We start from the raw sequence: 144179 nt of genomic DNA, 5'->3' as shown, positions 1-144179 counted from the left end.
TTGAACTTGATTTGCACCCTTAATGAGTGCAAAAAGCTAAATTTAAATTTTATTAAACAGAGGATTCTCAGAAACAGAGAAGGCATCTTTTGATGATACGTAAAAATGAGAAGAAAGCTTTCCTTTAAAAAGAAGTTTCTACCTGAAGACTTTGAAAAGATTTACAGTAGAGGGAGTTGTAGTGAAGAGAGAGATATTTTTTAATTTAATTTTTCAAAACTCCACATGGATATTGAAAATTAGAATTATCAAGCAAACATTTATCATTTTATATAATATCAGAACCTTCTGCAGCAAGCATCTGGGAAAATCTTTATTTTTGGAAGTATCAAGTATTACATTGGTTGCTTTGGCAGTGGTTGTACTTGGAGATTACATGCTCAGTTTTCTCCCAGACTCATGAATCTCCTCCTCTTCTGGGGAGGGATAAGGGAAGAGGCAGAGAAAAGATAAAAGTGTTTCTACCATACTATTCTGGAAATTTCTTTCCCTTCGGGACACAAAAACCATGGAAAGAAATGTGCTTCTCCAATACATGTCTATAGGGTGATGAGATATTTTGGTGTGCTGGGGACAGTCACAATTACACCCATTGTCCTAGGTTCTAGTGCACCTTTTATTTCTCAGTTTTGCTCCAATTTAGAAAATAAATTATATGTACACCCTACATATGTAGCAATTGCCCTATATAGACTCAAGAGAAGTATAACACAGATCTTTCTCAGTTTACGGTGGATTAAGTCTCAATAAGCCCATTATAAGTTGAAAATATTAAGTTGAAACCACATTAATCTACCTAACCTACTGTACATCACAGCTTAGTGCAGCCTCCCTTAAATGTACTCAGAACACGTACATTAGCCTACTGTTGGGCAAAATCATCTAACACAAAGACTGTTTTGTACTAAAATGTTGAAATGTCACGTGTAATTTATTGACTACTGTAAGGAAAAGAAAAAAACAGAATGGGTGTATGGGCACAGAATAGTTGTAAGTGTACGAGTTGTTTATCCTCGTGATTGCGTGGCTGACTGGGAGCTGCAGCACTGCCGCTGCCCAGCATCACAAGAGAGTATCTTAGGGAAAATCACTAGCCCAGGAAAAGATCAAAATTCAAAACTTGAAGTACAGTTTCCACTGGATGAATATTGCTTTTGTATCATTGTAAAGTTGAAAAATCGTGGAACCACCATAAGTCAGGAACTGCCTGCACCGAAAATAGGAATTTCAAAGATTATGTTTTCAGGGATCATTTCTGTAGTTCATTATGAGAGAAGTTTCTCTGAATGTGCAGAGCACTTGAAACTCTGAGGAAGAAGCTTAGTGTTCTCTCCTGAGTGTGAAGCTGGTTCTTGGTGTTGGTTCTGCAACTGCCATTGGCCACTGATGATCATTCTTCTCTTCCTTTGGGAGAGCAAGAGGAAGAGGACACTGCCTGAGTAAAACAAACAACAAAAAAAGAAGTTTCAAAGTACTTTCTAATTAACCTACAAACTGGAGGAATATGAAATTGTAAAAAAAATTATAAAATCAAAACAAACAATAAAATTGGTGACATCAGTCAATATGATAATTTTATTTATTAACTTTATTCTTTATAAGAGTTTAATGGCTTAGAAATAAGGGTAGGTTTTTTTTTTAATTTGAAAATTTAACTATAGAATTATTAGTCATCTTCAATAAACCAATTTGTACTTTTTTACTCTTTCTCCTCATGAGAGGAAAGGCTTCATGTAATTTTTGGCTCAAGTTAATGAGCACACTGAAACATCTCATCTCTATTTAAGAGCATGTTAAGATCCATTTATACAGAACACACCAAAATTCCTTTTCTGGATTAATAACTACCAGTGCTACCCCTGAACCAACTCAATTCCACTTAAATTTAAGAAACAATAGTTTTGGACTCATAGATTGATGGAACAGAATAGAGCCCAGAAATAAACCCATACATATATCGTCAAGTAATTTATGAGAAAGGAGCCAAGAATATACAACGGGGAAAGGACAGTCTCTTCAATAAATGGTGTTGGGAAAACCGAACAGCCACATGCAAAAGAATGAAGTTGGACCATTATCTTTTACACCATACACAAAAATTAACTCAAAATGGATTAAAGACTTGAATGTAAGACCTGAAACCATAGAACTCCTAGAAGAGAACATAAGTAGTAAGTTTCTTGACATCCACCTTGGTAATGATATTTTTGGATTTGACACTAAAAGTAAAGGCAACAAAAGTGAAAATAAACAAGTGGGACTACCTCAGACTAAAGCTTCTGCACAGCAGAGGAAACCATCAACAAAATTAAAGGCAACCTACTGAATGGGAGAAAATATTTGCAAATCTTATATTGGATCAAGTGTTAATATCCAAAATATGTAAAGAACTCACACAACTCAATGATAAAAAAAACAAACAATCTGATTTTAAATGGACAGAAGATCTGAATAGACATTTTTCCAAAGAAGACATAGAGAAGGCCAACAGATATGTGAAAAGACAATATCACAAATCATTAGGAAATGCAAATCAAAATCACAATGAAATATCACCTGACACCTGTTAGAATGACTATTATGAAAAAGACAAGAAATAACAAGTGTTTGTGAGGAGGGATGTGGAGAAAAGGTAACCCTTGTACACTAATGGTGGGAATGTAAATTGGTGTAGCCACTGTGGAAAACCATATGGAGTTTCCTCGACAATTAAAAGTAGTACTATCACATGATACAGCAATTCCAATTCTGGGTATTTATCTAAGGAAAACAAAAACACCTAACTTGAAAAGATATATGCATTCCTATGTTCACAGAAGCATTATTTACAATAGCCAAGATACGGAAACAACCTATATGTCCATTAATGGATAAATGGATAAAGAAAATGTGATACACACACACACACATATGTATACATAATGAAATATTATTTAGACATAAAAAGTGAAATCTTGCCATTTGCAAAAACATGGATGGATCTTGTGGGGATTATGCTATGTAAAAACAGAGAAAGGGGCTTCCCTGGTGGCGCAGTGGTTGAGAGTCTGCCTGCCGACGCAGGGGACACGGGTTCGTGCCCCGGTCCAGGAGGATCCCACATGCCGCGGAGCGGCTGGGCCCGTGGGCCATGGCCGCTGAGCCTGCGCGTCCGGAGCCTGTGCTCCACAATGGGAGAGGCCACAACAGTGAGAGGCCTGCGTACCGCAAAAAAAAAAAAAAAAACAGAGAAAGACAAATACAATAGGAGCTCACTTGTATGGGGAATCCAAAAAGAACAAAGCCCATAGATACAGGGAGGAGGGAGCAGATAGCTGGTTGTCAGATTGGGGGGTGGGAGGGAGGAAGTGGGATAAATGGGTAAAGGTAGTCAGAAGGTACAAGCTTCCAGTTATAATAAATAACCCATGGGGATGTAAGGTACAGCATAGTGACCACAGTTAATAATACTGTGTTGCATATTTGAAAGTTTCTAAGAGGGTAAATCTTAAAAGATCTCATCACAAGAAAAAAATCTTTGTAACTATGTATGATGACAGATAGTTAACTAGACTTATGGTGGACACCATCTGGCAATATATTCAATATCAAATCATTATGTTATACACCTGAGACGAATATAATGTTGTATGTCAGTTACACCTCAATTTTTAAAAGTTTTAAAATGTTTTAGTTGGTTCAGTAAGATTTTTTCAAGTGCCTCAGTATGGAAACCAGAAGTGAATGAGAAATAACATAAATATATGCCTAAATTGATCACATCCTCATGAGCCAACAAGGGACAGGAAATGAGGGGTGGGTAAAGGAAGATTAGTGAAGCTTCTTCTTCAAGAGGATGAAATAGACATAGAAACCAATGCTGCATAATAAATTATCTTTCAAAATAACATTGAGATTTGAAATAGATGAGTAGAAAGAATTTTTAAAATGCAGAGAAACAGAGTGACTGCATTCTAATTGAATCATAACAGATGATATAGACTTATTTGATTTTTTTATGTACCAAGGGAAAGAAACTTCTATTTTTACTTTATAATGAACTCATGTACCAAAAAAAATGTATTCACAAAAAAATTCTTGTTGGAATTGAAGTCAAAGAAAGAGCTAGTTTAAAATGTAAGACATTCATTGTAGAAAAATATGTCTGATAAAAAGAGCAAAAAAAAAACATGGAGTAAAAATGAATAAATAAAAAATGACTAACAGAGGAAAGGAACCAAGATGGCACAGTAGAAGGACGTGCTCTCACTCCCTCTTGTGAGAGCACCAGAATCACAACTAGTTGCTGGACAGTCATCGACAGGAAGACGACCTCACCAAAAAAGATACCCCACATCCAAAGACAAAGGAGAAGCCACAATGAGACAGTAGGAGGGGCCCAATCACAGTAAAATCAAATCCAATAACTGCTGGGTGGGTGACTCACAGACTGGAGAACACTTATACCACAGAAGTCCACCCACTGGAGTGAAGGTTCTGAGCCCCACGTCAGGCTTCCCAACCTGGGGGTCCGGCAACAGGAGGAGGAATTCCTAGAGAATCATACTTTGAAGGCTAGTGGGATTTGACTGCAGGACTTCGACAGGACTGGGGGAAACAGAGACTTCACTCTTGGAGGGCACACACAAAGTAGTGTGTGCATTGGGACCCGGGGAAGGAGCAGTGACCCCAGGGAGACTGAACCAGACTTACCTGCTAGTGTTGGAGGGTCTCCTGCAGAGGCAGTGGGTGGCTGTGGCTCACTGTGGGGACAAGGACACTGGCAGCAGAAGTTCTGGGAAGTACTCCTTGGCATGAGCCCTCCCAGAGTCTGTCATTAGCCCCACCAAAGAGCCCAGGTAGGCTAGAGTGTTGGGTTGCCTCAGACCAAACAACCAACAGGGAGGAAACCCAGCCCCACCCATCAGCAGTCAAGTGGATTAAAGTTTCACTGAGCTCTGCCAACCAGAGCAACACCCAGCTCTACCCACCAGCAGTCCCTCCCATCAGGAAGCTTGCTTAAGTCACTTAGATAGCCTCATGAACCAGAGGGCAGACAGCAGAAGCAAGAAGAAATACTAGCGAATAGAATCCAACAACACATTAAAAGGATCATATACCATGATCAAGTGGGATTTATCCCATGGTTGCAAGGATTCTTCAATATATGCAAATCAATCAATGTGATTAACATCAATAACCATATTAACAAATTGAAGAATAAAAACCATATGATCATCTCAATAGATGCAGAAAAAGCTTTTGACAAAATTCAACACCGATTTATGATAAAAACTCTCCAGAAAGTGGGCCTAGAGGGAACCTACCTCAACATAATAAAGGCCATATATGACAAACCCACAGCAAACATCATTCTCAATGGTGAAAAACTGAAAGCATTTCCTCTAAGATCAGGAACAAGACAAGGATGTCCACTCTCACCACTATTATTCAACATAGTTTTGGAAGTCCTAGCCACGGCAATCAGAGAAGAAAAAGAAATAAAAGGAATACAAATTGGAAAAGAAATGTAAAACTGTCACTGTTTGCAGATGACATAATACTATACATAGAGAATCCTACAAATGCCACCAGAAAACTACTAGAGCTAATCAATGAATCTGGCAAAGTTGCAGGATACAAAATTAATGCACAGAAATCTCTTGCATTCCTAAACATTAATGATGAAAAATCTGAAAGAGAAATTAAGGAAACACTCCCACTTACCACTGCAACAAAAAGAATAAAATACCTAGGAATAAAACTACCTAGGGAGACAAAAGACCTGTATGCAGAAAACTATAAGACACTGATGAAGGAAATTAAAGATAATACCAACAGATGGAGAGATATACCATGTTCTTGGATTGGAAGAATCAATATGGTGAAAATGACTATACTACCCAAAGCAATCTACAGATTCAATGCAATCCCTATCAAATTACCAATGGCATTTTTTACAGAACTAGAACAAAAAATCTTAAAATTTTTTTCAAGACACAAAAGACCCCAAATAGCCAAAGCAGTCTTGAGGGAAAAAAACGAAGCTGGAGGAATCAGACTCCCTGACTTCAGACTCTACTACAAAGCTATAGTAATCAAGACAATATGGTACTGGCACAAAAACAGAAACATAGGTCAATGGAACAAGATAGAAAGCCCAGAGATAAACCCACGCACCTATGGTCAACTAATCTATGACAAAGGAGGCAAGCATATACAATGGAGAAAAGACAGTCTCTTCAATAAGTGGTGCTGGGAAAACTGGACAGCTACATGTAAAAGAATGAAATTAGAACATTCCCTAACACCATACACAAAAGTAAACTCAAAATGGATTAGAGACCTAAATGTAAGACCAGACACTATAAAACTCTTAGAGGAAAACATAGGAAGAACACTCTTTGACATAAATCACAGCAAGATCTTTTTTGATCCACCTCCTAGGGTAATGGAAATAAAAACAAAAATAAACAAATGGGAACTAATGAAACTTAAAAGTTTTTGCACAGCAAAGGAAACCATAAACAAGACAAAAAGACAACCCTCAGAATGGGAGAAAATATTTGCAAACGAATCAATGGACAAAGGATTAATTTCCAAAATATATAAACAGCTCATGCAGCTCAATTTTTTTTTTTTTTTTTTTTTTTTTTTTTGCGGTACGCGGGCCTCTCACTGCTGTGGCTTCTCCCGTTGCGGAGCACAGGCTCCGGACGCACAGGCTCAGCGGCCATGGCTCACGGGCCTAGCCGCTCCGTGGCATGTGGGATCTTCCCGGACCGGGGCACGAACCCACGTTCCCTGCATCGGCAGGCGGACTCTCAACCACTGCACCACCAGGGAAGCCCATGCAGCTCAAAATTAAAGAAACAAACAACCCAATCCAAAAATGGGCAGAAGACCTAAATAGACATTTCTCCAAAGAAGACATACAGATGGCCAAGAAGCACATGAAAAGCTGCTCAACATCACTAACTATTAGAGAAATGCAAATCAAAACTACAATGAGGTATTACCTCACACTGGTTAGAATGGGCATCATCAGAAAATCTACAAACAACAAATGCTGGAGAGGGTGTGGAGAAAAGGGAACCCTCTCGCACTGCTGGTGGGAATGTAAATTGATACAGCCACTATGGAGAACAGTATGGAGGTTCCTTAAAAAAGTAAAAATAGAATTACCATATGATCCAGCAATCCCACTACTGGGCATATACCCAGAGAAAACCATAATTCAAAAAGACACATGCACACCAATGTTCATAGCAGCACTATTTACAATAGCCAGGTCATGGAAGCAACCTAAATGCCCATCAACAGATGAATGGATAAAGAAGAGGTAGTACATATATAGAATGGAATATTACTCAGCCATAAAAAGGAACAAAATTGGGTCATTTGTTGAGACGTGGATGGATCTAGAGACTGTCATACAGAGTGAAGTAAGTCAGATAGAGAAAAACAAACATCGTATATTAACACATGTATGTGGAACCTAGAAAAATGGTACAGATGAACGAGTTTGCAGGGCAGAAGTTGTGACACAGATGTAGAGAACAAACGTATGGACACCAAGGGGGGAAAGCAGTTGGGGGGTGGGATGGTGGTGTTATGAATTGGGTGATTGGGAATGACATGTATACACTGATGTGTATAAAATGGATGACTAATAAGAATCTTCTGTATTAAAAAATAAAATTCAAAAATTAAAGAAAACATAGGAGAAAATTTTTGAGATCTTAGGTTAGGCAAAGATTTTATAGAACATATATAAAAAGCAGAACCCCTAAAAACTGGGTAATTGAATTTAACTCCCTGCTCTTTGAAAGACACTGAAAAGAAAATAAAAAGACAAACCAGAGACCAGAAAGAAAATGTTTGTAAACACATATCTGATGGGAGACTGTATCAATAATACATAAAGAACTTAAACATACTCATTAAAATACTTGAACAGATGCATTACCAAAAAGAAATGATTTGGAGAGCAAACACATAGAAAGGCGCTTTCTTTCCATCAGTTTTCATCAGAAAAACTCACATTAAAATCACCATGAGATACTAATACACAGCTACTAGGAGAGCTAAAATTAAGCAACAACAACAAGAAAAATTGGCAACATTAAATGCTTGAGTGTGCAGAGCTGGATCTCTTCTACGTTGTTGATGGGGTGCAATGGTATAGTGTCTTTGAGTAGTCTTAGGTATTTACGCAACAGAAATGTAAAAAATACCCACACAGAGATTTGAACATGAATGTTTATAACAGCTTCATTCATTATAGCTACATACTGGAAACAACCCAACTATCCATCAATTTATAAAGAGATATATAAATTGGGACATATTGCTCTAAAGAAATAAGGGCTGAGCAATAAAATGGAGTGCACTACTGATGAATAACAGGGTTAATTTCAGAAGTGTTTTGGTATGTGGAAAAAGCCAGGTCATTTATAAAACGTTCTAAAAACGCAAAACTGTAAATACAGAGATCAGTAGCTGCCAGAGCCTGGGGGTGAGGGATTGACTCTAAAGGAGCAGGAGTTAATTGTTTTTTTAAATTAATCCCTATTGGAGTGTAGTTGATTTATAATGTTGTGTTAGTTTCTGCTGTACAGCAAAGTGAATCAGTTATCCATATACATAGATCCACTCTTTTTTGGAAGGAGTTAATTTTTGAAGTTATAGAAAGGTTTTCTATCTCAGTTGGGGTGGTGATTATCCTTTATATTTGTTACAGCTCACCAAGCTTCACACTAAAGGTGGGTGAATTGTGCTGTTTGTGAATCAAATTTCATTAAAAGTGACTTAAAATTTCATTATAGCAAAATGTATAACCATACTTTTAGAGACATTCAGGAAATTATCAAATGCATTTTCTTGAGCTAGGAAAAGTGTTTCAAATTGTTTCACTAATTTTCTTCTTTTTATTCTTAGAAATTTTCCATTTCCATTATCCTCTCCTTTTATATAACTTAGGTTTGGGTCTTTTCATTGACCAGAAAATAAACAATAATCTGTTCCGTGTTAGGCTTCTGTGGGTCTCCACACCTGCGAGAACTCAGCCAGTGCCTCCAATCTTCTCACCACTGGAGGCCACGTTTGATGCCTCTTTCCCACCTCAGCGGGTGTGAGCCGAGGGTCCACGGTGGAGGGCTGCCAAGTCCTAATAGTGACTTTCCACAAAGGTAGCCTTTGAGGTCTGTGGTTGCCATGGCTACTGGCACGACCAAATTTGAGTACACCACTGCTTTAAAACAGTCAAAGAATTTAAAAATAGGGTTGATCTATTAGATTGAGACATGGATTATAAGCCATCTTGACATAAGAGAAGGTGACATTTTCTCTGTGATACAAATTTTAGAGATAGAATAAATAAGCTTAAACATACTACAGTTTTCTTTTTTTTTTTAATAGTCTATCATTTACTTGAGGAGAAAATGAGGAAACCTGGACCAGTAATAAAACATTGACATTGATTGGCTCATAGAAACCCAAAGGGTCAAAATGGTCACCGCATTAAAGTGGGATCTAAAGGGGTCAGGGGCGTCTTGACTCAAATGTGGCTCACAATGATCACGTCTCCAGTACCCACATGTATATTTGGGGATGATATATTTAGTAGTTGCAATAACCTCATTTTGGTTTCCACTCCTGTGGGTAAGACCCGTCAGTGTAAGGAAGCCCTGAAATTGCACCCAAGTCGAGGTAGTAAATGAAAACCAATTATTACATTCTAAGTGAGAGAGTGGAAATTAATGTCACCGTTAAAATCCTGGGATGCAGAGGTGGTGGTCACCATCACGTCACTGGTGTTTAATTCACCAGTCTGATCTCTGCAAAAACCAGAGGAAGCCCAGAGAATGACTATAGAAGGTTGTACCTTCCAGAAGTCACCGGCCTCACTGAATGCTGGAATGGACTATTAAAGGCAAACTTACATGGCCAGGCAATACTCTGAATAGATGTGGTTCTGTACTTCAGGGTGCCATATTTGTAATATGTCAAAGGTTTCGCTATGGTGATTTTTGCTCAAAAAAAAACCATGGGTTTGGGGAAAAAAATGACTAACAAAAATGTTAACAAAAGAATTCATAATTGCCTTTCAAAGTAGTATATGTTTGAAAAGACCTAGAAAAATTAGTCTGCTGATAAAAGAGTAAGAATTGAAAATATTAAAAAGGAGCTATGAAAGTAAGTGATTTTTTTTTCGGTACTGCCTTTTAACAAGAAAATTACAGGAAATGTGCAATTAAGAAATAACATCTTTACATAAGGCCATGAGGGGAAGAGAAGAGAATACATTGAATGTGACTCAGTCAGAGGGAAGTGGCATCACTGTAACAATACAAAAGGAGTTTGTAATGAGCCTACTGATGTATTTAGAGTTAACTGATAAAGTGGTTGCCTCCCCTGAATGATTGTAATAGCCTCTTACAAGTCTCCCAACTTACACTCCTGTGTCCTCCAGTCTAGTTGCAGCATGGCAACCACAGTGTCCTCTTAAAACCTTAAGTCAGATCATACCCCTTCTGTGCTCAAAGCTCTTCAATGATGCCCCATGTGCCTCAGAGTAAAACTTAAGGTTTTACATGATCCTGGACGGCCCTGCGTGATTGGGACACAGTTACCTACCTCTCTGACTTCCTCTCCTGACTCTCCCCTGGATCACTCTCTGGTCACACAGGCACCCTTGGAGTTCCTACAACAGACCAGTCGTGTGCCTACCTAAGAGACTTTGCTCCAGCTCAGTAGTTCTCAAAGGATACCCCAGGGATCCCTGTAAGTCCAGGACCCTTTCATGGGATCTAAAATGTCAACTATAAAACAAAAGCTCAACAAATTTGAAGAGTGTAAAGGAGACCTGAGACCAAAACACTGAGAATCATTGCCCTAGCTAATGCACTGCAGCTTGGAGGGCTCTTCCCTCACATATCTGCTTGGCTCAGTTCCACACCTTCCTCAAGACTTTGCTTGTGCTTCACTCTCCCAGTGACCCTACCCTGACCACCTCCTCTAAATCTCACACTTCCGAATCTCACTCACATTTTCTCTTTCCCATGACGTTTATTACCTTACAACATATTATATAATTTACTTAAATATTATACTTATTGTCTATCTCTACAACTCTACAACGCAAGCTTTGAAAGGGTGAACGTCGTGGTCTGTTTTGTACACTGATCTATCCCAAGAGCATAGAAGAGGGCCTGATACTTAGTGGATGTTTGTTGAATGAATAAATGAATGATGAACAGCTGATAAAAATAGATTTCCAAGACACGTTGAAGTAATAGCTTTACAAAACAAAGCAAATGTTACATACATTCATCAAAATTTAATAAATGGGGAAAATGCTTAAGTGTCTATAAGCATCTAAAGAACAAATAATAATAAAAAGCAACATAAAGACTACTACTTTCTCTGGTGAACCTGTTGGCGCAAGAAATCTTTGAAATCTTTGAAAGACCTTGTATCAGTAATTACGTGCTCCAGTCTGCGAATGAAACACACCACTTCCATCACAACTAATTACTCATTAGCTAGAACTAGCCACGTGGCCCCTCCCAACCAAAAAAGGGACCAGAAAGTACACTCCCACCATCTACCTGAAGGCAAGAACCTGGAAATATTTGATGACTAGCACTACCACATGGTGAATTATGTTTCAAATTTGGTAAAACAATTTAATAACCAAGATTAATAAAACTTCCTGGGCTTCCCTGGTGGCGCAGTGGTTGAGAGTCCGCCTGCCGATGCAGGGGACACGGGTTCGGCCCCAGTCTGGGAAGATCCCACATGCCGCGGAGCGGCTGGGCCCGTGAGCCATGGCCGCTGAGCCTGCGCGTTCGGGGCCTGTGCTCTGCAACGGGAGAGGCCACAACAGTGAGAGGCCCGCGTACCGCAAAAAATATAAAAAAAAAATAAATAAAATTTCCTGTGACATTAGTTCAGAATATGCAATGATTGTAAAAAACAAATAATGCTAATTTTATTATAAATAATAAATGGTTTATTAAGACTTATATAGCAGAAAATAGGTTAGGATATGTTACAGTCATTATAATGAATTTTATTAATGATTTGGACTTGGGAGTCTTCATTTGTTACCCACATCTTTCCTTCCTTCCTTCCTTCTTCCTTCTCTTCCTTTTTTCCTTCCCTCTTCCTCCCTTCAGCAAATAAGTATTGAACTCCTCTATGTATAGCTAAGGGTACTGGATGATGAAGATACAACAGTGAATAGATTCCTGCCCCCACAGAGCTCATAATCTACTGACGACAAACAGGTAAGCAGAGTTTGCAAATGAAAATAGTTATAGATTGTGATAAATGTTATAATGGAGATAAACATTTGATAAAGAATGAGCAGGAGAGTCAGGAAAGTCTAAAGTGATACTGGAGATGAGAGCTGTGGGCTGTGAAGGAGCTAGTCCTGCAAAGACCCCAAGGAAGAGAATTCCAGACACAAAGAACATGAGTGAACAATTTCAGAGTCCTGCGTGGTCTGATCTGTGGGAGGAAGGGGGAGAGTGGTGAGGGAGAAAGAGAGGCAGGCAGAGAGCGACCACGCAGGGCTTAGCTGATGAAGGTGATGAGGTTCGATTTTACTCCAAGAGCAGTGGAAAGTCATCAAAGTCTTTGTAAGCAAGGGATTGACCAGATTCCTCTTACGTCTCTAAAAGATTACATTCGCTTCTGGGAGAGATACAGAATGGATGGGGGACTATTAGGAAGTTAAATGCAGAAATCCAGTTGGTTTTGATTAAGTTTAGATAATGAACATGGGGAGAAAGGAAGATTCAACACATATTTAAGAAAGCCAACAAGATTTCATACTGGTACATATGGAATCTAAAAGAGAAAAAAAGTGGTTCTGATGAACCTAGGGGCAGGAAAGGAATAAAGAATGGACTTGAGGACACAGGGAGGGGGAAGGGAAGGCTGGGACAAAGTGAGAGAGTGGCATTGACATATATACACTAGCAAATGTAAAATAAATAGCTAGTGGAAAGTAGCTGCATAGCACAGGGAGATCAGCTCCGGTGGTTTGCGACCACCTAGAGGGGTGGGATAGAGAGGGTGGGAGGGAGACACAAGAGGGAGGGGATATGGGGGTATATATATACATATAGCTGATTCACTTTGTTATACATCAGAAACTAACACACCATTGTAAAGCAATTAAACTCCAAAAAAGATGTTTAAAAATAAACAATCAATTAATTAATTAAAAAAAGCAAAGACCAAGTGCTGACATTAAAAAAAAAAAAAAGATATGCCGGATTAGATGTGGAGTTGAAAGAAAAGGGAAAACTCAAAGACTAAGGAAATTGGCTGGATGGTGAGGCCATTTACTGAAATGGAAAAGGCAGAGAAGAAATAAATCGGAATTGTGGGCAGTCAAGAATTCTTTATTTAACATACTAAATTTTATGTGCTTCTTAAATATCCAAGAAGAGATTCCATGCATTCTGGAAATTTTAACATTAATTTAACATTTATTAAGCACTTATTATGAGCACTGTATTCAGAATTTAATATATATAGCAGGGTCAGAATTTTACATCATACTATGTAATGTATACATTTTACATATACATATATATGTTTATTTATGAATGTACTTCTTATCGTAAATAAATTACATAAAATGTAATTGCTTTATTTTGTCTACAACTACTTTGGTTTTCAACTTGAATTCCCTACATTTGAATAGGAAAAAAATTAACTGTCCAATTCCATTTAAATTTAATCCAATCCAACATCTTTAAAAGTATAATGTTTCTGGGCTTCCCTGGTGGCGCAGTGGTTGAGAATCTGCCTGCTAATGCAGGGGACACGGGTTCGAGCCCTGGTCTAGGAAGATCCCACATGCCACGGAGCAACTAGGCCCGTGAGCCGTGGCCGCTGAGCCTGCGCGTCTGGAGCCTGTGCTCCGCAACAAGAGAGGCCACGACAGTGAGAGGCCCGCGCATCGCGATGAAGAGTGGCTCCCGCTTGCCGCAACTAGAGAAAGCCCTTGCACAGAAACGAAGACCCAACACAGCCAAAAATAAATAAATAAATAAATTAAAAGAAGGCTCAACATTAAAAAAAAACAAGTATAATGTTTCTTTCTGTAGAATAAAAGTCTCATAGGGTCTTCTCCATTCTTCTGCCTCTCTCCCTAAGGATGGTGCCCTCTCATGCAGGGGTACAACTTGTACAACTGCGTGGCAACAGGGAAGTGTCAGGGGCCTTGAATGTAATATCCTTTGCCTCTTCTGGTTTCTAGTGCAATATTCTTTATCCACCAGGATGTTGCTGAAAGCTCTCCAGCCCAATGCTCAATCTCTTGGGGTCAGTCTACCACACGCAGGATCAAAGACAACGCAGGAAGCCTAAATACCCAGGCCTTCCTCCACGTGAACATAGTTCATTCTTATGTGCCTGTGCTGCAACTTGGGACATGGCAGCCCGCATGTTTGCTTCCTCCCAGAATCTCAAATGGTGAGTAGAAGGGTGAAAGAGTACCTCTCCATTCTCTGTGTTCCTTGCACTTAAAGAATGCCTGGGTCTAGGCCAGAGCCAAAACCCAGAGAAGGAAAAATGCAGAGACATCCACTCTCTTCATTCTCCTACTGTCCTCTTCTTCCCATAATTACCCTTAGTTTGAAAGGAGTGTGTTTTACCCCAGAGAGGGCCTGGCTGGCCACCATAGGTAGAAGGGGAAACATCTCTCCATCACTGGTTAACTGCTAAGCTGAGTCCTCTAAGCTTATAAGGCTGAAGTCTTACTGCACAATCCAAATGTATAAGTCAAAAGAAGAATTTTAATTTATTCTATTTGCATTCATCATATAAACAAATTTTAGATTCATCCTGCACAGATGGAAGCTTTCTTAACACCAAGGTAAAAGTCATGAGTTCAGAAAAGCAAAAAAGAAAATTATATTATTTATGTTAAAAATTACCAATCCTCACATCAAACTTCTAAGATTGGTATGCTTATTAATTCTATTTTAGAAAAGAAATAATCGATGCTCATAAAGGTTATGTAACACAAATTATAAGATGACATTATTGGGATTTCAAACAATTCTATCTACCAAGCTCCTGCTAAAATGCCTTTTCTTGAAATTTTTGTGGTTAATCCTTGCAAAGAGAAGAAAATGAAAGTAGAGGATTCCAACACAATATGTAATACAGATGACTATAGACTGACTTAAAGTCTACACCCTAACAAGGGCCCCAAAAGTAAATAATCTGAAACAGAATCAAGTCATGTATTGGTTAGGAATGACATAAGAGAGCAGAACATCCTTGCAGAGAGAAAGCTGGCATTATTCTGGGCATGTGCTCAAGGGTTACGATCAACTCCAAAATCTGAGTAGCTTAACACATACGTTTATATTTTTGTCCACATTACACCGCTCATATGAGTTGGCAGACTTTCTGCTCCACACGGTCATTGAGAGACCCAGGCCAGTGGAGATGCCGCCATGTTGTAGGTGCACCAGCCTGAGCACGCAGCTTCCTCTGGTGTTCAGTTAGGGAAAGAGGGAAACGAGGCACTCGCAAAGGCGTTTCAAATAATACACTTACATCCACTAGTATTTCACTAGTCAGAACTAGTCCTTTGAACCCATCTAATTGCAAGGTGACCAGGAAATGGCAGGAGAGCAAATGGGTTTGATCTGCCCCTGCCACGGCCCCATGAACATAATTCATGTATCCAGCCACCTGCCTCCTCCTTACTTAAGTTCTTTCATTTCCAAGGTTGCCTTTAAATTCAGGATAAATATTATTACCCTTGTTTTCAGGATAAATATTATTATCCTTGTTTTAGAGACTGCTTTAAATATTGTGATCAAGGAAAAATATTGCAAGATCTTTACAAAGCTTTATTAAATGCTAAATTACTGTTCTAAGATCATTGTAGGTAATATTTTGTGTGTGTTTTTTAATGAAGCAGTGTTTATGGCACGAGAACTCATCTACTCTTATACCTGTTAGGAATAAGGCACCACACAAGTAGAAAGGTGGAGTCTACTGAATGCATGGTTTCTATCACCACAGCTTGCCCATAACCTTGGCCTTACTTCTGGTTTAAATACACAAGAGTGACTTCAACGTTAAACATCTGATTGTGTTGCAACTGGCTTTTCAACTACAACTGACTGGTTTCCATTTACAAAATTCCTTATTATATTATGAGTCTCGAACAACAGAAGTCTGTGAGTCAGTATTAACACAGGGAACTTGAACCTACTATAAAAAGTTACTTCACAAGTTGAGGTCTTTAGGAAATGTAAGGAAGAAGCACCACCTGGTGGGTAAGAATGACAGGAGAAATCGGAGATTTGCTTATTAAGAAATGAGTAGTTGTGGGCGCTTTTAAATATTATTACAATTGCTGTAGATATAATCAGTTTTCCAAACAAAAGCCTTTTGAGAGCTTTGGAACTGATACCTGAGGAATGAAATTCTCTCCTTAGAAAACAGGGACAAATAGAGGGTGTATGACTTTTCACCTTATCATTTCTGATTGATGGCTGTTCACCGGGATCTGGGGAAACCCAGGTCAGTGAAAATGGCCTGTGGTAGTGATGAGAGGGTGGTTTACAACCAACCCAAGACTATTATCATCAAAGAGCCGAGAGTCTTGGTAATTTTAGAAAGTTTACACGTGCTAGGCCAAGGCACTGAGCATAGGCCTCCAACTCACTTAGTACTTATTAGTAAAGTGTGAGCAGGGGGCCCTTCCTCATATCTGTTTATTGGTCAGTATCAGAATTTAATGGTGAGATTCTTTTTGAAAAAGGCATGAACACAAAAGTTTTCAGCTTTTCAGCTTTCAAGTATCTGTGCCCCATTTATTTAGCTGACATTTTCGCACAGCTTGAAGATTGCTTTGTTAACCTGAAACAAATATTTCTGCCATAGTTCTCCAGCCAAGATAGGTTTGTTTGGGATCAGTAAAGAACTGCACTTCAGGGTCTGCAACCATGTCAAGCCATGTGCAAGTCCCTGCATGGCAAGGGAAGGAGCAAGCTTTTATACAGGGGAAAAGGAAGTTAGGAGGACTCTAGTAAAGAGAGTCCATGGCTTTTCATTGCCTGAGTCCTTGCCAGGAAAGAAGAGGGGTCTTTTTCTGTCCAATGGGCTCTGTCATTTCTACAGGGTATGAGAGCTCCTCTTTCTGGTCTCCCAACTCTATTTAACTGAGGCTTCTGTTTATTAATTTTTCATAGCTTCCTTGAGAAATTAAATTTGGGGTTCTATTTAGCCATTTTTGAAAGCTGAACTTAAAGAGAGCAACAATGTAATGAACCTGCTCTGGAATACCCCACGGTAACACTTTAATCCCAGCTTTTTCTGATATGTTCAGCAGCAACAGGACAATGGTAGACCTGATCTACAGTAAGGGAAGGTACAAGAATAGTCAGCGAACAGATGTTGAAATCTCAACATGTTACCCATCAGTTTATCATTGAAACTCATTAAGCCAGGCTCCCTTAAGGGACTGTTTTCACCTGACTTTTCCCCCCTGTGCATATCAAAGCCAAATGTATTTTATAGTCTTCAAGTATATAGAGCAAGAAGTTGTAGTCAGCAGGCTTTGGGGGTCAAGAAAGATGCCTTAGTCCAGGAGCTGAAAGTCCAGATTTTGAACCAGATTTTTTTCTCTTTTGAGATCTTGTTACCCATTAGCTTTACCCTCCCCTCCCCACCCCCATTTCCCATCCCTCTCACCCTAAGCAACCACTAATCTACTTTCTCTCTACAGATTTGCCTATTTTGGACCTTTCCTGTGAATGGAATTGGCTTCTTCGTTATTGGCTTCTTTCACTTAGCATAATGTTTTCAAGCTTCCTCCATGTTGTAGTATATATCAGCACTTCATTCCTTTTTGTAGCTGAATAATATTCCGTTGTATGTATGTACCACATTTTGTTTATTCATTCGTCCTCCAAATGGCATTTGGATTTTTCCACCTTTTGGCTATTATGAATAATACTGCTTTGAACGTTAGTGTACACATTTTTATGTGAACATATGCTTTAATTTCTCTTGGAATGAAATGACTAGATCCTAGAAATGGAATTGTTAGGTTATATGATAACCATGTTTAATAAAGAGTACCTGATTTTTAATCCTGGCTCTGGTGTTTCTAGCTCTGTGTTTTTACGAAAGTTATGCCTCAGTTACTTTACCTATAATATGGAGCCAACAGTACTTCATATGCTTGTTTTAAAGATAAAGGAAGTTACTATATAAAAGGCTCATAGGGACTTCCCTGGTGGTCCAGTGGCTGAGACTCCGCGCTCCCAATGCAGGGGGCCCAGGTTCGATTCCTGGTCAGGGAATTAGATCTCACACGCCACAACTAAAATTAAAAAAAAGATCCCCACATGCCACAACAAAGATCCCACATGCTGCAACTAAGACCCAGCACAGCCAAAATAAATAAATAAATGTTTTTTTTTAAAGGCTCATAATATATTTATAAACATCACATAAGTGTTTTGTTTTTGTTTTTTTAATCAATTTCCATATCCTCTTCCCTGCCCCTTTCATGACAAAAGGAATAGTTTCAGGCTTGGTCAGATCTGGACAATTCTTCCTGTATTGTCCCAACTCTACTAACCATTTTCTGTTTTCCCAGAATGTCTAACCCCACATTGTTCTGTGTTTAAATTGTGGCTTCTTTTCTTTAGTGCCTTATAACGGTTAATAAATAGTGCTTATCCTTTACATTGGCAAACGATCAAAGTTCACTTAAATATAAGCTTTATAGAGGCTTCGTTTCCCTGCAATATAGCTTGCAAACAGTTGCCTTCCTGATTTACTTGAGAGCTGTGGGGAAGATATTTAATTATTTGCTTGGCCCAATACTCTTAACGCTAGTGTCTTACCCTATATGTCTCTGTCCCACAGGACTCAAGGAGCCAGTTTTATTCTGCTCCATTTTTGGTAAGAATTCCTTGTTTGTTGGGGTCCAAGGTGAAATGGCTCCCACCATGGTGCAGTACCATGACTCTCCCCGGTAACTATTATACATTCCACTAATCATATTTCTGATTAAGCCAGTCATGCTTACAACCATGGAGACTACGTTGATAGTAAGCTCTCAAGTCCTGAGATGCTCTATTTAACAATATGACTCAAAGGACATTGGGTCTCAAATTTTATCACTGTAAAAACAGTCCGCTTGGCATAAAGATAAAATATGCTTAAAGTCAACTATCTAGCAAATACATCAAATTGTTCTTAAGCAAAGAAGACAGAAGGGGACTTTATTTACTGAGAGCTTACTATGTGGCAGATGCTAGCTGCTTTAAGTAGTATTTTGGACCCGCTCAAGGCTGAAGCATGAAGTCCTCTATTTGTGCCTAATAACACAACTTCTTGTTACAAAATGTCCCAGGGGCTTTGTGACCATCACAGAATGCTCCTAAGGACTAACACAGATGCCCAGACACACATCTTATTTTGCATGGGCCCAGGATATCTGTAGGTGAGAACTTAAACCTGGTCCACATATTGTGTTCAGGCATCCACAAACCAGTCTAGGGGACTGGGATTCCTTGAAAGAGGCTGGCCTGGAGAAGGGGACCTTAGAAACTATGAGAAGATATGGAAGAGCAGGTCTGAGCTGGTACCTTGCCTGAATGTCAAAGGGAGCCATGGATGTGGCAGCAGGAGGCTGCACATGACCTTCCCTGACATTGTTCCTCACCAAGCGTGAGTGTGCTATGGCTGGGACCTACCTGCAGATCTGGTTCTAGGGGCCTAACTTGAAATATCTCTGATCATGAGACTTGAAACGAGTTTTTCTACTGTCCAGAGATGGAGAGAGGCATGAGGGCAGCAGCCTGGGGCTAAGAGCAGAGGACGTGAGAACAAAGTAACTGCAGGCAAACCTCACCCACAGGGCCTCCCAGACAGAATTAAATGAATGGGAAGGGCTGCCACCAAAAAACTGATTTTTCTACTAGTCGAGCAGCTGTGGACTCAAAGCCTTGAGATTAAGGATATTATTATAAATGTGAAATACTTATATGTCCTGTCAGGTGAAGCCTAAGGCTATATGGGTTATGTGCATTTAACCTACACAATTGATTTTACAGAAGAAAGACTGAGGCTGGGTGAGGTAATAAGTCACCTAAGTGCACAGAGATAATAAGCAGTAGAGCCAAGAACCAACACCCGAGCTGTGTGACTCCAAAAGCCAGGATCCTTCCCCTATACAATTTGCTTCTGGAGATACAGAAGATTCAATGCAGCATAAACAGCATGCACTTATAGTCTTCCAAATAACAGTGGTAAAAAGCAACACATGTTGAACAACTATTCTATGCTAAGTGATTTGCCTAGGCATCAGTGTGATTTTCTGAGAAATTAATTAATATTTTGATTTTTTTTCTATTGTCTTTACACCAAAGAATAATGTTAGTGCCCTACGCCTTTGAAATCTAGATTCCCTTTATCCTCAGAGTGAGAGCAATAGGACTCATTTCAAAGCCCTCAGCCAATATAGGGATTAAATTGAACTATCCCAAAGGGGATGAAAATGGAGGCTTCAGGAAACTGGTCCAACCCTGGAGGTTGTTCCCCGATTGAATCATGGGGAGGACTGTAATTTCTTCAAGTGCCTGGACTCAGCACTCTGGAGATAACAAGTCCTTGTATGAGAATGGATGTTTGAATACCTGTGAGAATTGGCCCTAAGTGCTGCAGCTTGAGCACCTCGAGTAAGTCGTTTGTGGCTAAGGAGTCAGCAGAGAGGAACATCTCGAGTATATATTGGTCAGCCCACCCAAGGAGGCCATCTCCAGTATATGGCATAGAAGTAGTGCCCAACTATTGTTGAGCATTTAGAAGACTGAGCTACCATCCGTGTCTGTGAAGGTTGTGTCCCAGTATATAGCAACTAGATGGAACCACGGGGAAAAAGAGCCATCCCTATTGACCAAGAGCCAGGCCCTTCCCCATGTTCCTAGGAATATGTAAGCCCCAGGATTTTGTAAGCTCAGTTAATCACTTACATTGGACTTCGTAAGTTGACCTTGATAAGTTGCTGATTTGGAGATGGCTTTATTTAGAAAATAAGGAACCATGACATCTCTTGTACCTTGAGTGTTATGGAGATATTCATACTTATTATACACTTTCTATTCACATAAAACATTCTTGAGGTTCTAGTATCATCTTCTATTTTACAGATAAAGAAATTAGACCTTTGAGAAGTTGAGCAACTTGCCTATGTTCACACAACTCATAAGCATTTCTTAATACAGAGAATTTAGGCCTTTCACACTTGCCAGCCATATAAAAGGCACTGAAACACAGCATCATCCACATGCCTTGAAAACTAATTCAAGGAGTCTGTCACCAGAAGCTATATAAACAAATCGTTACCTAGTGTAAATAGGATTTGTAGCAGAATTCACTCTTATAAAACACTTATTGATATTCAATTATATATAGGACATAGCGGGGTTTTCTATAATAAGGCACGTCTTAGAATTTAGTTGGCGAGTAGAACATATATCAGTAAAGGTACATTTAACTGTCAAGAGACTGTTACAGATAATCAATGCTATAGGAATTTGTACTGGATCACTAGTAGATGGTGCAATGGAAAGACCATTAGATAACGCATCAGAAGACATCAGTTCCAATTCTGACACCAACTGTGCCACTTCTAGCTCCTTAACCTTCAAGATTCTGAATTTCCCTCTGCCTCAGATTTGTCATTTAGAAACTGTTGCTAGCAATATGCTCCCTTCTTTCCTCATAGGGTTTTTAACATTTGCAAAAATGTTTACAAAACTATGATGAACTACACAGAGATACTGTTTCCCTCTTTTCATTAGCGCCATGTTTTCATGATTCGTGGTAACTATGATTATTATTTTCATGTGTCAACTTGACCAGGCTATAGAGTACCCAGGAGTTTCATAAAATATCAGCCTAGATGTTGCTGTGAAAATATTTTTTTTACATTGTCATTTAAATCAGTAGACTTTGAGTAAAGCAGATTACCCTTCATAATGTGGATGGGGTTCATCTAATAAGTTGAAGACCTTAAGAGAAAAAACTAAAGTTCTCTGAAAAAAAAGGAATTCTGCCTCCAGGCTGACTTCAGACTCAAGGCTACAACACCAACTCCTGCCAAAAATATCCAGCCTACCAGCCAGCCCTGCAAATATCAGACTTGCCAGCCCTACACACGTATGAGCCAATTCTTGAAAATAAATCTCTCTCTCCCCAACCAATATGAAAGGTATATGTATATATGTGTGTGTGTGTGTGTGTGTGTGTGTGTGTGTATACATACATAAACAGTCATCCCTTGGTATCTATGGAGGATTGGTTCCACGAGCCCCCATGGACACCAAAATCCATGGATACTCAAGTCACGTATATAAAATGATGTAGTACAATGAATAGAGTTGACCCTCCTTATCTGCAGATATGGAGAGCTGACCGTATGTGTATATACACATATATGTATATGTACACACGCACATTCATACACACACACACACACACGCACACAACCTATTGGTCCTGCTTCTCTGGAGAACACTAATACAATAGCTGCTCTGAATGAAGAACTTACTTTGACAAGAAAAATGTGAAAAGCAATCAAAGAAAACTCTGAAAGTACTATTTTATTCTTAACATATTTTCTGTTGGTCCAGTTTTGAATGTATATGAAATAGTAAATATATAGGATGTTACATGATAATATTTCATTATTCCAAAGAAATACATATACTTGATATACCCAAGTAGGAAATATGATAAAAAGAGAATGTTTGCTTTTCTTTGGGGGAGCATGTTGTGGCACGAGTGTGTCTTTGCTCAAGGCACTCCTTGCATTTGGAATCCTTTCCCTCCTAGTCGACTATCCTTTGTCCAAATGGTATGTAGCCCATTTTCTAAGGCACAGTTCAATGACGCTTCTAAGGGGAAATGCCCAATTCCTCTAACTGAAAGTTGTCACTACCTCTTTTGAACTCTGTTCCTCTTTACAGTATTCATCACTTTATGTCCTGAATTACAGTTGTGTGTTTGTGTTGTTCCCACCTCTGGAGATAGCAATATTCTTGAGGACAGTAGTTACTGATAAATCATAGTTTTCATCAGAGCCTCCTATAGCTCCTTTCCTAAGGTATCTTGATAAATACGTACTGAATAAATAAACCTTCGTGGGTCATTTTGGTCTCTCGAGTTTAAGCTGTTTTCTCTAATTTGTGCTAGAACAAATCCTATAAGTAGTTTCTATCAGAGTGACTGATATGTGGTAGGGGTCTGGTGGTGAACATTTATTAGGTAGTGAAGGAATGAAAAGCAGCAGCATGGGGCTTTAGCTGTGAGGTTGAAAGTTGGCTTAAAATGACATTTTAAATGAGGAAATTTTAGGAACAGAGGTAGTGAAATCACACAGGCTTTGAAGTGTACTCTGGTGACTGCATAGTAACCAAGGTACTTCCTTGTTCTCCCATGAAATGTTCTTGATATTTATCAGTGATATAAACCCGCTGCTAAATATGTAACAAAAGCAAAGTACAAGCATCTGTGTACACAGCAAATATTTCACTTTCAAAGATATTGCTCTGCCCTCAATGAACAGTGTGTACTTTCCATCTAAATTTGGAACACTTTACTAACTTCACATTATGTGAAGAGACACAGTGTCACAAAGAGTTAAAATGACTTCTCAGGGGTAAAAAGCAGAGCTGAAATCTATTTTAGATCCCAGAATTTTAAAATTCCAATTTACACGTTTGGCAACCAATATTCCTTACATCTCTAAATGAAAATTCATTGAAATGTATGGTTGGAGAGCAGGGATTTTTTTTTGAGTGCTATTCAACTAGTTTTACACTTTGATGCACCTAAAAGTTCTAAAACCAGCATTACTCTAAAAGATGAGAATAATGATCTATAATACACTCAATTCACGGATCCAGTATCTATTGATTGATAACATATAATAAGCACTATAAGCACATAAGCACTATATTGAGTGCTGAGGGTCCATCTATGAAGAAAACATTGCTCCCACCCTCAAGAAGACCACTGACTACTGGGAGGGGGTGGACATACACACCAGACCAACTGGTCAATCTTGATTGTTGTTTAAAGTTAGTTTTAGTTTTCCCTGCAGTCAATTCACTGTGGTAAAATAAATTATCTCCTCTTCTACCTTGCACCTGAAAAGGTGAGATCTCTTCTCCCGTTATATTGCAATTGCCCCATCCCCGCTCAGTAAACACAAACGGAACTCTTCAGAAAGAAAGTTAAACTGTTCTGGATTCAGGCCTACTCAGCAAGATTATACTGGATTATCACAGAAGGGGAGTGGATAGAGGTTATTATTTGCAATTGAAGAAGGGGTGTGACTGAGACCTGGAGGTGATTTCCTGAGGTGGGTAGGGGCTTGGATCTTATTCCCACTCAGAATTTCATTAGGTGGAAGGACCCCTGATAGGGAATGTATGTAGGAAGCTGGTGGCTCAGTCTCTATTGCTGTGGTCTTTTGAGCCTTGGAGAAGGCTTCTGGGGTTGAGACGACAATGGAGGAAGGGTACTACACAAGCAAGAGAGTAGCCTACCTTAAAATAGGTCACGTGGGCTTGAGCAACGGGCATGACAACTAAAGCAACTAGAATGAACTCAAGTCAAGAATTCTTTCCTGGGGACTTCCCTGGTGGTCCAGTGGCTAAGACTCCACGCTCCCAATGCAGGAGGCCTGGGTTTGATCCCTGGTCAGGGAACTAGATTCTGCATGCCGCAACTAAGAGTTTGCATGCCGCAACAAAGATCCTGCACGCTGCAACGAAGATCCCTCGTGCCGCAACTAACACTCAGCGCATCGAAATAAATAAATAAATATTAAAAAAAACAGAATCCTTTCCTCCATGATGACATAGGATAAACTATATAATGTCCCCTGGGAATCATGAACAACCTCAAGGAGGAGCTCTCTAGTAATTGGTATTAAACATGTTGACAAGAGAGTTCAGAGCAAGACTTATTTTGATTTTTCAAAATAAGTTAATATGATTTTTGTTTCACCGAAATCTCATGGGGAAATTCATATTCCTTACAGTCAGATACATGGATATATAAGTACTAAAACAGAGAATGTACTGTGCTAGAAATGCTCCTAAAAGAAAGGAACTACCCCACTTGCCAGATTTTAAAACTTGCTTGATCACTTTAGTGTTTCTCTATTGGAACATGTCTTAAACCTGATGCATATCTTTAACGTTCTATTTGTTTTGCTTCGATTTTCAAAAAACACTGCTATTTCAGAATCAAGAAAATATTATCAATATAATTCCCTGTAGGAAACTAAGGGGGACAGGAAGGTATCATAGAGCAATTGATTTTTTTTTAATGGACTCAAAAGATGAGTAGTGAACAAAGTAGAGTAAATACAAAATATTTGTAGATGGAAATATATGGAAAAAGCACCGTGAATGCAAGAAAATCTAAACATCATTGGCAGGCAAACGGCCTGGCACCTCTTTCAACCAATATACAAAAACTACTTGTTGAAGATTTACCTAGGGAGTGTGGAAAATTATATCAACAAAAAATTCTTCATAGAAACAAATTCCTTTACTGATTGACGTCTACTGGTCAAAGCATAGCCAATGTTCTGAAAAAAATGTGACCACTTAGTGGGATGCTTATCCATAGATTAAAAATCTAAATAAAAAATCAATCATGTCCCCATTAAGCAGCATTGTGACCCGTATCCTGGACCTTGGCATCTTGACTGTTACTGCTAGTTTGCGAGAAAACTCAGTATAGCTAGCTAATTCTAGCAAGAAGAGTTTTGTTTTGTATTTTTATTTCTGCTCAAGGGCTTGCCTCTTTTGGCAGAAGTGGGACCAAAATTTGAATTTTGCCAAGGATGGCAGGTCAAAGCCTGCATTATCTGGCAACATATTTTCAATGTAATTCAGGGCTGTGCAGCACTTTTATAAGTTGGCACCTGGCTGGGGCTGTCCATGTGGCCCATGCCTTAATCTAGCTCTGAGATCAAGGAACTTTAAGAAGCAAAAATGTGTTTATGGCAGGGATGGCAAATGAGGCAGTATAGTAAATTACTGTTTTAATGAAATACTTTGGCAACACACCATCTCTCTTGATCCCTACATCATTCTGCTATAGGTATCATCACTTCCGTTTTAAAGATGATGAAACTGAAACTGAGGAAATTAACCTACCTTAGGATGAGACTAATCAAACAATAAATAAGTAGAAAATGGAGTGTAGGTCCTCCGAATCTCAATTCATGCACTGCCCACTAGCCCCCTTAACAGGCACTGTGATTCTCTAATCCAAGTGAGAGATTCCTTTGTTTGTTCAAAGAAATCAATATACTTAATTTTTCAATAATTGTTTATGCCACAAGTATTAAAGCAAATGAGAGAATGAAAGTAAATCATCCAACTGGTTTAGATTAGAAAAACACCACATCTCCCTTTTTGACACTCAAGGTGAAGGGGTCCCTACACAATTATCAGGCTCCCAGTTGCTAATGGTGGAAGCTACAGCTCATTATCTGCCTTCTTCTAAAATGTGAACCATAACAAAAGGGACAACCACATAATTGGACCCTGTGACTGCCAGGGCCCCTCCCACATCCTGGAAGGTTCCTGGTTTTCAGTGGAGTTGGGAGCTGTTGTGAAAACTGGCAAATTCAAATCCAAGCAGTTGTGGTTTGTAAAGCTCTTTATAGAGTTAAGGTAAGCAAATTTATTTGTAGCAAAATATACGCAATGAAAGTCCTTTGGAATAAACATTCCTAAATAAGTCGCTGAAATACTGTGGATTTTTAACCACAAATTAATTCCCTAGTAATCAGTTTTGAATGTTTACAGGCTTGTTTTCTTCCTCGTTTCTTATTTCTGAACCTTTTAATTCCTTTCCTTAGCAACAGTGAGAATATTCCAACGTAATTCTTTCCAAGGACTCTCTGTCAGCAGCTGTGAAACCTCTACACTCCTGTTTTTATTCGGCTAGTCATTAAGTGAGGTCAGTGTGGAGCTTATGTCACACTTTCTAGTGGAATTAAGCAGCTTCTCAACTGGTGAAAAATGAAGATTCTTGATTACAAACATCCCAATAGTTTCTAAAACCTACCATGATATTGCTATTATGGAGTATACGAAAAGTCTGTGCTAAATTTCCAACATGTTGAACTCATTCATCTGACAACTTATTTTTTTATTGTGTAAATACATAATATGTTTAGTTTTTCCTTGCCGTCTTATTTTGGTAAATAGACTGAAATGAAAGAATTTGAAAAAAAATCAAAACTAGAGATACTTTAATATACCAGGATAATATTATTAGACAGATGGGAAACTAAAGGAAATCACATTCAAACCACAGAATTAAGCCCCCTTTTACAAGTATACTCTGCTGCAGCAGCAGCAGCCAGGTTCCTTCTGCAGGAAGTTCTTGCTAAAATAATAAGATTAGCTTATGAACACAGTTTATGACTATTATTTGATTGAAAGGGAGTGACTAAATGCTATTATGCACGATGGTGATTCAGCATACTGTATTGTTTTGGTAGAGTTTTAACACGCCTACGGAAGTTCCTCTTCAGGATCTTAATGAGTTGTCTGAATACAGATGTGTACTCATCCAGGTCATAAAGTCATAGTAGTGAGAAGCATAGGTACTTCTCAAGATTTCTTCAAGATCCTTAAGTGGTATTTAAAGAACCTTTATATTTGGTTCACAATTATCTTTCCAAACTTACATTTGTCCCCTGTCAACACCTAACCTACCCACAGCAGCATGAAACAAACTTTTCTGGCATTGCTTCTTTGTACAAACAATTCTCTTTGCCTGGAAATACTGCTACTCCTTCTGTGTCTGTGAGTATTTTAACGTTCTCTAATCACATAGCACCTCCTCAGTGAAGTACTTTTCAATGACCTTGGTGGGGTGGTGTTGAGCAGTTACCCTCTCTGTGTTTTACTAACACTTTGTTTATACCTGTGTTACAGTACTTAACAGGATAATGTGTGCTCTACCACTAAACTCCACTAACATTTACAGAATTTTGGAAATGTGACAAGAACTAGAAATACAATTAGAAAAAACAACCAATCAACCAAAACTTGAGGAAAAGTCCCTGATAGAGGAGGCAAATCAATCCATATAATTATGTGCAACTTGAGGCTAATGATCATGCCTGATTCATCTTTGAATTATCAGTACTAGGCCAGGACTTGATGTATAAAAGGCATAAAGTGAAAATTTATTGAATTGAATCGGAATTTCAGAGCTGAAACTCAGATTTCCTGATCATGAATAAAAGAGGAACATTTCCTTAAACAGGTATCTGTTCATGTCATTGCTACACTCTAGAAAAAGGCAGAGGTATATTATATATTTTATAGAGGTATAAAGGTATAAATATTTTATATTTATTTTCATAATGATAAAAAATAATTGCCACTATTAGTTAAAAATCTGGCCTTGAAAAATTCTAAGTATGGTTAAACCAGTTTTAAGTGTGTTCTGTGGGATGTTAATATGTATTACAGGAAAAAACGAATTCCACAATTAAGTAAATTTAGGAAACATTGAGTTAAATGAAGTTAAACAAGTTTCTTTATTGTATAACTTCTCAAATGCTGGTATGTGTTGTAAACTTCTAAGAGAAGGATGGAGTGTGATTCATTTCCTAAACTTATCTGACGAAGGAATCTTTTCATCAATGAGGATTTCATGAAGGATGACCATGAATTTATTGCTCAAACTGAGCAACTGCTCTTGAATGCAAGAGAGAGCTGTTAATAATTATGTCAGGACAGTAGGTGTAAACTGGGATTATGCCTGGCAAACCAGGATGTATGGTCATCCTAATTCTACAGGATTAGTTTTCTTTTGGAATGCACTTTGAAATAAAACTAAACTAACAGGTCAAAGTTCAAAACTATTTGTATGTTAATACATATCCAATATTAGTATTTGAGTTGAAAACAGCAACAGGAAGATCACAAAACTATTAAACACAATGATATATTTTTATTTTTCCAGCACAACAATCCTCACCATTTTTACCACTTTTCCTTTGAAACTGTATAATTTGAATGATGGAAGTGATGACAGAGTTATGCTGTTGGGGAAGAATAATACACAGTGGAATTCCTCACTTAGCAGCTGGGAAGATGATTGAAAAATATTGGCTTCTGCCCATGAGGTCATCCCCATGCCACTCAAAATACTAGGATTGCAGAGACTAATGCTTTCTCCTTTGTTTTACATTATGAGCATTGACCATATTGTAAGTGATTTCAACTACAGAAAGGTAGCAGTATTTCACGCTTTGGTGCAAGGGTTAAAAAAAGCTCCATAAGCGAGTCAGCACTTGTGAAGTAACCCAAATTCTAGACTAGCACCATCCATACAAACACAATGAGAGCCACTATGTAATTTTAAATGCTTCAATAGTCACCTTACAGAATGTTTTAAAATAACAGGTGGGACCTAGAGTCTGTCATACAGAGTGAAGTAAGTCAGAAAGAGAAAAACAAATACCATATGCTAACACATATATATGGAATCTAAAAAAAAAAACGTTCTGAAGAACCTAGGGGCAGGACAGGAATAAAGATGCAGACGTAGAGAATGGACTTGAGGACACGGGGAGGGGGAAGGGTAAGCTGGGACGAAGTGAGAGAGTGGCACGGACATATATACACTACCAAATGTAAAACAGATAGCTAGTGGGAAGCAGCCGCATAGCACAGGGAGATCAGCTCGGTGCTTTGTGACCACCTAGAGGGGTGGGATGGGGAGGGTGGGAGGGAGACACAAGAGGGAGGGGATATGGGGATGTATGTATACATATAGCTGATTCACTTTGTTATACAGCAGAAACTAACACACCATTGTAAAGCAATTATACTCCAATGAAGATGTTAAAAAAATAATAAAATAAAATAACAGCTGGAATTCACTTCAATAATATTTTTAACTCAACATATCCATAGTAATATTATTTTAATATGCAATCAATGTATTATTGAGATATTTTCTTTTTCATACTAAATCTTTGAAGTCTGGTGTGTATTTTACACCTACAGCCCAACTCAATTCTGACCAGCCACATTTCAAGGGCTCAGTAGCCACATGTGGCTAGTGGTTACCAAACTGGAGAGCGACTTCTACTATCCAGATGATTTCTGGGTAAAAATAAATCTTTTTTTTTGGGCATTTCTTATTTTCCTACATGCTAGCCACTTGTGTCAAGTGTTTTACATACATTGTCTGATGTAATCCCTGTGCCTGTGAGGTAGCTACTATTTGTATCCCTATTTTATGAAAGAGAAAACTAAGGCTGAGAGGGAAGAAATAATTTGTCCAAGGCAGTTAGGTGATAAATAGGGCAATGTAGCGCAGTGGATAAAGCAAGGATGCTGATCCAGCTGATCCAGTGGCCCAGCTTCGAATTTCTGCTCAATCCTTTATCAAATGTGATCATTTGGCAGGTCATTTCCTAAGCAGAGTAACTTCTGGTTCTGTGGTAAGGATTCAGTGAATACACTAATGTAAAGATTTAGCACAGGGCTTCCCTGGTGGCACAGTCGTTGAGAATCTGCCTGCCAATGCAGGGGACACGGGTTTAAGCCCTGGTCTGGGAAAATTCCACAGGCCGCGGAGCAACTAAGCCCGTGCACCACAGCTACTGAGCCTGTGCGTCTGGAGCCTGTGCTCCGCAACAAGAGAGGCCGCGACAGTGAGAGCCCCGCACACCGCGATGAAGAGTGGCCCCCGCTCACTGCAACTAGAGAAAGCCCTCGCACAGAAACAAAGACCCAACACAGCCAAAAATAAATAAATAAATTTATATTAAAAAAAAGATTTAGCACAAAACCTATCACATATTAAGCTCAATTAATGTTGGCCTTGTTAGTACATTATTTCTGTTATTGTTATTATAAATATTATGAAGTAGCAGAGCCAGGAATCAAACTCAGGTCTATCTGATTTTATGGTAATATATACTTCACGACAGCTAATTCCAAAAATACAATAATATTACTTGTCATTTTATGAGTTTTTGATGTGTACTCAATGTATTTGTTTTTATTTTGCAAACTTCCCTAAGATGTTCAAAAGGTCAAAGAAATATATGAGTATTCATGTTGTAAAAACCAGTCAAGGTCAATCAGTTTGAACTTTTTAGAAGAAAGATATTTACATAAATCCAAGAAAGTATAATTAACATGTTTTAAATTATTATGACATTTCAGGCAATCAAGCTTGATTCTCTCCTAAATCCATAACATTAAGAAGTTTATGGAACATTTAAAATAAATTTGAAAATCTTCAAACATACTCAAAATAGAATTTTATAATGAACCCATATGTACCAACCACACAGCTTCAACAGTTAAAGCACAATCTCATTTCATCTATACCCCTACCACCACCACACCATCATTATTGCCATTGTATTATTTTAAAGCAAATGTCAGACATCACATTATTCCACCTCTCATTACTTACTTTTTTTTAACATCTTTATTGGAGTATAATTGCTTTACAATGGTGTGTTAGTTTCTGCTTTATAACAAAGTGAATCAGCTATACTTCTAAAAGATAAGAATTTTCTGTGGAGAATTTCAGGCTTATACTGAAGATACTACTGTCCAAAAGATAGACTTCATTTGAGAACCTCAGTTACAATTTCCCCTCATTGTTACTTTCCTAAGAAATTTCCAGATTATAGCAGTGATGTCAGCATTTCACTTGGTTCTGGACAATAGTTCTCAAACTTTTTGTTCTCAAGGCCCCTTTACACCCTCAAACTTATTGAGGATCTCAGAGAGCTTTAGTTTTTGTGAGTTCTTCCTATTGATGCTTACTATATTAGAAATTGTTGCTGAGAAATTTCTTAAAAATTCATTCATTTAAAAATAACAGTGAAGTTTAGTTGAAATGTGGAATCATAAACCCAATAATACATTAATATGAGTAGCATATTTTTATGGAAATAGCTTTATTTTCCAAAACAAAAATAAACTAGTAGAAGAGCGGCATTGTTGCACATTTTTGCAAATCTCTTATTGTCTGCTGGATAGAATTCATCTGGATTCTCATATCTATTTTTGTATTTAATCTGTTGCAATATATTGGTGGTTGAAGAATATAAAGTATAGTTAATTCAGGTAAGAATCATCAATATAGGATAAAAATAAGGGTGAAAGTTTTAAGAGGAATAGGACATTTAGATAGTTAAAGTATCTCCCTCCTAATTATTTATGAAGTACAAATTCATAAAAATTAAAATTTGGGAATTGCAATCGTAACTTAACAGTGGAGAAACCTAGTGGACACCACCTTTATAGAGCTGACATCATCAAAATGGGAAACTGACATCATGTTCTCCTGATGTGGTTCCTGAGAAGATCACCTTTGTTATACTTGTGTCAAAAGATTCATAATCTGCCTTCTAATCGCTAGGAAACTCCTGTCAAAGAACACCATACAAAACAACTGTCCCAGACTCTTAAAAATATCACTGTCATGAAAGACCATACCAAAACAAACAAACAAAAGGCTGGGGAACTTGCTCTAGATTAAAAGCAACTGAAAAAGACATGGCAATTAAATGCAATGCATGCTTTTGAATTGGACCCTGGATTGGCAGGGGTCGGGGGGTGGGGAAGTAGGGGGTGGGGATGGAGGTATAACACAAAGAGAATTGCCAAAATTTAAATATGTATCGATTAATAGATAATTGCATTAAATTAGTGTTAAATTTCATAAGTTTGATCATTGTACTATGATTTTATAAGAGTATCCTTGTTCTCAGTAAATACTAACTTAAGTATTTTGGGGTAAAAAAGTATGTCTGTGTCTCTCTCTCAAATGGTTCATGAAAAAATTAATAATATGGATAGACAGATAAAGGATAAAATACAGAGTAATAAAACAAATGTGGCAAAATGTAAATAATTGATGAATCTGATTGAAGGGTACACAGGAGTTTCTTGTGCTCTTCTTATGTCTTCTGTAGGAAAATTATTTCAAAACAAGTAGTTAAAAATAAAAATACTAATTTGGAATTTTAGAAATTCAGCTAAAATTTCTCCCAATTAGACTAAGTTATCAAAAGGCTTATAGAAATAAACACGTTAATGAAGAAAATTGCCCTAATGCCTTTCTTAGCTTTCATTTTAAAAACTATAAAGAAAATGGATAAATGAGCTCATGATGGAATTAAAGTAATTGTTATTTATTAATACATTTTCTGAACTGAATACTTTTTGTAACAATACCAAGTTCTGTTTATAACCAAAATACACTTATCTAGGACACAATCTAAAAGTACGTCACAGTTTTAATAGAAATAAACAAATAGTCTTTTTAAATCAATTCAAATGAACATGCATGCAGTAAAACCTATCACATACTATCAGTGATATAAGTACCTGGAAAAATGAAAAATAGAAACAGAGAACTTATCCTTAAGGAGTTTATAATTTTATCAACCTAAAAATTTTTGTATGCATAACTTAAAAAGTAAAATAAATGGCATATGATTGACTGGCCAAATGTTAATTATCGGTTAGCCTTGTCCAATGGAAATACAATGCAAGCCACTTATGTAGTTTTTAATTTTCTAGAGCCACATTTAAAAACGTAAAAAGAAACAGATGAAGTTAATTTTGGTAATATGCTTTATTTAACCCACTATATCCAAAATATTACTTCCACATACAATCAATATAAAAATTATTGAGATATTTTACATTCTTTTTTTAATACTAAGTCTCAGAAATCATTATTTTATATTTACAGCACATTTCAATTCAGATCAGCCACAATTCAAGTACTCAACAGACCAGTATGGCCAGTGGCTACAATTTTGCACAGAGCAAGTATAGATCATGATGGGAGAATTTCTTCCATAAAAAAAAAAAAAAGCAAAAAACAAACAAACAAAAGAAGTAGACACATATGGAACAGGATATGTGGAACAGATCAATGGAACAGGATAGAAAGCCCAGAAATAAACCCATGCACTTAAGGTCAATTAATCTATGACAAAGGAGCAAGAATATACAATGGAGAAAAGACAGTCTCTTCAGTTAGTGGTGCTGGGAAAACTGGACAGCTACATGTAAAAGGATGAAATTAGAACACTCCCTAACACCATATCCAAAAATAAACTCAAAATGGATTAAAGACCTAGATGTAAGACCAGATACTATAAAACTCCTAGAGGAAAACATAGGCAGAACACTGACATAAATCGAAGCAATATTTTTGGGGATCCCTCTCCTAAAGTAAAGGAAATAAAAGCAAAAATAAACAAATGAGACCTAATTAAACTTAAAAGCTTTTGAACAGCAAAGGAAACCATGGACTAAACAAAAAGACAACCTACTAAATGGGAGAAAATATTTGCAAATGATATGACCAATAAGGGATTAACATCCAACATATATAAACAGCTCATACATCTCAACATGAAAATAAACAGCCCAATTAAAAATGGGTGGAAGAACTGAATAGACATTTTTCCAAAGAGGAAATGCAGATGGCCAACATTTACATGAAAAGATGCTCAACATCGCTAATCAACAAGGAAATGCAAAACAAAACCACAATGAGATATCACCTCACACCTGACAGAAGGACTGTCATCAAAAAGAACACAAATAACAAATGTTGGTGAGAATATGGAGAAAAGGGAACCCTCTTACACAGTTGATGGGAATGTCAGTTGGTATAGCCACTGTGGAAAACAGTTCAGAGGTTTCTCAAAAACTAAAAATAGAACTACCATATGAGCCAGCAGTTTCATTCCCGGTTATATATCTAAAAAAAAGCAAACACACTAATTCAAAAAGATTCATGTACCCCAATGTTCATAGCAGCCACGATATGGAAGCAACCTAAATGTTTATTAACAGATGAATGGATAAAGAAACTGTGCTGTGTATATATGTACACACACACACACACACACACACATATGTATATATATACACACAGCCATAAAAAAGAATGAAATTTTGCCATTTGGAGCAACAAGGTTGGACTTGAAGGACATTACGCTAAATGAAATAAGTCAGAGAAAGACAAATACTGTGTGATATCATTTATATGTGGAATCTAAGAAATACAACAAACTAGTGAATATAACCAAAAGAATCAGACTCACAGATATAGAGAACAAGCTAGTGGTTACCAGCTGGGAGAGGGAAAAGGAGAGGGACAATATGGGGTAGGAGAGTAGGAGGTACAAACTATTATGTATAAAATAAGTTACAAGGATATATTGTACAACACAGGGAATTAGCCAATATTGTATAATATCTATAAATGGAATATAACTTTTAAAACCTGTGAATCACTATAGTGTACATCCATAACTTATATAATATTGCACAGCAACTATACTTCAGTAAAAAATATAAAATAAAAAAACAAAATTTAAAAAATAGCACAATGGTAATTATGGCTTAGACTGTATCTATATGACCCTTTTGTAAATTTAATCCAAGTTTCCCCTGGTGTCATCATCCTAGGGATACAAAAGAGTTGTTTTTATTGATAGCAATTACTCAGATTTGGTGAGCTTGTTGTTCTTTACACTTCACAGGACAATAGTCTGTTGCAATATTCCACTTCATCAGCATATTTTTTCAGTGTCCAGGGATGTCTTGCCTGTGTTCACAGCCAATCCCCATACCTACTTCAGTTAAGAAGCCACTTGAAGGGATGCACCATCATTGTCAAAAGCCGTGTCTCCCAGTGCATCCCAAATCTGCAGTTGAAGGATCAGAAGTGGCACCACATTCCAGTCACAATTTACTGTGCCAGTGCAGCAATGTCTTGCTCCAAAATGTAGAAAATGTCCCTCTCCCAAATCTCACCTTCTGTCATAAAAACAGCTCCTTCAGCTTCCACCCAAATCACTTCTTCCCCAAAGGCTCTCATTTAATAGGGAAAGATCGGGAAAGAGACATGGTGCCCTCCATAGCATTTGTTTCTAGAGCCCAGGCTCCCATGCACTAAACTTCCTCAGACTTCCCATAACTCCAAACCAAAGTCCTCCTGACAAGCAACCCATGAAAAGCAGGATCTTCTGAGGCTTGTGCAAGCAGTTTTCAAGAGATGCTTAGTCAAGACTAAATCCTGGCGGTGGACCCAGTCCACTTTGAAGTTGAGATCCCTGTCACATAAGGATTTACATGTAAGTTAAGGTAATTCAAATGCAGAGACCTATAGAAATATACCTTACTTTATGTAGTATTTTCCTGAAACTTTTATATAAATTGAAAATTTGTAAATTAATTCCTATTTAAAATGGAATATAGAATAGTAAGTATTTGATGTTCTCCGGGAATAGTCTCTTCTGATCCAATTCCTCTAATTTCCCAGATGAATAAAGTGGCCCAACCAGTTTAAGCCTGCCCTTGAGATAAATGTAGTCTCCCCTATTTTTCCAAATTGCTGCAGGTCTTCCACTTCTGGTTCAGTGGGCTTTCCATTACACCAGTTGTCTAGGAATGTTTGCTACTTTAAGGATTCATACGGAGAATGATGACAAAAAGGTGTGTGTGTTTGGGGGGGGCACTCTTTTTGTGTGTCATTTAATGGGGAAAAAAAAGAAAAGGGAATCCAGAGATTGAAATTAAGAAACCTAATTCTAAGTCCCTGTCGAAAATTGGCTGCACTCAGCATTTTATACATGACACAAAGCAAAGTGACTCTATTCCTGCATGTATTTTTTTTTTTTTGTCTTATTCCAGACATGGTTGAGAACTAACAACAAAGTCATTAGTTATTTTCTATTTATAATCCTAGTATGGAGTATAGAACATAGACTCTAATGGCATTTTTTAAGACTTAGAAGGTTGTTTTTTAATATTTGAGATACTTGATGAGTTGTTCACTTGTTCAATCATTCATTCATTCAACAAGTACTTATTTAACACTTATAATGTAACAAGTACTAAGCTAGTTTCCAGGTATAAAGAGTGGAAAAGACAATTCCCTTGTCTCATAAAGACAAGAAGAGACATAAAAACAAGAAGACAAGGATATAAAGGATAGAAGGACAAGAAGAGTTTCAGGGAGGAAGTATCAAGAGATGAGGCAGGTGAGATATACTTGAGTCAGATCAGGAAAAGCCTTGAAGAATGTTAATGATATTGACTTCACTGTAGGAGAAGGGAAGGTTTCCAAGGGGTTATGAGTAGCTGGTTTGCATTTCAGAAAGATCCTATGACTGCAGAGTTGAATAAGAATCAGAGGAAGAGAGATTCATCAGTCGTAGGTATCCCAGTGACAAAAGATAGACACTTGATCTAGGAATGTGGTAACAGAGACAGGTAGGAGCAGCAAAGGACAGATTTAGCAGTTGAAAAAGAGGCAGACTTGACAGGATTTGCTCACTAACTTAAGGGCAGGGCAGGGGAGCATACCTCACTGGTGAGCAAAGCGTAGAGGCAAGAATCTGGCTTGTGAGGTAATGTCCATTCACTGCCTAGCCAACTGCCATGCAGGACATATTGTGAAGCAAATATTTTATGAACGGATGGGTGAATATGGATTCACTGATTGACTGACTACTTACATTTATTCATTAAAAAAGCACAGAACCTGAGGGGAGAGATTAAAACAAAGAATGAACATTGCTAAAGAAGAAGAAAGCTCAATTTGAACAGCTCGAAATTCCCATCTAGGTTGAGATTTCTGTGGTATCTTGTGAGATCTGAATCATAAGCTTAAGGGATTTAAGTAAAGCAAATAGTAAAGATTTGACTCAAACAATGCATTGGTTGATGTAAAGAGAACACACACACACACATACATACACTAAGGTAAAACTGAGAAAGCTAATACCATGTGAGAAATGCATGCTAAGTAAAAACATTTTATGTGATGAGCATATAAATACACTGTAGTTATCCTTTTCCAAACTAGTATAAAATTGAGCTAGTACAATTTAATATAAAATTTAAAAACCAATAATGTAATCTCAGGTAGTGATACTTTACACTTATCTTATTTTCCATAGAAAAGAGGGAAAGAAATTAAAAAGAATAACAGAGCAAACTTTACATTATTCCTTCATATATTATTCATAATTATAATTATTAAATAACTGAAATAGTAAATGTCTAATTTTTTAAAAGTGTAAAACTAGGGACTTCCCTGGTGGTGCAGTGGTTAAGAATCTGCCTGCCAATGCAGGGAACACGGGTTCGATCCCTGGTCTGGGAAGATGCCACATGCCGCGGAGCAACTAAGCCTGTGTGCCACAACTACTGAGCCTGTGCTCTAGGGCCCGTGAGCCACAACTACTGAAGCCTGCGCACCTAGAGCCCGTGCTCTGCGACAAGAGAAGCCACTGCAACGAGAAGCCCACACACCACAATGAAGAGTAGTCCCCGCTCGCCGCAACTAAAGAAAGCCCACACATAGCAACGAAGACCCAATGCAGCCAAAAATAAACAAATAATAAATTAAATAAATTTGTTTAAAAAAATGTAAAACTAAGGCTCAAGCCTGATAAACTACAGCTTGTGCAATTCTTTCCCGTACAAGTGCACAAACAGGAACTCATACAAGAAGAACATGGACCATTGTATTAACAGCAAAAACTTCTGAATTGACTGCCAAATCTAAAGAAGCAAGTAATAAGTCTGAGCAAGAACCAGGAAAAAGATTAAAGACTGCCAGTAGCTTCCACAGACAAGAATAGACTTAAACCATTATAAAAATATTCTACTGAGGCAATACAGGTTCCAGTGACATAGAAAAAAGAAAATCAAATCATGACAACCAATGAATCTTAGGAGACATCATGTTGTGTCATCAATAGTTGGTACTATGAATCTTTTTTCAGAGGTGTTGTATAGCCTGCCATCAAATCCAGTTTTTTAACTGGAACATCGGCTATCAGCTTCCATTGCTCATCAGTTGGCAGATAGCCCTCTGGGTTCTTTGATCTGCTCACCCCATGGCACTTCCACTTTGACTTGAGGCAGAAAGTGCCCAAGAAGCTTTCATCAGGCAAAGCTTAGTTTTAAGCCAGTTTTCTATAATTCTGTTCCAAAGATACCTCACTTACCATTGGTTTCCCTTACTATTCCATAAGTCACAATTTCTATATCACATAGTTCAACTAATGGGACCTCTGTGCTGTCCAGAATTCTCAGTTTCAATTCCAGTTTTTTGCCTAGTTGCTCATTCCCACCACTTAGATTAGGGGCCATTTATTTTTTTAAACTTCAGTCTTTGGGTTTGAAATTTTGTTCTAGAAACATCATTTTAATGGTTGGAAATGCTATTATTTGTGCACCACCCTCACAGATGACAAGTACATCTAGACGTCAGAGTATCACATGTCTGATGATGCTCTTTCCACCCACTGTAAATTTTGGTGCCCACTTTACTTGAATTGTGACCGGATATTGCAGTTATCCATGGATTCTATCCACTAACCACTCAGCTTCCAGTCTTAGTGACCTCTCTCCAAATCCAAGTAATTAGAGTCATGTACAAACTACCCATAACAAAAATGCCAAAATATTATAACAACCAAAATGTTCTAAACTGCAACCAATATACTAGCAGGAAGGTGAAATGCTATAGCATAGCTCAACTATAAGAATATATATGGAGGAAAATTATAGAATTACAAACATATGCACATGATGAGCTGAAGAGAAGAACAACAATTGATATGGATTGAAATCAAATACAATTTCAAACTTAAATAATGGCTATAGAATTATGTGTGAGAGCAGCAACTGACAGATTCCCCTGATGTACAGTAAAGTTGTTTTCTCTCCTTTGTCATGCAAAATAATTATGAATCCATGAGGTAGAGATACAGAAGCACAAGCAATAAATTCAATAAATCTTATCAGTGACCATACAACTAAGGATAGTCTTTATGTAGATGTAATAAGGAAGGAAATGTTGGTCATGGAGTAGTTATAATACCATCAATAGCATTTTACCATTAATCACAAACCTGGATCAGCAATGAGGCTCATTTCTAACTGTAAATGTCATTATATTTGTACATCTATATCTACATATATTGCAGTGGTTCTCAACTGGGGAAACTTTTCCTCCCAGGGGGATTTGGCAACGTCTGGGAATATTTTTGGCTGTTACAATGGAGGATGCTACTGGCATCTAGCGGATAGAGGCCAGAGATGTTGTTAAACATCTTAATGCTGCACATATGCTGCATTAAGCAGCATTTATTATATAAACATGGCTGCACTTATTTAAACAGTTGTCCTTGGGGGAGGGGGAGGGAAGACTGGGAGGTTGGGATTGGCATATACACACGACTATATATAAAATAGATCAGGGGTCCCCAAGCCCTGGTCCGCGGCCTGTTAGGAACCGGGCCACAGCAGAAGGTGAGCAGCGGGTGAGGGAGCAAAGCTTCATGTGCAGCTCCCCATCGCTCGCATTACCACCTGAACCCCCCAACGCTTCCCTGAAAAAACTGTCTTCCACGAAAGTGGTCCCTGGTGCCAAAAACGTTGGGGACCACTAAAATACATAACAATAAGGACCTACTGTATAGCACAGGGAATTCTACTCAATACTCTGTAATGACCTATATGGGAAAAGAATCTAAAAACGAGTGGATACATGTATATGTATAACTGACTCACTCTGCTGTGCAGCAGAAGCTAAACAACATTGTAAACCAACTATACTCCAATAAAAATTTTTAAAAATAAAAAAACACAACAAAAACAACAAAAAAGTAAACAGTTATCCTTGATTCTGATATTTCAACTTAACTTTTAGTTTAAAAACCCTCCAAAGCGAAGAATTAGCCAGTCCAAAATATCAACAGTGCCGAGGCCCAGCAACCCTAATATATAGTTGCTAAAATCCCACTCTTGAAGGTTTCAGCCTCATGACCAAACTACCTCCCCAAAGCACCACCTCCTGATACCATCATGTTGGGGGATTAGGATTTCAACATATGAATTTGGGGGAGAGGAGACATAAATATTAAGTCTATTACAGCTGGTAACCATACCCTTTTTTACTTTAGAAACTATCTACCCTAGTATTCTTATATCTGCTGTGGATGGAACTGACCCATCTTCCCCAGGTGCATGACGCAAATTTATTAGTCAGACACTGCAAAACTCCGTGCTACAGTGATTAGTTAAGTAACATGATGTTTGTCAGAGTAATGAGAATCAGACCTAAGACTTTTGCTCTCGTTGTGCGAAAAGAGGAATCTGCTTGTGTGTTTTCCCCTGGAATTATTGCTAAACTGGTAGGTGATAAGTCCTGGAGCTGCAGGGAGCCAGTACACTGAGAGTCTGACCAAGAATCATGGCCACATAGAACAAAGCTGAAAGGTAGAGAATGAAGGGCTGAGACATACTGACATCAATGAATGACAGATCCAGCTAAGCCTTAAGAGGTCTATCTTGAACTTGTCAGTTAACAGACCCAGTTCTCTCTCTCCCTCTCCTTTTTCCTTCTTCTCCTTCTTCTTTTCTTTACATATGCTAGTTGCACTTAGATTCTGACACCTGCAGTCAAGAGTCCCTTTTATCAAAGATATTTTGAGGCAACAAAAAGCATACACAATAAAATTATTTAAGAGAAAATCAGAACCAGGTATAGGAGAGCAAAATAAACTAATTCTAAGTTAACACAGTTCAATGTTTTCCAGTGCATGATATATGTACTACTGATAGTATTTGAGATGATTTTAAGCATTATACAAAGCATTTATTTTGACAGTTTAATAATATTTTGATGTGGATTAAAAATATATCTAGCATATCAAACCCAAGTTTTCTTTTAAAATACATTTGTTAAAGTAAAAAACTGCTTTGATTAAAATTAGAATATAAATTCTTCTGGAGGTATGAGGATATGGCAAACGTCATGAAGGTATCATGCAAATGTCTGAAATTTTGAAAGCATTGACATAGTTGATATGATAGCATCAAATTTTGCTCTGAGTATTTGAGCAGCCTGAGGTGGGGCAGGTGGGGTTGGGAGGGGGTGTGTGGAAAGAAATACATTATTTTACAACTATCATCGGAAAAGAGAAATTGTACCAGTGCTTCTGGACAGCTTATTCTCTGTAACTAAATTCCGAAAGAAACTTCTCACTTAGCACTCTTATAGAGAGACTATTAACTTATATTACTTAATAAAAATATCCTGAACAATAGTTTTATCATCAATATAAAAGTGAATTCATAATACTTTTTCTTACAATAATCTTCTATTAAAATCAAGAGTTTTACACTATAACTTAGTGCACTTGATTCTATAAGTGGCTTAAGTTAATGCAGTACAACCATGCGGCCTCCCAGGGATTGAATTTAATGCAAAAATAAAAGTTAAGTTACCTAGGGGTTTCGATGGAGAGCATTTCCATTGAAAACTTTTCAAAATCCCACATTTCTCACTGGGTTTTGAGAGTAGCTGAATAGCAAAAAATTATGGTTTATGCTGTCTGAGGTGGTTTTGAAGGACTGGTGTTCTACATTTCTACTTGAGGACAGACTCAGACGTTTTCAAACTCAAGAAAACAAAGGCAACTATTATTGATGACCAAAAGAAAAGGCTTTTTGTAATTCAAAGAGTTCTGTAGCAACTACAATTAGGAACCTTGTCATAATAGGTAAGATATCAACATAATGTCCCTCAGAAGAGAAAATAAGCTATTAGAAATCCAAATTTAGTAGGCCTCTTCAGTTAGGAACTATAGGAATAGAAGTTGGAGAGTGGGAAACCTAACAATCTATTTGTTGGAGAAAAAATAAGAATTATAATGGAACAACAGCAACAGGCAAATGAGAGAAACATCAGGACTTGGCCTTGGAAAGCTTATCTTCAGAAGGAAATTAAAATAGCTTTAGGAAGAGTAAAGCGATAAAAAATGAAACCTGACCTAACAGAAGAGAGTGATAGAACATATCGATAGACTAAAGCTCCTTGGGACAATGTTTTGCTATACTAAGGAAGCAAGAAGAGTATATTGCTTTCTATTTTTAGGTATGAAAATAGTTTTAATCATAGCCTTAGTTTAAATAAATATGAAGACTAGGATAAAGACCTGAACTGTTTTTGTAGTGAATTAGTTGAAGAAACGATGACTCTAGAAAGATGGACTACGAAAGCAGTTATTCCTTTAAGTCTTCGTTTCTGGTAATTTAAACATGTAAGTTATTTTTTCTTTTACTTGCATAAATATTTGCAGGAAAAACTACTTCATTAGCATATACTACTTCTCAGAAATTTATGGAAACTAAGAAGGGAATTAAAGGCAAAATATTAGAGTAAGAGACCATAAGTCCCTTTCTTATCATATTTCCCATAGAATTAACAGATACCCAATAGTGTCTTTTTTTTTTTTTTTTTTTTGGCGGTACGCGGGCCTCTCACTGTTGTGGCCTCTCCCGTTGAGGTGCACAGGCTCCGGACGCGCAGGCTCAGCGGCCATGGCTCACGGGCCCAGCCGCTCCGCGGCATGTGGGATCTTCCCGGACCGGGGCACAAACCCATGTCCCCTGCATCGGCAGGCGGACTCTCAACCACTACGCCACCAGGGAAGCCCCAATAGTGTCTTAAGAGCAGTGATTTCTCCACCCAATGATTACAGTTTAAACCCTTGACTTGCAAAAACCCCTAACATACTGTTTCCCCAACAACTGTATACTGTCAATTTCTCTATTTACTTATACTGACATGGTCCCTCTTTCCTACTCCTGCCCAACTTGCTTAGAAAACAAGAAGATTGTTCTATACAGGCAATATCAGTGTGACAATTCATTTTCTTTAGTTATCACTTGTAGCTTTGTTAATTCAAAAGAAATACAAGGCAAGAGCTTCCAGAAAAATGTATGTTCAGTTTTCCATGAGAAACTGACAAGTTTTTTGACTAACATATACTTTGAATGGTGAATAAAATGTCCACAGTGATTAGCTTCTATGTCTTTAATGTTGCATTTTTGCAGTAGAAATATATTTAGACAGATTATTTAAATATAATATATAATTCCTGGGCAAACCAGTACTACTATTGAATGTATTTCTATTATTCAGAGTCATTGTCACCTTCAAAATAAATTTTTGTTTTCTTTGCTTATGAGAGTGTTATGTATCAAGAGTGTCAAAGAAAAGCAAGTAAGATTAGAGAGGAAGCTGGTACCTGGCAAAAGATCTCCCAATGAAAATCGGAGAATTTTGAAGTCTCACCTGGCTGCAGAGGGTAGCTTCAGCATTTATATCCTGATGGGTGAGAACAGAAGTCTCGGCCATGATTCAAAAATTTTGCATTGGGAGAGCCAGGATTATTTAGAAGAAAAGGATATTGAGAACTACAAGGATATGAAGCAGTTTCTTAGAACTCTGAACAGTCCTCCTTTAGTTTTTCCCTCCCTTCCTTTCTTTCCTCCCTTCCCTTTCATGTTTCTCTAATTCTTAGTCAACGAATATTTATTGAGAATCTGTGCTAGGCAGTGGGGGATCATGTAACTGAAAAATACACATATATGGGGTCGTATGCACATAAAAATACAGGATCCATCACCTTAGAGTCAAATGAGGAAACAAGTAAATACACATCAGTTTAATTCATTTTAAGCTGTAGCGGAATTGCGTGCAAGTTTCGATGTGGGAACCAAGGAGAAAAGGGCACCTTACCTGGGAAATTCAGAAAAGCCTTCACAAAAGTGGTAAATACTTGACCTGGTTGTTGAAGGAGGGCTTGCCACACAGACAACCTTAGGGAAAAAGGAGAGGACACTCCAAGCAGAGGGAATAAGGTGTGAGAAATGTGGCCTGTTGAAGCAACTCTAAGCACTGACGGAGTGTGAAGTGTAAGAGGCTGGGCGCAGGGGGAAGAGTTACCAGAGCATGAGGCTGAATAAGTTGTGAGGGATAGATATTGAAGGGCCTTATATATCTGAGTGAGGAGCTTAAATCTTACCCTGTTAAGTAATGAGGAATCTCTGAAGAAATTTTTAGGGAGGCTAACATGATCGGCTTCTCACTTGCTGGCAAAAATGTACGGGATGAACTGGGGGCACAGCAGTGAGACTTAAAACAGGGAGACCAAGAAGGCAGTCAATGATGGTCTGATTTGGGGCGTAGGCAGAAGAGACGAAAAAGAGGTGATGATAGAGAGTGAATAGGAGGTAAAACTGACAGGCTATAGCGACTGGAGAGAGGACGGGGACAGTGTGAGGGATAGGAGGACAGGACGGTTTTGAGGTTTCTGACTGGAAAAGAGTACACAGCTGTGTTATTCACTAAGACAAGAAAACACCTTAAGAAGAAAGATTTGCAACCAAGATCAATGAGTTCGTATTTGTGCACCATGCCTTTAAGGAGCTTATCAGTCGGAGCTACAGATCTAGATTAAATCCAATGGTGCTTGGAGAGCCTGAGGAAGATAAGATTGGGATGTGTATGAACCTGCATGAAAACAGCAAATTGTGAAAGAATGACACATGCTCCTTACGTGTGTCAGAACACTATAACGTGCATGCACATAGACACCATCGTTACGTAGGAGCTGAGTCATCGTACCAAGTCAGTCTGGATGCTTATTAGAACTTCCCTCTTTCATCAATTAAGAGTCCTAGTCTAATTGAATATAACGTAAACATACAAGAATTTCAGTATGAAGAATTTCAGTATGAAGAGTATCCAGGTAAAAAAGAAGTGCCAGTATTCCACTGTCTTTATCTTCCTACAAATCTTAAAGGAGGAAAATGGAAATGTGAGAAAGAAAATATGAAACTTAATTTTTAAACAACTTGTTCAAATTAGTTTAAAATGTTATCTTGGTCAAGGATCTTTTAGGTGCAGGTAATAGAAATGAGACAGGAGAGAAGGGGGCAGGGCACAACCATTAAAAGAATGACATAGCCATTGAGGATTAAGACATAAACTGGTTGGAACCAACTAAGCCCAAGACGGTGGAAGATTAGACTTTCAGTAGACCTTGAGCCTCATTATACAGTCTTTATAATGCACTAGCATGCTAAATGACACACCCACAGATGTTATGATAGTTCTGAGGCCAACCATCAAAGGCCAAAACATAGCCCAGTTCCTGGAAATCCCCACCCACACCCCCAAAAGAGTTGGAATTACCTTCCTACTCCTTAGCCTATGAAATTACCCAGCCCATAAAAACTAACCACTCCTGCAGCCTGGGGGCTCTCTCACCTCTGGGATGGTCCACACTCTTATCTATGGAGTGTGTATCTCCCAGGGCTGTCTCACTTTCTGAGACGGACCCCATTCTGCCTATGGAATGAGTATCTAAGTAAACCTGCTTTCACTTTATTCTGGCTCGTTCTTGAATTCTTTCCTGCACGAAGCCAAGGACCCTCATTTGGCGGCCTGTCCCAGGGACTCAGCTGAGACCCGGGATATGACCATCCTCTCATGCCCCATTTTCTTGCAACATCTTTTGAGGAAGGTGGTCTTCTACCCTTCCCCACTTTTCCTTTGATTATAAAAATGTAGCCCACTTAGTTCTTGGGGCAGAGCCCTCTTGCCTGCCCGCTTGAATCCTTCACAAGCGTCCTATTTTAATAAATCTACTTCTTACCTATCACTTTGCCTCTTACTGAATTCCTTCTGTGCCGAGACATAAAGAACCTGAGCTTCATTAAGTCCTGAGATGAGTTGTGGTTTTCAGTTGGAAGACTGTGGGTTCAAGTTCCAGCTGAGGTGCAACTGGGTTCCAGTACCACCTGAGGTGCACTTTCAGAGAGCTCTGGAATAAACCAAAAAAGAGGAACTTACATAGGACGATGGAGAATCCAGGAACAAGAACTGATACTGGCCCTCAACTAGGAAATGGAAAGCTAGCAGGGATGGAGACTTCTCTTCCTTTTATCTCCCTCTCTAGAGATCCCATGATCTCACATCTTTGCTTCTTTCTTTAAGTCCGCTTCATTCCAATTTCTCTCTGTAAATTGCTTTGTTCTTCTTTCATGAACACAGCAGAAAATGGCCACCCCACATTCCTTGAATTTATATGTCCTTAGTTTATGCAATTAGCATATACTAACATCTAGAATACATGATCCCCAGATCTCAGGAAACAAATTTTTTGGCCCAGAGATTATTTAGCCCTGGTCCAATCTTCTATGGCCAGAAGGGCCTTAAACCTTAGATGTGACCTTCTAAGGGCAAGGTCACAAAATATAAATGTGGCTACCACTACTCAGGATCATGAACATCAGCTTTTGAAAAAGAATAGGTATCTATTACAGGAAAATATAGAAGAGTAAAGATGACATATGGATTCCAGGGACAGTACGTGATCTGAAAGCTAGCAATGAGCAGAAACTGAATGGGAAAAGTACAGCCAAAAGGAAATGATTTGAAAACATATATATATATGCTGCTATGCCCAAAGGAGATACAGGGACTGGGAACTTAGACGGCCAAATACAACCTTCTAAGGTTATTTTAGCAAATAACTGTACTTGTCCTTGAGAAATTGCTATCGAACCAATTTCTCACCCTGTCTCTGCTCGGTTCTATATTGTAGGGGGGTCACCCTTACAAGATACAATTCCCAGCTTCCAAATCAGCTGATTTCCAGCTGGGTTCACTCAGTGAGAGTGCTGACCAAGCAGAGAAAAACAATTTTTGGACTTTGATGAAAAGATAACTTATATCCAAGTACTATTTCACTTTAAACGTTTGTCAGTATTGCTTTCCTTGCCCTGCTCAGGACTAGTTATTGAGGCCCTTCACTTGCAGCTTATGCTTTAGAGCTGTCACTAGTCTATTCAATGCTTTTGTAGGAATTAGCAAAAGATGTCTCCTCTGGGTGCCAGGGCACACGACTTGTCTAACAGCGTGTGAGCCAGATATCAGCTCATACAGATATAGAAATTATCATTTGGCATCCTGTGAGTGCAATGGAAAATCACGGATTTAGAAACCTTCCACTTAAAGGAACTACACTGTTGACAGTTTCCCTTGACCAGTTCATGCACCCAGCTCCCAGCTGCTGGGAGTGTTGCCTGCTAACAGCTCACAGTTGCTCCCTTCTCCAGAGATTTGGCATTGCTTTTGGCTAACGGGAGTCAGCACCCAAATCCCAAAGCTCCCTCTTCCCAAAGCCAATGGCTGAGTGTGTAATAAGTGACACACAAAAGGCTGATCCTCTTGCCTCAAGGTGACATTTCTGTGAAGTGAAATTTCATTTATGATCCAGTGTTTCATTGTCTTGGATCAGGCTAAGGCTAGACTTCATCAGACATGTCAACTGTGCAGTGATTTCCCCTTCCCTATGCAGCTTCCTTCATTCCCTTGTAAGTGTTTCCTGAAGAACGTTCTTTCAATAAAGCATGTGTGCCTGAACCCCTGTCTCAGGCTTTGTTTCTAGGGAACCTGCTCTAATACAAGCACTAATGATGATTTTTTTTAAAAAAATCTCTAGAGGACAAATAGTTTCTGGAGAAACACAGGAATAATTTAAGCAATAAGATAAAATGGGTACTCCAATACTAAGATTTAGGGAGTCGATCCTTAAATAATATGCAAAGTTGTAATTATTGATGAGATGACAAAATATTTTGTTTGGTATTGGAAACTTAAGAACTGAGAAAACAGAAGGGAAATAAGTTTTAAAACTTGTTCTACACTCTATAGGGTGTTCAGGTTACAAGTTTATGGCTGAGTAGAAAAAAGGATTCTGGAAAATCTTTTTTTTTGTGTGGGAGATCCATTAACTTTAGTTCTATTTAGTAGCAATAGCTACCATTCAGTGAGCAACCATTAAGTGCCAGGTTTTGTAGCAGGTGCTGTTATATACATTATTTCAATTTTATTCCCTACAACCATGAGATAGGTATTATCTCTATTTTACAGATGAGAAAACTGAGCTACAGTGAAGTAATCTGACCACTGTAGAGCTGGTCTTCACCCTAGGTCTGTCTGACTATAAGGATTGCATTATTTTCATTATATTATGCTGCCGCTCAGTGAAATTTTTAGACACATTTAATCGACAGCTAAATAGCAAACCATATGTTTGCTAAATAAACCATGTTGCTAAATAACAAACCATATACATCCACATATTCTCTTATACTTTTCTGCCTTTTCCATTTTTAGACCCTGGTGAACGAGGAGTTTGAACAAATAATTGCTAAGGCCCCTTGATTCCCAAACAAGGAATAAGGAACTTATTTCTAACATGACCACTGACTTTGGCTAAATTATTTGAGTGTTCAATGTTTTTCCTCAACTACTTAAAAAAAAAAAAACAACCCAAAAATATTAACTTCCAGCCATGGGAAATTGAGAGGCATGACTGATTTAACAATGATCAAGTATTATGCAGTCTAGTTTTGAATATAAATGATACATATTAGAGCCATAATTCCATGAAACCACAGTCACAAATCACCCATTCCTTTCTACTGAGGTAATTAAAAGTAGGATATTTATGCTCAAGGGATTGTAATTCTTCTCACCCCCTCTTAGAGGTAGGCTTATAATAAGGTTTACATATTCATTTCTATACCACCAAAAGGTTGTTTGTAATAATAAAAAAAATATTGTTTATATTCTCTTTTGCACTGCCTTTTTACCCATTACTTTTTAAAAAGCTGGATGTCTTTTCCCATGGGATTGATTATATAATTTTAAGCTGAAAGGGACCTTAGCAATCAGTAATTCATTCCTTTTATTTCACAAAGCAGTAAATGGAAGCATACAGAAGCTGAGTCACTTTACTAAGATTACATGGCTAGTTAATATCAGAACTCAGATTATAACAGCTAATCCGTTTGCCCTAGCAGCTGTTTTGCCAGATGTGAACAATGAAGACATTGTCCCTACAGAGCCTACACTATCTAGGCCTCAAACTGACAAGAATATATCCCAGGGGGTTTTACAGTTCCCTCCCAAAAAAGCAATGGGATTCAGATACAGCCTGACATACACTACTGAGTGTCATATGTTGGGGGAGGAGAGGGAAGGTGCTTGTTGGTGGAGGTAATTTGAATCTTGAATCCCCTGGACGCCCTCATGGAGGCCCGGCCATCGTAATCACCCGGAAGGCTCTTTTAAACATGAACTGATGAGGCCTACCTCCAACATTCCTAATTCAGTTTCTGATTCAACGTGGTGCCTGAGATTTTGCATTGCTGACGAGTTCCCAAGTGATGCTACTGGTCGGGGGAACCACATTTTCAGAACTACTGGTCTATCCCCCCAAGATCCTAGGGATGGCCAGTCTACTATATCTTGTTCTGGTTCTTGTTCTTACTCCAGTATTTGCTTCCAGAGTTGCTTTCCCAAACCAAGTCAACCTTGATTTACTGTTCTGGCAATTGCACCAAGCTAAAAACTATTACTCCCAGAAACCCATAAAACATACCCTGTATTTCTCCTCTCAGACTGGGACCCTGGATATCTACTCCTGCTCAGGAAAAAAAAAAAAAAAAATCACTTCATGCTCTGGACTTGCATTAATTTGCTGGTCATCCAAGGTGGAGGCCATTCCTGTCTACTGCTGTTAGCCACGACCCCTCTCCCTGCTCCCCTTAGGTTGTGTGCTGATTTCAGCAGATTGCATTTTCTCTCCCATGGCTCGCAGAATATCACATGCTTAATACTCTGTGGCAGAGTTTGGACAAGGCTCTAAGTTTCTTGACCTGATTTCAGACCATGTATAGCTATCTTTGTACCTCATGAAAAATATTCACATATTGTGCCTTGGATCAGATGTGATCACTTGATTTATAAGTATACATTTAATATTGTATAGGTTCAACATTAAGAAGATATCAAGATGAATAAGACATGCTCCCAGCTCTCAGACAGCCTTAAGAATAACAATGGAGACAGACATTTAAAAAGTAATGATAATTTCCAAATGGAAAATCTGTATATCACTGGCTATGACAATATATTATATTAAAATGATACACTATGATTTTCTTTAATGGATTAGCTAGGTAGCTATTCATAGATAAATGACATCAAAATGTATTATCTTATGGTACCAATCCATTCAACCATACTAGCTTTCCAAGGGCAAATAACCTAATTTATGTGGAGGGAAAAAAAATTGCTAGTTCATATTAAAGACAAAAAATGGAATAAAAAGGACTGCTTACTTCGAAGAGACAAAGTTTTATAATTCTCTCAGGTATGTATGTTATATGCATGTAATGCAGTACACAAAATGCTATCGTTATCACTTTCATAAAATTGGAAAGCAAGTACTATTTATGTTTAATATTTTATATTCTTGCTTTGTCTAAAAAGACCTCCTCTCCAGTCATCCAGTGTCCTAAAGTTCCTACTGTCTCTTGCTAACTTCTCCCCAACTAAATTAACTAGTTGCTGAGTACCTATAAATACTCCTCCTATGTTCAGGGAGTTTCTGACCTTATGAATCTGCAGATCCCTAAAGTTGAACCTGAAATCTCAGGCTCTCTTCCAGCTAGGGCACAGCTTTGTGACTTTTCTCCAAACAGACAACTCATGGGCAAATGTGACTTCAAAGCACATAAAGAAGCAGGTGGCACAAGGGTGGCAGCAGAAATATACAGCTTCTAGAAACCCAGAAGAATTCTAGTTTCTAGTTCTCAACTTTAGCATTGGATTTACAGTGTCTCTCCAGACATGACAACAGATCACTGTTCACTGCAGCAGTTCCAGAGTGAAACCTGGGTGTAGTTCCTAGTTGCATAGAGAATGAATCAGGAGGCCTAACATATGACCAACAGGTATTTCAGAAAGAGAAGAAAAAAACATCAAAAAGAGAAGAAAAGATGAGAAAGTGACACAAGAAAACTTTCCAGTACTAAAGGACATGAGTTTTTAGATAGAAAGGGCATTTGAAATACCCATTTAATATAATAAATGTTAAAAGATCCCACTGTTGGTATATCATCAAATTTTAGAATTCCATGAGCAAATAGAAGATCCTAAAAACTTCTAGAGACAATAGCCACACACAAAGGACCAGCATCAGAATAACATCATATTTGAACAGCAATGTTAAAATTAGAAATCAATGGAATAACACATCCAAATTCTGAAGGATAGTGATTTTCAATCTGAAATTCTAGACCCTGTTAAACTATCAGCCACTTGTGAGATTAGAATAAGACATCTGATGTGCAAGGTCTCAAAAATTTTACTTTTTACATATATTTGTCTAGGGAAGTCACTAATGAATACATGCTATCCAAACAAGGGAAAAAAACAAGATAGTTAACATAGGATCCAAGAATCAGAGAACCCAACACAAAAGAGGTGAAAGGAAATCCCAGACAACAGCCATGCAGTCAAGAGAGCAACAGTCTAGATTAAGCGGAGGGCCCTGGGAAACAGGTCTCTGATTAAAACAAACAAACAAAAACAACATAAGTACATCTAATAGATTCCTGATACATTTGATTATGTGGAAAAGAGTATGGGGAGGGATTTTACAGTTGTTAAAGAATACAGAAGAAATGAAACAATTAAACAAAAGAAAATTTGAAGAAATCATCGAGGGGAAAATAAACCCAACAAAGTAAAAGCCCTACAGGAATGTAAATATTGTAATGTAAATACCAAAAGAAACAGTTCAGAGTGGAGGATGACTGGGGGGGAGTAAATGGGGGTAGAGAAGGATGCTTGGAGCTTCTGGGTTATGCTGTTGTTATAAGCTTTGTAGTATCATTTGATTTTTTAAATCATGTGAATGTATCATTTTTAATAAAGCTAAAAATTGATTTTTAAAAATTTATATGTATTTTGCAATATGTACAAATATTGAATTACGTTGTACAACTGAAACTAATATAATGTTATATGTTAATTATATCTCAATTAAAAAAAAAAGAAAATATGTAAGCCTAGATTTCAACTCTGAAATGGAAAATGAACTACTAATAAACCTGAAGAAAAGAGTAATAAAAATGAACACAAAAATTACTGAAATAGAAATAACAAACTTGATCAAAATTACAACAAAAAAGTTGTATGGTAGAAGAGTCCATATCCTTCATCTCAATACTTTCAGTGAAGTAATCCATGGAGACTCAAGACATCGTCAAAACATCATAAGTATCCAAACTGCCTACTCATCCATAAGGTAGACTGACCTTGAGCACACTAAAATAAAGAAGCCAATGTCTGCCCTCTCTCATTTGGAATAATCCAACTGAGAACCACTGAGTATTCATTAAAGTTAAAGAGCAGTGGAAAAGAAAAAAAAACAGTTAGCAGCATCCTGGGAACTATAACATACATATTTCAAATAATTTCTTGAATAAAGCTATGTATTAGGATGTGGAGACTAGTGGTACTGGCCATATAGTGGTAGTAACTATCACTGGTAATTCACTAGCACGATTAAGAATTCAGTTTTCCACTAAGACCAATAAGAAATCAGAATGGGTTGTAAATAAGCTGTCTATTTCTAGAAAAGTAAGCCCCAGAGAGGCTTGTACTCAAAATGAATTTAAAAGGGAGAGGGAGTGGAATATCGTTTGCTAGCTTACTTTTCAAGATTTTAGTTGATGAAAAATAAAACATTTAACTTGGGAGGACAAGGACAAATTCTCTTAAACATTTCTATATGCAACATTCGCATAAACGTGCAGAGATATTTTACAAGGCGCATATTCTAAACCCATGGCACTTGGAGGTTGCGTGTGGGAAGTGACATTCACCACTCCTGCAGCAGCCAGGTTTGCTGTTGTTCTGTCTCTACAACTCAGCTCTGCCATGGGAAAGCAGCAAGTCAGGACTGGTAATTATGACTACAATGGCTGTTGAATGTCACAGATCCCTGTGTGCAGCTACCTCTACATTCCCCTACAAGGAAGGGTGTCATTCCATTTTTAAATGATTAACATTAGCAAGGGGGACAGGGTGCTTCAGAGGACTTGTAACAGTACATAAACAATGATATTTGTAAAGGAGAAAAGTGGATTAACAGAGCACTAGGACAGGAGAAATTGGCAAAGTATAACAGTAACGGCAGGGAATGCATCTGAAAAAAATGCCTTCGTTTCTGTAAATAAGCTACCCTAATGTTTTCTGTTAAAATGAGGACTTTACCTTAAAGGATTATAGCGAAGAGAGAAGAAAATAAAAGACCTAAAATAGATTCTAAGTGAGTCAAGGAAAGTCAACAGGAAAAATTAAACATGAATTGCCTTATTCTGAGTGATATCCATAGACATTTTAAGACAGCTTATGCATTTTATACCTACAGGAAGATAGAATTCCTACAGTCTTCTTCACCTAGCTTACAAACTTCAAGATACTTAGTTGAAGGGAAATAGAATCCTTCTTATTTCCTGGATCAAATCCAGTCTCTCAAACTGGGTAAAAAGAATTTGAGATAAGAAAATAACTTGCCAAAGAAAACAGAGAGAAGGTTGTCTTGTGTTCTGCCAAATAAAGGATACGCTCTCAAGAATCAAAGGAAGAAGGGGACTTGCTAAAACCTTTCAAACAAATACAGCTGGTACTGCTTGGTCTCAGGATGATCGTGGAAAAATAGAATCCTTGTATGCATGGTAAGGCAGGAAAATCCAAATATTGCTTGTTCACATGTTCATGAGAGTAAGGAAGTCCTATTGCCAATGCAATGTCCACGCTTACATTTCCCACAATTTAAGAATTAAGAACAAAAAGCTGGAAAAAGCCTAGAGAAAAGCAAAAACGACAATGAAGGGGTAGAAAATAAGAACTTAAATTGCAATTCTGTGGACAAAACCATATTTAAAATTTTGAGGAAAAGTTAAAGACATGTTTTGGGCTTGAGACAAAAGCCTATGGTCGTTATAATTTCCCACCCTCATTTCTAAAGAAAAAAGAACAAGGGCAAAAGAGTCAGAAAATTGCATTTAGAAATAGATAAGTTGTTGAAAATTTCCTGAAAGAAAAAAAATCAATTAAAACATAAATAGTCTAGACTAACAACAGGTTGTGAAAGGATTGGAACCCAACAGTTGTCAGCACGGGACAGATTCAACTCATAGCTACTGTCCATTCAACTATCCTCCTATAGCTTCTTTTTTCAGTCCTTTTCCACATCTCTCTCTCCTATCTTCAAAATAGTTTGGTAGTCTGCAACGTTTCAAAGCTGGCATTCTGGCATAAAAATTGCTATCTTTCAGTTTTTATTAGAAATTAATATGATTCTGTCTCTAGATTGATAGTTTCAAAAAGTTTTGTAATTTCAGCATACTGGGACACATAAACCTATGTGACATAACATATAGCCTAACTAGAAATTCTGCTAACAAAGAAATTATGCCCCAAATTCACCACTATCTGTCTGAAGAACTATATAGAGTCCCAAATACGAAGGACAATTTTCAAAGTAGCATGCTTAGATACGACCAAGGTAAAAGCACACATTTCAGCTCAACGCTTGCTCCCTTAGCTAAGGGAAGGCAGAGCAGACCACAGGCAAGGATGGTCAATGACAGGACAAATAGTATTTGAGTAACCACTCTGTATCAGGTATTTTACACGTTATCTTGGTAAATTTTGTAACTTTGAAGTATGTTGAATTATCTGTTTATGCTACACCTTTATTCAACAGAAATTATTTTCACTCTATGGATGAGGAAACAAACTCAGAATAGCAACTTGGCCAAAGTCCGTAAGGTTAGAATGACAGAATAAGAACTCCAACTTAGGCCTATCTGAAGCCTATACTTGTTACTATCCTGGTTCACAGGTTTGAAAATATTACGGAACTAATCTCTACTTCTCAAGAATTGGTAATGCTTTCCACTATCACTGTGGCTTTTATATATAGGAACCTCACTTTTTTTTTTGTTTTGCGGTACGCGGGCCTCTCACTGTTGTGGCCTCTCCCGTTGCGGAGCACAGGCTCCCTACCTGCAGGCTCAGCGGCCATGGCTGACGGGCCCAGCCGTTCTGCGGTATATGGCATCTTCCCGGACTGGGGCACGAACCCCTGTCCCCTGCATCGGCAGGCGGACTCTCAACCACTGCGCCACCAGGGAAGCCCAAATTTTTTATATTTTTAAAGTGTATTGATAATGGTTTAGCAATCTGTTTAGTACATCCAAGATTTGTACTGGGGGCTTTCAGAAATATTAAAATCAAATAGTTTTACCAAATTTCATTTGGCAAAGGACAGATGTCCTAAGTTTAATATAGGTAACTCTTTTGTTTTAACCGAATAGCAAGCAAACATGATGGTAAAGTTTATGCAATAAATGCTAATTTGTTTAAAGTGGAGATGCTTATTTATAATTCACAGCAGTGGGTATTATTTATCATTTACATATTCCAAAACTTGGTTTTAATACAGCTGTCTAGTATTTAATTTACTGAACAAAGGGGTTATCCTAGGTGGCTTTCAGTATTCTGAGACATACAAAAAAAAAAACAAAAACAAAAAAACTCCTGAGATCTATAAGTTCTAAGGATTAAATCACAATATGTATTTCCCTGGGTGACACCCCAAAATGGGCACATTCATTTTGGATAAAGAGAACACAAAGTCTTTGGGGTTTGAGAGAAAGAAAAAGACGAGAGGGGGGAAAAAAGAAATATTTTTTAATTCACAAAACAGGGGGGGGGAAATGTGTGGAGGACCCTTCGAGAAGAGGCTGAACTGAAATGTTACAAACACATTTGTCCTACGAGACACACCAGCGGGCGGTAGAAATCTTTTCTAAGTGCGTCTGCTTTCTCGGAACATCCATCAGCAAGATCTCTGTTTCAGAATTCTGGGAGAGACCTGGTCCTTCACTCCCACTCCCACTGCTGAAGTCTGGACAAACTCTGAGAAACCGTAGGCACCTGCGGCTCTGACGGAACCAGCGAGGAGCACGGGGGAGCGCGTCCCTTCTCCCATTTTCCGTCTGCAGATTCCAGACCTTTCTGACAAGCGGCGTGAACGTCCGGCTGTCGCGCCCCTCGCCCGCGGAGGATGACCTGGGTCTGCACTGAAGCTCCGCAAAGGTGTGCGTCAGCATAAGAGAGACGGGCAGCTCGGCCACGGAGACCTGACGCCTCCTCCCTCCAGGGCTCTGCCAGCGGAAAACACCCGAGAAAGAAGCCCAAACCCGGGAGCCCGCGCCTGACCCGCAGCCCCGCATCCGGCCGCCCCTCGGCCGGAAGGGGGTGTGGCCTCGGTCCGGCGCGGCGAAGCCAGCCGCGACGTGGGGGGGGTCCTCCCGGGGCCGCAGACGCGCGTTTCCGGCGCGCTCCCCCGCGTATTGCGTCCTGTGGTCTCGCCCGTCCCCGCTGCCATGTTGAATTGTGCGGCCGCCGCCGCCGCCGCCGCGGAAGGAGGGTTGGAGGAGGAGTTGGGAGTTTAGCGCAGTCGCCGGAGTGCGAAGACAACGAGCCTCCGGCCAGAGCCTGGGCCGGCCGGAGCTGGGAGCTTCCCTTTCTCAGCGCGGCCCGCCGTCGACTCCTCCTTCCCGTGGCCTCCTCCCCGCGCCGGCGGAGCTGCGAGATGCTGCGCCTCTGATTACCCTCCTCCCGCCCCTGTCACCGAGAAAGGGGACGAGCGCTCGCCCACTCGCTGGAGGAGACTGCCCTGGCCTCCCTACCCCGCCGGCGAAACCATGAGCTCCGGCCAGCAGCAGCCGCCGCCGCCGCGGAGGGTCACTAACGTGGGGTCCCTGCTGCTCACCCCGCAGGAGAACGAGTCCCTCTTCACCTTCCTGGGCAAGAAATGTGTGGTCAGTGGCCGAGACCCGCGTCGCCGCCCCCGACCTTACCTCACGGGCCCGGGCTGGAGGGCCGGGAAGTGGGAGTGGGGAAGGAGGCGGGAGCGGCGCGGGTGGGCGGTGGTGCTGCCGGCCAGGCCTCCCGTCGGCCCCGGCCCCGCGTCGGCCCTCCGGCCCCGCGTCGGCCCTCCGGCCCGGCTTCCTGGGTGCGGGCCGGCGCGGCCGGACGCCGCCTCCCGGACCTGCCCGGGGAGCACGCAGGGAAGTGTCACCTCCGCAGGCCTGCCCTGGAGCCCTGCTCGGTCGGACCCGGGTCCGTGCCCTTGCTGCTGATTCAGACTTTACTGTCAGGCCTCACGGGGATTTTCTTCTTGCCCGAGATGCTTGATCTTAGTAACTGGGCCCCTGGACTGGCCCTCGCTTCTCCACCTACAGCCGATCTGGGGGCGCCTTCCTTCACAATGCCAGAGGTTTCAGGAGTGGGTCGGTCGGGGACCGAGGCCCAAATATGAATGAATCGGACCATAAGGTGGTTTTTTAATCTCCTTTGAGGATCTTCATTCCTTTGAGGAATGAAGTCGAGTGCGTCTGTTCAGAATGAGGGCAGGAAATGCTACTGCTCCCCATTGCAGAGAAACGAGGGTTATTTCTCCAGCGGTCTCGCCCAGGCCTGGTTTTTCTCTCCTCTCCACTGTTTTTTGATTTTGGGGTTTTTTTTGTTGTTTTCTTTTCTTTCTTTCTTTCCATTGGTGGGAGATGTTGCTCTCCCACACCAAGCGCAGAGGAACCGCAGTCTCCAGCAGTTCTTGGCCTTTGGGGGTCTGAGAATGGTTCTTAGGTTGGTGCAGTGCGGCCTGGTCCAAGCCCCGATGGCCGGTTGGGAGCGAGCAGCTCTGCTGTGGGAAGGGGAATGTGTGTTGTTGACGGAAGCGTTCATTACACGGGCCGCTGGCACTTCTGCGGGTGGGGAGGTTCTGCTCTGCGGGGTAGGCCTCTTTAGGCTGCATCTTACTGCGCTGGCTGGGTTGAACTGTGGTTGAGTTTGTTGGAACGCTGTTTGGGTCCCTTTCTCCCCCCTTTACTGCTTAACACCTGCGGAGTATGTGCCACTGGAACCTGGGAAGCACCGAGTGAAATGCCAACAGGGCTGTACCTTTTACAGCTTTTCTTAGTAGTGCTAAGTGTGTCAAACCAGACTCCACCTGCTTGTTTGAGAAGTTGGGATTAGGCAGGTTCTGGGAAGTTACCAGATTAATTGTTAATTTTCTAGGAGTTTACCCTTTGTATCCTGTGCCATCCAGTAGGAGACTGAATCATTACATTCAGTTCAGATGTGTTTCAGATTTCAGAAGTTAGACCTGATTAGAAGAATAAAATGAGGGGGGTGGCTTAAAATGAGAACTGGGGGAAACAACTGTAAGGGCAGTCAAGCCCTTTACTCCCCACACACACTGTTTAAACCAATGAGAAAACTGAGCCAGTGAGCCCGAAGTCACCCAGCAATTTAGTAATGTAACCAGAACTAGAAAACCAGGACTCCTGATGCCTACTCTGTTGTACTTTCCACTACATCATGTTGTTTTAGAAGAGTTTTTTTTCTTACTTGTTATTGACTTATTTAAAAGTGGTATGAAAGGAATAGTAACTTCTATTTTTCATCAGAAACTGATATAATTAAAGTGTAAGACTCTTAAAGCAGCACTAATTTTTGAATATTTTCAACTTAGGAAAATCTTCAGTACTTTAAAAATGACATTATTTAAAGTTTGTGGGTTTACCACTTTTGTGGTGTAATCTGTATCAGAAAGCAAGTAGTTGTACCGTGTGTTACCTACCAGACGCATTAACTTTAAGCAGGAAGGACATTACATTTATACCCAAGTATACTGACTAATTGCTCTGTGCTTACCTGTAATGTTTACTGGTTTCAAAAAAATGACTGATGTGGAAGAATACAGCGATAGATAGAGAATGAATTTCTGTCATTTAAAACCACACTGTTGTAGTTACCTGCTCTTGTGGTGTGAAATGGTTGCGGAGATTAACTTTAATATTTGAAGTCTCCAATTACAGAGTAAAGAATGATATGTTAATTTTCTGGAACAGTCCTTTTTTTTTCCTTTGCTGACTATGCAGTTTTTTGTACAATACTGAAATACATGGTCTCATTAAAAAAAAAAAATGAAGCAATGAGATTTATAGGTCAAACCAAATTTGTTTAGCAAGATGTATTCAGAACTCTATCTAAGAATTCAGGAAATGAAACAGGAGTAGTTGTAGTTCCAGCTCTCAAGGAGTTTCATTCCTTCTTTCACTCAGCAAATATGTATTGAGTAGCTAAATGTTGAGGTCAAAATCAGGGTTGATGCCTGCACTAAGGGAGCTTACTGTATCTAAAAAGAGAAACAAATGTGTAAACTGATGAGTATGTCAATACTTCAGAGTGATGTGCAAGAGGCTGCATGTCACAATGGAAAATCCTGTATCCTGGCTTTGTAATCAGCAGATCAGGATTTAAACTCATATGGTCACTTTGGACAAGTTTCTTAAGCCCCCTGTTCTAGCATTGGTTTTCTCTTTTCTAAAATAAGGATACTATCTCTTGGGGTGGTTGTGTGGATTAGAAGGACTATATGTGTAGATGCTATTATTTTTATAAAAGTTTAGGAGATCAGAAGAGAGGATGAGTAAACGCTTTTTAGAATGGTCAGTACCTGAACATTGAAGATTAGTAGGTATAGTCGTCATCGGGTGCTCAAGTCCCTTGCAGTCAGCCCTCCATGTCCAGAGATTTGGAGGGCCAACTACCCCCCAGATTGATGAGAGGTATGAAACAGCTTGGGAAGTCAGGGGACCTCCTAATAGTATGTTATGGAGCAAGAAGGGGTCTCAAGTTTAGGTATACATTGGAATCATTGGGGAGATTATTACAAATGCATATGGCTAGGCCAAATTCCTAGATAATATTCAAATTCATTGAGTCTGAGGTGTAACTTGGACATTTCTATTTTTAGCAAGCTTAATAGAAGTCTCCAACTTATATCACAGTTTGAGAACCGCTGCTAAAATCCACTGTTTTCTAATAGGGTAATTCTGAAGCACTTTGGAAATGTTAATAGGTTTTCCCTCAATCTTTGGTCCATAAACTCTTTCAGGACAGCATTTCTCTAACCCCTTCAGATAACAATGTGTATTTCATAGGTGTAAGAGATGCAGTTGAGGAAGTATTGCACTAGTTAGTGGGGTACCACAAGATCAGATTTGACTTTTAGAAAGTTTGGGGAGAAAGGTAGAGGCACTCTATTATAGAAGGTGGATTGAGGGTTGTTAGATTGGAGGCAAAGGAGATCAGATACGTGTTTACAATCACCTGCATGAAATATGATGACGGTGTGAATTAAAGCAGTGCTAGTGGGATAAAGGAGCAAAAGACTCCAGTAGGATTTCATCCCCCTTAGGTAGAGGGCATGAAGGAAGGGAACTGGGGAAAAGTCAGGTATAAAACCACCAGCAGAAAAAGTATGCAGAAACAGGCATGTGTCACTAGATGTAAATATGCCTAGATGTTAATGAAACTCTAGGTTGCTGATTGTTTTCATGGAGGAGGTGAATTTTCAGTAAAGCTATAGTTTTACCACAGTTTTTAAAAATAGATTTTGAAAAAGTTGAGGTTCATTTAAAGTTATATGTAAATATATGTTATGTAATTTTACATAAAGTTAATAGTTCTGTTGCAATTTATTAGCTGGTGGTATTTTCTTAACAATTAAGAAGGGTTAGAAACAAGATTACTAGGTCTAGTTTTGTAGTTAGTTCTGTTGCCTTTCATGTGTGTGATTTAACTTATTTTCTGTAAAGAGTATATCCATCTTGCCAAGAAAAGTTAAATATATACATTCCTGAATAAGTAAGAAATTAAGGATTGGGAGAAAACAAAACCTTATACTATCCCTCTGGTCCAGATGGATTGGGGTTAGAAATGTTAACTATTACCATTCCCTGCATACTCACTTGGTTTGTTTCAGGATTTAGTGATATTTAAGAAGGCATTTTTATTAACTAAGTTTAATTTTTATTTTCTTTAGTTCCTCAGCACTTGTTTTAAACTTGCTTAAAGTCTTTAGTTTTTGTTTGTTTTCTCACCCTATATACAATTCTGGGAGATTAGACCTTATGCCTACATAGTCTTCTATAATTTTTATAATAACCAGCATACAGATCACTGAATACTTACTGATTGCATAATTATAATAGCTAACTTGTTTACTCCTTAGGAGTTCATTCAGCATTTCTCATTGCTTGATCAGGTTGTTAAAACCTTCAGTTTCTAATACAGATGGTATCTGGACTTCAGTCTTCATATATTAGGAGAACAAAGTGGTTTAATTCTTCTGCTGAACTAATGTAGTTGGTAGCAGTAGCTGTCCAACATTTGTTTCTGTGCTAAATTCTTAAATAGGTTTAGAGAGAGAGGTGCCTATGAGGGATGATTGTCTTGATGAAGCCCTAAATTGAGGCGGTCCCGGAGGGAAGTTAGTGCTGGGAATGTATTTCACCTTGAGTGATATTTAAGGAGAAAAAAAAAGGTAAAAATTCACAGGATTTGGAATAGACAAAGACATGAAGGCAACCTAGGCTAGTGAAGAGGGAAAAGGTGAGTACAAAAGTGAGTGTCATACGGGGTGAACTATAAGCACAGGAGATTTAGAAGAATCCAGCAGATCTGGGTTTATATATCCTTTTTTTTATTATTCTTAGCTCTATAGTATAGTCATATTTCTTAACAAGTATGAGCCTTAGTGTCTAGATTTGTAAAATGGACTTAGTCAAGGATTTCAGAGAATAATGCAATAACGTGTGTAAAGCTGTTAGAACGCCGGCCACTTACAAAGTGTTCTGGGAGTTGGAGAAGCATGTGAAAGAATGTTGTCATTAATACTATTCACTACTTGGTTTAGATTTCTTGTTACTGGCAGAGAGGTTTTAAAGTAAAATCTTGAACTGTATATTGTATTTGTTTTGATTTAGGTAAATTAATTCTAACATTTTGGCTTAAAGTCAGTACATTATAGAGTATGTAAATTAAGAGTTAAGCAGCAGCTGGAACAAATCTCTTTGGGGAATTTCTGGGCAGCCTAAGCCCCTCTGACTGCTGACCGGAAAGGAAAAAAGGGATACTGGTATAAGAGTTAGGAGTTCCTGGGTTTTAGTCCATGCTCTGCCACCAATTAATTGTGAATGTGAACAGGTATCTACCTTCCTGAACCTCACTTTCCTGGTCTGAAAAGGAGTGGTTGGACAGGTAACACCACAGTCTTTCCACCTTTAATGTTCTACCACTCTAAATGTTCTAGTTGCCAGGGACTCTAGCAGGGAAAGAACAGAGCTTCTGTTAACCTTGGAATATGTGTGTTTTGCTCAGTGGAGACAAAGATAGTATATATCTAAGTGCAAGGTAGATAATCTACAGTCATTTCACTGCAGATTCCCATTTCTAACTCACCTTTTTCTTAGCATCATAATTTGATAGATATTTTACCGTAGAAAAACCAGGGTAAACAGAATTAAAAAGCATTAGTAATAGAATAATCAGCTCTCACTAACTTTGAATTATTAATTATTTATTCTAATTACAAGGAATTTTTGGCTTATTATAAGTATGCCTTTTAATTAAGATGGAGTTATTTTAAAGAGTTCCTCTTTTGTTAACCAGTTCCGTCTAGAACCTCATTTCTTGCATGAAACTTTATTAGTGATATGATAGTTTGGTGTTACCTTTTATTGCTTATTATCTAAGGTTAAAAATAAGTTTTTTTTTTTTAAGTTTTTAGTTTTAAGTGTTAGACTCAGTAGTTATAGTGAACTGACTTGGTTATTTTAGAATGATTAAAAGTTGAGGTTTAGAAGAGCAGATGGAGTTCAGCTTCATTATAAATTATTCTGTCTGAGAGTCATAGCTTTGATCCAACAGATAAGAACTCAGCATTATTAATAGAGTTCACTTTCATTGTAAAGGTTCTGGAAGCAAAACAAGTTTATACACTCTTCTCCAGAGTAATCTAATATATATTGTTAACTGTAAATAAAATTCTTATTGCTGTATAACTGAACAATCTAGTATTTTTTAAAGTATTGTTTACTAATTAGAAGACATTTGGCATATTTAACTATATTCATAAATGTAGTGTAACAAAAATGTATTGTTTTTCTTTATTGTATCTATCAGTATTCTTGGAAATAGAGGATTACATCACTATAGTGTTAATATAAGAGAGTGGAATTATTAGAAAACATCAGTTTCCCTTTGGAGTTAATGTGTTGTAAAGGACTTTATGACCCCTTATTTATTTAGAAAAGCATATTTTAAAAAAATTATTTATTTATTTGGCTGCGCTGGGGCTTAGTTGCAGCATGCGGGATTTTCACTTGCGGCATGCGGAATCTAGTTCCCTGACCAGGATGGAACCCGGGCCCCCTGTACGGAGCATGGCGTCTTAACCACTGGACCACCAGGGAAGTCCCTATTACCCTTTTTTTTTTAAAGAAACCAAATAACTGGTGTAATGTTGAAGAGGTGAATCTAGAAGAACTCCCTTTAGAAAATCAAATGAAAGATTTGTAGTAACTTCATATTTCAATTACTATGACTATCTGTTAGTTTAATTGTTCTCTATGTCCTTGGTTCCTCTGCCATGATGATTTGGCTTTTTAACTTATTTTTTACTTGACCTGAAGATTACTATAGAAACCTGTCTCTATAAAAGGAGTACTCATTAAAGACCAGATAAATTGAAACAAAAGGAAATGCGAAAGACATCTGGGAATATAAAATGCTGTTAAAAATATGAGGAGATCGAAATTATCATCAGACAAATACACAGTAACTTTAGGACAATGAAATATTTTAAAGTTTGATTTTAAAGTTAAACTTTCATATTAAACTTGGAGAAGCTCAAATTATCTAGTGTTTTTAAGTATTAAAATAGAGGTGAAGTTGTTTATCATTTTTTTTGGTTCCAAAATAAAAAATTTTAAGTGAAATTCTCCCTCCAGTAAGGTGAATACTTTTGTTGCCATAAAAATATCAGAGGATACCTAAATACCTAAGAACTATTCATAGTAGTAAAGGAGCTTATTGATTTGTATGCAGGGCATGAAGCTAATCAAATGATTTCCTCTATTCTTATTAATAAAATATAGTCATGATCAAGAATTGAGGATTTGCTGAGTACATAACACCTTCCCGGTATGTTGGACTACATGGAAAGGGTAGGGAAGATTTAGTCCTTACCCCTCAGTTGTTCACTAAGCCAGGGAAGACAAAAATTATGCATGTAAAGATAGTTTTACAAGCCAGCATATAATAAAGTTTTGAATAATAGGAGAGATAGGTGTATCACTGTGGGTTTTAATACATCATTGTGGGGTTTGAGCATGAGAACCTTAAATGGCCTACAGAATTTATGTCAGAATAAGGAAGTAGCCCAGTTCAAGTGTAGGAAAATGTGTGAGCAACTTAGGAGTAGAAAATTTTCATGGAGTGTTCTGCAACACTGAATAGACTGACTTGGCTAGAACTGAGAATGGTATTTGCTTGAGGAGATAGTGAATGATAAGTTCGAAAGATAAATTGAGGCCAGATTTTAGAAGACCTTGAACGTCAAACCTAGGGATTGAGCTTTAGTCCCTAAGTAGGGAGAAGTCACAAAGATTTTGATTCAAAAAATGTCAAGATAGGAAGGATCTAGGAATGGGGAAAACTGGAAATTATTATTCGTAATAAGAATAATTAACACTTTAAAGTTTACTAAACAATTTCTTATTCATTATCTTAGCAGACCAGACCTGGCCTGGCTAAGGAACCTGAATTGTAGCAGCATCTGGTACGGAAAAAGGATTATGAAGGATAGTAAATCCTTGGCCTTTGCTCTCATGGCAGACACTACTTATCACTAACAGCATTTTTTCCTACTTTGTCCTACACACAGCCACTACCAATCAGTCCATGTTCACAGTTGATGAAATCTAGTTGCCATTCCAAGGCTCTATTCTAGAAACATTGTGAAGAAAAAAATGTCAGTACTTGGTTGGCTTTGTGAATTCAAGATGACAACAGAACCTCCTTGTGGAAATGGCTAAATTGTAGGATTAGAGCTGTTGGAATCCTTTTTACAGTGTTGGTTGTCGAGGCCTTAGGAGTGGAGTTAGATCCGTGAAGGTGTCAGTGCACGTGAAGATTACAGAGGGAGGCAGTCTAGTCCATATTTGACTTGACCAACATTTGAAAAGGATGGGTTTCAGTGAGGAGTTGAAGGGGGAGAAAGATGTTCTCTTTAAATTACCAGAGAAGTGGTATTCTGCAACTTAACTTTTTCACTTATATTGTGTATCTTTCAAACATTTCCATGTTCATTTATATCTGGTGCATCCTTTTCATTACTACATCCTATATTTTATGTATTTCTTATAGCTTATTAACCTCTAATAGTTTCCTAGGGCTAGTTTAACAAGGTACCACAAACTGTGTGGCTTAAAAAACAAATTTAATCTCTCTCATTTCTAGAGGCTGGAAGTCCAAAATCAAGGTGTTGGTAGGGTTGGTTCCTTTTGGCGGCACTGAAAGAGAATCTGTCTCATGCATCTTCTAGCTTCTGGCATCTGCTGACCATCCTTGATATTCTTCAGCTTATAGATTCATCACTCCAGTCTCTACCTATGTAATCATCACAGGATGTTTTCTACTTGTCTGTTTCTCTGTCTTCTTTTTGTATAAAGACACCAGTCATTGGACTAGTGTCAACCCTAATGACGTCATCTTAACTTGGTTACATCTGCAAAGAATCTTTTTCGATATATGGTCACATTCACAGATACAGGGGTTAGGACTTAAATGTATTTTTTAGGGAGACACAATTCAACCCATAACAATGGGTATTTTTATAAACAGTGTATTTTTAGAAACAGTGCTGTAATGAACATTCAAATACCTATTTCTTTGTATCCTTTCCAAGTATTTCTATAGAGTAAATTCAAAGCAGTGAAGTCAGAGAGCATGAGTATTAAAAAATAGTAATAGATACTGCTGAATTATCTTACAAAACAGGTGTTACCAAACTCCGTATAGTCACATCAACACTAGAATTTAAAAATCTTTTTTTGCTTCTGACAGTTGCACTGGTCAAAAAAATCTCATTGTTTGATTTGTAGTTTTTAGTGAAGTTAAATATTTTTTCATGTCTGTTGGTCATTTATATTTCTTCTGTGAAATGCCTATTCTTGTCTTTAGACCATTTTTCTATTGGGTTGTTTTTTCTTAGTGACTTAAAGAACTCTTTAGGGATAGTAATTTTACAGTATTTTTTGGCAGTCATCATTTTATTTTTCGACGAGTATTTTTGGTCATTGCATAAGTTTTAAATTTTGTGTAGTTAAATATGATAATCTTTCTAGTATATCAAGTTCTTATTTAATACTGTCCTAGTTGAGAACTGCAAAAATACTTACTCACATTTTCCTAGTACTTCTATGGTCTTATTTTGTACGTGTTATCTTTGATCTTTCTGGAGTGATTTTGGAAAACAAGGGTAGTAGAAAGCCAGTGCTACCTTTTTACAAACGATGTCATTTATTGAGCAATTGAATTTCTCCCATCTATTTGAAACGCTGTCTTACCAGATGTACTTAGATCCATTTCTACATTCTCTTATTTTTTGTTTATTTCTTTGCCAGTATACTGAATTTTTAATTAGTGTAGCTTTATAATTATGACATAGTTTGATTAAAGTCCCTCATTACTCTCCTTTTCAGTATTTTCTAGCTATTTTTATGTGCCTATGCTTAGTATTTTTTCAAGACTACCTCCCACCCCATCTCCCACCAAAAGCATATTTGCTTTAAAATAGCATTGGATTTGTAGATTAATTTAAGACAAATTGACATAGTGGGGATTTCCATTGGCAAGCAAGTCTGTTTTATTTGCCACTTGTCTTATTTCCTTCTGTAGTTATATAGTTTTCATATCATCCGTACTAGCCATTAAATTTTTTTTTTTTTTTTAGGTACAAAAGCGATACCCATTTATACTCATTGTTTAGACACACACACACCACGCGCACACACACACATATACACACACACACACACACACACACACACACACATGCAGTCTGCACTATATGGAGTTAAAAGGTAAAACAGCCCTTTACACTTCTCATCCCCTAATACAATTAGGCTCCATAGAAAGCTCTTAAGGTTTTGATGTGTCTCTTTCCCTTCCTTTTTGTTTGTATGTATGTATATGAATACGTATCTCTGCATTTTACCTGAAAGGGGTCATATTCTGGGCAGATTATATTATGTACATATAGATTGACCTCATGCTTTTTTTTTTTTTTTAACATTTTTATTATGGAAACTTTTAAACATATACGAAGTAAAATAGGATAATGAATCTATGTGGACCTGTCACTGAGCTTTAGTAGGTATCAGCTCATGGCCAGTCTTGTTTGCTGTATATCGCTACCCACTTTTGCCTTTCCTGTATTATTTGGAAATAAATAGCGGGCATTATATAAGGTTTTTTTTTGTCCTAATCAGTCTGGCTAGAGGTTTGTTATTTTTATTGATTTTCTTAACAGATTTAAGTTTAACTGATTTCTGTTGTTTTTCTTGTTTTCTATTTTATTGATTTCTGTTCTGATATTTATTATTTCCTTTTGCTTACATTGGGTTTAAATTGCTTTTCTTTTTTAAGGTGGTAACTACTTAGGTAATTGATTTGAGACCTTTTTCTTTTTCTAATGTAGAGATTTAGTGCTATACATTTTCTTGTAAATACTGCTTTACTGGCATCCCACATATTGGACATGTTGTATTTTATTTTTTATTTAATTTAAATTACTTTCTAATTTTCCTTCTCATTTCTTTGACCCACAGGTTTTCTAGAAGTATGCAATTTAGTGTCCAAAGATTTAGGGATTTTCCAGATGTCTTTCTGTTACTGATTTCTAACTTAATTCTATTATGTTAGAAAATACATGGATCCTTTTTATTGATAAGAATATGGTCTAAATTGGCATTGCACATGCCTTTGAAAATAATGTGTACTCCACTGTTGTGTGGAGTGTTCAGAAAATGTTAATTATATCAAGATGGTCCGTAGTGTAGTTTAAGTCGTCTCTCTCCTTACTGATTTTCTGTCTACTTGCTCTATCAATTTTTTGAGAGAAAGGCATTGAATTCTTCCACTGTTATTACGAATTTGTTTCACTTTGCAGTTCTATCAGTTTCCCTTCACTTGTTTTGAACCTGTTTATCATGTACATAAACATTTACAACAGTTATGTCCTGTTGAAGAGTTGACCATCATGAAATGACCCCCTTTGTCCCTGATATACTTTGCTCTGAAATCAACTTTGTTATTAATAAAGCTACTGAAGCTTTCTTTTGATTGGTGTTATAATGTTTTTTGCATTCTTTTATTTTTTATCTCTTTGAGTCTTTATACTTAAAATGGGTTTCATATAGGCGGCACATAGTTAGGTCTTGCTTTTTAAGCCCAGTCTGGTAGTATTTACTTTGGGTGTTTAGACCATTTACATTTAATTAGATGATTATTGATATGATTGGGTTTAAATCTACCATCTTGCTACTTGTTTTCTGTTTGTCTCACATTTTCTTTGTTCCTTTCCTCCTCCTTTTTCTGGCTTTCTTTAGATTGGATTAGTATTTTTAAATTTTCTTTTAACCTCCTTTTCTGGTTTATTGGTTGTAACTCTTTATTTTGTTTCTGTAGTTGCTTTAGAGCTTACAGTATATAACTTATTACAGTCTACTTTCAAAGGCTATTATATCACTTCACATTTAGTATAAGAACTTTACAATAGCACAGTTCCATTTCTTCCCTTCAAGCCATTATGCTATATTGTTGCCATACATTTTACCTTTAAATTCCTTGATACATTGTTATTTTGCCATAATGATTCAAGTATCTTTTAAGGAGATTTGATGGTAAGGAAAAAAAATTCTTATATTTATCCACTTGTTATCATTTCTGTTGCCTTTAATTCCTTTGTCTAGATCCAGACTTCTCTCTGCTATCAGTTTTCTTCAGAGTATTTTTTCCTCTCCCTCCCTCCCTTCCTTCCTTCCTTCCTTTTCTTTCTTTTCTTTCTCCCCCCCCCCCCCCAAACATCTCTTGTAGTACAGGTCTGCTGCTGGTAAATTCTTTCAGCTTTGTATCTCTGAAAAAGTCTATATCTTGCCCTGAATCTTGAAAGATATTTTTTCTGGATATATATATAATTCTAGATTGATAGTTTTTTTGTTTTTCTTCTTTCTGTAAAGATGTTGCTCCAGTATCTTTTGGTTTGCAGTTACTGCTGACAGGTAATTTGCTGTTGTCCTTTTCTTTAATCTTCTGTATACAACATGTCTTTTTTCTCTGATTACTTCTAAGATTTTTCTCTTTATTACTGGTTTTAAGGACTCTGATTATGATGTGCTTTGCTCTAGTTTTCTTATTGTTTCTTATGTTGGGATTTCTTAAACTTCTTGGATATGTGAGTTTATAGTAAGTTTATATCAAGTTTGGAAAATTTTCAGTCTTTTTTCCCCCCAAATATCCACCCCCCCCAAAAAAAAACCCTTGACTTCAAAAAAGCTAGACACATATAGACTGCTTGAATTTGTCCTAGACTTCACTACTGTACAGCTCTTTTTTTTTCTTTCCATCTTATTCTCTCGCTGTTTCTTTTAGATAGTAGCTAATGCTATGTCTTTAAAGTCACTAATCTTTTTTGTCTACAATGTCTAATCTGCCATTAATACCATTTAGATGTTAGTTTTTTCATCTCAGATGTTATAGTTTTCATCTCTGGGGTTTAATTTGGATTTAAAAAAGTATATTCTGTGTTTCTACTTAACATGTTCTATCTTTGCTCTAGCATGGTAAGAGCTTTTTCACATACTTGGTAACTTTTTTATTGGATACCAGATATTGTGACACTTATCTTTGAATTTTTAATGGTAAGGTGTTATTTTTTATTTTCCATCAAAGTATTCTGCATTTGCTAGTTGCTGTATTTTAAGAGCAGCCTCCCCCCTCCTTCTGCAATAATAACTAATTAAATATATCTGAAGATACTAATTTTTTTTTAAGTTCTCATCATTGAAAAAAATTTTCAATTAATATTCATATAGTTGCTCTCTTCTTTGCTCCCGTTTCCTCAATTATCTGATTATTCTTGGCTGTGGTCCAAATTTATGTTTGAAAGTCTGATTTCTAATATAGATAGTTAGCTTGTATTTTTTTTTTATTAATAGACTTTATTTTTTCAGCTGGTTTAGATTTACAGAAAAATCGTGTGGAAAGTGTAGAGGGTTTACGTTACCCTGTCTCCCTCTCCCCACCCCCACTTTCCCCTATTATGAATACCTTGCATTAGTATGATACATTTGTTAAAATTGATGAACCACAGGCTTCCCTGGTGGCGCAGTGGTTGAGAGTCCGCCTGCTGATGCAGGGGACATGGGTTCGTGCCCCGGTCTGGGAAGATCCCACATGCCGCGGAGCGGCTAGGCCCGTGAGCCATGGCCGCTGAGCCTGCGCGTCCGGAGCCTGTGCTCCGCAACGGGAGAGGCCACAACAGTGAGAGGCCCGCGTACCGCAAAAAAAAAAAAAAAAATTGATGAACCAATATTGATACATTGTTACTAGCTAAAGCCCATAGTTTACACTAGGTTTTAGTCTGTACAGATATATAAGTTTTGGTTTTCACAAATGCATGTCATATACCCACCATTGCAGTATCACACAGAATAGTTTCACTGCCCTAAAACTACCCTCTCCTCCACCTATTTATCCCTCCTCTCTCCTGCTGAAACCCTAGGGTCCATTGATATTTTACCTTCTTTATAGTTTTGCCTTTTCCAGAATGTCATAGTTGGAACCATGCAGTAGGTGGTATTTACAGACTGGTTTCTTTCACTCAGCAATATGCATCTAAGATTCCTCCATGACTTTATGTGGCTTGATATCTTGTTACTTTTTATTGATGAAAAATATTTCATTTTAGTGTGGATATACCACAGTTTATTTATCCATTCACCTATTAAAAGAAATCGCAATTTCTTCAATGTTTGGCAGTTATAAATAAAGCTGCTATAAACATTCATTTGCTGGTTTGTGCATGGAGGTAAGTTTACAGTTGATTTTGGTAAATATCTAGGAGCATGATTGCTACGTCATATGGGAAACATGTGTTTAACTTTGTGAGAAACTGACAAACTGTCTTCCAAACTGGCTGTTGCATTTTGTATTCCTACCGGGGATAAATGAGAGTTCCTGTTGTTACACATTCTCATCAGCATTTGGTGTTAGCAGTATTTTGGATTTTAGTTATTCTAATAGGTTTATCGTCATAGCTCATCCTTTTAATTAGCAAGTCCTAATGCCATATGATGTTGAGTATCTTTTTGTATGCTTATTTGCCATCTGTGTATCTTCTTTGGTAAGGTGTCTGTTCAGTCTTTTTGCCCAAGTTTTAGTTGGATTGTTAATTTATTCTTATTGAGTTTTAAGAGTTCTTTGCCTATTTTGGATATACATCCTTTATCATATATGAATTTTGTATATATTTTTATTTAGTCTGTGGCTTTTCATTCATTTAGCAGTTTCCTTTGCAGAGCAGAAGTTTTAATTTTTTTTTTTTTTTTTTTTTGCGGTACGCGGGCCTCTCACTGTTGTGGCCTCTCTCGGTGCAGAGCAACAGGCTCCGGACGCGCAGGCTCAGCGGCCATGGCTCACGGGCTCAGCCGCTCCGTGGGCATGTGGGATCTTCCCGGACCGGGGCACGAACCCGTGTCCCCTGCATCGGCAGGCGGACTCTCAACCACTGCGCCACCAGGGAAGCCCCAGAAGTTTTAATTTTAATGAAGCCCAATTTATCAGTTTTCTCTTTGACAGGTTGTGCTTTTGCTCTTGTTCCTAAAAAGTCATCATGAAACCCAAGGTCATGTACATTTTCTATGTTATCTTTTAGAAGTTATTTAGATTCACACTTGACAATTAAATCTGTGATCAACTTAGAACTAATTTTTGTGAAATGTGTAAGATCAGTATCTAGATTTTTTTTTTTTTTGGTAAGTGGATGTCCGTATTTCAGAAAGATTATCCTTTCTCCACGGAATTTTTTTTTTTCCTTTGTCAAAGATCAGTTGGATATGTTTGTATGGGTCTACTTCTGGGCCCTGATGTTATTAATTTGTGTCTTATCTCTTTTTTGTCTTTTGATTTCTTTCCTCCTGTTTTCAATTGCATTGATTTCTGCTATAAATTTTATTTTTCTTCTTTTCTTTTGTTTACTTTGGATTTAATTTGCTCTTCATTTTCTAGTTTCCCAAAGTAGATGCTTAGGTTATTGATTTTAGATCTTTTTTTCTTTTCTCATACATGCATTCAGTGCTATAAATTTCCCTCTAAGCATTGCTTTTGCTGCATCCCACAGAATTTGGTAAGCCATGTTTTAATTTTCATTTAGTTCAAAATGTTTTAAAGTTTCTTTTGAGACTTCATTGATCCATGTGTTATTTAGAAGTATATTTAATCCCCAAATGTTTTGAAAATTTCCAGCTGTCTTTCTTATATTGATTCCTACATTGTTGTCTGAGAACAGACAACAATGTATGAATTCCTTGTTGTTGTGTTTTATGGCCCAGAATGTGGTCTGTCTTGGTGATTATTCCACGTAAGTTTGAGAAGAATGTGTGTTCTACTGTTGAAGTATTCTATAAATGTGAACCAGATCCAGATGGATGGGATTGAGTATTCTCTAAAAGATGAGCACTGTCTATTTTTTAGGTTCACTTGAAAACCACAACATTGTTTGTTTATTTAAGTGAATGTACTGGAAATTATTTCCTGCTTCTGTGCTCATCTTACTGGCCTTGACATGCTTTGAAAATTAGTGGGGAAAGTACATTCTTATTTTTAAAAATATGTTTTGACTTTGGTATGCTTTTTTTGTCCCCAAACCCTTGCTCACTCCCCTTTTCTGTGGGTGGAGGTTGTGGTGGAAGCAAATTCCTGTGTTTTGTGGCATTTAAAATATTAAGAATGTGGTTGCATTGACTGAAGTTTTTCACTATGTCATGTAGATGTTTTTTTCGGTCAGTGAAGTGCCAAGAAGAGAACTGTTGTCATCTAAAAATAATTTAAATAGCACAGATTAGCAATTTCTACCTTTTTGAAAAAGTATTTAAAATAATTTTGATAAGGTAGCAATAATTAATATGATTCTAAGAAAGAATCCTTTCACTTTTCACCTTTCTCAGTTTATTTCATCCAGTGAATGAGTGCACACTGCATTTTAAGTACTGTGCTAAGGCTGAGGGACATACATGGCCCTTGTCTTTAGAGGATGAACAGTTTATTGGTGAAGCATACCTCACATAGGAATCTATAACAAGTCATTCAGTGATAAGTGCTTCATTGGATGTGTAAATGAAATGTTATGGCTTAAGGAAAAAGGAATATATTGGCTACCAGAGGATCCCATGGAATCCAAAACAGAATTGAACAATAAAGTTTCAGGAACAGCAGGAGGCTGGGAAGCTCTGAGAACAACAAGAGTCAGTGGAACTTCTCTCAACTCCATTCATCTCTTCCCTGAACTCCTCAGTCTTATGACTCAGTTTGGAATTCTAAATTCCTGGGAGAGAATCTAAACTGACTGAGCTGTAGCGCCTGTGCTTGTCCCTGGGAAGAGGCAGCAGTTCTCTAACAATTAGAAGTATTGGGGGTGGGGGACAGGCAGGACCTGCAAGGTAAGTTTATCATATATATAAAAGCTAGTGAAAATCCTACCAAGATACAGTACATGATTATTTATTTGGTCTCTCACTGACCTAAACCTTCTTTAGGTGCCATTATTAAAAATGTTTACTCTGTACTATACTGGCGTACTTTTTTAGTCACAACTTTGATCCTAGATTTGCAGATAGTAAAGGTGTAAGAGTATCTTTCGTGTTTTTGGAAGCTTGGGGTTTTTCCTGGTTCTCTTTATTTTCATTGACCAACTTGCTGAAAACTGAGGAATGCTGGAACTCCAGTTACTAGTTTTTATAAGCTGGTAGTAGAGCTGTTCTTATTATATAAAATCCTCACATCTTCCCCACTCCCCTGCCCCTGCTACCCACAAGTTCTTGATCTATTAAATGGTAAAGTTCTTAAAAAAAAAAAAAAACTAATATGATATACCTTTTAAATACAGTCAGTTTCCTACTCCTTTGTAGGGGTTGCAGTCTAACATCTAGATATGCATGGTCATTCGATTTCAGTAATAATAACCAGAGTTAGAAATGTTGGCTCATGCATTTAGAATAAAAATTGCCTTTTGAAACTAGCAACATTGAGCTTTCTGAGAAAGTATATAAAGCTTGTTTTGTTGAGTAAATTTATTTTTCAAATTACTGACTAGATCATTATTAATGTTTTACACTACAGTTTTAAGTCTCTGAAATTGTAATAAAGTGTAAATCTTTTTTTTTAAATAGGTGCATGGAAGCTTGTACATATCTTTTTTTAAAATATTATTTATTTATTTATTTTTGGCTGTGTTGGGTCTTCGTTTCTGCACAGGCTTTCTCTAGTTGTGGCGAGTGGGGGCTACTCTTCGTTGCGGTGTGTGGGCTTCTCATTGTGGTGGCTTCTCTTGTTGTGGAGTACAGGCTCTAGGCATGCAGGCTTCAGTAGTTGTGGCTCACGGGCTCTAGAGTGCAGGCTCAGTAGTTGTGGCTCATGGGATTAGCTGCTCCATGGCATGTGGGATCTTCCCAGACCAGGGCTCGAACCCGTGTCCCCTGCATTGGCAGGCGGGTTCTTAACCACTGCACCACCAGGGAAGCCCTATAAAGTGTAAATCGTAAAAACAACTTCAGAACTGTTCTTGCCTATCTGCAATCCCCACCCCCCTTTTTGCCTATCTAATTCTTATGCATAATATATGGGAGAGTCTCAGATGTTGTACTTAAAGTCCTTAAGTTAGGTTGTACATTGAATTTAAACTGTTACTGACTCTTAGATTAACCTTCTCTTTGCATGTCCTTCCCCAGCTTGATTGTACATATGAAAGTCAAGCAAATTAAATGTGCTTATATATATAATATATAAGCACATTCCTGTGATTGTCTTTAAAAGCTTGGATAATTATGAATTGCTGCATATATAGTAACAAATATAGGCGATAGAGCCAACTGTATTTTAAACTTGCTTACTTGATTAGTCATGTTTAAGAGTTCAAAAGACTCAAAGGGAAAGTTTGTGAAAGAAATCATAGACTTTGACCTTCATTACAGACATAGGCTATCTCCCTGTACTAGCCAAAGTTTGCTTTTCTCTTACTTTATAGCTTTAGACACTGTAGTTTGTTATTTTCATCAGTGTTCACTTCTAATTCTTTTTAAGGGGAAGGCTTTTAAAAGCTACTAGAAATGCTTCCTCAGTTATAGTTTTCTAAATCAGAAAGATGATGTTTTTATTTTTCTCAGACTTATACCACGATATGACACGAATAGGTCTTTTGTTTTTCTTTTGTGTGTGTATTTTTCAAATCAATATTTAATTTTTTGAAAAGCTAAAATATTTACTTGGTTTAAAATTAAGTGTATGAAAAGTAAGTGAAAAGTTTCTCTTTCATCCTATCCTACATTTATTTGCCCAGTCCCTCCTTGCCCGACAAAACCCATACACACACAGAAAACCCCTAAACAGCTGGCAACTGTTACTAGCTTTCTGTGTCTTTTTCCAGATGGTTTTTATGCATATTTAGGCAATGCAAATTATTTATGCTTGCTTCTGCTATTGCACACAAATGTTAGCGTACTATACCCTTCATTTTATATCTTGCTTTTTTCTCATATAACAATGTATCTTGAAGGTCTTTCTTTATCATGAGTTAAAGAGCCTCTTTATTTTTTTTTTAAGCAGCTGTATAATATCCCATTGTATAGCTGAATTGTGGCTTATTTAATAAATTGAGTGGGTATTTTTCTTGATGATCTAGAAAATTCCAGTTGCCTGAGTAATTTTGGATAATTTTAAGGTTCTGAAGGTTTGAATTAATAAATGTAAGATTTGAATTATTTTAATAGTTTTGATGGAAGTGTTTCTAAAATGAGTTATTCCTTTACCCTGGTTTAAATAGACCGAACTGAACTTATTTTAACGCCTATATGATAAGGTAGGTCATCTATGTGAACATTTTGGGTACCATATATTTTACTGTGTTGTATTTCCTTGCCCCAAAGTCTGTTGTTACTGTAGGATGCAAATTATCTAATCATCTTATGAATTTATTCATCTTGACCATGGTAATACTTTTTAGGGTTATTGCCAATCAGTTACAGCTCTTCTTTTATACTGTATGTTATATTATCTTTGATTATGTAATATTTCTCATCCCTCTTAATTACTAAAAACTTTTGTCTCAGTGTTTGATAAATTTATTACTGTTCCACATAGGCAAGATTGTTTGAGTAATGCTTGCCTATATTTTTTGAGTGCATGGGCTAGACTGCAGAGGATTTATGGCAACTCTGCTGTCAAGGAAACATTCCATTAGGCTTCCTTCTAGGAGAGTTGTTCTTAGTATCTGTGAGTGCTAATGGGGAAACCCCTGTACTAGCTACATCAGAGATTGTAATTTTTCCTGTTCCAGGCTTTTTTTTGTTTCCAAATGAACTTTAAGTTTCTCAGCATGTTTGCTTCTTGTTGGCTTTTAATTCTGTATTTCATTTTATTCTTTAGTATTTCCAGTCCACTAAAAAATACTTAACCCACTCATTTGTATAGTTTGAAAGGACCTAATTACCTAACCAGTCCATTGGCATTTTTGAAGAGTCTTCTTTGTTAAGGCCTAGTGAAAAGAGGCACTGCTTTCTCCCTCTAGTTTTTGATGGCTGAAGCTGACCAAAGTATTTTGTTAGGCAAGCTCATGTTGCGTATCCTCATAAGTAGTAGGCTATAATAGTAGGTTAAGTGTTAACACTTAAGGCATCCCATAGATGACCCCTGAACTGAGATTTGAAAGATGAATAGAGTTAGCCAGGTAAAAGGAGGGTGAGATGCAGGGTGTTTTGCCTTTGGGAGCATGGAATTGAAATGGAAGATCAGGATATGAGAAAGGATAATGAGTTAGACAAAGACAATCCCGTGTGTCTCCAATATGCAGTGTGATAGATGAGAATGAGGCTGTACATGCATTCCTTTTTGTGATTGGGAATAAATTATTTCCCCATCATTTAGCTAATATCCTGCATTGATGAGACCACATCTAAATATCATCTACTTCATTTTACCAGACTGATAAGGAATCCATATATCAGGTCAGATGATGAATGATCAAAATAAATTTTAGCTGGAAAGGAGATGACCTGAGAAATAGGGTTGTGGGGACACATCTCTAGGGAAGTGAATGTTCTTGCCGCTACACAGGAGTCAGTACGCTGTAATTAGTGAGGACAGTACACACCTCCACTTTTATATTGCTGTAGCTACAGTACCTAGCGCTGTGCCTATCACATAGCAAACGCTCAACAGGTGTTTAAATGGATAATTAAAGATTAAAATACCTATGAGTGGTAATTGCTAGGAAAACAGGTTTAGGTTACGTATTAATAATTTTCTCACTGAGCTGCTCCATGATGAGATAGTTTTTTCCCTCAAGTTGTAAGCTCCTCATTACAGCAGGCGTTCAAGCAAATGCTATTTAGTCATCTATTAAGAATGTTATATGAAGGATTTGACTATAAAAGCATCCCCTCCCTCCTCCCCCCCCCCAAAACACGTAACTGGCCTTTCCAGCCTGTTTTATTTAGTGGGTTTTTTTTAAGTTGCTTAGCCTGTTTTCTTAGTGGGGAAAGGTCATTGTATGTTAAAAAATAACTATGTTAAATTTGGTTTGGCAAAAGGAATATATTAGCTTAGATAGTTCATTTTCTTTAGATTCAGAATTTTGTTGCTCTAATTGATGCATCATTTTCTCACTCCAGGTAAGGCTGATCCAGGTTTTGTGGTCTGAAACTTACTCAATTTGGAGAGGCTGTCTTTAAGAAAAAGAATCCAAAAACTAAATACAAAAATGAATGGTTATTTAGTATGAGCAAGGATCACAACAAATAAAAAATACCATAAACATTACAAAATTCAGAAAAGTAGCTCCTTAGTATTATAACTTATTTCTGCTACTACTGACTGATACACCTCCTTAATAGTTTTTATCTACTGTTTTTGGCCACATATTTATCAGCGCCTCTTTACATGACAACAATCTTATATTTTCTATAGAGAGAATCTTTCCTCTTGTCCAAGGCTTGGCAAACTATGGCCTCTATACCAAATCCAGCCTGCTTGAGTTTGTAAATAAAATTTTATTGGAACACAAGCATCTCCAAATTATCTGTGGCTGGGTTTGCACACTACAGTGTAGAGTGGAAAGAGACCACCAAATGGCTCACAAAGCCTAAAATATTAACTGTCTGGCACTTTGCAGAAAAAGATTCCTGCTTAGTACATTTGATCAAAATTTATTGTTTCTTATTATTTATTGATAGTTGTAAAGCGGAAAGAAATTTTTTGAAAGCAGTTACAGGTAATGGCACATCTCTAATTTCCTTCACTTTGCTTAGAGGGTGCTTCTTGCCTTGGGAAAACTCCACCTCTTTGATCTCAGTTGGCTGGACCGCTGCCACCACCCCCAGAAATGTCCATGAAGTTTGGTCATAGTATTCCACCCCCAGCAGGGAGCTGGACAGCACTTATTCAGATCCTTCTGCTTAGAGTTAAAGGTTGGGTCTGCGTGGATCATGTGGTCCAAGAGGGACAGGTTATTTCTGGGGCTGGGCAAATGTTGGGATAAGGCATCATTGGTGGAAATACCAAGATCACCACCAGGGATAGCTGGAGAGGATCCCCTGGGAATGAGAGGGGTTGCTGCTACTTCATGTGTCCTCAAAGGAGAATAAGCCAAGCCTTATAAGGGACTTTTCCAAGTAAAGGAAACTTAACTTAACCTGACTTAAACTTAATTGACTTCATGGTAAATCTGCCTATAACTTAAACTTAACTGACTTCATGATAAATCTACCTGTGTCCTCAGAACATAGAATGTATATCTGTTTGAAGTTTTTCTTTTCACAAAGATCCTTTTCTCTCAGGCACTAGCAATCTTCTATTTCCCACCACCTTCACCACCGCCAGCCTCTCCCTTCCCTCCCCCAAAATAAGGTAAGAATCTTAAACCAAATGGGATCAGTAGAGAAATAAAATTATATTAAGGGTATATTTTTCTTAGAGAATCATTTAGATGGGATAGGGCAAAAATATGACAATATAGGAACTAGATGAATCAATGAGTATGGTGTACAGTGAATAGAAAATGAGCAGCTAATTGGAAAATGCATCCAGAGCTGACCAATATATGACCTTTGGCAAATAAAGTGACCTCATCTATAAAATGAGGGGATTGTTTGTCATCAGAGAGCTTGGGTCTCAGCTGGTAACATTAAACTTTGGTTAGCTGAGGTGAGCATCCTAGGGAACCCTTCCCACCTTCATTCCCTGAAAACCCAATCCTAAACTTCAGGTTTTACCATAAGCCAACTGACCTTGCAAGAGAGAAGCAGACAAAGGGAAGAGGCAACAAGAGAAAAACCCCTTTTAAGTAGGTCCACTTAAGCTGCAGCGAAGGGAGAAGCAGAAGAGAGCAAGCCATACCTGTGTGCTCACACTTTTAACAGTGTCCTCACCTGCTTGCAAATGTGACCCAGTCTGTAATGAGATCAGTATCCCTCTCAGAGCCTTAATCTGTATATAATTATCCTTGAAATAGAAAATTAAGAATACAGTAAGCCTTGCCATTTGTAGTTTTAGCATCTGTAAATACCAGCATTTGCAGGTAATGCTGAAGATCTGTGCCATATAATTTACAGTGTTCTAGATGTATGAATTTAAATCACAGGCACCGTGTGAGATGATGTGTGGCTGTGAGTTTACTGAGTGAGCTTCGTCTGTTGCACAGCGTATATCTTTTAGTAAGGCTTTCATTTATAAAGTGATTTTTTAAATGGTTTCAAAAAAGAGAGTGTACTGGTAATGAGAGTGAGCTCTAGAATTTTTATGATTTTACTTGTAATTTTAAACACAGGTCCAATGTAAATGGAATGGAGGCAGGAGCTACAGTTACCTATTATAGGTTACTGTGCTTTTTAGTATCTTAAAACAATCCCCAACATCTGTTATGTATTGCCACAAACAAAGCGTCTAAAATTTTTGTGACTTAAAGCAATATCAATTTATTTTGCACGATTCTGTGGACTGGCTGGGTGTTTAGTCTACTCCTGTCATCTGGGCTCACTCATGCAGTGGCGTTCACCTGGCAGGCCTGATGGGAACTGGGCTCAGCAAGTGCAGGTGACATGATTGGGCCCATGTTCTCCGTGTGGTCTTTTACCCCAGGGCAGCAGTTCTAAGAAGGCAAGGCACAATGTGCAAGTACTTTTCAAGCTCTACTTTGCTGAAATCTTACTGGTTAAAGCAAGTCATATAGACATACCCAGGGTCAGGCGGGGAGGAGAGTTTATAAAAGAACTTGGATTCTGAGAGGAATCAAGGGCCAATATAGGAACGATTAACCCGCTGTACCACATCTCCAAACTGTGTATCTCTGTTTATCTCTCTCAACTGGAGTTGAACTGTTTGATGTTGCTTTAATATTGGCTGTAACTTCATTCCATACCACTCTTTTCTTTCTTATCTCCCACCCCAAACAGCTTCTAAAACTCCCCTAGCACTTTCCCGTGGTAGGGTCTTTGTTGATGTGTCTACCTAGAATGCTGTTTCCTCTCCACTTCCCCCCAACTCTTTGCTCACCTGACTCATCCCTTTTCATCCTTCAGGTATAGTGTCACTTTAGGGAAGCCTTTCCATGCTCGGTAGACTGTACACACTCCTTGCATACTGGATTTTTCCTTTATAGCATTTGTAATAGTTATTAATGTCTGTCTGCCTATTAGAACTCATGTTTCACGAGGACCGTGTCTATCTAATTCACTTTTGTGTTTGACCCCACTTTTATTCCTCCCCACCCCCATTGATCAGTCCTGTGTTCATAGTAGGTGCTCAGTAAACATTTGATGAATGAATACATCCAGCACCAGTTTTCTTAAATAGCTAATAAGACCTAAAAGACTACTTGTGCTTGGTCCTAAGGCAGTAGCTGCTTTTATATGGCTCCATTTTTCCTCACTGTTGGGATCCTGCTTTTTACTTACTGCTTTTGTGCTCCTCCTCTTTCAGTCCTCCAGCTTTGCTTTTTTAAAATTACTACTCCTTGTGGAGCCTTTTGTCTTTGATGTATTCTTTTTCAATCTCTACCTTTTCTATTGTTTTTTTTTTCTTTCTTTTTCTGGTTATTTCTCATTGTGGAAATTACCAGGTAATAAAAATCTCTTCTTTCCAAAGTGAATTATTTGTTTTCTTTTTCTGGATAATTTTTACTGGTACTTACCACTTATGAATCTTGGTTCTGTTTTTTAAATGGGTGGTTTCTGTATTGGGTTTTTAGGTTGCCATGTAACTTAGGTGGTGTTATAATTTAATTATTTAGGAAATTGCTCTTTGAGATCACTGTATAATTAATTATAAGAATTCAAATTTTTTACAGTTAAATTTTTTTTAATTGAGGAATAACCAAACTCCTTATCTTTCTTTACTTTTAAAATTTCTTTTATGTTTCATATTAAAATTTCATGTTCAGGATAATAATGGGACATTTCATGTGAATGTGTCATCAGAGTATCTAGGAACATATTTAAAGCTTAGTTTTTATGTATTAAGAAAACTTAGGATGGATTTTCCCAGATTCGTTTTTAGGAACTTGGGGCCACACACGCACGTAAAAAAAGCTGAAATCTTTTTTTTTTTTTTTGCGGTATGCGGGCCTCTCACTGTCGTGGCCTCTCCCGTTGCGGAGCGCAGGCTCAGTGGCCATGGCTCACGGACCCAGCCGCTCCGCGGCATGTGGGATCTTCCCGGACTGGGGCACGAACCTGTGTCCCCTGCATCGGCAGGCGGACTCTCAACCACTGCGCCACCAGGAAAGCCCAAAAGCTGAAATCTTTTGACTATTAATCTAGGCCATTGTGATTGCAGAAAAGACTTTTATTTATTCAATCATATGATTTCCTTTTCCATACTCAGTTTATTTTTCATATTCATTGAAAATATATTAAAAATTTTTTCTTTAACACCATTGTATGTTTTTTGATTATTAAAACAGTAATCATTGTAGACAATTATTCAGTATTAAGTCATAGTACTTGTTGTAGACGGTTGTCAAGCAAGGATCTGTAACTCCTGGTGTTTTTCAGTCTTTTCCCTGTCATTAGCTGATTCTAAAATAAAAATCTATTTTCTTGACCTAAAATTCTTATTCTGACCTGTTATATAGTATGGTTGTTCTGATAATATGATTTGAGTCTTATTCAAGATGAAACTCCTTTTAACAAAGTTAGTATTAGTATAGAGGGACTTGGAAGAAGTGGCAGTTTTCTTAGTTTTGGGTCAGAGTGGCAGTGGCTAACATGTGTAGAGGTAGCATTGACTCTGAGAAGAGAGCCACCTTCGCAAGCCTGTCATGACTGTGGAAGGGGGTTAAGAGTCTTGCATTGTTTTGAATCATTTGTGCTTTTAAAAATTTTCTATTTCAAAATAATTTCATAACTTACAGAAAAGTTGCAAATGCAGTACAAAGAATTCCTGTATATCCTTCGAATATATTTGTCAGACATTTATAACATTTTACCATGGGTTACCATTTTACCATTTATAACATTTTACTCTGTGTGTGTATATACGTGCATATTATTATTTTCTGAATCACTTGAGAATAAGTTGCTGATATGATGCCCCATATACTTCAGAGTGTGTATCCTAAAACAAAGGTCAATCTCTTTTTCATTATCATAGTATCATTATCAAAATCATAGTATGCAGTTTTTAATTTAATTTAACACGTGTCTGCTTACTTGGGGCAAAGTATAGGTGACGTAGAAATATAGGCTTACAAAACTATTTTAGGTGCTTAAGGGAGTTACAGTCTACTTAATGGATAGTAAATCAATATAGAAAATTCTATTTTAGAATAAGATCTGTCACATGACAAGATTTTATACAAGATACACAAAAAGGTACTCTAGAAACACGAAGAAAAAGCAGTCGTTTCAACCTAGAGAATCAGCCAAATACTTCTTGACTGGTGCGGTCAGCCCCAGAGAGGTGGACATGCCATGCTGAAGGAGAGTGGGAGGGATTCACATCCCAGAATTCATCCTCCATTTTATTTCTGCCCTTGACAGTGAAAGTTCTGAGGACGGATGTGCTATTTATTGCAGTAACTCACTACTGAAATATCAGGAATGTGTGAGATAGGGCAGGTTCTGTTTCTACAAAAATTGATAGAGTACTTTTTTCCCCTTTTAATTAACAAATTTTAACCCTAACATTATTGAGCTAATAAGAAATAGGTTTCCTTTCCTAAGCACTTGTCCTTAGGTTGTTTTTCAAGACTACCTTCTTGATTATGAAAGACAAAAAGTAATAGAGTTGATTAGCTATAATTACTTTAAAGGAATGGAAGGAATGTTTTTAAAAACTTAATTAAGCGACTGTCAATCTAGAGTTCTAGGGATAGTCACTGTTGTTATTATTTCTGGCATTTGTATATTAAATGTTATGCTATTCTTGCATTTACTATAATTATTCTGAATTAGTCAGAAAAGGCTTTTATAAGGTATTATAGTATATAATTTTCAGACTTTTGACAGGTTAAGATAAGAAGGAATGAAATAGGCACACTTAGACTGACAATAACATTGTAGCAAAATTTTGAAAATCCCATTACTGAAAATTGCTGGTTAGTTGAGTTCTTTAGTATTAAAAGTTTATGAATTGGGGCTTCCCTGGTGGCGCAGTGGTTGGGAGTCCGCCTGCCGATGCAGGGGACGCGGGCTCGTGCCCCGGTCCGGGAGGATCCCACGTGCCGTGGAGTGGCTGGGCCCGTGAGCCATGGTTGCTGAGCCTGCGCGTCCGGAGCCTGTGCTCCGCGACGGGAGAGGCCACAGCAGTGAGAGGCCCGCGTACCGCAAAAAAAAAAAAAAAAAAAAAAAAAGTTTATGAATTGTTTATAATGCCAAACATGTTTGTGTGGAAAATTATAACATTGTTTCCAGGGTCTTTATTTCTTAAAAGCAGATGTTTTAGATTTTGTTTTAAATTTATGTAAATGTTTAAATGGGATTTGGGGGGTTTTGTTGTTGTTGTTATTAAGTTCACATATACATCCAGACAGTGTTTTACATTTGGTTTTATATTTGGTTCTTTTGACAAGGGGATTTCCATAATGGAATTTCATACTCTATTTAATAGCATATTTTTTTCTTTTGCAAGCTGTAACTTCTTATTTTCTAGTTAAAACGTAAAGTAAGGTTCTTAGAACTTTATCTTGGTATCTAGTTTACTAATTGCTTTTCTGTTTAGAAATGACTGCAGTTTGACAGCACCATACTAAAAAGGGCTGTAATTTATATGAATTTTCCTTGGAAAACAAATTTTCTCATCTGATTTTTAAATTTTTCAGCTTGGTCTTTAACATCTTTGTATAATGTATGCAAAATCCATTTTTCTGATGGTTTCAGTGCTAGGGGTTTAGGGTCAGGGGGCCTGTGGAGGTATCATGCTGAGACTGTGCACTTGCAGCACACTGGTATGTTCTGAGCAGGCCAAAGGCACACCCACATTCTTCAATCTACTTTTTAAAAACCCAATGTCCTAGTTTCTAAGCTATCTTCATAATTTTTAAAATGGCTCTTGTGGAACTTTTCCTGCTGCTTTGTGTCCTGTTCATGACCGTCTATGAAATTCAAAGATGAGTTTGGTCTGCAAAAGTTAAAAACAGCATCGATCACTGTTATCTGGGAAAGAAAGTTCTTCTGAAATTCTGATCTCCAGCAGTACACTGATCTTACATTTCTGACTTTATTATTATTAGAAAAGACTCGCGTGTAGAATAGGTCTTTGGAATTCTCTTGTCAAAGGAGGGCATTCCCTAGGCATAGTTAAGTAACCCAAAACAGTGTCATCTCCAAATCTTAATGTAGTCTGTTTTTTATTACAGTGCCCAGTATTCATTGAACTGATGTACCAAGTTACTTAATTGTCTCCTATTTCTGGTTATTTAAAAAACCATAATTAATATATATTCATATAACTATTTTGGTTTTTATATTTATATTAAAAATACAATTTTTGGTTTTATTTTAAATTGTTTCCTTAATTTCTAATTTAGGAGTGAGATTGCTGGATCAGAAGAAATTATCATTTTTAGAAGATTTGTAAGTGCTGTACCAGTAATGGATGTATTAATAACTCTTACAGAAACTGGGATTGAATAGTTAACATTCTAGATTATAATATACAGGAAACTTAAATTAGAGTTAAATGAAAGTTTCCACTGGTTCATGATATAGTCATGAGGGAGGTGGCAGCGTGGTGTACTGGAAAACCCTAATGCACGTTCTAAGGTGTCCATTGTATGTAATGAATTAGCTTCTTTACTGTGCATCTAAAAGAGTACTAGTTAGGTATATCCTTGGGATAATTGGGACAGTCGTCACTCAAATCACTTTCCATATCTTCAGTATAGCTTTCAAGCTGTATGGCCAGGTGCAGTTCACTTTAAATCTTTTTTTCCCCTCAGTTTTATCATCTTTAAAAAAGATGTTTGGGCTTCCCTGGTAGCGTAGTGGTTAAGAGAATCTACCTGCCAATGCAGGGGACACAGGTTCGAGCCCTGGTCTGGAAAGATCCCACATGCCGTGGAGCAGCTAAGCCCATGCGCCACAACTACTGAGCCTGCGCTCTAGAGCCTGCGCTCTAGAGCCCGTGAGACACAACTACTGAGCCTGCGCTCTAGAGCCCACGAGCCACAACTACTGAAGCCCACGCGCCCAGAGCCCGTGCTCTGCAACAAGAGAAGCCACCACAATGAGAAGCCAGCGCACCACAGCGAAGAGTAGCCCCCGCTCACTGCAACTAGAGAAAGCCTGCGTGCAGCAACGAAGACGCAACACAGCCAAAAATTAATTAATCAATTAATTATTTTTTAAAAAGGAGATGTTAGAATTTATCTTCATATGATAATATGTTCAAAGTTTCCAGCACTGTAATTAGTAAACATAAATCTTGCTTTCAGGTTTGACTTAGTATCTTTACTTAAGGGGTTAACTGCTTTATGGATGTCAGACTTTATTGATACTACTACTTTGTTGATCAAATGTTCATTTTATTGGAAAACAGTATATAGTACAGGGAGTAAGAATACAGGATCTAAAGTCACAAATTGCCTGGATTAGAATTGCAGCTCAGCTGTGTGATATTGGGCAAATTATTTATCCTATTTAATCTTGGGTTTCTCAAGCATAAAGTGAGGTTATAATAGTAATAACAATTGAGTTATGTTGGGTTGGCCAAAAGGTTCGTTTGGTTTTTTCCATAAGATGGCTCTAGTAGCACTTAATTGTCTTTAACTTCATTGCAAACAATTTTGTTAGATTGTATGTGACAGCTGTCATATCAGTGTGCATTTAAAAAAAGACTTATCAAAATTGGTGAATTTTTGTGTAGCCATTTTAATATTGAAGATGGAAGAAAAAAAGCAACATTTTCAGCATATCATGCTTTATTATTTCAAGAAAGGTAAAAACACAACCGAAACGCAAAAAAAATTTGTGCAGCATATGGAGAAGGTGCTGTGACTGATCAAACGTGTCGAAAGTGGTTTGCGAAGTTTCGTGCTGGAGATTTCACACAGGATGATGCTCCATGGTCAGGTAGACGAGTTGAAGTTGATAGTGATCAAATCGAGACATTAACTGAGAATAATCAGTGTTATACCATGCGGGAGATAGACGACATACTCAAAATATCCAAATCAAGCGCTGAAAATCATTTGCACCAGCTTGGTTTATGTTCATCGCTTTAATGTTTGGGTTCCACGTAAGTTAAGCAGAAAAAAACCTTGGCCATATTTCCACATGCACTTCTCTATTTAAACGTAATGAAAACATTCCATTTTTAAAACAAATTGTGACGAGCAATGAAAAGTGGATACTGTACAATAATGTGGAGCAGAAGAGATCGTGGGGCAAGCGAAGTAAACCACCACCAACCACACCAAAGGCCAGTCTTCATCCGAAGAAGGTGATGTTGTGTATATGGTGGGATTGGAAGGGAGTTCTCTATTATGAGCTCCTTCCGGAAAACCAAATGATTAATTCCAATAAGTACTGCTCTCAATTAGACCAACTGAAAGCAGCACTAGACAAAAAGCATCCAGAATTAGTCAACAGAAAATACATAATCTTTCATCAGCATAACACAAGACCTCATGTTTCTTTGATGACCAGGCAAAAACTGTTACAGCTTGGCTGGGAAGTTCTGATTCATCCACCGTATTCACCAGACACTGCATATTCAGATTTCCATTTATTTTGGTCTTTACAAAATTCTTTTAATGGAAAAAATTTCACTTCCCTGGAAGACTGTAAAAGGCACCTGGAACAGTTCTCTGCTCAAAAAGGTGATAAGTTTTGGGAAGATGGAATAAAAAGATGAATATATTGTTCAATAAAGATCTTGGTGAAAATGAAAAATGTGTCTTTTATTTTTACTTAAAAACCGAAGGCACTTTTTGGCCAACCCAATATTTTAAAGTGCTTATTAGCACATTCCTTACACATTTTAAGCCTAAATGAATGTTAGCTTTCAATAATTATTTTTAGTATAGTTATTATATTAGTTATTACTACATAAGAAATTACTTCAAAAAGTAGTTTAAAATAACAATAAATGTTTATTTCTTCAGGTCCAGAATTTAGGAGCAGGTTGGCAGGGGGTCCTGGTTCAGGGTCTCTCACGAAATTGCAGTCAAGGTGTTAGCAGAAGCTATGGTTATCCTAGTGTTATTTTGAACCTAATGGCTATAAATTTTATATTTTGCAGACTATGTCTTCAGCAGTGGTACAGTTATATGCAGCAGATCGGAACTGTATGTGGTCAAAGAAGTGCAGTGGTGTTGCTTGTCTTGTTAAGGACAATCCACAGAGATCTTATTTTTTAAGAATATTTGATATCAAGGTGAGTTTTATTTTGCTTCCACTTAAACTGTAGGGTTTTCTACCTCAATTGTAATTTATAATAGTATAGATTTGTTTATCCTGTATGTAATATTTATATTCTACTTCAGTTAACACTAGAAGAGTGAAGCTTGGTTTTAGATACTGAACCATGGGCACTGTGACCAAATTGGGAATACATTCTAAACCAGGACATGAATAGTTCCCCATTTTATCTGTCTGCACACTAAAGGTTTTGTTGGTTTGTCTGTTTTTATTCCTTTGGGTCTTGAGCTTTTCCCACATTCTCTCTTTTTCTAATGATACTCTTTTTATCCCATCCTGTCCATTACAGACTAGTGTATATAGTTCTTTCAGAGAGCTACAAAAGTATATTTAGCCTGGTGTGTACTTACTTACTTCGGCCTGGGTTTAAAGCATTATACAATATCTATAATAAAGTATTTGCTACCCATTTTATGTTGTTTGTCAACATAGGTATGTTCCGATTTTCACAGCTTTGTATCCCTCACTCTTAAACATAAATCCACCTTGTCTTAGATTGGATGCCCTTTGTCAGGAATTCATCTCTGATAGTCACTAAAAATAATTTTTTGGCTGAGATGAAGTCTCCATTTATCTTTTAAAATCTTTTCCGTGGGTAAGCCTCCTTGCTTAATATTCATATGTGGCTATAAGTGTAATGGGATTGTAGTTACAGAAAAATAAAACTGAGTTTGAACTCCTGGACGATACTTACGGTTAGACAGATTGTATTCAAACTGGTTTACTTCCCTGGGCTCCGGCTTACTTATTTGTAAAATGGGATAACCATCTGGATCTGTTGCAGAGTATTCCCCTGAGATTAAATGATATTTAAGTTACTGCACTTTGTACATTAGAAATTTGTAACATCCCCTTCTCCATACCCCAAGACAGCTGAGAGATGTGGCATACTCCTGTTACTAACAGTAGCTTACTTACTATGGCAGTGATTCTGGGGGATGGGGAACACATGCATAGTTTGAAAGACACTCCTAAGTCCTTTGATATATTTATTTCTCACCACCAAGGAGAAGCACTGTTTAGAAATCAAACGTACATATAACTCCACTGAGAAGAAAGGGATTCTATTACAATGGTCATAATGTGTGTACAACATTTTAAAATATTTTAAAATTGTGGTCTATGTAGAACCTTGCATTTCAGAATAGGGCAATGGGGGCTTCCCTGGTGGCGCAGTGGTTGAGAGTCCGCCTGCCGATGCAGGGGACGCGGGTTCGTGCCCCAGTCCGCGAAGATCCCACATGCCGCGGAGCGGCTGGGCCCGTGAGCCATGGCTGCTGAGCCTGCGCGTCCGGAGCCTGTGCTCCGCAGCGGGAGAGGCCGCAACAGTGAGAGGCCCGCGTACCGCAAAAAAAATAACAACAACAACAACAAAACCGGAATAGGGCAATGATTATATTTGTCTAACCATTCATCTCCAATTATAGATAGCCATTGCTAAATACTTGGAATTAGCCACCTTTGGTATTAAGGTTAATTATATTTCTTGTACTACAGCTATCAATATGACAATCACCATGGATCTCTTAACCATAGTTTAACCTCGGTGCACTTTAATCCTCAGTCTCCTTCTGCACGTGATTGATACTGTTTATACCAATGTTTAATTAGACCACTCTGCAAAACTTAGGAATTCAAAGATTGTTAATGAGCAGTACAGAGAAGACTTATTTGACCCTCCCAGCATCTACAGAATTGAGGAAAAGAATGAAATCCTTCTGTAATATTTGATAGCATACAGTCTAGGTACTGCTGATGGAACTATGCATTGATAATCAGTGCATATATAAAAGTATCCTACCCCTTCTATCTGACGTTGATGATCTAGTAAGTGTTTGGTTATGTATTTGACCAAGTAACTATATTTGGAAATGCTTGGCTGATGAGATGATATCTTAGCATACTGAATTCAACTCACTTGGTATGTAGTTTTTATGAAAGAAACATTATCCAGTATTTACTGTTACTACTTACTAAATTATGTGATATGTTACTTATGTATTATATATATATGTGGTCTGTGTGTATGTAAAAGCTAGTATTAATATAAAGTTTCTTTAATATGAGTCATCTGCTTTTTTTTTTTTTTAATTGGCTGCATTGGGTCTTCGTCGCTGCACGCGGGCTTTCTCTAGTTGCAGCGAGTGGGGGCTACTCTTCGTTGTGGCGTGTGGGCTTCTCATTGCCCTGGCTTCTCTTGTTGCGGAGCACTGGCTCTAGGCATGCGGGCTTCAGTAGTTGCAGCATGCAGGTTCAGTAGTTGCAGCACGCGGGCGTTAGAGCTCATGGCCTTCAGTAGTTGTGGTGCGTGGGCTCAGTAGTTGTCGCTCGCGGGCTCTAGAGCGCAGGCTCAGTAGTTGTGGTGCATGGGCTTAGTTGTTCCACGGCATGTGGGATCTTCCCAGACCAGGGACTGAACCCACGTTCCCTGCATTGGCAGGTGGATTCTTAACCACTGTGCCACCAGGGAAGGCCCATCGGCTTTGTTTTGTGTGTGTGTGTGTGTGTGTGTGTGTGTGTGTGTATGTGTGTGTGTGTGTGTGTGTGTTTTCCAAGAGGCTTACTTATTGGTAGTTCTTACTTTAACTTTTACTTTTTTCTAGGATGGGAAACTATTGTGGGAACAAGAGCTATACAATAACTTTGTATATAATAGTCCTAGAGGATATTTTCATACCTTTGCTGGAGATGTAAGTCATATTTTCTTTATTGCCCTGTTTAATGTAATTACTGTTACATTTGTCTATGGAAAGTATTTTTGAGCTTTTTGTGTAAACATTGTATAAAATATAAAGAATTATTTTACTTTTAAAAGCCTCCATATTATGGCTTAGTAGGAAGCAATGGCTAAGATTTTAAGGGAAAAAAAAAGGTTTCAAAGAGTACTGTAAATGTAATTTGGTATGTAGAAAAGAGGTTTGTTTTTTCGTCTTCTCTTTCTTTAGTCAGATAGTTTTACCTCTGTGTGACTTTGGACAAATAGTTTAACCTCTCTTGAGTTTTAGTTTTCTTATCTATAAAAGTGAAACCACTAATCCATGGTAACTTTTAAAAATTGAAGATTATATTGCTGTTCAAATTATTTTGTGAAAGAATATGATCTAGAAGAGTACTAAAATATAATAAGTAGAAGGATTTTTATACCATATACTCACAGGACTTGTCTGAGTGACTGGATTATGGGTGACTTTAATTATTTTTGTTTTCATATTTGTATTTCCTAAATTTTCTACAATAAAAGGTTGGATTAGATGATATGTCCATCTTTTCAAAAAGTGTTTTCTTCCTTATTTGTTATTTTTCACATTTTTCTGGATTGTATATAAATATATGTACATATATAAAAGTGTGGACTAAATGCCATAATAATTCAGGGTGTTTCCACACTTCTAATAATTTACATGAATTAAGGTTATAATTTAAATAATATCTGAAAAACATAGAGTTGATCTGCATTTGATCAATGTTTCCAGCGTTTGCCTTTTCAAATCCAAATGTTCATAGAGCTCTTTTGAAGGATCAAATTCTATTTACTATTTTGTTTTTTTAATTGAAGATGAAGTATTCAGTTTAACATTTGAGTGTCTACTGTGATAGGTAACCTCTCTAATAGTACTCTTTTACTCTACCTTCTCTATGCTTTTTGCCTTCTTAAGTTATAACTTTTAAGTCATAAAGTAAGTTCTTGTCTGCTAATAAAGTGAAACTTTTCTTCTTCAGAGTGTACTTCTATTGGTTATTAATTTTTTTGTTAAGTAAAGCTAGATTTGTGGTTTTTGTTGTTTACCTTTTTTGATGAAAATATTTCAGACCTGTCAAGTTGCCCTTAATTTTGCCAATGAAGAAGAAGCAAAAAAATTTCGAAAAGCAGTTACAGACTTGTTGGGCCGTCGACAAAGGAAATCTGGTAAACTTTTTAAACAAAAATTCCTTTAAACAGGAGCTGGCTATGGCTCATGGGGCAGATCTGGCCTGCCATCTGTTTTTGTAAATAAAGTTTTATTGAAAAACAGCTATGCTTGTTGGTTTACATATTGTCTTTGGCTGCTTTTTTTCCACAACACAGTTGTCTAGTTATGACAAAGACTATGTGACGCATATCTGGCCCTTTACAAAAAACAGGTTGCTAATCCTTACCTTACAAGAAATACTGTTTTCATTGAGAGCTGATTTTTTTCAGGTTTATTAAAGAACTCATTCCAATAACCTTTTCTGTTGATAACATTTTACATATACTGACTCTTAACTTTGCATTTTTATGACATTATTTGTAACTTACATTTACAAAAATATTTTATAGTTTGTGAACAAATACTTTAGGCAAGCCTAGAAGCAAATAAGCAAAGTTGCAAACAAGATTGTAAACATCTGTAAACATTGCCTTGTCTCTATTTTGTCCCTAATGTTGTATATTGTAAAATTATAAGGAACTTAGTTTAATGCATGAGACTTTAATACATATAAGACAATTAGAGAACGACGCAGGATAGTGTAAAGCTTTAAATTCATTGATGTGGAACTATTTGATAGCTGTCACATACCAGGCCTTTCTGTTGTAACGTGGGAGAAGGGTGATTAGGAAAGGTGAACCTCTCCAAAATCATCTTCTTAAGCAGGTCACTTTTAGGAGAAATAACATATGGGAGTTGAGATCAGCAAATAAATCCCCTTAAAACTAACCATGCCCATATATTCTTTGAAAAGTTTGTACATCCAAGTATACATGTTACCCCAGTCTGAAAATCACTGTATTCAAGGATGTGCTTTACCAATAGGAGGGAATAAGTCATGAAAAAGGAAGGCACTGGATCCTGAAAACAGAAATGTAAACACGTGTGTTACATTTTATATATGTTTATTGTTATTTTAATGGGTTTCCGAGAGGAAGGTAATGTAAAAATGAAAATGAAATGAACTAAGTTGTTGCCTTACTTACTGCCATCTTATATATCCCCCTTGTCATGAGTGAATAGGAGAATGATTAGGAGCCTATTGTTTTTTGTTACTTCTTTTTGGGGCCAAGGGTGTTTACCACTTGATTCCATGCTGTGGAAGAATTTAATTCTGTGGAATAATTCACGGTTCAGTTCTTATTTCAATGACATGTTGTGGTGCCAGGCCAGGGACTCCCTGGGACTTCTTTTAGTCAAACTGTGTGACTAAATTTTCAATTAAAAAAAAAGTAAAAAATACTTCTTAAAATATCGAATAATTGACTTTTGAAATAGATAGGTCACTTGAAGGTGTCTTTTAACTGGTATGGGAATTCTGTTTTATACAGTTCCTAAGCTTTTAGGCATAGTGTTTTCAGAAGCAGAAGATCACAGCATATGGGAGACAGCTGATTGATTGTTGGGTAGCCCCTTCATGCTAAGTCAACCTTCAGCCTTGCCTCTCTTTAACTTAGATGCATGGGGTCCAACTTTTGGAGCAACAAAGAATTAGTGTTTTCTTTTCCTTCCATTAGCCATTTAATGTTGGAAGCCATCTACCATGCCCTCCTTAGGCCTACACTTCTTTAGCTTAACCAGTTCCAGTTTCTTATTCCTCACATGATATGATTTATAGACTCATCATACTGTATAACTTACAGACTCATCATACTGTATTCAGAGCACTATATACTGTGCTCTGAATGCCCTGTACATTTTTATGTCGTCTTCAAATGATGCAGATTTGAGAAAATGGTCCAGCTCAAATATGATGTCCAGATTTGAACACAGTAATCCAACAGTAGTATGACTAGTACTGTGATACTAAAAACGTCCCCTAATATGATTAAACACTGTTCTGCTAATGTTTCTAGCAAATACATCACACCATCAACTCCCATTCTTAGTTCAACCAAACCTCTTTTTTTCATAAGAACGGCTCTCAAGCCAGGATAGTGTCATGTTTCTAAGTAATTGCTTTTTAGAACTTATACTCTGAACTTTACATTATCTCAGCATATTTCCATATTTGTGGCACTGCCAATTTAAGAAGTATTTCCTTTGTGGATGCAGAGGTAACATCACCTTGGAAATTGGGGATTTGACATTCATTGACATTAGATAGGATGTGCTTACATCAAATGTTTCAGAAAATTACTTCATCAGACCACCAGATGGAGTAATACATTTATATTTCCCATTGCCAGGATTTTCAACTTGTCCCTCAATTAAATCCAATTAATTTTAGGATTGTGGCTGTTTATAAACTAAATATTTTATTATATTATTATTTATGGCTATTTGTCTTATAATTTTGGAAATTTTTGTATTAGAAAAATCTGTGGAAATTATATTTGTTGAAAATTCTTCAGCCAGTTTTGAGCTTTCTTGAAACCAAAATTGTGTCAAACTTGATACATAAGAGTATGAGTGCAAAGGGTTAATAGAAGTTCTCCTGTTATTACTCCTACTTAATTGGCTGTAGCTTCTAAGTATTATTTTGGTCTCCCCCGTAGCTCAGGCATCTCTAGGTATTTTCATTATCTTTATGCTTTCATTCAGTCCCATAGCTTTGAACACTGTCTATATACTGCTGACTCCCAAAGTTTTCTCTCTCCTGTTGACCTCGCCCCTGACTTTCAGACTTGTGTGCTCCAGCTGGGTGTCAGAATAGCCTTCAGACCTAGTATGTGTGAGCAGAACACCTGACCCATGTTCCCCAAGCCCCAGTTCGACCTGCTCCTCCTCCTCTCCTAGCCGTCCCCATCCCAGTAAAAGGCGTTGGCTCCACCTTGTCAGTCTGGCTCACAGTGGTTCTTCATAAGCCCTATCAGTGAGTCCCATTTTCTCTATCTTCAAAAACAAGTCCTGGATCTGTCTCACCACCTCTGTTGCTACCACCCTAATCCAAGCTACCATTGTCTGTCATCGGGACTATGACGGACTCCCTGCTGTCACTGTATGCCCCCTAATAGCTCTCTCCCACATAGTAACCAGGCAAAACTTTTAAAAACATAGATTGGGTCATGTCACTTCCCCTATTCAAAAACCTGTAAGAGCTTCCTATCATGTATAGAACACTATATTCCTTAACCCATGCCCTGTGGGACCCTACACGCTCCAGTTCCCTGGTTCTCTTTCTGACTTCTCTCCTTCCGCTCTTCCTTTGGCTCACTGCAGTCCAGTATTATGGTGTTCCTTCATGTTCTTCCCTCCTGAGGGCCTTTCAATATGTTGTTCCCTTTCTTGCTTTATTCAAATGTCTGCTCCAATGTCAGTTCCTCAGAGAAACTTGTTAACCACTTATATATGGACGTAGGAATAAAACAGTTTAGATGAGTTGATTTTTTTATGTTGAGTTTTGTATTGCATATGTCTAATAATATTCCTTTATTTCCTAACAGAGAAAAGACGAGACCCTCCAAACGGTAAGCTCTTTGATAATTATTGATCAGAAAGATTTTAGATTTAATTTAATCCTTGTGGAAACATGTATCATATATTAATACCTAGTATTTAATATCTACGATTAAATACTGTAGTTTATTGTGTTCTTATTTTAAAATAAATAACAGATGGGACTTAGAAATGTACTATTCTTTGGCTTTTTTCTAGGATGAGGGAAGACTGTATAGGGTGAATATCACTATTACTTATATCTTAATTCCTTATTCACAGTTGTTTAAGTTTAGAAATTGTACAACCTGGTCTTAATGTCTTCCTTAAAAGTGGTAAGTTTTATCTAGCATATTTCTTCATTTCCTATTTTCATGTTAGTCTTTTTTTTTCTTATTTCAAAAGATTATTTCACACTGGGAATATAAAACTAGCCCCTTTCAAGAATGAACACTTAACTATTCTGGTGTGTTTAAACAAATAGTAGCTATGCTTACTGTGCTGGTGCGTTTAGAACACATAGTAGCTGTACATAATTCTCCTTAATTTGCTAACGAATACTTGAAGTAATATGGATTCATTTAAAATATATATATTTATACCAAAGAATAAAAGCAGAATACGAAGGTCCCAGATCTCTAGGGCATAGAATCTCATCCTGGGCCCCATAAACCCTCACTGAAACTTTGTGCCAAATATTGTAAGTATATATGTTCTTTTCTCTGGGGAGAGAGGATCCGTGGATTTCATCAGATTGAAGTGGGACCCCTGACCCTATGATAGTAAAGAACATTGCTCCAGGAGCCTTCGTTATAATGGGGAATATAGCTGCTGCTTTTTAAAGGCATCTCAAATTCTCTCATCAGAATTTAGAGTGATTATTCAGGGAAACACTTAATATAGTACAGAGTCCTTAATATATGACAACTGTTAGTGGTTGTTGGGTATTTTTTCTTTAAAACCAATATATTGCCTTCTGATTTTGTCCTTAAATTTGTTTTCCTGATACAAAAACATGAACCAAATATTGCTGTATTAAATTTTGGTTTACTTACTTTAGTATAATTTTAAAAAACTCTGACTGTACCTTCAGTAGTGCTTACCATGTGCCAAGTGTTGTATACTTTGACTTTCTCTTTTAAATGGAAATTTTTAATACGTTATAGGGCTGCTTGGAGATAAATGAAGTAATCAAAGTGTTTAGCATGGTGCTTAATCAGTATAGTTATCACGATGAAGGCAATGACAGTGATAATAATAGCAGCTACTATTTAGTGATCACTTACTACCTGCCAGGCACTGTCCAGAAACCATATGAAGTAGCTGCTATCATCCCTACTTCAGATGAGTAAACAGGCACAAATAGGTAACTTGCTCAGGGTCACAAAACTAGGAAAGTGGAGCAAGATTCAGTCTCAAGTGTTCTAACTCAAGAGCCTGCCCCCTTAACCACTGTGCTGTGTCAAGATGATTTTGAAGGAGAAACTGAGACCTGAAGAGAGTAAGTAACATGCCTTGAGGTATGCAGCTAGTATGTCACAGAAACAAAGGAAGCAGAAGCAGCTGAGCCAGAAGTCCTTCATCCGTGAACCTTTAATGTGGCGTTAGAATTTTTCCCCCTTGTTCTGTGCTCAATATTTTAATGTCTTTTTTAATTTATTAAACTATTTGGCATTCTGTGAGCATATATTAAATACCAGTGCAGAAGGCTTCCTAGTGGTACCATCTTTGGGGAAAGTAACCTGAGTGTGATTTTAAAGTGTAGATGTTGTACAAATAATATAATTAAAGTTAAGGATGTAAATACTTCATGGTTTTTTTAAAATTTAATCTTTTCAATACATATAAAATATATTTTTGAAAAGGCACCTAATCCATAATAGAATTTGGATATTCTTTATGTGACAATGGTGTCTTACAATTTTATTACCCATAGTAAGAGAGATACTCATAATTAAATGCAGTTTCTTTCTCTGAGTTTGTTCTTGGTTTTAAATCTTTAGATCTAAAGTTTTAACCCTTTGATACAGTGGTGCCAAACTTTTTTTCATTAAATGAAAGGAGAGTTTAAAAAAATGGCATTGTTAAAATGCGAAATTATACAGCATGTCTTGACAATATTTGCATACTTATATATTTTTTAAATATACATAACAAAATTATTAATAGAAGTTTTAATATTTTCTCCTGCTGTGCAGTGGGTTGCCTTGCTCTCCTCATGGTGTGGAGACCACTATTTTGCAGGTGGCATATTACTTTTTTGCATTTGCTGCACTGCCACTAGGTGGCAGTGGACACCTTAACTGCCTAGCAGTGTCCATACAGGAGCTTTGTCCCAGATCCTCATTTAGAAGATCAGTTTAGCAAACCTTTTTCACATTGTTAACTATTAAAAAGACACTTTATGTAGAAGTAACATATATTCCTGAAATACAATTCAGTGTCTTCCTCATTAACTCCTAATCCATATATTTTTCTTTTTTTTCTTTATTGGTCAGTCTCACCTTTTAGCTTAGATGCTTTCCAATGATTTGTTCTCAGCTTCATGACTGCTTGACATTAGAGGCCTCTAGGCCCCTTATTTCTCAACTATTTTACCTTGGTGAGAGCTCTCTGCTTTTTATGTAATTAAGGGGAAGACTTTAGTTTGTTCTTTTAGTTTTAAAATTAACTAGAAATGCTGTTCAGTGAGAATATTAAAAAATCTTTTCTCTGACAGTTGTCCTTAATCAGAAGAAGGTAATTTGTCTTTTGACTGCTTTTTGAAAAAGAAGGGAAACAGTCCCCTTTATTATCTGTTTACTTCGTACATGTTCTTAGGATGAGTGTAATTTCAGAAATGGAATAATTAAACTTTACTAGATATGATTTGAGTATTTCCATTACCATATCTTTCATAAAGTTTATTAAAAAATACCTCTGTGCCTTATACAACTTATCACTTTTTTGGTCTGTCACTTTTGAAACAAATATTTAATTGGGCTTTAGAACATTATTTTAAATTTATTTCCTAACATCTTCAAACTGTAAAATGACGCTTGTCAACAGGAATATCCAAATACCTAATCTCTTAAATGTGTAAAAAGCCTTTTTTCTAAATATTGAAAGTTATTCGTAAGTATTTCTTGAATGATGAACTGTTGGACTGCAAACTAAGAGAACTGATAAATTGGTAAAGAAATAAAATATAACATTTGTAAAGTTAGCATTATCAATCACCTTGTCATTTAACTTTTGTGAAAAAAGTTATAATAGTTAATAGAAAGAGTAGTGGAGTAGGAACCAAGATAGTAGAGTCCACCTTTCCCTTTGTCACTAATTGTGTGACTTTAGACAGGTCACCTGACTCTTCTTGTCCTTAGTTTTTATCTATAAAATGAAAGATTTAGAAAAGCTCTTTAATTTCCCAGCTAATATCAATTTTCTGTACATCTCTGTAATCTGGACTTTTCTATGTAGAGTTAATTAAATAATGTTTTAACCAGTACTGATGAAGTTCATGTGTAAGGACACTAAGGAGCTAATGCCACAGCTTTATGAACTGCTTGGTGGATGCATACAATATATCCACACCTGATTTTGGGGTAGAGAGAGGAGGGGAAACTTTGGTATTCATTCTGCATATCACTTATATTTTATTCCTGTCTTCTTCATCCTTGAGCTTTCTTCAGAGATGGCTGAGTTATTTTCTCTAGTGAGTTATAAATCAGGCTTATAAGAACCTTAACTTTATTGTTTCCCAGAAAAGAATTTACTGGTTTGGATAATTTAAACTATTAACCTTACCAACTCTATAGCATTTAGGACATCCATAGTATAATTGGTTACTTTTACGTAAACTAAAGTAGCATCAAAATGTTTTTATTTTTGTTTTTTTCCTAAAAACTAATTATAATTTTTAAATTTTTGTTTTCATTTTTTTGGCATGCCACATGGCTCGAGGGATCTTAGTTCCCTGACCAGGGATCGAACCCCGGCCCCCTGCAGTGGAAGCGTAGAGTCCTACCCACTGCACCACCAGGGAATTCCCAAATTTTTTGTTATTTTTTAATGGTGAATCTGGTTGTTCCTTCATTATTACTATTTGGACACCTATTTCAGGAAGGATGACATGTATAAAGAGAGTGCCTGACTCTGACTTAACCTAAATCTGTCTCAAGGAAGTTCTTAAATGTTATTAAGTGTAAAGATAGGAGAGTAATAATTTGCAACATCTTAATTTGGATGGTGTTGCTGATGATGATTGGTAATGATAAACTATAAGAGGAGAGAAAGCAGAAAGGGAAGAATGAGAAGTGAAAACATATTACTAGATTAAGTCTATGAAAATGTTAGTATCACCCCAATTCAACCCTCTAACGCTCAAATTCTGGATATTTTTAATAAGTCCCTTATTTTGTGAAACTACAGTGATTTCTGAAATCTTGAATCTGAACCAATTTGAAAATCCAGTTCTTTATCTACTATTTAATAAGCCTTCTATATTGTTTAACTAACCTTTAACTTTTGATCCAATTATTTTCAGATTATTCCTTGACACTGAATCAGCTTTTAAAGGTTTTATCCGTATTGTTCACTAGCTTCCTTTTTTTCCAAGAAGAATTTTTATTTCTTGCCAATATGAGCAACTTCCCATGGAATTTTGTGTGAAATTATAAATAGAACTTTAGACATTTACATATTATACTTATGTAATTAGACTTTGAATATTAAGGGAAAATAGCTGAATTTTGCACCTCTTTCAAAATTGTTTGTCTGATAAAGTGGCAGATGGCATTTATAATTTTATTTTAACTCTGTTTCGTCTTTAATAGTAGAGTTGAGGGAGAGAAAATTAGTTATATATAATTTCCCATATAGGTAAATATTTTATTTCAGACAACTTTTATGAATAGGATGCATTTGAGGTTTTCAGCATAATTGAAGAATTATAGTCAAGTTAGCATTTAGTGATCACTCGATATACATTAGCCTGTAATGTCTTGGGATTTCTGTCTGCCATTCTATGCTTGCGTTGGGGATTCCACAGACCACTCCTCCAGTTGGTGATTCATTAGGGCTCACAGGACTGAGCACATAGAGGTACTCATGGCAAAGATTTATTACAGTGAAAGGATATAAAACAAAAATTAACAAAAGAGAAAGACACATGGGGTTAAGTCTGGGGGAAACTACACACAAGCTTCCAAGAGTATTCTCTCATTGGTCACAGAGGATATGCTTAATGTCTCCAGCAATGAATTGTTGCAACACACATGAACTGTTGTCTAAAGAAGCTCAGTGCCTAGGGTTTATTGGGGGCTAGTCACGTGGGCATCTTCTGTCTAGGACATACCAAGATTCTAGACTCCCAGAAGGAAAGCAAGTATTCAGCATAAACCACATTGTTAGCACAAATAGTTGAGACACAATGAGCCCATCTTATCAGGGGATAATGGGAACCCTCTTGAAATCCTAGATCCTAGATGCCAGCTAAGGGCCAACCTTGCAAAGCAGGCCTTTCTAAAGATAGCAGTCTCAGGCCTGCTATGTTGACTGTTTCTCTGCACAGTAGTGATTATATTTTATACAGTATTTTAAAAGTCATCAATAATATCATCTCAGAGGAATTTGGTCTAATAGGAAGTTATATCAGAGAATCATATGTTAAAATGGGATCTCTAAGGAACATGTGTTGCCCTTTGGTTAAATTTTTTAAGGAATTTTTAAGATGAATATATTTCATTCAGACTCTCATACTTTTAAGACCAAAATACTTTTGTGAATTACAAAACAAATTTTTGTGTGCTACGTTTAGTGTCATTCCTGAAGATGCTATTAATAATACCTGAAGATGCTTGAGATCTTTTTAATGTTGATCCTTGTGGAAGATGGAATGTTTTGAGAATTTTTCTATTTTAAATTTTTGAGCTCTGTACTTCTGCTAGCCAAAGTGTATGTATAATGGGAGAATACTACTAGACTTAAGTATGACAGTTTTGGAAAAAAATGTAGTAATATTTGTATAAATTTTTGTTCATCATAGACTAATAAAGTTGAAATAAAGAAGTAAGACTAGACTTCTTTACTAGATTTAAAACAAAGTCGATGCTTCTTTTACTCTTCCTATGTAATATATGCCACTTTACCAATGAGTAATGTGTTGGATGTGAGGCTGTTACAGTCAAAATTTGATGGATCAGATCAATTAAATTTAAATTCTTGTTGAAAATTTATATTCATGAGATTTAATGTTATAAAAAGAGTTTGCTTTGAAATAATGTATCTATGCTAATTTGTTTAAGAATTTATTATAGTTGAGGTCTATCCCGATGGGGCTTTTTCTGTAAACCTACATCGTTGGAAACGCCTCATAGATTAACTGCGTGGTTTCCTTTACTCATAGAACTACCTGTTAGATCTGTGGGAAAGAACTACAAGACAGAGCTGCCAAGTAAACTGTGAAAAACCTAACAAACTTTTTATCTTAGGTATTGGCATATCCCAATGATCTGTACTAGGTTGTGATGGCTTAGGAGTGACTATGATTTGAACCTAATATGTTTTTAGAGGGTGTCAAATTCAGAACCAGGCAGATCCATCTTCTGACCCTAAACATGGTCCTAAAGTAAATTGCTTGAGGAAATTGGATCCCAAAGATTACAGGTGGGGAATTTTGAAGTGTGTCCATATTTCATTGGAGATCAAAGAAGCCTAACTAAAAGAATTGTGGGCTGACTCACATGATAACTTCTTTTTGAAAGGGCTGTTTTATCTTGAAGATTATGAGTTTGGAGGAACTAAGGTGATTGGCAGTGGAAAGAATCAGAACGTGTGAAATTCCTTAAAAATTTATTGACTTAAATAACTTCGTGTTACACATAATAAAAAAAAAAACCCTTTACACTTTGTACGGAAAGTCAGCATATATTTTTGGCTCGAGGTGTCTCTAATGTTTTCTGTGGAGGGAATAATAACATTTATCAGTTATAGTTCTGATGTGCCTTAGACGTAAAAAATTGGGGGGGCGGTGGCTGCTCACCTTATGAAATTCCTTTGCCCTTGCTCTGTTTTGGGCATATGCGTCTTGCTTTGCTTTCTCTTTTGCTTTTTCACTTCAGGTAACTGATGGTATAATCTGTAAGAAAGTTATATGGAATTAAAGACAGACACTTTAAAAAAAAAAAGAATTTATTATAGACTTTGGAAATATAGGAATTTTTGAAATTATAAAAAATTAACATGCAGGTTTAAAATTTAAATAATTTATAGTAATGAAGTGGTCCTACCGCAGGAAAAAAATATTTAAATTATAAATTATGATTGTAATAATTGTTGTCTTAAATTATATCCCTTTTATATTATTTTGACTTTATTTGCAGGTCCTAATCTACCCATGGCAACAGTTGACATAAAAAATCCAGAAATTACAACAAATAGATTTTATGGTCCACAAGTCAACAACATCTCCCATACCAAAGAAAAGAAAAAAGGAAAAGCTAAAAAGAAGAGATTAACTAAGGCAGATATTGGAACACCAAGCAATTTCCAGTAAGACAGTTCTTTTATTATTCTTATCTTTACTTTTGATTTACTCATTTCTGCTCTTGATTTTTTAAATTGTTAGAAAGTTTGGTTTGCTTTTTGGGAGAACCCTTATATTTATCACTTGCATACCTTTTCAGCTATAAATTTTGTTGGAGTTTTTTAAAGGCTATTGCTCAATAGACATTTTATTAATCTTAGTTTATTTACTTTTCCACCCATGAGAAAAGAAAAATTAGAGTTGTTTTTTCAACTAATTGTTGGACATGAAAAGGAAATCTCACTTTTCCCTATAAATGATATTTGGAAATTGCCTAAAGGCATTGTCCTAATCTGTTTGGGCTGCTAACAGAATACAATAGACTGGGTAGCTTATAAACAACAGAAATTTATTTCTCACAGTTCTGGAGGCTGTGAGAAAGGAAGAGGCAGGCAAGATTCGGTGTCTTGTGAGGTCCCACTTCTTGGTTCATAGACAGCCATCTTCTCACTGTGTCCTCACATGTTGGAAGAGGGCGAGAGAGCTCTCCAGGACCTCTTTCTTAAGGGCACCAATCCCATTCTTGGGGAATCCACTCTCATGACCTCCCCAAATCCTCATCTCCAAGAACTATCACATTGGGGATTAGGTCTCAAGATAGGAATTTTCGGAAGACATACTCAGTCTATAGTAGGCATCATACCTTTGGTATTTATTTGACATATTTCAAGCATTCTCTTATCCATTATTTCATTACTTCATTACAAAACTCCTGTCCTCTCATACATATAATGCTTGTGTTCTTATGCTAGTTTGTCAGTTAAGGAAATGGATACTCAGAAAGATTGTGTAAAAATGTTACGGCCCAATTAGTAGCAGAGCCTGGGCTAGAATCCTGGTTTCTTGACTACTTGTACAGTTTTTCCCTGAATATGGTTATGTCTATGAGAACTGTTAGTTCAGGCCAAAAATTCACTGAGTGGATTGGATTTCATATATATTAGGTTTTTAATGCCATTTATGCATTTTATTTTTCTATATTTTTCTATCAACTGCTTTAGGCACATTGGACATGTTGGTTGGGATCCGAATACTGGCTTTGATGTAAGTGTCTTTTCAAGCCATAAGCATTATTATTCTAAATATGTGGGAATGTCATGGCCTATCTTTAGACTTTTATTCTTATTCATTTTTGTTAACTCTAGTGTTTATTGGAATGTGCTTGTATTTATGTTCATATTCCACTGAGGTTTTAAATCATAGACTGTTCTATCATTGATGGCTAAGTCTCTAAAGAGAAAGTTTTTTTTAACTCCTTGGCTTTATCTACTATAATGTAAAAACTCTATGTTTTGAAAGCCAAGAGAAGAAAATTATTTCTGCAAAGTGATCATTCGAGGGGAATATATGCCAAATTACTGGAAAGTACTATAATAAAATTCTGAATATCCAATTGTTAAAATTATCTACGTCTTTTTATTCTATTATTCTTTTTGGCACTTTCATCATTCATTAATTTATAGCATTGTGAGCAAAATAGTTGAAACTTGGTTACCTAAGTTACGTATTTAACATTTGGCAGATAATCAGGGTTTGGAAAAATTATTTGAAAAGAAATATTATTTGTGATTGGGGTCAAAAATTATTTTGGTTATTTTTGTTAGAACTACAATGTTAACACTACAGTTTTTTTGAGTGCCTCTTTGTGTTGGGCACTGTACAGGGTGCTTGGGTCATAAAGAGGTCCTTGACCTCAAATTTTCAAATGATTTACTTTTTTTGTGGTATTTGTGATTATACCTAAATCTTATTTAGGACAAGGTGGACTAGTAGGTGAGCATTAGAGGTGTCTGAGTCATGGAAGGATTAGTAAAACTTTAAATGAGATGCCTTCTTTTTAAAGGTAGGGAACAAAGAGATGAGATAAAATATAAAACCTATTCTTTGTTCTTATCTTTTCTATTTTTTGTAAGACAGTTTAGTTAGCATATAAATAATCTAACTATATTAAAAATTTATAAACATAAAAGAAAATAATTTCATAAAGGGCATAGATATGAGAATAATATTTCAACTTGCTATTGTAAAAAATTTGACATAGGTTTTATAGTTAGCAGTTATTTTGTCTGTTGTAGCTGAATAATTTGGATCCAGAATTGAAGAATCTTTTTGATCTGTGTGGAATCTCAGAGGCACAACTTAAAGACAGAGAAACATCAAAAGTTATATATGACTTCATTGAAAAAACAGGAGGTGTTGAAGCTGTTAAAAATGAACTACGAAGGCAAGGTAACTTTTATTTCTATTCAGGCATTCTGATCTATTTTTTCTTTTGAATCTTTTGAGGTCAGTTTCATGGACGACAGCTACATACATTCACGTGAACCTTCCTTAAGCAGAATGTTCAAATTTATGGAGAACTAGTTTGGCCCAGTGTACTGTGTTTTACATTACTTCAGTATAATTGAAAAATTGTCAAGGCTTTCCTTATTATTAAAAAGTCTTATATTAAATTAATGAAAATTCATACAAGATCTTCTGGCTATTTGTTTTAGAATAAAAAATAATAGTTGCATAATATTTCACTTACTGAATCTTAGAGACCACTATCAATGTTGTTTTTATTACAATTCAGAAGTAGTAATTTAAATATAATCATGGATTCTGTAATGTATAATAAGCATTTTCAGAATATAAATAATGAAAAATCTATTTATTTTGAAATACATTTTTTTTCTTGGCTAAAGTATAAAATTTGTCATTCGGTACCTGAGAGCACAAACAACTTGCAACCTTTTAAGATCTGATATTTTATTTAAATCACCTTGTTTTTTGGTCATATCTTAATAATTATCACAGTAAAATGCAAATACAGTTAATTCTGAGTTTTCTAATATGACTGTTATCTCTTTGCCACTTTATTCATTTGGGGTTACTTTTCTTCTTCCTAGTCTTTGCATACTCATGATAGATAGTGTAGCAAAACAAAAGCTCCAGTTAATCATAGCATTCTTCTGAAGAATTTAACTCATTTTCAATCAGGTATTTGACTTACCTGTATCTTTTTCACTGCTGATGTTCATTCATTCACTCATTCATATATTCAGTAAACATTGTTATGTCAGCACTGGTCTCTACTCAGGATATTTCGATATAAAGGTACGGTTTCTGCCCCCAGAAATCTTAGTCTGGTGTGACAACAGGTATATAAACAAGTATACAGTCATAATTACTGTTGTGGAAACACAATGCTAGTTCCACTGAAACTAGTATGATGCTAATTTATCTTATTTCATGAAGAGATTACATTTCCAAATTCTGTGGATTTTTAATAAAAACATCTGGGGCACAGCAACATTATTGTTTTTTAATGCGGCCAGAATGAGTTGTAGTTACAGTTAGTATACAGATGATGGAAGGTCTTGTGGACCTCTAGTTTGTTCCTTGACTCTCTTTTTCTCCACTGTTACCACTCACCTTCACCTTATACCAAAATATTTTCAGGGTCTCTCTGAGTTCTCTGAATTTATAAGTTTATAAATACTCTTGACATTTGTTAGTCCATACTGCTGCCCTCTCACCTGAATATCTGTAACTGAGAGTTGTCTGTATTAACTTAATTGAGTTTGTTTTTTAAACTTATTATTACTGCTTTTTATTCTAATTGCTTTTAAAACATCAAATTAGGCAAGGTCTTTCCTCAATTAAATTACATAAAACAAAAAAAATTCACAGGCATTACATAAAACATGCTTTGGGAACTTATACTCAAGATTCATATACTCAAGAATCTAACTCCCAGTTTGAAACCTTTTAGACAACCAAGATTGATTTTATAGAAGGTACATGTTTTTAGAGGAAGAATAAAAAGACAGATTAATGATTTTTATTAAGGAAATGTTTTCTAGGCAAAACATATAGTGTGTTCAGAAGTATGAAAAATTAGAGACAGAGAAGTTTATGAAGTTATCATAAAAATACATTTTGTAAAACTTAAATCTCTTGAAATTTATTTTGTAAAATCATGTAATCAAATTTGTAAAAAGTAGGAGACCTTGTGATTTCCAGTGTATCTTTTTGTGTGTGTGTCTTTGCAATTGTTTGAAGTCCATTAATTTCTAATAATCTGTTCTTAGGTCCACCACAGTGGAGTGGTATGTATGGGGGATGTTATTTGGCCCAGTGTACTAAATTATGCATGTGTTTATTTTCAAAGAAGCTACAACTCATTTATCCTGCCTCCAAATCTAACATCCAGTAAGGTTTTCTGCCTTCTATTCAAACTAATGTTTGGGGCTATGTAACTAATGTTACATAGATGCTAAAGTAAAAAAGGAAGTTTATTTCTATATGAGTCAGAGCTCATATTTCATCTGTAATTTAGATAATTTTTTTGAAATTCTGTGGATTACCTCTTAACGGCACCACTGTTTTTATTATTAATATACTTATTTTTAGTGATTGCTTTTCACAATTGGCATTATTTCAATAACCTACATAAAATATACTTACATTTTTACATTAATTTGGGGCAGTGGGGAGGACTAAACATAAGCAAACATGCAGTTATAAATGACTACTCAGAGAGTTGTTAGTATTCCCATAAGTTTAAATTTGTCTTGAATAATACTTGCCTGGTTTACTTCATCTTCATGAGAGTAGTTTCCTGAATTCTATAAAACTACATTTCTTTTAAATATTAGTTATATTTATATTATTTTACAATTTCTGCTTATAATTCCCTTAAATAAATATCTAGAGTTATCTACCAATTACTCTTAATATTAATTTGATCTGAAATAATATCTGAAAGTTAAGTATATCAACTTTTCTTTATAGTGCAGCATCAAGACGGGGTTTTTTCCATAAGCCTCAGTCTTTCTTCTTTTCTAACTAAGCTTTGATAGTAAGAACAGTTTTATTTGTTGTAACGTTTGTGTCATGCTTTTTACTTTATGTATTTATTAAATATCTAAGAACTATCATTGTCATTCTGATTCTGGTGTTTGTGTGACTCAGTTTTGAAAATCTGTAGGCCGCCAGACTTTCTCACAGTGGTGTGTGATCTGCTCAGCAGACATTTTTGTGCATGTGAACCTAACGTGCCGTCTCTCCTCTCCTCCTGTTTTAATTCTTTCACATTTTTACCTTGGTATGATATGGCATATCTTCTGCATACTTTCCTTTTTTTATGTAGGCATAATACAGATTTTAAAAATAGAAAGTTGGTAATAGATGTTTTCCTCATGAAAATACAGAGATGTTACTGCTCACTTTTCAGATAATAGAAATGCTGAACTTGTGCTGTACCCAAACTTGGTGCAGTTGATAATTTATTCACTATCAATTAAGGCTCTCCCTTTGCCTGAACAATAATTTACTGTCTCTTTGAATGGGTATTAGCTGAGTCCCAAATTATTCCAATAAATGTGCTTATTCCCAGTTCAAAAGAACTTTAAATCTATCTATTGAAGAGATACATCATTGTACATAGAAAAGATTATGGTTCCAGAGTCCTTGGTGAAACCACAGGAAATGATGGACTAATACCTTTTGTAGTAGAATAGAGTGGGTCCTTTTCCTCTTGATTAACAAACAACTAAATCATAAAAATGCTAGTTCAGACAACATTGATTTTTGAAATGTAAACCTCAGCTGATTAAAATGAAATCTTTGTATCTGCTTGAAGGATTTGATGTACTATCTTATTCAGGGAGTATACATAATATACATATGCCATATCCTCTTGGTTTTACCCTGTTATTACAAATTATGTTAGGAAAAGAATTTGGTTTTAGCAAGTTTAAACCTCCTTGCCTTGGATCTGGTGAGAAAATTGGGTGAACCTTAGCTGCAACACCCAGATCTCCAGTATGCCTTGAGTGTAAATCATAGGAACTTCCCTCAGTGATGGCCTGTATCCAAGTAGGATGACTGTCCTGTTTGCAGCTATATATTATTTCCAGTTTTAAAAGTTTCTATGCCAGGAGACAGTACCCTTGTGAGCTTTGGCCTTTCCGTATATTTCATCTAATGTTTATGACTATATTTGATAGCATATTTTAGAGTGTATTTCCATGATAGTCCCAAATAAAATCAGAAGATAATGTTTGATTTCCTTTGAACTGAGGGGGGCCTTTTCTTCTCTGGTATCATTGCATTATTGAGCATCTGAGCCTATTATTATTTGAAATTAAGGTAGGTATTTTTATTATATAGATTGTCGAAATATCCATCAATAATATATTAGTTGGTACCAGTAAATACAAATAGCTGTTATGGGTTTTAGGATTTCTTTATTCCTAAAAATAGTTATTTTTTCTAGTCACTCTTTAAATGAATGGAGAAATAATGAAGTTCATTATTATGTAAGTTTGTGTATGCTGTTGGTAAAATCATGTCTCTAGAAATGTAATAAATTTTGTACTTTGAATTTGTTTCTCTATTTTAGCTTACATTTTCCCTTAAGTAAAATAAGAATGTATATGTCATTACTACCAGGATAATGTTAATATTTTATTAATAACTTTAATTTTACAGTGTTTAGAAATTCTCAGTTAATTTGTTAATGGATAAGTAGTTGAACATTTCAGCTGAGCAACCAGCCTCCCTTAATGCCATCACTGGAATTGCTGACCATCTTTTATTAATGTAGTACAACAGATACAATATATACATGATATATTGTATTATATATCACTATAATATATATTTATTACAAAACTTGTATTATATGTTATTATATGTTCTATACATGTAAAATGTAGGACAATATAAATTACAAATGTAAGTTAGGTGACAAAGATTTACATTGTCAAAAAGTTTTGAGTTTAGCTCAGATTAACTTGAATAAATTCTAATAGATTATACTACATTAGCTATTTAATTCTGAATGTAAATTAATTTTATAAAACAACTAAATATACTTGATTCTTTAAAGAGAGAAGGTATCCATTTTTATGAAAACGTAAAATGTCGCTTATTGCCCAAAATGTTTGATATCATTGTTATAGTTTTATTATTATTACATAAAAATGTGTTTATTCCCTTACCTTGATAAGTGGTGCTGATTCCTAAAAACTAAATTCTACTATTTTAGCTAGTATTTTTTCAAGATAGACCACGAAGGCGATCTTCAGGCCGAGTAGTCCCAAACAGAGTTGTAAGATATCATCTGTGCCCAGGTATCTTTGTAAAGTAACATACAAAGATGAGGCCTCTTTTTTCCCCCTCATATTGGTTTTTTTTAATACATGTTGAAATGAGCCGCTTTTTCAGTATCATGTTTTGGGGGGGGGAAAGCATGCTTTTCTTTTTTTCTGTTTTCATTGCAGCACCACCACCTCCACCACCGTCCCGGGGAGGGCCGCCTCCTCCCCCGCCGCCTCCGCACAGTTCGGGCCCTCCTCCCCCTCCTGCCCGGGGAAGAGGGGCTCCTCCCCCGCCCCCTTCAAGAGCTCCCTCGGCTGCGCCGCCACCGCCGCCTCCGTCCAGGCCAGGTGTCGGGGTGCCTCCGCCACCGCCAAACAGGATGTACCCTCCCCCTCCTCCGGCCCTTCCCTCCTCAGCGCCTTCCGGGCCGCCGCCACCTCCTCCGCCAATGTCGGTGGCGGGGCCGGCGGCACCGCCCCCGCCGCCTCCACCTCCCCCGCCGCCGGGGCCGCCACCTCCCCCCGGCCTCCCTTCCGATGGTGACCATCAGGTTCCAACTTCTGCAGGAAGCAAAGCAGCTCTTTTAGATCAAATCAGAGAGGGTGCTCAGCTAAAAAAAGTGGAACAGAACAGTCGACCGGTGTCCTGCTCTGGAAGGGATGCGCTTTTAGACCAGATACGGCAGGGTATTCAGCTGAAATCTGTAAGTAATCTGTTCCTTTCGGTTTAGACTGCCTGTCTTAATGGAATTTTAAAGCAATTATAAGACATCTTTGAAAAAAATTTTTTTACTTTTTCTCTTGGTGTGTGTTTTTCCAACCCTTACATACCCTAAAATGCGTAAGTTTATACCTTTACCTGTGTGGTCCATACTTCTGTATCAAAATATCACCCCAGAAAGTTCCCTCATGACTCTCCCTTCTCAGAAAGGATCACTGACCTGATTTCTATCACCATAGGTTTAGTTTGCCTATTCTAGAACTTCATATAAAGAATATTGCACTATGTTTGCAATCTGTCGTTCTACACTTTTAAATAAATTTTAATTTAAAGAAAAATCTTTATTAAACTATACAGAAGTAAAAATAGCCCTGTTGAAACCAATTGTAATCATTTTGGCAAAGTCAAACCATTAACTTTATGAAAACTAAACCATATTTTAAAGTTTATGTGTCTGAAATTTAGATTAGTAGAGAATGAGACTCCACAGAAAATTCAAAGAGTTCTAATTAGAATTTCTATAGTGACAGATAATTTTGGATTCTCTGAATTGGTTGAGGTCATCGTTTCATCTTCCAGAGCAGAGGTTGGCAAACTTTTTTTTTAAAGGACCAGATAATAAACATTTTAGGCTTGCAGGCCATATGGTATCTGTTACAGCTGCTCAACTCTGCTATTATACCACAAAAGCAGCAGCCATAGACAGCACATAAGTCAGTGGGCATGATTGTGTTCTGTAAAGCTTTATTTATGGACACTGAAATTTGAATTTCATGTAATTTGCACATATCACAGATATTCTTGTTTTGTTTTCTTTCAACCATTTAAAAATGTGTAAAAAATCATTCTTAGCTTTAAAAAAGTTATACAAAAACAGGGGACAGGCTAGATTTGGTCCATGGCCGTAGTTTCCTGACCCCTGACCTAGAGCCTAACCTGGCTAACATTCACATGCTTCCTCTGGGCCTTTATGTGTGGTCTCTCAGTTCCAGGAGGAACATTTGCTCTGCAGGGCTTCAGGCAGGTTACGGATGGTAGATTTTTCTATGAAGTAAATGGAGCTGAAAGGAGATTTTAATTGAAAATTATTTTGCAGTGTGTAGAGAATTATGATAACTTACTAAATCTCAGAAGCTTTAGCTAGGAAGAGAATGATGGCTAGGGAACACAGCTAATCGAAGGAAAGCATTTAAACATCAACCTAGCACAGATTTAAGAAACTTCTTTAAAATGTGTCTACATCTTTTCTTAATATGTATTCAGGATGATACTTAGATCAGCCTGTGAAAAATCACCTCTGCTCCCTCTCCCCGTTTAGTTCAGACTACAGGTTTCTCAGGAGCAGTTGAAGAACTTTGAATAGTTGTTGGGGGGGGGAATTATTGTCAAAATGACCACAGCCCAGGTGAATAGCAGATTTTAATGGGGTCATATACTTTAGAATTTCAAATACATAAGTTGACCCTTGGACAGCAATGGGAGTTAGGGGTGCCAGCCCCCTGAGCAGTCAAATCTGTGTATAACTTTTGACTCCCCAGAACTTAATTACTAATGGCCTACTGTTGACTGGAAGCCTTACCAATAACATAAACAGTTAATTTAACACATATTTTGTATATGTATTATATACTGTATTCTTACAACAAAGTAAGCTAGAGAAGGGAAATGTTATAAAGAAAATCATAAGGAAGAGAAAATACATTTACAGTACTGAACTGTATTTATTGATGCTGTAAGTTTACATCATCTGTTTACAAGATGAATAATCTATCTGTTAGTACCTACATCAATTTGGTCAATATTGTCTTATTAATATAATACAAACACTGTAGATGTTATATGTAATACTAACAGTAGACATCAAAAATGAAAAGAATGTGAGAAATTTATATTTATTTACATGTATAATAATTCATGCAGCGTTAACGGAGAGACAGCCATATGATTGCTTTATGGTAGCCTAGCATATTCGATATGGTTGCTTCACAGTAGCCAGCCTATATACTAGTGAATGAATCGTTATAAAATTTTTATGGCATATGTTAGTACAGTCATATTCATAATACTGTATTGGGAACATTGTTATATGTTTTTTCAAAAACCACTTGCCTGTGAAGGTAGGCAGATACGCAGTTTCTCCAGTTACGAGAGAGGGGGGCATACTGTATGGTAATGTAGTTCTCCAAAAGCAAAGTTGTAGAACAGTAAGAAAACTAACACAGTATTAATTTTATATTAAATATCCCTCACCTTACGCCTATGTAAGGAGCGGCTATCCACTTCAACTCTTACACACAGTGTTCTACATGATGAATACTTAGGTGATGATGATGACACAAAAATATTTCATACACTTCTTGCCATATAGTTATTAGATTTTCACACAGAGACACACATACACAACAGATAAATTTATTAACTGTACAGCATGATGATTACTATTCATTAAGTGGAAGTAGGTCATCGTAAAGGGCTTCATCCTTGTTGTCGTCACGTTGAGCAGGCTGAAGAGCAGGAGGAGGAAAAGGAGGTGTTGGTCTTTCTTGCTGTCTCAGGAGTGGCCTCAATGGAAGATGTGGAGGGAGGGGTAAGGGGAGGCAGGAGAGGCAGGCACACTAATTTTATAGAACTATATCATACTGGGTTGGCCAAAGAGTTTGTTCGGTTTTTCCCATAAGATGGCTCTAGTAGCGCTTAGGTTGTCTTTAACTTCATTCAAAACAATTTTATTAGATTGTATTGTGACAGCTGTCATATCAGCGTGCATTAAAAAAAAAAAACTTACCAAAAATTGGTGAATTTTTGTGTAGCCGTTTTAATATTGAAAACGGAAGAAAAACATTTTCAGCATATTATGCTTTATTATTTCAAGAAAGGTAAAAACACAGCCAAAACGTAAAAAAAAGACTTGTACAGCGTATGGAGAAGGGGCTGTGACTGGTTGAACGTGTCAAAAGTGGTTTGCGAAGTTTCGTGCCGGAGATTTCACGCTGGATGATGCTCCACGGTCAGGGAGACCAATTGAAGTTGATAGCGATCAAGTCAAGACATTAATTGGGAACAATCAGTGTTACACCACGCGGGAGATAGCCGACATACTCAAAATATCCAAATCAAGCGGTGAAAATCATTTGCACCAGCTTGATTTATGTTCATCGCTTTGATGTTTGGGTTCAACATAAGTTAAGCGAAAAAAAACCTTCTTGACCATATTTCCACATGCAATTCTCTACTGAAACATAACGAAAACATTCCGTTTTTCAAACAAATTGTGATTGGCAATGAAAAGTGGATACTGTACAATAATGTGGAACGGAGGAGATTGTAGGGCAAGCGAAATGGACGACCACCAACCACACCAAAGGCCGGTCTTCATCCAGAGAAGGTGATGTTGTGTATATGGTGGGATTGGAAGGGAGTCCTCTATTATGAGCTCCTTCCGGAAAGCCAAACAATTAATTCCAGCAAGTACTGCTCCCAGTTAGAACAACTGAAATCAGCCCTTGATGAAAACATCGGGAATTAAGTCAACAGAAAACGCATCATCTTCCATCAGGATAATGCAAGACTGCATGTTTTGTGATGACCAGGCAAAAACTGTTACAGCTTGGCTGGGAAGTTCTGATTCATCCTGCATATTCACCAGACATTGCACCTTCGGATTTCCATTTATTTCGGTCTTCACAGAATTTTTTTAATGAAAAAAATTTTAATTCCCTGGAAGACTATAAAAGGCACCTGGGACAGTTCTTTGCTCAAAAAGATAAAAAGTTTTTAGAAGGGCTTCCCTGGTGGCTCAGTGGTTGAGAGTCCGCCTGCTGATGCAGGGGACACAGGTTCGTGTCCCAGTCCGGGAAGCTCCCACATGCCGCGGAGCGGCTGGGCCCGTGAGCCATGGCCGCTGAGCCTGCGCATCTGGAGCCTGTGCTCCACAACGGGAGAGGCCACAGCGATGAGAGGCCACAGCGGTGAGAGGCCCGCATACCGCCAAAAAAAAAAAAAAAGTTTTTAGAAGATGGAATTATGATGTTGCCTGAAAAGTGGCAGAAGATAGTGGAACAAAAGGGTGACTACATTGTTCACTAAAGTGCTTGGTGAAAATGAAAAATGTGTCTTTTATTTTTACTTGAAAACCAAAGGAACTTTTTGGCCAACCCAATAATTCCTTGTTTTAGTTTTAGTACCCATATCATAGAAGGGTCCGTGTTGTAAAGGAAGTCAAATGCAGTCTTGAATAATCCGAGAACCCTTCTTTCTTCCAGATTGTCTCATGTCCATTTGTTTTCCTGGCACTGCTTCTTCTACATTTTCTTCATCATCATCTGGCACTGGTTTGGAAACACTCATCTTCATCAAGTCATCTTCTGTTAATTTTTCTGGTGTGGTATCTGTTAGCTCTTTTATTTCTCCAAGATCCATATCTTGAAACTCTTCACCACCACTGCCACCACCTCCCGCCACCTTTTTTGCCATATCAATGATCTCTTTCATGATTTCCTTGCTTGGCTCTGTTGTAAATCCTATGAAGTCATATAGAACATCTGGACACAGTTTCTCCAGCAGGAATTTATTGTTTTGGGCTTGATGGCTTTCACCACATTTTCTGTAAGAACAATGGCATCTTCAATGACGTAATCCTTCCAGACTTTCATGATGTTCTCTCTCCCGGAGTTCTCTTCTATAGTTGACAGTTCGTCACATAGAGTACCATGTGTAATGAGCCTTAAAGGTCTTTATGACCCCCTGATCTAGAGGCTGAATTAGAGATGTTGTGTTGGAGGCAAGTAGACCACTGTGGTGTTGAAGTCATGGGGTTCTGGGTGGCCTGGGCACTCTCCAATATCAAAAGAACTTTATAAGGTGGTCCCTTACTGGCAAGGGACCTCCTAACTTCAGGGACAAAGCATTGATGAAACCAATTCAGAAAAAGTGTTCTCCTTGTCCAGGCCTTTTTGTCATCTAACCAAAAAGACTGGCAGCTGGTGTTTATCTTTTCCCTTCAACAAGAGTTAGCAAATTTATAGATAAGAGCAGTCCTGATCGTAAACCTGACTGCATTTGCACAGAACAGCAGAGTTAACCTATCCCTCCTCAATCGTGGTGCTTGCTTCTCTTCCTTACTTATAAGTGTCCTTTGTGGCATTTTTCTTCCAGGGTACTTCTAGGACACTTTCGTCTACATTTAAAACCTATTCAAGCAGATATCCTTTCTCCTCTATTATTTTCTTAATGGCATCTGGGAACTCCTCTGCTGCCTCTTGGTCGGCAGAAGCTGCTTTTCTTTTAAAGCCAAACCTCTTTCTAAAATTATCAAACCGTCCTTTGCTGGCATTAAATTTTCCAGCTTTAGATCCTTCACCTTCCTTTTCATTTAAGTTGTCATGTAATGACTTCACTTTTTCTCAAATCATTAGAGTCTATAGGTATGCCTTTCTTATAGCAATCCTGCATCCACATGGAAGCTGCATTTCAATATGAGATATAAAGTTATTTCACAAAAAGTGCAAGGTTTTTGCACCTGATGATGTAGCTGCAGCGATGGTTTCATGAATTTCTTGTTCTTTTTTTTATTATGGTCCTTAATGCCAGATTCATTTGTCTTGAAACAGTGGGCAGCTGCAGCTGCAGACCTCAGTCTACAATACATATCACACAATTCAGCTTTTTCTTGTAATGTCATGACTTTTCTCCGCTTCTTGGGAGCACTTCTAGCATTACTAGTGGTGCTTAGTATGGGTCCCGTGGTTTTGGTCAAGGTTTGCAGTATTGCACTAAATACAATGAAAAATACATGAGAACTGCGAGAGATCACTTTTTACTGTGATACGCAATTTATTGGAGGGACAAACTGCTCACACTGATAACATCACAGGGAGTTTTAAGCATATACTTACAACACTTGAGCATACTGAAATAGCAATAGGAGGTGGGTACAAAATTATTACAGTAGTACAATGTGCACTACAGTTAATCTTATGCAGTTATGATTTAAAACTGCATCTTTATGTTTGTTTACATTTCTCTCAACAGGGAATGGTGCCGTGTACAGTCTGTGTATAAGCTTTAATAAATTCTATCTTTTTATAATAGATTCGTGTATATTTTATGGTAGTAAATGATAAAATAGATGTGTATATATGTTTTATGCAATCATGACATATCTAACTTTTTCTTAATTTTTTCCATACTTCTAGGCAGTGTGATTCATCTGTAAGTTTTTTCAAATGTAGCAAATCTTTAAAAAGTTTTCCAATATATTTGTTGAAAATAATCTGCATATAAGTGGACCCATGCAGTTCAAACTCGTGTTGTTCAAGGGTCAACTGTGTGTGTGTGTGTGTGTGTGTGTGTGTGTGTGTGTGTGTGTGTGTGTGTGTGTGTAATTATTTAGTATAGCTGTGCTATTTCATTTTTAATTATACCAGTATCATCCCAGGGACAAAGTTAACAAAATGACTGTTTTGTATAAACGACTGCTCATTTTAGTCAGAGTGCACATACAGCAATAGTTTCTAAATTGTATTTTTTTTTCCTAAATCTCTACAAACTTCCTGTAGTTTCTTTTTTAATGAGTGTTGGAATCAGGGATTATTTTATATAGAAATTAGATTTTAATGAGACCCTTTGATATTGATTTTTTCCCCCCAAATGTAGTTTATATTAGGTAAAGTACTTTAGTTAGGGATAGTTAGTTGCCTTGTGAGGTACATTTTGAAAGCTACGCATCTGATCTCCTCCTCCTACATGATATGAGAAGGAAGGTTCATTTTGAATTCTAGTATATTATATATTGTACATATTTACATTATAACTTTATATTAAGTATAATATTTAAAGTTATAAAGCCTATTAGTAAAGCTGAGTTTTTCTAGGAAACCATAAGTCTCTTTAATTGCTCTTAGATATCCTAAAATGTTCTTCTCTAATAACTTTAGGCATCTAAATACTACCTTAGTTTTGTAAAATGATGTCCTTTGATAATCGTTTTAAAGTTTCTCATCAGCCAAGGCTTTGTGTACTAGAATGAACAGAAGTAACCCAGCTGTAAGGGCAAGTATTATTTAGGAAAAAGTTTGACTGTTGTATTAAATTTGGAAGTGTATTAATGGCTTATACATTAAGGAGGGGAAATGTATCTTGGAGAATTATTTTAAGGCAGCAGTTTTTTTTCTTCTTAATTTTGTTAATCCTATTCTAGGCTTGATTGTTTGCTTTTTTGGTTTTGTTTTGTTTTAAAATAATAAAGTGATTCTAAGGGAGAAAGATTTTCTGGAGACAGAGATTTGTTGCTAAGGATGTGTTACTAAATTTTGCTGATTTTCCTTTCCAAGGTATCTGACGGCCCAGAGTCTACACCACCGACACCTGCACCCACTTCAGGAATTGTAGGTGCATTAATGGAAGTGATGCAGAAAAGGAGCAAAGCCATTCATTCTTCAGGTATATTTGCATGTGTATATATATATTTAATAAATTTGAATATTTGAAGTTCTGCTTCTCTTTTTATTCTGTGACACAGTCTTTGCTAGATTTTCCCCTGCTATTGAATAACTTATTGATGTAGGTTCTAGGATATATTTTAAGTTGTTGCAACTGTGACTAGTCTATTTGAAGCTTAATGGATGTCAAGACACCACTGTCATAATCATAAATTGGAAGAACAACTTTAGCAAAATGACAGTTTTGTTTCCTGAACCAGAAATACTAATAGAATGCCTGGCAAACAACTTGTAAACAAGGCTGGAGAGTTCTGAATCTCATTCCTGTGACATTCTTGTGACATAAGAAATTTAGGTTTCCCTGATTTGCAAGAGTTGGGGCTGAGAAATGAGATAATTTATACTGTTTCTAGGGTTTAGTAAAGAATCCTAAAGTTTTTTGTTTCCTCTTTTTTTTTTCCTAAAAGGTTTATTTGAATAAACTAGTACTCATTTGAGGTTATTAAACATATACACACCACCACGTAAATGAATATCACTTTTAAAAGAGAGAAAGAATATGGGTTTTGCTGATGTGATGGTTGAGGTTTACTGGAGAGCATGATGTACTAGAAGCAGATCTTTGTTCTTATTAAATCTATTACTTACTCCCTGTGGTGGACCTCAATTCTCCAGTTTGTTACATGTAGAGAATTCATAAATCAGATGATTGATATGAACAGTAAGTAAGCTAATATGCAGCTAACCAGCAGATTGCCTAGCACATAGTAGGTGTTCAGTAAATGTTATTTTCCTTCTCTTTCTTTCTCCTTAAGGATGTGGGTATCTAAGATCTTTTAGCAACATTTGTTTTTCTTAAATAGGCATTTTTATTTCCATACCGTGTTACAAAGATAGGATAGGTTAATTCAGTCCACAAATATTTATTGTGGAATAATAATAAAATAACAAAACAACAAAAATTCCTGCCTTCATGGACCATGCATTCTAGTGAGAGAGAGAGAGACAATAAATAAAACAAATTAGAAAATATGTATATTAAATGGTGATATGTACTAAGGACAGAAATTAAGCAGAAAAGGGAGATATAAGGACTAACAGGCCGTGAGAGGGAAGTTCATTTTGAAATAGGATAATGAGGCCTACCTAAGATGTCATGTGAGAAAAGACCAGACGGAGTTCAGGGAGTAAACCATGTAGAAAACAGGAAAGTGTGTACAGCCAGTACAAAGTTCCTGAGGTTGAGGAACAGTGCCAATCAAGGTCAGTAGGGCTGGAATAAGAGAGCAGGAGAAAGAAGGAATGTAGTTTGAGAGGTGGCAGTGGGTCAGGAGTAAGGCTTTGGAAGCCATGAATGTGATGGGAAGCCACTGGAAGGTTCTTAGCAGAGGAGTGGCAGTGATCCAAGCTAGAGATGATGCAGGTTTGAATCAGGTTGGGAGCACCTGAGAAGTGGTTGGATACCAGTTATACTTTGAATATGGAGGTCATTGGGTTTGCTGATGGATTGGAAGTGAGGTTTGGAAAAAAAGGAGTGATGGATAACTCTGAGGTTTTTGAACTGAGCAGCTGAAAGAGTGAAATTTTCTTTAACAGAGTGGGAAAGATTTAGGAGAGTAGCAAGTTGGAAAGGAAGGATTAGGAATTTGATTCTGTACAAATTAAATTTGAGATACTTATTAAAAAATTAAAAGTAGATATTGAGTAGACATTTGGTTATGAGTCTGGAATTCAGGGGAGAGATGTGAACGGTTAATATAAATTTGTATGTCATTAAGATATTCATGGTATTTAAAGTTATGGAACTGGATGAGATCATCAAAGTGGGTATAAATGGAGAAGAGAAAGTTTAATGAGTTTGGAGCACTGGAGAGTGTGGTATCTTAGAAGTCAGGTGAAGAAGTGTTTGAAGGAGGATGGAGTGATCATCTGGGTCAGGTGGGTGTGATGGGTCAGGAAAATGAGAACAGAGAATTGAGCTTTAGCTTTAGCGACGGTAGGTCCTTGGTGACCCGGAAAGAGCGGTGTCAGTGGGTTCAAGGGAGAATAGGGGGTAGAAGAGGAGATTAGGTACTGGGACTGCCTACTCCGTTTCCTTTATGGCTTAGTGCTGATGCGGTTCCCACCTGTCACTGGAATTATAATTAAAATTGGTAGCCAAACAATGTGCTGGTTATATTTTTTACAACTTTTCTTTAAAGACAGTCATTGAAGGGGCCTTTGTTGGGTTTGCGATATGTGAGCCTAAAATTCAGAGAGATCAACTCAAATGTGATTTTACATATAAAGAAACGCAGGTTGAAACTGGTTACATAGATACTTAGGGACTAGAACCCAAGTCTTCTTAGTCATGTTCTAATCTTCAGCTTACTATCCAATACTCTTTAGATGTATTTTACTGATTCATTTTAAATCATTTTAGTAACTAGATTCCTCCAGGTTTGTGTTTTAGAAACTGAATAATTAGAGAAGTCCCCTAAGAATTATGAAATGTCATTTGATTTATACATATGTTTTAATTGTTTGTATTAATGATTCTCTTCTAGATGAAGATGAGGATGAAGATGATGAAGAAGATTTTGAGGATGATGATGAATGGGAAGACTGATCTATATATTATATATATATTTTTAAGGTGAAATACTAAACACTACTTTCTGTCTATGGATTCTGTAAAATTATCATGTAAATGTTCTACCAATTTGCTGTATATTTTTGTTGCCTTTTTTGCTTTTTTTTATTAATCTGTGCAATACCTCATTTAATCTGTAAGGGTTTGTCATAATCCTCTGCAAAGCTACTCCCTGTTACTGTGTGCACGTTTACACCAGGATGCTCACTTAATTTGTGAATATTTCTCATTCCATCAACAAGGGAGTTTAAATATTATATGTGAGACTGACAAAAACCTTAATGTAATTTAGTTATAATGCCAGAAGGAAAACACTATTTTCATACCCTACTTTTTCTGTACCTAAATTTTCTTATTAAAATCTAGTATAGCACTACATTCTTTTTTAAGTGATGCAAACTTTAGTTTATTTAGCCCCTTCATTTCGAACACATGCCACATGAATGTTGAAGCTGATACATTGCACAGTTCTCTAGACATCACTACACTGATGCAGTTTCTCAAATTTTAGCAATATGCGCTATGTAAAATCACTACAGAGATGCTAGTTGGGAAAATGGTAACACACCTCTTACAGCAATATTGCCTGTTACTGTACAGATGTGGTATTTGGAGGCTGGAATCATAAGGAGCCCTTGCATACCTATGCTTGACTGAGGTTATTTTTGTGCTATAGCAAATGTGGCAGGCTCTTTTAGGCAAAAATTTAAAAAATATTTTTGGTACTATTCTGAAACAAAAGTTGTTGAGGTTTGGGGATCTTAGAGATAATTTCGTTCTACATGAACTGAAGGAGGCTATACATTGTGGTTACTTCAATATTTGGTTAAATATACTGTAAAAATCAGAACATCATAAAAGTGGTGTGGAATTAAGTATTTTTATTTTGCAGTCTGTATAGATTGAGGTATTCAGAAATACCAGACATAAAAATCTTACCTATTTGGCAAAGGTATACACTGTAATGATGAAACTATTATGCTGTTTTTTTAAAGTTTGATAATTTCTCAAGATTTTTGTCAAATGTCAGGTGAAGGGTTACATTTTTCTTAAAAGATTGGTGGTCCCAATGTCAAATTTCTTGAAATACAAAACTGAATGACAGGTTTAAAAAAAAAAAACAAATAAAACTTTACAACCTGCACATTTGTTATGTATGCTAAATGATACGATGCCTCTCTACAATACACTAGTCTGCCTAAAGGTGGTTGTTTCATATTTATAGCATTAATTATCATACCTACCTACTTTAAATTTTAGGTAGAAAAATTATCTGATTTACATACAGACACCTATTTTTCTCACATTGAGTCATACTCAGAATGTAGTTGCAAATGTATTTCATTACTATAGTCACAATATCCAACTAAAAATTAAGCTGTCTATAATTGTACCGACCAAAATCTGGTGTTGGCATGATCTTGACAGGCTGGACCTGCAAGATGTGGCTTGAATTTTAACCAGTTATCACATAATCTCTAGTGATCATGCGTCTAGTTATCATGAGAAATAATTTAAAAGGTTTTGTTGCTGAAAGCAGTAAGTGGTGCAGTAAAACAGTTAAGTTATTCAAAGAATGTTACCTACCTTGCAGGAATAATTTAAGAACGTGGGAAAGATTCTAGACTTTTTGTTTCTTGCAAAAACAGTGCCCTCTGCTGCTGGAAACCTTTTTCTGCTTACTCTCATTTTTATTGTGGCTTGAGCTCTGTGGGTCTGGTGTGGATGAGGCTGGACAACTACTAACCAGTAAAATTAGAAATTTGTGCAAATGGTAAATAGAACATTGTAATTATTTTAAGTAATAATAAACGTGTTCCTTTCTTTTATTTTAGACATTATACAGAATTTTTAAAATATCTTAGAAATATCTTTAAAGTAATGCCAATCTAAGATCTCTGTTAACTTTGGGGCAAGGAATTTAGGGTTTCCCCGCTGACTTTGTTATGATAAAGATTTATCAGGAGCTGCTCTGAGCAGAGGATATCAATTCTTTGAATTGGAAACGCAATTTGAAATACGTCAGGTGGGTATAAAATTTGCCAGTGATAATCGAGTTTATTCTTTCTTCTTAAAGGAAAAGTAAAAGACTTTGTTGTTGTTGTTTGTTGTTGCACAAAGTCTGAGGCGCTATTGGTTTAAACACAGCAGCTGTGGAGCTCCGTCCAGCCACGAAGACTAAATCCGCTTTAGACGTAAAGGTTGCATGTTTCAGTCCCCCACTGCCTTGCGTTGTGGACAGCACTACACCTGTGCACAGCCTGAGGGCCTCCCACGTGTGCTCCAGCTAAATGATTGTCTGACAGCCTTCGCCTTTAACAAACTAGCATGAGGCTTTTTATATCTGAATGCTGCGTGATAGTTTCAGCTAGCCACATGCTGTATGTATGAGATTCATAAAGACTCTCAATCATTCACTTCATTTATCAACTGAAATTTTGTTTAGTATGTGAAATATTTTTTTGAAATGTATAGTGAATAGGATGTTGCACTGGTGGCAATTCATCATGGAGCATAATAAAATTAATTTGACCCAAATAGTATAAAATAGTGTGTTTCTTATTTGTTTATTGTCAAGAGATTAAAATGGGTAAAAAAATCTTAAACTGTATAGTAACGGGTTCATAGCAGTGAACAATAGGGTTGAAAGTTTTAGCTGACTGCATGCCCTGAGAGTTGGAGCGTGCCGTTAAATAAACATGGTGAGCAAAAGAATGTTACACCCTGTTCTGGGAAACGTGACGGCTGCTCAGCTGTTCCCCTGGGAGCCACTGCTGTGGTACACAGAGCATTCACATTGCAAGGTCAAACCAGAACTCTCGCACACCGAAAATGTTGCAGTTTCCTAAATCAGAGTAATAGTGGAGTTTACTGGTAGTTGCAGTAGAAACCAAATGTAAAGTTCATGTGGGACTTAAATAGCTTTTAATAAATGGTATCAAACATGGTGCTTCCTTTTAAATAGGAAATTCAGTTTTTGATAAATAGAATTTTCTGTTCTCCTGGCCCTGGCACAAGTGGGTGTCTAAAGATTAAACTGAGTTACGGAATCCAGCGTGTAGGATGCTACAAAAATGCCTTCTAAGAGTGTTAGTCAAATTTAAACATTTCCATAATGATATGTCCTATTACAAATTTTGTTTCTTAAAAATTTTTTTAAAGAGGGAAGTGCCTCAGAATTGCTCTTGTCGCATTATATTAATCTAATCAGTGAAGAAATTCCTGAAACAACTTACTCTGCTTTAGAAAGGGAGTTCTTAAAGGACAACTATAGAGATAAGGCCTGTTTATTGTACAATAGAAAATTATTTATGGAAAAGTTGAGACATTTTATTTTGCACACCTATCTTACTGACATTGTCACATCATACCTCCAAAACACAGCATACTCTTTGTAATCACTTGTTCTTTTATTCATAGATTGTTTTTTTAACTTTGCTTTTAGTGAAGCCACTGGAAAAAGGTGTAATAACTTGGCTGTTATGAATATGATGGGGAACTTACTTTGCAGTTAATACGAAGACTGCCTTTACTTCCATATGTGATACATGGTATCCTCCCTTGCCATGAGGGAACCCATTGCAAATTTTGGCTTTAGAACAAAATCTAGATAAATCAACCATAGCTTAAAAAAACATTTTTTAATATATACCAATGGCCATACTAACTATTGATACACATATAGTATTACTTTTTACACAAGTCCCGTGTATATCTAAACTGGTCATGTGTACCACCATCACGATTGACAAGTCAAGATATGAATAACAATTATTTTGAGTAAAATGTAACAGTAGCTTATGGGTGGTTTCTGGCTTAGATGTTTGTGTGTTGGGGAATTTCTAGTAAATCGAAGTAGCCCCTTAATTTTTTAATAACCAAAAAAATTTAAGGATTTAAACATTTTTTTTATTTAAGAAGAAGTACAGCTTTAGCAGTATCAAATTGCGTTGTGGAACTTGAAGTTCCAAGTGTCATGTTGGCATTTTCTACCTTGAATTGGTTGATGTGTCCTGACCTAAATTCAGTTTTATCTTAGTTATTGCTAGATGTGTGAGGATTTTCATCAAGACCTAAAGTCTAAGATTTTTGTTTTTGCAGTACGCGGGCCTCTCACTGTTGTGGCCTCTCCCGTTGCGGAGCACAGGCTCCAGACGCACAGGCTCAGCGGCCATGGCTCACAGGCCTAGTAGCTCCGCGGCATGTGGGATCCTCCTAGACCGGGGCACGAACCCGTGTCCCCTGCATCGGCAGGCAGACTCTCAACCACTGCACCACCAGGGAAGCCCAAAAGTCTAAGAATTTTTAAGCATCAATATCACCTTATTTAAACAACTGTTTATTAAAATTAACTATGTGATGGGTATTGTAAAATATAACAGTTCAGTCAGCTTCCCTTCCTCCTGAAATCTAAAATATTTAACTTCACAATTGAAAGACAGTTGGAGACAATCGAGTTATATCAAGCCTATTCTCCTTTCCTGGGTGAGAGGGTATCCAGGGTAGTTGAGGGCCTTGCCTGAAGCCCATTAGAAAGCTAGGTACTAGAAGCCAGATCTGGCTACTAGGTCAGTTGCTCTTTTCCATTTATTACCATAATACTGTTTTATCCTTGTTTTCTCTATTTTCCTTAAGTTGTGGATAAATTGCAGATTTACTTTGTTTCTGAAAGATTTATGGCTACAAATGTCACCCATGTCAGCTGGGTGTTGATAGAAGCCTCCAGCACATCCTGTTGTCATCTGCCCCGGAAAGCTGGCTTACTTTGAGGAGCCAGCCTCTGACTCTAAGGCATGTGGTAGTATTCTGGCTCAGTGATGGCGGCCACCCTACATTGTCAAGGCATTCAGTCGTCACAGGACACTCCTGTCATTTAGTACTGGGTCGAAATGAAATTGAGCTTTCTATTCTACATCCAAATTATTTTCATTCGTTTCTTATAGATGTAAAATGGGCAATACCTTTATATAAACATACGTATTTTGTAAAACCTTAGTCAACGGCCTCACAGAAAATTACTTTGAGGATGTATTAATCTTTCTGTATAATTTCCAATCAACAGCTGTACTGTCAATTTAAAGACCAGGAGTTCTTCCAAGGAGTACAAGGACAAACTGAACACTTTAAATCCAATTTCCTGGTTTTCTTATTAGTGAGACAGGGGAGATTCTAATTTGGTTGCATGTACTTCACCCTTATTGTAAAAGAGGCAGGAAAATAAAACATATTTAGTATTTGTGGTGTTGAAAGAAACAAGTGAAAGGAAAAGACATTATGTGCAGTTAACTGTAGGGAAACAAATCATCAAAGCTGTTCATAATATCTCAATTCTGTAGTTGTCTGTAAGACAATTCTGGTTCTTAAATCAGTTTCTGGGCCTAAAAAGAAGCAACCTTTCCTTTTTCTTCTCTTTCTTTCTTTCTTTTTTTTTAACTAGAGTGGGACTCCAAGGAGGCAGAGAACAGAAGGGATTTGTGTCTGCTGCCAGATTTTTGTTTTCAGAATGGGATTGGGAAAACACTCGGCAAGTAAAATTAAGTATATTCACATCTCCATTCTGAAGGATGATAACTAGTTAGGGAGAAGCTGATGAAATATTCAGCATATCTGGGTTTTGTTTATTGCACAAGGATGTAAACGTAGTAAGGCCAACATCTTAGTTGTATATTCAGCTAAAGCTCAATCCATACTAGCCCATTCAAATGGAAATTAAAATTTTTTTTTTTCTTTTTAAGACTCCTGTGAACTTTGCTATGGATATTTGCTGAAGGTTGTGATGTAGTTAACATTAATAGTTAAGTGATTATGAGAGTCAAGACTTCCCTGGCGGTCCAGTGGTTAAGGCTTCGCCTTCCAAGGCAGGGGGGTGCAGGTTCTATCCCTGGTCGGGGAGCTAAGATCCCACATGCCTCATGGCCAGAAAAACAAAAACATAAAACCAGAAGCAGTATTGTAACAAATTCAATAAGGACTTTAAAAATGGTCCATATCAGAAAAATCTTTAAAAAAATAAAACCAACTTTAAAAAATTATTATTAGAGTCTAACTTAATAAGCGTAGTTCTAGAATTGCAACCACTTTCCAAGCCACCTGTAAATGGATTCTCTCCTGTAAGTGGTCTTGCTTTGTTCATGCATGAATGCCTCTGGCCCCTATGGAACATGTTTATAAGGACCTGTTGCCTCAAGGTGTTTAGAAAGTTCAAGTAGATTCTGAGCCCGATGAATGCTTTAGATCTGTACCAGTGCCCCACGGTTTTACAGCCAACATGTCTGGGACAGCCTGATGAGGTTTATGCCAGTTAGACCACGAGCAAAGAGAAATTCTACACACAACCCGAGCCCTTTCAGCATCCTTTTTACTTTCCATTTTCATCACTTTGTTTTCCAGAACGCAGAACAACAGAAAAACTGGTTTGACGGGGAACACTACAGTCAGCTCTCTGTTCCCGCAGGTGTCGCATCCTCTAAAGACGAAGGGCCAACTCTATTCCCTGTACTACTCCATTTTATTTTATTTTATTTTACTTTACTTTTATTATTTTATTTATTTACTTTTATTTTAAATTTTTTGCCTCAACGTGCAGCTTGTGGGATTTTAGTTCCCCAACCAGCAATTGAACCCAGGCCCTTGGCAGAGAGACCACAGAGTCCTAACCACTGGACTGCCACTTTATATAAGGGACTCGAGCAGCCTTGGATTTTGGTATCCATGGGGTTCATCCTCTGTGTGTACTGAGGGACCGCTTTATATTTTTCTTATATGTTTCTTCATTTCCCAGCTAGCTAAATCTGAAACCAATCATCATTACGTTGGCTATTCCAATAGCCTGCGTGGGAGAAGATGGATAGGGGGAAACATTATGCATTTGAGTTCAGTTGTAATTCTGTAAAGCTTACTCCTCAAGTGGGATTTGGTGGTTGTTGGAAAAGATAGGATACTTGTAGGAAAAAAATGTGGTGGTATTCTTTCCACTGCATGGCTGGTTAACACTTAGATGTAGCACTGTTTTCATATCTTGGTCTCAGTTCATGATATATGGTAAATTATAATTGCAGTAATGACCCCGCATATGAACTGTCCGACATTATAATAAAACTTTGGAGTATCTTTCAACACATGAAAACCATTGCTGTGTCTTTATGTTGATAAGATTTTCCACAAAACTGAGGATGGGGATGGGCGTTGTAAAAACTGTTAACATTTTTGGAGAATCTTGCCCCCAAAGCCTTCAAATACACAAGTTTCTTAAATATTAATAGGAACCGGTGAATCAAGCAAGAAGAAACAGAAACATAAGGAAATGTTCTCCTAGATCATGTTCCCAAGTTGTCACAAATTCCCAGACATCGTATTTTCAGAGCTACTAGGTGAATGCACTTGAACGCAAGTGTTATCCTAATGCCCTATCCTAAACCAAACTATTTTAAATGATTATTGTTACTGTAAGTTGGAAGTAGGCTTCAGAATAAAACACATCTCTCATTCCATGTATTAATATATCTACATCAGGGTAATAGAGGAAATTCATGTGACCACGTAATTCTAAGACCCATTGAGAAATCAGGCTCCCCTCTCAACCCCACCTGCCAGCTCCCTAGCAGGTTTTTGTAGTTTACTCAGTTACCTTCACACAATCAGGAATAGAAGGTGTGCTCATGACCGATCATGAAAGAATGGCAAAAAGGCACACGGTGAAGAAGAAAGAAGGGCTGGAAAAAACGACACTAGATGTTGGAGAAACACTTGTGTGGGTTCCTCTAGCAGGTCACTGGGGAGACAGTTGACGTTATTCAAGAAATTTTCTTTGTGTTAGGGTGTATGAACAGGAACATTTATGTATTTTGATGTATAGAAAATATATTTATGGAACTATCCTGGCCTGTGGAAATTACTAACTTGACCAGGTATAAGTAGGAGGAATTAGTGCACAGTTTCTCAGCTGACTCCATTTAGATTGAGAAATAGCATTTTAGCCATAGGTCATGATTCTTAGGGAGTTCACAGGACCGCACTCAGCATCTAATGAGAAAATGTGGGGAAGACAGAAAAAGATAGGGAAAAGGCTTCTATCGGGTAAGCGTTACCCACAAGATTGGCAATGAGCTTAGTGATGAAAACTTAGGCTAGTTTAAAGATTTGGTGACTCCAGACTGTTTTATGTAGGAGTGTTAACATCAAATTGCCATAAGATTTATCTCTAAATATGGCAAGAGTTTGAATCACTGATGTAATATAGGAAATACATCTCAAGCTTTGTCAACGCTATGTCAGCATCTCTCCATGGCTGTTTGTTCTCTTATAATTGGGAAAAACGACCAACTGTTAGACATGGACAAATCTCGATACCCTACACACTATTCAGTGAAATGCAGGCCCAGGCAACATTTAGACTGTCATCTTTTTCTTCTGGAATAACTGGCCTGAATAAATGTGCGCCTTGACGACGGTATTAATTGACTCGAGATCTGTTCTGACAAGTCTGAAGGAACAAAAATAATGCCATGTAAAGTTCAAAATACAGAAAACTTTCCCCCAAGTTGTTTGGTTTCCATACCTGAATTCCCAATGGCATTTTTTTCACAGCATCTCCCCCAGAGATAGAAATTACTACACAATGTTGACTAGGGAACTGGAAGCAGCAACAGGTTTCAGAAAATTATGGGGGCTGCTTCCCGGTCTTCAGTTACTGCTTCTCTTGAAAGCATTGTCCCCTTAAATCATCCTCCAGCTTTACTCTTTCTCTGACTATTAAAGCAATAACCTCCATTCTGCTTACCTCTCCTAGAAATTATCCAATACAATGTTTTTCGTTGTTGTTTTATGGTTCCTGTCATCCCCTCCTACATCTCTCCCCCATGACAGAAGTTAACGGTAATTATCTGGTAACCAAGAGAGCTAGGGGGATTTGGTTTCGCACGTGTGGGTTCTTGAGACTTGTGAGTTGATACTGGGATTTGGGGAGCACAGTGAAAATTCAATGGATTTCTTGTATAAGTAATGTCAAGAACACCTTCAAATAGGGACTCCCCGGCAGTCCAGTGGTTAAGACTCCATGCTTCCGCTGCAGGGGACGCGGAACTAGGATCCTGCAGGTTGCACGGCGCAGCCAAAAAGGAAAGAAAAAAAAAAGAAAGAAACACCTCCAGGTATTGGTTCTGCTTTGTACAGGGAGTACATTCCCTGCCCATACAAGTGTTTTTCTGATAAACACTGTCCCCAGAGGGCACGGTCAACACCTGCGCACTTAGTGTGCAATTCCCAGTGTAGACTGCTCTCTAACTTCCACAGGGAGGCATCCCCTGGCCCTGTCTCCTTTCTGCAGGGGATACTGTAATGTGAGCAATCAGCTAGTTCAGACCAAGCCACGTTTTGATGATAATGATGATGCCATTTAAAGGGGCTTCCAGAAGCCCCTTGGCTGTGCTTATTCCACTCCCGGACCTTTCATAACTGAGATGTTTTTCCTTTGAGAAAAGTCATGTTTAAAAGGACCCATCATAATACTAACCACTATTTATTGGACCACTTATTAAGTGTTGGGCATTACATGAAATGTTTTACATGAGGAGGTTATTATCCCAATTTTTCAGCCAAGGCAAATGAAACAAACAATTTGCACCAAGTTAAATAGTAAATGGCAGAGCTGAGCATCAGACAGGTCTGTGTTAATACAAAGGACGTACCCTCGACCACTATAGTTCCCGGCCTCTCAGGTGCATCAAGACACCAGCAATGATCTGGATAAAAAATATCACTCCAATATCTTTACTTCAAATGTAGGAGGCTTGGGATTGTTCTGCTTTTGCACATGTAAAGACCCAAAGGGAAATGCTGTCATTCTGTTTTCCAAAAGAAAAAAAGCAGGAAGGAAAATATGTTAAAATCATGCAGCCAAACCAACAGCCACTCAAGCAAAAGCCAAGGCCAGCTTTGAGATCGGTACAGCCTCAGATGGTTGGACTATTCGGTAAATAGAATCTTTCATAATTGTTGTGTTTGCTCATCCCCAATCCCCATTCCTCCTTCCATCGCCATTAAAATTTTTTTTCCATTTAAATATTAGATTAGGTAACTGGCACGTTTGAGTAATCCCAAATGCTTAATAAATGATTACACAAGCATTTATTTGGAATTACCTCAGAATCTTCTCTCTGAATTTCAAGTAATCTCTGTCAGTGTGTCTCTTTCCTTAAGCATTTTTCATTGATGTCATATTTTTCACCACCCCAATGGTGACTTTTAACTTGTGAATATCATGTGTAGAGAAGAAGCTGGATTTGTTTTGCCTTTTTTTTTTTTTTTTTTGCTTCTGTTAAAAATAATTTGCATTTCTTTAAAAACAAACTTATTAATGACAGCTTCTGGGGTAAAAGCATAGTTACCATCCCAACAAGTTCTGACAGATCAAGATTCTTGTTAACCTTCTTATGAGTGTCGCAGAGAAGAATCACCAAAACTTCCTGGCAGCGTTTAGAGAAAGATAAATGAACACGTTGGTGAGTATGATCTTGTTCTTTCTGACTGTGATATTTTCAGCTTTCTGCTGGTCTCCTGCATAGTCTGCAACTATGAGGCAACAGCTGAGGGCAAATTTCAAATTGTGACTTGAGACTGACTTTAGATCATTTGTTTTTGTGTTTATGTAATGATGATTACTCAGATGGATCAGCTGAGATTTCATTCAGGAAGACAGAGAATTTAGCTGTGGGTACGAGTGACAACAGTATTTCGATCAGAGGAGATGGCTAGACTTCAAATACATGCTTCATTTTTAAAACTTCTAAATCTATAACCCCACAAAAGTCGTGTTGCTAAGAACCTGCTGAACTTGTCATAAAGACTAGATGGCTAATTACACAAAGTTCCAATATGGAACAAGTGATTAGTCATCTGAAAATTAGTGCAAAATAGCCAATGTACGAATAGATAGTATATCAGAGTAAAGACTTCTGCTTCGGCGTGCAAATTTGTGTAATGAATTCAAGGGTTAGGGGTTTAAGGATGATACTCATTTGACCTCAGGATGTAGAGAACAGGACTTCCACCCGCCAGCTGTCAGTCCTCGGCTTACCCGAACACTCTCCCGACTGTAGCTTGTGCAGCCGCTCGTGACTACATCCTGACCATGGCCCCAGATCACACGGGAGAAGGGGTGGAGTGAGGCTTTGAGAGAGGAGGGCCAACAAGAGTGGATGCAGATATTCTTAGAGCTCTGGCCCTGCAATGCACACAGAGGGAGTGCCTACCACTGGCTGCTCCCTAGTGATGCACTCCTTGGAGCCCCTCAGCCTCCACATGTAGGTCCTGCCCTGTCACAGACCCTGGGACCAATCTCGCCTCTAAGCTTGGTTTCTCGACCATGATCGTTTTTGGTCCCGCATCACCCTTTGGCCACCCTGGGAGGGATGGCGAGAAGATACCGTCATTGGTCTCTTCATTGTTGCTGAGCAGCTAATCATCTCCGTCTATTCAGATATATGCATTGAGTGTTTGCTGATAAAGTCCCAGATCTCCACGATATAGAATCCAGTAGGATAGTAGGAAGATTAAGACATCTACACAGGTAGTATATAATGCAAGGTAAAATGTATTGCGAGATAGTGGGATACAGACTATAACAGGAGCAGTGTTGGAGGAAAAAGATGAGTTCAGCCTTAAATACGTTGTGTCTGATGTACCTGTTCTTTTGAACGTATGGGTTTAGAATCACGAGGGTGGCATTTGTGCTGGAAGTAAGGATTTGGGCATCACGTGGTACGAGTGGAATTTAAAGATAGGCGTTTGGTTGAGGTCACCCAGGGAGAGTGTGGAAGAGAATAGAGTCTCCTTTGAAAGGCGCCCTGTTCCCCATCTCCTTGGTTCAATTAGCTACTCATCCTTCAAGGTCTCTTGAAGAATGAGTAGGCGCTCCCCCGAGGTAAAGAGTGGGAGGGGAATTCCAGGCAGGTAGGATGGTATGTGAAAGGTGTGTGTCAAGAGGCAGCATCACTGCTTCAGTGAACTGCACGATGCTAGGATGGCTTAAGCACAGGGCACGTGAGGACAGATGAGGTCGAAAGATCAGCAGGGCCATGTTTGCCAGGCCAAGGGATTTGAAGTTTATTCTGCAGAATATGGGTTACCATGGAAGAATTTCAAGCAGGTGACTGATGTCAATAGAATTGCATCTTGGAAAAATCTCACTCTAGCATGTGGAGGAGCCATGTGGGGTGAGGGAGAATGGAGACAGAGAAACCAGTTAGGAAGCAACTGGTTAGGAACCAGTTAGGAAGAAGCCAGTTCAGAAGCAACAGTCCGGATAACAGATTGTGAGTGACCCACCAAAGGTTTTTGTGGTGACCAATGAGAGGATATGCCATTTTCAAGGGGAGAAATTCTATTCACAGCCATAACCTTAGGGAGGCTCCTGTTAAATAAAAGCATCTTTTGATCTGCACCACTCTGACCAGTTTGGATATGCAAAGGTAAACTGGAGCTGCCCTTCGCCAGGGGTTGGAGAGAGTTGAATTTGCTGTGCAAAACAAAATGAAGAGAATCTGGAATTCCCAGGAGTGACTTAGGAGGATACTAATGAGGGTGAATCATGAGAGAAGAGGCAAGTGTAATAAACTAACAAGAAAATACAGACTATTATGTGCGATAAAATAGCCAGTGGGGGAAGAAAATCTCTGATGGGGAATTAGCCCCTCTGTTATTGTTATAACATCTCATGTTTGATACCAAGTCATTTGTGTTGCTGTAATGTCAACCTTACCTTTATTTCCCAAATTTTCATGTAATGTTGAACCTGTGGAAACCAAGAAAGAGGGCTGATTGCCACAGGTCCATTTCCATGTGGTTTGAAATAGGGCCATTAAACCATAGGTTTGCTAGATGCATGCTTGGTGCGTGGAGCCAGAGACAATGATGGGCAGATAAACCTCCGGCCCCCAGCCCCTTCATCCCAGAAATTCTCAGAAACCTTGCAGAAGACTTTGGACTGTCACAGAGGTGGACTGAGGTTTCCAGTTATCTTTATCTAGACTGTATATATACATGTATGTGCACATATATGTCCTTTCTATTTGACATGAGGAACGTATGTATATAATATATAAATGTATTTACAGAGAAACATATATAACATTTTTTTCTCACATAAAGTAAAGATGATAATGTATGTATATATTTGTGTATGTGAAAATATAATATAATGTAATATAATGTAATGACATACCAGGAAGATGTGCCTTTTTAATTTTGAGATTTGTGGACCGGCTGACTCTGCAAGAGAGCAGCACACCCATTATTTGAAGCATCGCCCTACATTCTTCATTGCAGTGGTAGAGTCGCCCCACTCTACCCCTACAGTCTAGTTTCCATCTCCACGGCTCCCATGGACTTGCTCCCACCAAGATCACCGGCTCAAGTAAACCCTGTCAAGCTGCAGAACTCACTGAGGCATCTTATGCTGCCGACTGGCCCTTCCTTAGCGCAACTCTCTGCTTTGCCACCTGACTCTCGTCTGGTTTCTCTCTGGACATACTCAGCCTCTGCCCTTCTCCACGGTCTCCCTGAGTGACCTCGTCCAAATCCCCATCTTTAAATGCTACTCATATACAACCCCCAAATCCTCACTTCCAGCCCGAATCCCACCCCATGATTCTAGACCCCTACTTTCAAATGGACAGGCACCTCAGACATGATACTATTCAAAACTGAGCTCACCTTCTTCCTCCAAGCCTGCTCCTGCTGTGTGCCATTGTCCCGTTTTGTGGCACCACTACCCACCCAGGTGGCCCAGCCAGGATCGGATCCACCTAGACTTCTCTCTTTTGTTGCCTCCTGCCCCCTACGTCTAACCAGTAACTAAATTCTGTGGAGCGTGCGCCTTCTCAGTCTCTGCTCTGTTCTGACCTCTTCATACCTACACAGCGGTCAGTTCGTCTGCATTACTTTGTTTCTAGATCATTGCAATGGTCTCCTAACTGGTGTTCCTGTCGCCAGCCCAGGCCTCACTGAGCCCATCCTTCTCTTGGTTACGCAAGCCATATTTTTGTAAAGCTGTATAAACATCATGTCACTCCTCCTCTTGAAATCCTCTGTGCTCTCCGTGACTCTCATAATGAATCCACATTCCTTAGCCCACACTGAGTTGTTCAGGACGGACTTTTGTGACTCTCAGCCCCTCCCAGGCTTTTTATTCAGACATAGAAAATTGAATGGACTTTTTGAAATGCGTCTTACCAACGCATGCCTCTGTGGTTCAGACAGGCGTATAATTTGACCGAGAGGAAACTGGTAAACATGACAATTTAGTTGAAACCTAATTTCCAGTTTTGGTATACCGCAATGATGATGTACTCGCAACTCTTGTCTAACTGGGAGATGGCTCCTTAGCTGTGATTTTTCAGTCAATCCTTTCTTCTAAGGGCTTTTTGGAAAAGTTAAAAGTTAGAATAACTCAAAAAGATAAGTTGGGACAAACTAAATTCCAACATCAGCGGTCTAATCAGAATAAGCTGAATATTCAAGCTATTGAAATTGCTTAAATAAAATACGCTAGGCTACATAATGGCATGTGTGTTATTTTCCCCTTTTTGTAGAAAAAAAGTTATATGTGTGTTTAAGTATGCATTAAGAAGGATCTAAAAGGATATACACTAAAAGGTTATCAGTAGTTCTGTGTGGGTGAGACTTTGGGGATTCTTTATGTTTTTTGCCTTATCTATATATTCTAGTTTTTCTTAATGATCACATACTATTTTTGTAAAAAGAAAAGACCATACTGAAACTACATACTAGTACTATTCTTAGTCCACCAGAATTATCAATACCAGAAAAAAAAAACTAAAATATTAAACCTGCCAAATTCTTGTTTTTATAGAATTACATTAACCCTATGATTTTCTACCATTTTCTATAATACCCTGTTTTCTCAAACTTAAATATCTCTCTTCATTCATCACCCCTACCATCTGATTCCTTTTTTAGTCTGGCATCTTCTCTATTCTTTAAAAATCCAAAACAAGTGTCACCTTCCCTGAGAAGCTTCTCTTGACCCCTTATCTGCTTTTGGTCAAGGGTCTGTGGTAAACTGTAGCTCACAAGTCAGATGCATTCAACATTTGTTTTTGTCCAGTCTGCAGACTAAGGAGAGTTTTAACATGTTTTAATGGCTGAAAAAAATCAAAGAAGAAAATTAACAATACATGAAAATTATACGGAATTTAAATTTTAGTGTCCATAAATAAAGTTGTATTAGAACACCAACACACTCATTCACTTACATATTGTCTGTGGCTGTTTTCGCCCTACAACGGCAGGGCTGAATAGCTGTGACAAACACCAAATGGCCCACAAAGTCTAAAATATTTAAATATTTTATATGCCATTTTAAATATCTCTGGCTCTTTACAGAAAAAGTATGCTAAGCCCAGCTTGAGGTAATTAAGCTGCCTCAGTGCTCATATAGGACCCTACACCAGCCTCTAGCTCAGTTCTTACTGTGTATTCTGGAAGGAATGAGGATCCTCACTGCTTGGCATTGGAGGACACTTTCTAATTCAACTTGGTCTCCCCAGCATCGAGGAGAGTGCCTCATCCACGGGAGGCACCTGATACACAGACGCACGATGCGTGAAAGAATGGTGTCAGCTCCCTCTCCTAGACTGTAAGTGACACGAGGACAGGCGTCTTATCTCCTTCATTCACTGTGTATCCTCAGTATCCAGAAGTATCTGGAACATGGCAGACGCTCAGAAAATAGTTGTGGAAGTTGGGTGCATCCGTATTGGTACCCTATTTCTGAGTTTTGTAATTCTTACCTCAGTTCTTTGTCTTTTACATCCGCTATTTGACGACTGATGGAGACAAACCCCCACCTTTCAAACCTCAGAGAAACAAAGAAAAGACAGTGTGAACTTGTCTGGAAATGAAGTAGTTAAGAGGTCTTTTCAAGAATGTATCGATTTACCCCAGTCTTCCGTGCCTCCCAATACTGGCCACTGCAGTCTGTTACGACCTCTTCCCTCTCACTCACTTGGAGCAACTACATCAGGGCAGGGATTAAATCACTGAGTTATTGAATACCTCTGGCAGCAGGGCTCAAGAAGCAGGGTGAGACTCGGCATCCTGGCCCTGTTTCAATCAGGATGAGGCGTACTTTAAGAGATTAATGTGCAGATATAAATCATGGTCTAAACGCTTCATCTGGTCTTGGACAGCCTCTCTCCCAGTGAGCTGAACGCTCTTTAGAGACGATGAACTAACTGGCCTTCATACCAGCTCTGTGAGTTTGCAGGAAGGATGAACTAAGGATCCCTGTTCTGTGCTGAGGAGTCATGACACCTTGCCTGTTTACAGTGCTGTATTCTGAAATCACATTCGAGAAATGCTTTTCCTGAATGAAAAACGTGCCAACTTAGTGCCTGACCATATCATACTTGTCTTATTAGGGGCTTTCTCATATTTTGTTTTGTGGGTTGACTGTAAGGATATCTTTATTTACATTTTGTGAAGTGCCTCGTAAGTGCACGCTGCTCTCTCCCGAAGCCCAAAAATTTCCAGCAAAGCAGTCTTTTAAAATGTGAAGGAGATGGGCTTCCCTGGTGGCGCAGTGGTTGGGAGTCCGCCTACATGACCTACATGGTTTTATCAAAGGACCCTTTTATCAGCAGCCATTTGCCCCTCTGCCTCATCATGATGGAGCTGAAAGCTGTTGGCGTTCAGAAAAGCCCCGTCCTCATGCACACACAAAGGTCAGGGGAAAGGAAGGTCAGTCTTGGCTTTCTGTCCTAAATTCACTACACACACACACACACACACACACACACACCATACACACCCATGCACACCTTTTAAAAACCTACATTTTAGCTTTTCTTTGTGCAACAATAAGGAACATGATTGTAAACACTAGTGGAAAGGGGTAAAGTAGTGAAGTCACTACTAAGGGAAACTGAAATCCCCACTGTTATTCTAAGAACAGGGAGCCTTCGTGGGGTGGGGCGTTTGAGCCCCGATGCAAGCAGAGACGGGCAGCGATGCAGAAGGAGCACGGGCTTCTGAAACACCCAGGCTCCCAGGCAACCCCAGCCCCCCTGAGCCCGGGTTTCCTCATGGACTAACTGGGGAGAGCACCTTTTAATGTTGCTGTGAAAACTACACAACTTAGTTCTGAAAATGTCAGTCACTCCCTACACAAAGTCAGGAAACAGTTATTAAACGGGTGGCCCAGGGAGCTCGCCAGGACCACTGTCATACTCCGTAGGACACAAGGGAAACATTGCTAATCACAGATAATACAAAGGACTTCAGAGGAGGTTTATAGCTTTCATAAATTGGAGAGGAACGCTAGGGTGGAATGAGGGGAATCTCTGATAGGTCTTTCTCTAACTGAATTCAGATCTTTCTTGGGGGGGGTGTAGAATGATTGCAGATACATGTACCCTTGTCCCTGGATGTGTGTGGTGGACTCTGACATCATCACTATGTATTCAGAGCACAAAAAGGCTGAGACCCATTAAACTAAAGCTCATCCAGGGAGAGCTTAAAGGAGACTTGAAGGTGAACCTTTAGCATCAGCCTCAAGAGAGCTCTGAATTCAGGGGAGCCCCTATCTTCCAGACGTTCCCTAAGCACTTAGTTCCTCTCTACCAAGAGATTTTTTTTTTTTTCCTTTCTTTTTTTTTTTTTTTTTTTTTTTAGGTATGCGGGCCTCTCACTGTTGTGGCCTCTCCCACTGCGGAGGGACGCGCAGGCTCAGCGGCCATGGCTCACGGGCCCAGTCGCTCTGCGGCATGTGGGATCTTCCCGGAGCGGGGCATGAACCCGTGTCCCCTGCATCGGCAGGCGGACTCTCAACCACTGCGCCAGCAGGGAAGCCCTACCAAGAGATTTCTAACTTTCAACTGTTTTTTTTTTTTTTTCTTCCAGAAATAGTTGGTTTTAATTATAAATGATTGAATGACTTCTGGGTACCTATCAGCCTTATGGAAATATGGGAGTGTCAGCTGCCATCCTGGGTCCAACATCCATGCATCTAAGATGATAATGGTCACTTTGGGGTCATTTCCCAAGCTTTTATCTCACTACCAAAAAGACTTTTAAGAAGGTTCTTGATTCCAGACCTTCAGAGATCACTGATCAGATTTTCTTAGACATGAGAAAACAAAGGCAAATGCTAAGGACCCAAACCTTTTGGGGGGGCTGAGAATGTAATATTTTTAATATTTAGCAAGGTTACAAACACACCTGACAGATGTGAATATCAATTTACAAAAAAAAATTAGTTTGTTTAAAAAAAAGAAACGAAAAACTTCAATCCAAATTTATTGGGATTACAAAAATAACAGCACATTTCATTAACTCATTACAGCTCAGAATTACCAACACAGCCAGAGCATGTTTAAATAAACTGCTTCTTGCCAATACAAATCTCATGACATAAAAAAGAAGTTTATTTTCATATTTACAGAAGAAACATGGTGATAGTTTCTTCAAATTCTCTTTGGAATTAATGGGTGAGGCTACTTTTAAAGTCAGAGAACATTTCAAATTAAAGAAGGTATTTTAGAAACATCTCACAATGCATTTTATCTAATACCACTGAATAATTCTGCATCCTCTTCTAAAGATCGGGTTTTTATCGCAGAGCTTCTGGAACTTCCACCTACAAAAATAGGGGATTTTCTTTCAATAAAAACAGTACAAATGATAAAGTGAAAAAAATATCTGTAGAGTATGTCTTTAGCAGTATTCTCCAGGAAGAACTCAGATATAGATTATTGCCCGTTGGTACTCAAATTTTATGTTATAAAGTAGGTTTTAAATCACTTGCAACTCTGTGGTAAAATTTTTGACAAGTGATGAATCTGTTCTGGAATGTAGATGATAATGCCCTGATTTTCTTATTAAGGAAATCGGGATTTTTTTTAGATTGAAGTATCTTAAGATGAGCCTGGCCCTTAAAAGACTGAGATGCCAAGGAGGTGGACCAGGCACATCTCTCAAATGGAAATGTGCTATCTGGTGACCTGCTTCTGAAGCTCCAAATTTGGTCGCCTGCTCTGGCATACTAAAACATTTAAAATATTGATTAAGTATTTGAAAGGCGACTTTGGTACCCTTGTGCGGTGGAGGCCGGCTCCTTTACGAGGTCTGTGCCCCAGGGTCTGCCCTCGGGTTACTTACGCGCCTTAGCTGTCTCATGCTGCTGCCCCGAATAGCTTCCATGAGATTCTCATGAGCTGATCTCTGTGGGGTAGAAGGTCGGGAAGTGTCTTCCATTTTCTTCTCCTGCACTGACCTCAGGGAATTTCTAATTTCCTTTAGGCTACTGTTCGGCTGTTTCTTAGCCTTTTTCCCTTTTTTCTTTTTCTGTCCATTTTGTAAGGCCCGCTGGGCACTCTCCTGCTGTTTGATGACTTCTGCGATGTTCCGTGTGATGAGCTTCTTCTCTGGGGGCGGAGGGGGTGGCGGTGGAGGAGGGGCGGGCGGCAGCCTTTGGGGAGGAAGAGGGGGCGGCGGAGGGGGCGGGGCCACCGGCGATGGAGGACGGCTCCTCACGCTTTGGACTTGCCTGGGGAGTTTGGGGGATGAGCGGGGAGAGTGCCTGGGGGATGCGTGAGGTGAAGAGCCGGGCGTCCCTCTTCGCCAGACTTTGGTCCTAAGGTTGGCTCCCCCATCATACCCCTCCTGCTGCTTTTGCTCCTGCATCCGCTTCTGCCGCTGTTTATCCATGTTTCTGGTCAAGAGGCTGGTCATGCTCATTCTTGGTCCTGGGAGCTCGAAATGGTAACCCAGCCTCAGCAGCGTGGTGTTCTCCCTCAGCAGCTTGACGATCTCCATCTCCACCTGGCTGCCCATGATGTGCCTTTGGTTGTGGAAGCGCAGCTCGGTGAGCACGGTGTTGTGCTGCAGAGCCCTCATGATGGCCAGGATGCCCTTGCCCGTGATGAAGTTGGACTCGATGTTGACGCTGGTGATGTGGCGGTTGACTTGCAGCATTTCCGCAATGGCGGTGGCCACGCTGTCGTCGGCGTGCGTGTTGGCCAGACTGAAGGTCTTCACCACCGTGTTGGCCTTGAGGGCCTCCGCGAAACAGATGAGGGTCTGCGACGTGATGTTCTCGATATTGTTCAGATTGACTTCCGTGGTGTCAGGGTCGTTGTTTTTCATCTTTTCCAGAGCATCCTCGATCACCGTAGGGTTTCCACAGGGGTGGATGGCAGCCGGGGACTCTGTGTTCCTTCCGCTGTGGCCGTTGGTCAGATGTATGTTTTCAATTTGGCTTTTAAATGTCTCTGGCCTCGAGTTGTCAGAATTGACACTACCGTAATGTACAGATCCATTCATCCCTTTCTCATTTTCAATTGTTCTTTCCTCTCCTTCGCGGTCCTCTTCCTCCTCATCCTCGTCCTCGTCCTCATCCTCGGCCTCCTCTTCCGTATACACCTCTTCAGAAACCTCACTGTTACTTTCAGTAAAGATAAGCTCTTCCTCACTCTCCTCTTTGTCTTCTTCTGCAACCTAAAGAGCATGGTATCCTCATTAAGTTTGTCATTTCTAAGCACATTTTTAAAATTTACGAAAGTAACACATGGTTTTGCAATACATACATGGATCAAATCATCATGTTGTCCGCCTAAAACTCATACAATGTGATATGTCAGTTACATCTCAATAAACTTTTTTAAAAGTAACACACAGCAAGTAACACAGAAGTATATAAGACAAAAAAGTTCATCTCCACCTTCTGAGCTCTCTAGTTTGGGTGACCAAGGTTAATATTTCCTTGCATAGCCCAACAGCTTTTTCTACAAACGTTTCTTTTGTTTTCTGCAAAATAAATATGCAGAATTCAGTTTATTGAATAAAAGTTTGCTATCATCTTACCAGTTGGAACAGATGTGTCGGAACTTCTGCTCTGGAAAGCCCTTGATAAAGTTTTTATTCTCTTGACTACCTCTTCTGAACTACTTGACTCCTAGTCTATTACAGTTTAGCAAATTCAACTGTCACTTAGGGAATCACCCCTCTGTCCTTCCTCATTTCTCCATCCCAAACATACGAGTGACAACGAAAATATACAACAGGTGCATGGGTTCCCTTTCTCAATGTTCAAAAATTCTTCCCCCAATTTGCCTCCTATAGCCTATGTGACAGGAGCCCAGAGCCCTCTGCCCTGTCCTGTCTCAGTGTAGACAGAGGCGGGGCATGTCCCTCTGGGGTAGAGCCTGGCACAGGGACTCAGAGACTCCACAGCGCCTGAAAGCTGAGGCTGTCTCTGTCCTTTCTCTGGGGAAAGAAGCCGAGGGGGCAGGGCTGCTTGTTCAGGGCAGCAGCAGGTCAAAACCCAGCTCTCTGCAGAAACTCAATCAGGTCACCCTTTTCAGCAAATCAGCTTGAAATCTCGCGTTATCACAGGGTTAAATGAGACAGGACTGCAGGAGACACGAGATGGGAAAGATAATCGCCCTTGGCACCAGCTAGATTCCAACCGAAATGTGGAACAGCAGAGAACAGTAGAAAATCTTGAAGCAAGCCACTGCCTCAGCCTGATGGTCTTAAATTAGTTACCAGGTGTTAATTCTGAAAGACTTTCAGGCAAACACAATTTCATTCCATCTTTGTCTTTCCTGTTTACAAGACTCTTTGTACTGAGAAGCTCAGGTGACCCCATCTCTCTTTTTCTTGCTACCTTTTCTGATAAAATAAAAATCTCGAACTTGCTGACAGAGTCCGATTTTCTCTAATGCGATCTTTTTAGTCCGTTATTTTCTCTAAAGTCCTGAGTCGCTTTCCTGTCCCCAAAGCCTTGATTCTTCCCTCCACACTGGAAATGTTTTTGACTCCAGGCCGACGCGTATGGAATGAGCTTTGGAAAACACTGTGCTGGTCTCCAGGTTTGCTTGCCCAGTTGCTATCACAAAATAGCCTCCAGTTATCCACTTGCTTGGAGTGGCAGGCACCACGCGATGGCCTGGGGAAGGGGCCGCTCCTCGGTTGCCTCCTCCAGTCTTGATTTTTTACTCACTTATTCAGGAGGAGGAGGGAGAGTGATACAGTGTGTGTGTGTGTGTGTGCGTGTGCGTGTGCGTGTGTGTGTGTGTTGTAAGTATATGTTTTTAGCTGTTTCAGTATTTGGAAGAAAGGGACCTGTCACAAAATTCAAGGTATACTGCCTGTCATACCACCATTAAATTATAAACTCTAGTTTTTAAAAGAACTTTAGGCTTTATCTGCAAGAGATGTTTTCCCCTTAAATGTATCTGGAGAGGTCATATGCGAAACTGTTATCCAGCAATGAGTTGTCCTGTAACATCTAAATGACATTTCCTCCAGAAATGTCTCTGACACCTCCTTAAATTATCCTTGTGACGTGTTCCCACAGTGTTG

The 144179-nt window shown here is 37.8% G+C and overlaps 2 protein-coding genes, 1 long non-coding RNA gene and 2 other non-coding genes across 8 annotated transcripts in view; 3 read left to right on the top strand and 2 right to left on the bottom strand.

The window, feature by feature from the left end:
• The first annotated feature begins 1230 nt into the window (after positions 1-1230).
• Positions 1231-1441, top strand: LOC137229584 (small nucleolar RNA U3). Its single transcript, XR_010945745.1, has one exon. It is a non-coding gene; the product is annotated as a small nucleolar RNA U3 (small nucleolar RNA).
• Positions 1442-57348: 55907 nt separating this feature from the next.
• Positions 57349-122940, top strand: WASL (WASP like actin nucleation promoting factor). 3 transcript variants are annotated; one of them, XM_067746889.1, is made up of 12 exons: positions 57349-57740; positions 88843-88977; positions 91625-91711; positions 92832-92928; positions 96358-96381; positions 103711-103879; positions 104915-104957; positions 105989-106142; positions 107990-108007; positions 111188-111708; positions 119057-119165; positions 121711-122940. In XM_067746889.1, exons 1-12 carry the CDS (start codon positions 57624-57626, stop codon positions 121770-121772), a joined length of 1536 nt encoding a protein of 511 aa, XP_067602990.1. In that variant the 5' UTR covers positions 57349-57623; the 3' UTR covers positions 121773-122940. The 3 variants fall into 3 exon arrangements, with proteins under 3 accessions (XP_067602990.1, XP_067602991.1, XP_067602992.1); XM_067746891.1 differs by lacking the exon at positions 57349-57740 and adding an exon at positions 72657-74552; XM_067746890.1 differs by lacking the exon at positions 107990-108007 and having other exon boundaries at positions 57353-57740.
• LOC137229639 (small nucleolar RNA SNORA18) lies at positions 102645-102775 on the top strand. The gene has a single exon (XR_010945791.1). It is a non-coding gene; the product is annotated as a small nucleolar RNA SNORA18 (small nucleolar RNA).
• On the bottom strand, positions 103169-103611 carry LOC137229256 (uncharacterized). Its single transcript, XR_010945610.1, has 2 exons — positions 103371-103611; positions 103169-103287 (listed from the first exon to the last, which is right to left on the bottom strand). It is a non-coding gene; the product is annotated as an uncharacterized lncRNA (long non-coding RNA).
• A 17154-nt stretch (positions 122941-140094) lies between the features above and the next one.
• Positions 140095-144179, bottom strand: part of LMOD2 (leiomodin 2) — a 7684-nt gene continuing 3599 nt past the window's right edge. Inside the window, exons 2-3 of one of the 2 annotated variants that reach the window (XM_067746886.1) lie at positions 140977-142310; positions 140095-140451 (exon numbers count right to left, since the gene is read on the bottom strand). In XM_067746886.1, coding sequence (XP_067602987.1) covers positions 140379-140451; positions 140977-142310 — 1407 coding nt within the window. In that variant the 3' untranslated portion in view covers positions 140095-140378. Of the gene's footprint in view, positions 140452-140972; positions 142311-144179 lie in introns of both variants that reach the window. The other variant, XM_067746888.1, reaches the window with a different exon arrangement.

This window comes from Pseudorca crassidens, chromosome 8 (assembly GCF_039906515.1).
Source record: "Pseudorca crassidens isolate mPseCra1 chromosome 8, mPseCra1.hap1, whole genome shotgun sequence".
NCBI lineage: Eukaryota > Metazoa > Chordata > Mammalia > Artiodactyla > Delphinidae > Pseudorca > Pseudorca crassidens.
This window is presented reverse-complemented; position numbering and strand designations above follow the sequence as displayed.

What these genes read in the sequence shown, in the direction of transcription:
- WASL (XM_067746889.1), top strand. Translation starts at nt 57,624, where the DNA reads ATGAGCTCCGGCCAGCAGCAGCCGCCGCCGCCGCGGAGGGTCACTAAC. An exon ending in TAAGAATATTTGATATCAAG is followed by an intron (nt 88,978 to 91,624) that starts GTGAGTTTTATT and finishes ACTTTTTTCTAG; the next exon opens with GATGGGAAACTATTGTGGGA. An exon ending in AAGACGAGACCCTCCAAACG is followed by an intron (nt 96,382 to 103,710) that starts GTAAGCTCTTTG and finishes CTTTATTTGCAG; the next exon opens with GTCCTAATCTACCCATGGCA.